This window comes from Rhipicephalus microplus, chromosome 2, assembly GCF_043290135.1.
Source record: "Rhipicephalus microplus isolate Deutch F79 chromosome 2, USDA_Rmic, whole genome shotgun sequence".
In the NCBI taxonomy this organism is placed as follows: Eukaryota; Metazoa; Arthropoda; class Arachnida; order Ixodida; family Ixodidae; genus Rhipicephalus; species Rhipicephalus microplus.
Genome location: NC_134701.1, coordinates 62,075,543 through 62,201,519, shown reverse-complemented (window position 1 = coordinate 62,201,519; position 125,977 = coordinate 62,075,543). Strand labels below are relative to the sequence as shown.

General features: G+C 45.6%; 2 protein-coding genes across 13 annotated transcripts; both read right to left on the bottom strand.

The window, feature by feature from the left end:
• Window positions 1-9,238: 9,238 nt before the first annotated feature.
• Window positions 9,239-122,111, bottom strand: LOC142796266 (uncharacterized). Of its 12 annotated transcripts, XR_012893678.1 has the most exons (10): window positions 119,571-120,225; window positions 114,190-114,363; window positions 77,723-77,794; window positions 70,845-70,874; window positions 70,545-70,661; window positions 58,345-58,470; window positions 55,921-56,056; window positions 43,681-43,965; window positions 39,210-39,301; window positions 12,910-12,928 (listed from the first exon to the last, which is right to left on the bottom strand). XR_012893678.1 is itself a non-coding variant. In XM_075886493.1 (9 exons), the coding sequence occupies exons 1-9, from the start codon at window positions 122,055-122,057 to the stop codon at window positions 12,815-12,817; spliced, it is 1,260 nt and encodes a 419-aa protein (XP_075742608.1). In that variant the 5' UTR covers window positions 122,058-122,111; the 3' UTR covers window positions 9,239-12,814. The 12 variants fall into 12 exon arrangements, 9 of the variants coding, with proteins under 9 accessions (XP_075742608.1, XP_075742611.1, XP_075742614.1 ...); XM_075886493.1 differs by lacking the exons at window positions 43,681-43,965; window positions 119,571-120,225 and adding an exon at window positions 121,659-122,111 and having other exon boundaries at window positions 9,239-12,928; XM_075886496.1 differs by lacking the exons at window positions 43,681-43,965; window positions 119,571-120,225 and adding an exon at window positions 120,232-121,613 and having other exon boundaries at window positions 9,239-12,928.
• On the bottom strand, window positions 67,465-70,536 carry LOC142796267 (uncharacterized). Its single transcript, XM_075886500.1, has one exon. The coding sequence runs from the start codon at window positions 69,341-69,343 to the stop codon at window positions 68,000-68,002; it is 1,344 nt and encodes a 447-aa protein (XP_075742615.1). The 5' UTR covers window positions 69,344-70,536; the 3' UTR covers window positions 67,465-67,999.
• Window positions 122,112-125,977: the final 3,866 nt, after the last annotated feature.

Below are 125,977 nucleotides of genomic sequence, written 5' to 3'. Positions count from 1 at the left end.
TCTGGAGTGGTGGTCCCGCATACCCGCCCATGTATCGGAGTGAAGCCGCGGAAACCCGTCGGCGGCCATATTGCTCAGGGCAGAAGGAGGCGGCGACTGCCTTGTGCCGCCGTTGTGCCCCGTACGCTTGCAGCCGTGCCTTCTGTAATAGCAATGAAAGGGCCGCTTTATTTTTCTTAGGACGCGAGGGAACTTTGAAACGACTAATATACATCCTATTTATTTTTTTCTTGACACTTACACTGAGAGTTAAAGATGATGCGATAGGATATCAGTTTGTATTATATGTTTACACTGTTGTCTCACGGCAGAAGTACCGCTCGAGAAGATGCAACGAAAATAAAATTTAAGAGCGGTAGAAGTTGTAGAATGCTAGCTGGAGACGAAAACAAAAATATGAAACCAATAACGCAATAAAGGAAACTGAAGGTTCACGGTACAACCATATTTATTCACTTGTCCACATTCAGCACCACGGTTACCGGCCGCGGTGGCCACTTTTCTAATGGAGGCGAAAAGCGAAAACGAGATTTCGGCGCAGGTTAATGATCCCCAGATGGTGAAAATTAATCCGGAGCCCTCCACTACGGCAAGGCTCATTGCCTGCAATGCGTCGGCCCGTTAAACCCTACAGTTAGTCACATTCAGCACCAGATGCATTTGACTAAACCAAACGTTAAATCTTCCAGCAAAAAATTAAAATTCTGACTAAAAGAACAAATGCATCAAACACTAACAGTGAGCTAAATTAAATAGAAAAACACATCAATCAAGTTCTCGCACTTAGAGATTTTTGAAAATAATCTCTCTTGTTAGGAGTGTGCGCACGTTTTTGTTACAGTTCTCCTGGTTCATTCTCCTAGAAATGTGATGAAGTCTTGTTCTGATGTACACGCTGGCAATTTTCTTTGATAAGCTATATATATGGTTATCAAGGGGGTCACAGTTCAGCAGGTGAGGCTCCAGCTGCGCGAACAATGCTTTTTCAAACACTGCAGTCATCACATGTACCAAAAGGCTATCTGAGCTAGTATTAAGGGATTTCAAATTCTTGCATTCATGCTGTAGTACTCGCAGTCCCTTTTCTGCAATACTGCAGATCTCTAAGACGTCCTTGGATGGTGCGACAAGTCCACCTCTGTTTTTTGCTCTGACAAGGTCTGGTTCTTCGCTTGATTCCAGCGCAGCACAGCACTCCTCACAATTCGTGACAGACCGCACCTTGCGAGCCACAAATCCCGCTATATACGGCACAACAGCGCTCGTCACCGCTGAAAGGCTCTGGGGGAGATCCACACGATGAGTGTAGTCATGTTCATCATCCACAGGCTCCAGAAGCGACGACCTCCTGTGTGACGTAACTGCTGTTGGTGACTCGGCAAGGCTGACAGCACTGGACATGTTCAGGATAGACACCACATCTCGGCAGCAGTTCCCAGCGTCAGACGATGTTACCTCTGTGTGGAAGAGGAGGCGCTTATAGGCGGCTCTGAACTGGCAGGCTGTGGGGTTGTTGTTGTATCCCCCCTTTCCCCTCACACAACCAAAAAACGTTTCCAAATGGTCTTGCGACATCTTGTGCGTCAACAGATACTTCAAAATTTTCGTGGCCACAAGGGCATCGAAAAGGGCAGTGACACTTCGAATGCAAATGATGAGGCCAACAAACCCAGTTTTTTTCAGTCCATCTATCACTGGTCGCCCACTTGCATCCTTCAGCCCCCTAATATACTCCTCGGCTTCGTGGAAGAACGATTTCCAAGAAGCTGCATTCTGCTGCCGCAGTGGGGCTTTGAATGATCGCGCCAGAGGGTTCCTCGAGTTCAGAATATCGAAGAGGCGATCAAAGATTCGAATGAACTCCGCTGTTGCGTGGGCACCTTGAAACTGGGGAAGCTTCAGTTTATACTCGCAGAAGTCCAGTGCATCAGCAACAGATGAGCTAAGGGTCTGCACAGCCAGTCGAACCTTCATTTTTTGCTTTGCCCACTCCAGATGAACTTTCGTCAGCTTGTTTCCAAGGTGCAATTAGCCCTCTTTTTGTTGCAAGGCCTCAAGAGCTTCAATGTATGACCACTTCACTTTGCGCCCTTGAATATCAGTGAGGTGGTTTACTGATCCCAAGCAGTTACGCACAAGCTTGATCATGTGGCAGGCATCTAGAATCACAAATACTTTGCTTGGGCAATCTTCTAAGCACTGGAATGAGGTGTTAAATCCCGGAGAACGACAGCGGAGATCAGCACCAAGAAAACTGGCCATTGAAAAGTTCGAGGCCGCTCCATCAAAAGTCAGTGATGCTGCTATGACACCTGCTGAAGTCACGCGCGAGATACACTCTTTCGTTAGCTGCGCTCTTTCAGAACCAGAGAGAGAATCAATGAAAAAATACCCAAGGGGCACCTTCAGCCTCATATTGAGTGCCACCAGCATGAAAACACAGGCATTCGTTGCTTCTGGGAGGCTGTCATCTGGCATTTCCATGCCCAAGTCGACATATCCGAAAACTTTGTTGCCCACAAGTTGGACATGTTTTTTAATAGACATGTCGTCAACCATTATGGCAGCGACCAGTGGCTCATCTCTTCCTTGCACTATGTTCTTGATAAACTCGAATGATTCTGAGGTGAAGCCAGGATCACCATTCACTGCCTTGTACCATTCGCGAAGAGTTCGCTGGTTTGGCAAAGCATTGTTAAACTTAGCTCGCACATAATCATAAGCCCTTGGCGAATAATAGTGAAGCGTCAGTGCAAATGCTCTTAATTCTGGGGGGTATTTGTTCGTCTTTTCATGAGTTCTCTTGAGAAGCTGCTGGATATCCGGAGAAAATGACGCTTGGAAAACCTCCAACCCTTTTTCCGACAAAAGGTTCTGCTCCTTTAGCTGCTCAATCAAATCCTGAGAAGCATCAATGCGTTTTGAAAGTCTCCGTTTCTTCTGGTGCAACGTCTTGACCTTCTTTTTCAGCTGCTGTACCTCTTTCGCCGATTCATGCACTTTCTGCTTGTACCACTCCTTCGGGGGGGAAGTTTGCAGGGGGGAGACTTCGGCAGCTTCATCCAAAACAGGCTCCTGAGGCGAAGGCATCTCCCGACTTTTTGGAGGAGCTCGTTTTCTCTTCTCCTACGCAAAAAGAGGAATAACGCGACAGCGTCAGAAATTTAGGCATTTAGAGAGAATGCGCAACTAAATATTAGAAACTGAAAATCCCAGAGATGCGGAGCTAACGCTACAATAACTACATTTGGTAAACGAAGAGCTCACGAAGCGTACTCACTGGCTTTTGTAGGTGCGCTGGAAACGCTGCAAACTTGGTAGGGATGCTACCAGCTCGTAGTCTCGTTGTTTGCCCTGTTCTATCGAAGCAGTCTGCTTCAAAGTGCGTTGAACACAAGACGTCATTCTTCTTCGGAGTCCAACCTTCTCGCCTCACAGCGCGCTCCCATGCACTGCGCAATTCGCAGTCTTTGGGAAACCTGCAAAGCACAAAAATGTTTCACAGTGTCTCCATGGCACCCGGACGTAAATGGGAAATGCTTGTACGCGCGAATGCATTCGTAATCGCAAAAATATGCGAGGGAAAGCGAGCGAGCAAAGCACGCTACTTACACGTGAAAAGTTATCCCCGGTGTTTGCTTCACGCGATTTGCGCAGCCAAATGCTGCGCAAGAGCCCACCATCGTCTTCAGAAGAGGTCACAGTCGTCTGCCACAGCGGCCTCATTCGATTAGGGCACCGCACTCAAGAAAAACAACGGAGAGGCCGCACGCACATGCACGCGTTACAATGCGTTCGACCGCTTTCTGCCCTGAGCAATATGGCGGCGCGTGGCGTCAGCCGCGGAGCCCCTCCGCCACTCCAGAAAGTTTAGTTAGAGTGCCTAGAATATTCTCCTAGTGTCATGAACAGGCGCCTTCCCCATCGGCGGCTGGGAAATTGATTTGGATTCGGCGTTAGGGGGCGCTACTTGCAACTGGCGCGTCAGTTTGCGTGCCGGCCAGGCCTTTCAACGTTGTGTCGGGTGGCGACTTGTCTGTGTGGTGAAGCGTGTTCTCGCTACGTTTCGAATATGTGCCGTGAATTCTCGTGCAGCGATTGTGTGTGACTATGCCTGAAAAAAAAAAGGAAGAACGTGCATTGTGCAAAGGCGGGTACAAGTCTTTCAAAGAGAAGGTGTCTCTGTTCAGGGCTCCGGCAGACCCTGTTCGTCTTCAAGAATGGGCGCGAAACATCAAAAGAGGTGACAAAGTTCTAGACGAAACTTGTGTAGTGTGTTCTCGTCATTTTGATGATCGCTACATCCAAAGAACTTTCAAGCATGTCATCAACGGTGAGGACATCGAATTCGACCGTGAACGACCATCGCTAACGCCGGACGCCGTTCCTACCATTTTCCCGGATGGCCCCGCTTACCTGACTAAACCAGTGCCTCGAAAAAGAAAAGAGAGGAATATTGCTGACTGCACAGCTCCGCCTGCTAAGCGTAAAGCGCCGAATGAACCCACGACTTCCCAGGCCTGTGACGATGCTGCCGCTGGCGAGGAAACAGCACAGGCGCCGCACCCGTTTCACAGCATAACGCCGCCGTCGGCATTTTGCAGCAAAATTTGCTTGCCCAGTAACCCAGAAGCATTGTGCTTCGCATGGCACTACAATACAGTGCTGGGTGACGTCTGCGTGTTGAAACACGTAGTGTTTTCGTCAAGCAAGGAAGTAGGTGCTGCAGATGGGTACCTTTGCAGTACTTACTGCCGCGGCGTAAATGTGGAAGAGCACTATGTCAGCACCGAAACTGACGCACTCGCTTCGCTGAAAAGGGCCGACGATCTGCTTCTTTGTTGCGGCTGCGAAATTGAGCCTGCCGCTGGCACTAAGTGCGCCTACGGGAGGGAATGGTGGTCGCGGATGAGGAGAGAAATATGTGATTTTTTGTGTTGAACAGTCGTACCGCTGGGAGCCCCCGGTTGGCCACCCCTTAATTACCGCAATTTAAAAAGTAGCATTGGTAACGCGCGAGCGACCAATCTATGAAGAGGCGGCACGTCAGGAGGACACAAAATCTCAACAAGGCAGAGAGCTCGCATACATTTCGTTCAAATTCACACGCTTTATTTACAGTCTGCATGGAAAACACAGGATAACAAGGCAATCACGTGCTAAGCCATGAAACCACCACTGCAATTTCAACGCAAAGCGTCTGCTCCGGCTTGCTGCCTTCCCAGCTTGCCGAAAAAGCAGCGCGCCAGAGAGCGGTACTGCCACCTGGCGGCTGTATCGCATACCATTTCCCCTCGGCCGGCCCGTTCACGACACTAGGAGAAATATTCTAGGCACTCTAGTTTAGTATAACCTCCTTGACGAGCATGAACGTCGCCATTGCTCGATAGCGATGACAATGAGACTGTCCTGCTTTTGTCACTGGCAAAAGCAGGGCAGTCTCATTGACATCGCTATCGAGCAATGGCGGCGTTCATGCTTGTTAAACAGAACCGTGTTGAACAGCGTGTTAAACAGTCACGGAGAAAGGAAAGGTGTGTTGAACAGTGGTAGTTTCTGGTGGTGCCGAGGCGTGTTTTAAACTTCGTCGACGTATATTGAGGTTCTGAAAATGCATCAAAATGTTAAACACTGGGTTTACTGTATAGCTGCAGACGATCCGAAGCTGATGCTTAGTTCTTGGTTTCCTTCGCGCAGCTGCTAGGTGCATCTGCAGAACGATGCATTTTCCGATTTCAATGCTTATCATTTTGTTCGCGCTTGACCAGTGTGGCAACTAATCAGAGCGACTGTTCGCTCGCATTATCAACAAAATCAGCTAGCCGGGAATGGTAGTTGTTAAAAATGGCAAAAGTCGCCGCTCCACGATACCCTGCCGCCGTCTCGGCGTTTTGATGGCGGACAGCTGCTGGTGCTAACGTGTTAATGCAACTGTTTGGTTCGTTCACGAAAGCCGTTGTAGTCATTTTTCCAGCTTGCTTTTCACATTGGCTTCGCTATGCGTGGGTGAAAATCTTGTCGTGACGCCGCTGGGATAGAATAAAAGGCAGCGGACACTTTGAAATTTGAGAATAAACTTTCCTTTGTTTTGCTACTTCAGATGGGCTATATTTTCTCGATTTCACTACAACGAAATTTTCGCTCAACTAAATTTTTTCCGCGCCCCTTTAATTTCGTTGTAGCGGGATTCTACTGTATAGTGCACCCGATGGAGGCGGAAATGTTGTAGGCCCGTGTACTCAGATTTGGGTGCACGTTAAAGAACCCCAGGTGGTCAAAATTTCCGGAGCCCTCCACTACGGCGTCTCTCATAATCAAATGGTGGTTTTGGGACGTTAAACCCCACAAATCAATCAATCAATCTACTGTATAGTGCATCTAAGTGAAAATGATAAATATTCTATATATAGTGTGTATATAATTATAACAGCGTGTCACATATATTTATGACAGTAGAGAAATCGTATAAAGAATTCAGTTTACCCAATCATCTCCGAGCAAGCTCCTCTAACATCATTCACTTCATGGATATGATGTTATTTTCTTTTTATCCTTTTCTTTTTAAATGCAGGGCTCGTGTTTTGACAGTTTAAAACTAAATCTTTTATTTGCTTCTGAGGAAAGTGCGATGCACTGGCCTTTTGAAAGTGTCCTTGATTCGATAAACAATAATATTAAGAGAAATATTGGGTGTCCAGTAGTTGAATCAAGGTTTTAGGTGCATTTTGCCTTTGCACCGTCAGCAGCCTCCGTCTCCACTAACAAAGAAAGAAGTAACTGTGCTGGAACAGGACGGAGACGAGAATACAAAGTCACTGCGCTGACTAACCACCATGTTTTATTGCGTTTACACATCAATATATACAGAAAAATACAATCAGTGAAAGTATCACGAAAAAGGTTATCACTGAAACATGCCGTATCACATTTTGGAGAGATACTTCAATTCATCTTTTCGAAGCGATAGTAAATCCACACAAACACAATGTTTTCCACTTTCCTCAATGCAAGAAGCATAAAAAATTTCCCATTGCCGTTGTACTGCGTAAGTGCCTAGAATCTCGCAATCTTTAAAGATTGGGGCACAATCACATTTTTTGCGATGGTCTGCAAGATGGCTGCTCACAGACTCTTTTATCAAGTAAGCATGTTCTGGTAACCTATCATTTATACATCAGCCTGTTCAACGCCGTGTTTGTGTCTTTTTGTCTCCATCCTGCTCCAGCGCTGTTACTTCCCTGTTTGTCAGTATTTACCAACCAGCTCAATTCAAAACACTAATACACCTCCCCCAAGTTATTCGGATGCAAATTTAAAATTTTCAACTTTAGAGCTAGTTTTATTATTGATATCAACATTAAAATTGAATATTTTTTAATATGCTTGAATACAAATAACACATCTACTTACTTATTAAGGAAAAACAATCTTTTGAACCAATTAGACATGGCAAAATTTGTTGTACAGCAAATAATACTATACAGAAATTGTACGGATTGTGCTGCACTATTGCTTTCTAGTACAACAAACACAGTTGTTTTGTGCACTGATAAAGAAGGGATAGTTGCTTGGTGTGTTTAGGGAGGAGCGACACTGCTGTGCATGTCACATATTCCTCAAAACTCGGTACAAGCCCACTATATCTCTTATCGTCAGTTCAATCTTCTAATCATGCTTTTGCAATTGAGAGGATGTGATGCAGGTTCTTTTTCTGTTAGTAAGATCTCTCTAAGGCTGAGCCTCCGAGAGCCTTGAAGAAGGACAAAGCCGTTGGTTTTCAACAAAACCCACACAAAAACTAATTGAAAAGTCGACACAATAATTCCCACAATTCCCAAATACTTTATAAAAAGGCTCACTGGACGCGGTAAAACGCAGAGATCGACAACTGAATCACAAGTCAATTAACTAAACTAAGCTATTCAGTTCGATCACTGGTGAGTGGCAGAGTGGTGAGGAGTGTTCGGTCCACGCACGTGGGTCCACGGGTTCGGTCTCACCGGATGGGAATGCTTGAGAGGGGTCAGCTGGTTGCAGCAAAGGAATGCTGACCGATGGGCGACACGTCCAGAAGTTAGGGCAATCTGGCCAAGCAGCTTGATGTTCAGCTCAAGCACGCAGTACGATTGCTGTTGCTTACTGCCTGTCGGAACCTAAGTCCGTAGGCCGTGGCTGAAATTCAGGACTGGATGGCCACGGCCCTCCCGAGCAGGAACGCGACGGCAGAAGGGCCTGGCCAGTTGAAGTCTTGGAGGCTCAGGTTCGACCCGATGGCCCATCATCAGCGTCCAGTTTGGTGACAACCATCTGCTCGCCACGTCCTCCTCTAATTCCGTAGCTCTACCTCCGATCTTCCTTGAACTCTGGTCCACTTGTCCCGTTCTGATTGGCGATTCTGACGTTTCGTGGTGTCCAGCCGTTGACCCATGGAATCTCTAAGGTCGTTGCCCATTGGTTCTCTTTTAAATTTTTTTATTTTGTTCCCATCGGGCCATGCGTCCTCGTGCCTGACGCTCTTCGACATCTTCGTTGTCTGAGCGGCTCCACGCTAGCACTTTGCTGCTTCTTCGTTTTTGCTCCGTGCACTTTTTGAAGGTGCACTTGCGAACGTGCATGACTCATCACAGTGGAGCAGTGACAAATATTCAGACCAGCTGTGGTATACTAGGAAGGGGCAGTGTGTCATCTTCACAGCTAACCAATGGGAGAATGATGGCCACTCTTGCAAATGCAACCCAAGAAGTGCATCATGATCAACTGGTGTGCCTATTATGAGAAGTTTAAATAGGCAGTGCAAAACTTTCAGGATTTATTGAGTAAAATGGCCACATAACTCCATAGGAACTAAAGATTTTTTTGTAACGTCTAAACACTATTAACGTTTTATGCTTTGTTGGAATAAGTAAGTTTGCTTCTACATCATTTGAGCTTGCAAACTTTCTGTTCCAGAATAGTGTCAAAGACCGTCTCTATGACTGACTGAAGAAAGCATGAAAAAGGACTTCACCGTTGATCCCATGCATACATATGCCTGTCTAACATTAGAAAACAACTTTGGAACCCCAAAAATCAAGAACTGAGGAAAAAAAGTGCACACGAAGAGCACTAACTTAAAACCAAGACTTATAGCAAAAAAAGAAAAGAAAAAAGTGCAACCCCTTTATATGATGCAAATGCATGCACACTTAAGCAGACTGCTCGCAAAAAGCCTCCCTCCCCCCCCCCACTGTCTCTCTTTGATATGACACCAGACTTATGAAGTAGACGACATTCACATTTCAGCGAGCTCAATGAAGGCTGCCTTACACATGCATCGCTCTGTCTCTTTTATTATCAGAAAGGTTTTTGCAATTTCTCTTGTTAATTTGTTGTCATGTCTGAAAGTTACATAAGAGTCGGAGAAACCAGGCTCAGGTTTGCAGTCACGGCGATGCATCGCAAGGTGCGACTAGGCTGTTCTTTTAAAGGAGCTATGGTGCTCTCTAAGCCTGACATTCACGCAAAGGCCCGACTGACAATCGTAGCACCGCCCACAAGTGAAAGGAATGCAATGCACCGCCCCCCTGCTTACAGGGGACAAACTGCAAGCCATGTTTCACGTTGTATTGGTTGCTTCTTCCACGATCCTCAAAGCCAAGGCGCCTGTGCAAAACAGGACAAATGCTACTTAATTTGTTGTCTGCAGAAAAAAACGTCAACTTTGTGTCAAGCGGTGTGGAAATTCGTGAAAATACGGAATAATCACAAAGGGACGTCTTTTGAGTGACACATTCATCTGTTTGTTGGGGCTGGCTTTTTGCGAGCAGTATGCACAAGTGTGGATGCATATGTGCCATCTATAAAGGGTGTGTACCTTTTTTCCTTTCTTTTGTAATAAATCTCAGTTGCAAGTTAGCACTCTTGTGTCAACTCTTTCTCTTCGATCCTTGTTTCTTGGCACTTCAAAGTCGTTTCATAACATCTTACGAAGTAGCTCAAGCTTCCATGCTTCGAAGTCTGTCTAGTAGGGATGTCCAGATAATAAATAGCAGGTTAAAAGCGAATAGTGATTTTGTCAAACAATATTGAATCTAATAGTTCTGATGATACATACAACATACTATTAAAAAAAAAACATCTTTGTCGGGATGAAAATAACTTGAACAATATTTTTTTTCATTTCTGCAAGGCATTCTTTTTGGTTAGAAAAAAAGTAAAAGCAACCTTGAAAGGATTTGATCTCCTGTAGTGATATCCGGTAAATTGTGTTGGGTGTTAAAATTTACTATACTTAGCTCATATTAGCCCGTATAGCAAGCTTTTAATCTTATCAATTGATTAATCAATGTAAATGTAATATCTTCATTTAATCTACCAGTGGAGGGAGCATTGCTACAGTGCCTCTTTTCTGCATAAGTGTTTTCACGGCATAGCATTAGTATGCTGTAGTGAAACCTTCTTTACAGAAAACTTACATGCAGTTTAATATATGTTAATTTGTTGATTTCGAATACTTCCAAAATTTTAAATAATTGACATTTATGTTAAAGTGAATTTGAATACTCTAATATTCATCAGAACATTTGAAGTGCTTGAATATTTGTGCATGCCTACTGTCTAGCTGTCACACTAATTCGAACTTATTTATTTATTTATTTAACAATACTGCCAATCTCATCAGACATTATAGCAGGGAAAGCATACGAACACGAATATTTGTTTACACAGATTCATATTGATAGAAAACACAAAAAAAGCCGGAATTAGAAAGTGGCATGCAAATCATAGGTTATACATTGCCATTAAAAAACATGCAATCAAACAATTTCAGTAATAGCAAAATCATGAACTAGGTTATTGTTAAAAATGACCGCGAAAAGATAATGCATGCATTTGTAATATGGGGTAGGGACAACAAGTAGGCATTTTTATTGAACAACTTATTCAAAGAACTATATGAACAATAATCTAATCGAAAAACATGTCACTTGAAAATAATGATCATAATAAAACAAAACTTTTGTATTAGCAATGTGACACTGACTCGTTTATTGGGTTTATTGATGATGTGATGTTGTTAGTGCGATTTGCGAGGCAAGGAATTCGCTTTCAATCGCAGCTGTAAACAAGTTTATAGATGATTCAGTGCTTAAGGTAGGTTTCAGCGAGTTCCAATCTTTACTGGTTAGAGGAAAAAATGAGTATTTAAAGCAATTAGTGTTAAAAGAGTATTCTACAAGAGTATGGGAATGATTATGACGGGTCGGTCTGCCGTGAAAAAAAGATACCTTCAGGTATCTATTTTTATTATGTTGTGGAGTAGTTGAAACATTAGTTTTAGTATTGTTAGTTTTGTTTGGTTTTGTAGTGTTAAAATGCGTTATTAAGTCGGTGCATCTGTCAGTCTATACTTGCTAAAAATAAACCTTATTGCTTTTCTTTGAACCGCTTATATTGTCGCAGTGCAACACGAACAAAAGATGACAGCAGCTTACGGCAGCGAAAAGAGCGTATTCAGGATCAGCTGTACAGCAAGATGCCTGCTTCGTTGTCGTCCCGAAAAACCACCTGACCCACTAGCTGGAATCTACAAAACATTCCTATCATCATTCTTTTTCATATAAACACGTGTCACTTGCCCCTCCTTATAAGAGCATCGCCCCGATGCTGATGCAGACGCACAGTATTTTTTTTAACGTGCAGTCAGTCACTCACGTACGGCTTCATACGCACTACATGAACAAGTTCAGGCTGGTGCTGGCGACGCCTCGGGCATTGGGTACTGTCGGAGACAACCTCGTAGGCGACGTCACTTAGCTGGCGCGATACTCGGTATGGCCCGAAATATCGCCTTAGCAGCTTCTCGGACAGTCCACGTTTTCGTACGGGTGTCCAAACCCACACTCTGTCACCGATTTTGTACGTTACAGTTCTATGGCGAGCATTGTAGCGGCCTGCATCGTAGTCTTGTCGCTGGTGGATCCGTAAGCGGGCGAGCTGTCTAGCTTCTTCCGCGCGTTCAGTGAACACGTCAGCGCCTGTGTCGGTAGCGTCCCATTCATGTGGCAACATCGCATCCAGCCATAGCCTCCTTTATTTTCTGTGCCTGCGCTTTGCCGCCGGGATCAAAGGGAGCCGACCGTCAGGCTGAGTTCCCGAAATCACCACCAGGCGGCGCTGCCTTCCCAGAACCGGCAGAGCCTGTTCACTGACTCCGGTGCTACCGCCGGCACTGACGGGTGGGTCCTTCGTTGCGCGTTTGTAAGCGCGGCAAGCTTAAAAAACAAAAGTGTGATACCACTCTCGTGTGCCACTTAAATATTTAGGAGAGAACATATGCAAGAGAGAAAGAATAAGTACGCAAGATAGCACATTGAACAGAACACCATACCTTCAAGGAAACGGTAGAGAAACTTGTTTATTGCGTAATAATTCATTCGAAACTTGCGGAAACGAACAAGAGGGCGTCGATCGAAACGTTCCTCACACGCACACAGTCTGACGAGCTTTAGTACCCTCGTTGACACTGTTCACAAGCAGCAATCACAATTTTCGCAATCACAATTTTTTTTTTTTTTTCTGATCGCCGCGTCACTTCTCGGGGCTTTTGTCGAAGGCTGCAAGTAGCGCGGATATTCTTCGAATACGCTAGGCACCACACCTTTCATAAGCCTTTGTGTTTTACATCCTTGCTTAAAATCAGAAGCAGCGAAATGACGACTGCACACGGTTGAGTAGCAGGAAGTGGTGTTCGGCGTCCAATTGTCTCGTGAAATGACTTTTATCCACTTTTGCCGCAACTCCTCGTCGCTTGGAATTTCGTGGAATGAAATTCCTACTTCCTTCTTTTTGCTTGAAGACTTGCAACCGGGCACGCAACAGTACGCCATCGCACCTGACGCGGGTCATCACAGCCGAATGAACCACGGAGACTTGTGTGCGTAGGCCGCTGCACGGGACAGAAACGAGAGAAACCGTAAACTAACATTCCTGATTACTTAGCGAAATTCGCTGATAGGTGCGCGGAAAAGCCTCACGAGAAATAAGCGCGAAAAATGATAGCAAAGCATGAAACCGGCCCTGCAAACACGAGGTGCAAACGACGTTGTTTGTTTACACGCACTCACTTATTGCCGCGTGTCATCTGTTCACGCAACACAATGAAGCAACAGTTAAATATCATACTTGCTGAAAGTACTACGCTGCGATGATAGGTGCGCGGAAAAGTATTGCCAGAAAGAAGCGCGAAAAATGATAGCCGCGCTTGACAACGGCCGTGCAAACGCGGGGTACAAACGACGTTGTTTGTTTATACGCACTCAGTTAATGCCGCGTGTCATCTGCTCACGTAACACAATGAAGCAACAGTTACAATTATACTTGCTGAAAGTACTACATACCGTTTTGGTCGTAAATAATTGGTGTTGCAAACGTATGCGACACGAACAAAGGTTTCCTGGAGATGCGTCGCCGCGGCTGAATGCGCCGACTCGATTCTGGGATGCGAGCGCCCCTGGCGGACAGCAGACGCAAAAAGAGAGGAGGATGCGGGAGGCGGCCGAACGGGCCCGGCGGACTGACTGCGCGGGCACAGAAAATAAAGGAGGCTATGATCCAGCATAGTCCATACCTCCCGTCTGTGAACCAAGCTGAATGGAGTCATACGAGTCGTCTCTTGTTTAGCCGTATTGTATGCGAACGTGATATAGGGTGAAATCTCGTCCCAATTCTTATGTTGGACGTCCACGTACATCGACAGCATGTCTTCAATCGTCTTGTTGAGGCGCTCCGTTAGCCCATTTGTTTGCGGGTGGTACGCAGTGGTCTTACGGTGAGTCGTTCCACTAAGCATCAGGACGTGGTCTAAAATAGCTGCCGTAAATGCTGTTCCGCGGTCCGTGATCACGATAGTCGGAGCACCGTGGCGTAGCACAATATTTTCTATGAAAAATCTCGCCACTTCCACTGCGGTGCTCTTTTGAATAGCTTTTGTTTAGGCATACCTGGTTAGGTAGTCTGTTGCGACTATAACCCAGTGATTCCCTGCAGTAGAAGTAGGAAGGGGTCCCAAAATATCCATTCCTATCTGTTCAAACGGTGTACGTGGAACCTGTACTGGTTGCAGCTGACCGGCGGGTCTCTTTGGAGGTGACCTGCGTCGGTGGCAATCGATGCAAGTGTGAACGTGGTGCTTGACGGCTGTTGTGAGTCGTGGCCAGTAGTATCCCTGCTGTACTCTTGCCAATGTGCGAGTGTAGCCTAAATGGCCAGACGTCGGTTCATTGTGACATGCTTGGAGCACTTCAGTTCGAAGAGGTGCAGGAATAGCGAGCAAATAGGGAGCTCCGATGGACGAAAAGTTTCTCTTGTAGAGGACGCCATTGCGTAAGCAAAACGACAATAATGTCCTTGCAAAGACTCTAGGTGCCCTCGAAGAACGTCCGTCCACGTAATTAATCAAATCAAGCAATTCAGGGTCACTTCGTTGTTGTTGGGCAATCGTGGACGCGTCGAGAACACCAAGGAAGGCCATATCGTCGTCGTCAGAAAGAGAAGCTGACTGTACTGGTGATCGAGACAGGCAGTCGGCGTCCGTATGGCGCTTCCCAGACTTGTGTATGACCGTCATATCAAACTCTTGTAACTTCAGACTCCAGCGTGCTAATCGGCCGGTTGGATCTCTTAAATTAGTCAACCAACAGAGGGAATGATGGTCACTTATAACTTTGAAAGGGCGGCCATACAAGTACGGGCGAAATTTCATAACTGCCCAGACCACGGCGAGGCATTCTTTTTCAGTTGTTGAATAATTGGCCTCAGCGCGTGTTAGCGTCCTGCTTGCGTAGACGATCACTCGTTCCGTGTCTTCTTGCCACTGCACAAGCACAGCTCCGAGGCCTACATTGCTTGCGTCAGTGTGAAGCATTGTTGGCGCTTGTTCGTAGAAGTGAGCAAGCACTGGGGGTGTTTGAAGACGTTGGCGGAGGTCATTAAACGCTGCTTGCTGTTCGTGATTCCACTCAAAGGTGGCGTCGTCTCTAGTGAGGCGAGTTAACGGCGACGCAATCCGTGCAAAGTCGGCGATGAACCGGCGATAGTAGGCGCATAGGCCCAGAACGCGCCTGACAGCTTTCTTATCGGACGGTACTGGGAACTGTGCCACAGCCGCAAGTTTTTCGGGATCAGGCTGAACGCCGGTACAGCTGACGACATGACCAAGAAACAGCAGTTCTTCAAAACAAAAGTGGCATTTCTCTGGTTTCAATGTGAGGCCTGCGGAGCGTATGGCTCGTAAAACAACTTCTAGCCTCTTGAGATGCTCTTCAAAAGTTGGGGAAAACACTATGACGTCGTCTAGATAAACTAAACAGGTCTTCCATTTTAACCCTGAAAGTACAGTGTCCATGAGCCTTTGAAAAGTAGCGGGCGCTGAGCACAGACCGAAGGGTAGAACTTTAAATTCATATAAACCGTCCGGCGTCACAAAAACGGTTTTTTCCCGATCTCTTGGGTCTACCTCGATCTGCCAATATCCACTTCTGAGGTCCATTGAAGAAAAGTAGCGAGCGTTTCGAAGCCTATCGAGGGAGTCATTAATACGTGGAAGTGGATACACATCTTTCTTAGTTACTTGATTCAGCTTCCTGTAATCCACGCAAAAATGCAGGGTACCGTCCTTTTTCTTAACTAATACTACAGGCGATGCCCACGGGCTCTGTGATGGCTGAATCACATCATCTTCAAGCATTTTAGCGACTTGTTGCTGTATCACTTCCCGTTCCTTTGGAGCCACACGATAAGGATTCTGGTGTATAGGCCTTGCTGCGTCGTGGGTAATTATTCGATGCTTTGTTAGCGGCGTTCGACCGACCCGTGATGTCGATGAAAAGCAGTCCTGGAATTCAGCTAGCAGCTCAAGGAGTCTAGTTCGTTCGTCCCTTGACAACGTAGTACCAACGTCAAGATTAGGTAGTGATTCTTCTTGAGGTGCTTCGTCTAGGGCCGATAAACTGCCTTGGATTTCTGCAGTAGTGTCAAAGTAAGCGACGGCTGTACCCTTCGGGAGATGTCGGCGCTCAGTGCTGAAGTTAGTGAGCAGCAAGTTTGTGCGTCCAGCAGTGACAGTGACAAGACCTCGAGCAACTGAAATACCGTGGCTAAATATCAGTGAGCTTATTTGGTCAGCAATGCCGTCGCCGTCAAACGGCTCATCCCTTGCCACCGAAACAAGCGTACACGATCGTGGCGGGACGACCACATCGTCATCCGTCAGACGCAAAGGCCCTGAACAAGACGTATGTCTCAGCTCTGAACAATCGACTAAAGTAGGGCTGTTGTTGCGAAATGTAATGACACTGTCAGGGATGTTGATCACGGCGCCATGTTCTCTCAAGAAATCCATTCCGATAATCAGGTCTTTACAGCATGAAGCGAGGACGACGAACGTCGCCACGAAAGTAGAGCCACCGATGTCGAGCCTTGCTGTGCACATTCCGACAGGCATCAGTAATTGGCCGCCTGCCGTCCTTAAGTGAGGTCCCGTCCACGCTGTCTTTACTTTCTTGAGGCGTACGGCAAGGTCATCACTGATAATAGAGAAGTCAGCCCCGGTGTCGACTAAAGCTTTGACTTGCTGTCCATCCACAAGAACGGTAAGGCCCGGGGTCACGGTTTCGTCGGTATTACGTCTTGTCGGCTTTACAGCGTCCTGAGGTGGGAGTAATGGGGGCTTTTTTTCTTCGTCTTGACAGCCTGCAACCTTACCCCCTGAGGTCGCCGCCTTCAGTTTCCCCAGTGTGGGCTGGGTGACCTCGCTCCTCTGGGGTCGGCAAAAGTGCGGCGCTGCAACGAAGGTGACTGGGCAGGAGAAGGAGAGCGTGGTCGATGTTGGAAGACCGGCTCGTAATCAGTTCTAGCCTCGTCATCATTGTTACGGCGGCCGTCGAATGGGTGTCGAGGTACCGGAGGTCCTTGAGAACCAACATCTCCACGGCGGGATACGTAATCGTTGGCATGTCGAATGTCAAACCGTGGCCTGAGAGGGCGAGACGGATCGGCGCGGTGCCAGCAATAGCGGGCTATGTGGCCTACACCTCCGCAGTTGAAACAGAGTGGACGCCTGTCGGTAGTGCGCCAGGTGTCTGTTCGGCGAAGCTGTGGTTGCCGTGATGACTCCTCACGCGACGAAGGCCATGGCAAGCCAGAAGACGACTGGTCGTATGGGGGCTGTATGGATGGGCGCCACGATGTCTCTCCTTGTGGTGGTGACCAAGGAACAGTTGCAGGTGGCGGGTAGTATGAAGGCGGAGCGGGTGGAGAGCTTCGAAGGGCGGCAGCGTACGTCATGGGGCGTTGTTCGGGGGCAGGATCAGCTGTCGAGAATGCTTGGCGGATTTCGTCACGGACGACTTGAGCGACGGATGCCATGGGTGTATCTACTACCGGAGTCCGCAGCCTTTGCAATTCTTCACTAACAACCTCTCTAATCATGTCACGTAAGGAGCTATGACTGTCAAACGTCACAGCGGCGGCCTGAGTTTGGGGGCTGCTGCACAAGCGGTCATATTGTCGGCAGCGTTGGTGAAGGGCCCGCTCGATAGCCGACGCTTCTTTGATGAAGTTCTCTACAGTGCTTGGTGGATTGCGCAGAAGTCCGGCGAACAGCTGCTCTTTCACGCCGCGCATGAGGTAGCGCAACTTCCTATCTTCAGTCATCTGCGGGTCAGCCCTCCGAAATAAACGTGTCATGTCTTCGGCGAACATGGCGACCGTTTCATTGGGTTTTTGGACCCTTAGCTCTAGTAGTTGGTGGGCGCGGTCACGTCTGTCGACATTGGCAAAAGTTTCAACCATCTTCTGGTGAAAGTCGGTCCATGTGGACAGGTTGCCTTCTCTGTTCTCGCACCAAGTACGAGCGCTGTCATCGAGATAGAAGTAGGCCCGGCCGAGCTTTTCCTGAGCAGACCAGTGGTTGATCTTCGCAACACGGTCATAGTGGTCTAACCAGTCTTCTACATCTTCGTGTGCGCCACCACCAAAGCGTTTAGGCTCCAGCGATTGAAAAAACATTACCTGGGATGGAGCGGGAGCACTGGTGCCGAGAAGTACAGGCTGGGGGCTGGTGTTAGCCATTTCTAGATGTCTGGTAGAGTTTTTCTGCGAGGGGTTGCAGTCTGGAGGAATACCTCGTAGCCGACGACTGAATCGATAGACAGGGGTTGCAGTAGGCACGTCCGGGCTGGATGAACGGCTCCCACTAGGACTGTGAAGCATCGAGCAGCGTCACGGCCCAACTCCTCCACCAGTGTCGCAGTGCAACGCGAACAAAAGATGACAGCAGCTTACGGCAGCGAAAAGAGCGTATTCAGGATCAGCTGTACAGCAAGATGCCTGCTTCGTTGTCGTCCCGAAAAACCACCTGACCCACTAGCTGGAATCTACAAAACATTCCTATCATCATTCTTTTTCATATAAACACGTGTCAATATTTTATTAATATGTTGCTGGGTATACGGGAACCAGACAGGGCTGGGATATTCTAATACAGATCTGACGAGGGTAGTATAAGCTATTAGTTCGGTATTTGGTGGTGCGAGTTTAAGGCGTCTTTTCAATAAAAATTGTCTTTTTATGGCTGTGCTAGTAATATTATCAATGTGGGTATCCCATCTAAGGTCGTTTGAAATCGTTATTCCTAGATATTTGTGGCTAGAGACTGTGGCTAAGGGGCAGTTGTCAATAGTGTAAGAAAATTTGTACCTGTGTTTTTTGTGAGACACATTGTCATGGAGACACATTTACCAATATAAGGGGACATTTGCAATTTTTTGCACCACGTGTGTACATCTTCTAGTGCTCGGTTAAGAATTAGGTGATCCGTAGGAGTATTAATTTCCTGGTAAAGTACGCAGTCATCTGCAAAGAGCCTTAGTTTTACTTTAGTGTAGAGGGGCAGATCATTAATGAATATTGTGAATAATATTGGTGCTAAAACGCTGCCCTGTGGCACGCCTGACGTGACTGCTGCTATTCTAGAGGTCGTGTCCTGTAACTGTACAAATTGGTTAAGTAATCCTTAATCCAGTGAACAATGGTGCTATCTCCAAGGATAATTTATAATTTACTTATTAATTTTGTATGAGAAACACAATCAAATAACTTTGAAAAGTTTAAGAAGATGAGATCGATTTGTTTGTGGTTATTAATGGACTGGGCTGCATCGTGTATTAATTGTAATAGGTGAGTAACCGTTGAAAAGCCTTTTCGGAAAACGTGTTGCACAGGAGACAGGATATGATTTTTTTCTAGGTAAGTACTTATGTGTTTTAATATCATATGTTCTAACAATTTACACACAGAACAAGTTAGTGATATTGACCTGTAATTTGAAACCATGGTTTTGCTGCCTGCTTTGTGTATTGGTATAATTTTTGCGGTTTTCCATACTGCGGGGATAGTGCATGATTGCAGTGATTTATCAAATATTACACATAAATATTTAGTTACCCATTCTGCATACCTTTTAAAGAAGATGTTTGATATGTTTTCAGGTCCCGGGCCCTTCTTGGTATCGATATTTATTAGTAGATCGAGCACGCCTTGCTCGGTAATTGTCAAGGGTTCTATTAGTGAATGGTCTGAAGATTGTATGAGTAGTACGATTCCGTCATCTACGGTAAAAACTGATTGAAAGTAATCATTGAAGGAGTTGGCGAGATCGTTGTTGTCAGAGGAACGCATCAGCTCATCATCTTTCTTTGGATTTATATATTTCAAAAATTTATTTAAAGCGCTTATCAAAAATGTGGGAAGTATCTTAGCAAAGTAATTATTTTTTAGCATCTTTTTGTTTACTTCTCATGTCGCTAACTGCTACAGTCAGATAGTGTCTACTAAGAATAGTTGGTGTCCTGTTCAGTTTTTTTCTGAGCCGTTTTACCTTTCGTTTTGCATGTATCATGTCATGTGTTATCCAGGGGTTTAGTCGCCAAGTTTTTTCTTTTTGATCGGTACGTAGCGTTTTATGCATGGCGTCACGATGCCTGTGATTCTACTCCAAAGTGTTTCGGTATCAATGGATAGGTTATCTGTAAGTGATACGAATGAATCATATTTGAAAGCAAGACAATCGATTATACATGTGTCGTCAGCATGGGTAAAGTCAGAATAATAAAGCGACGCCTTTTGATGAGATTTATAGTCATTTTCATCACATCTACACTGTAATAAATTAGGTTATGATCTGAGATGCTCTCCATTATTTCCATTCTAGTGGTTTCTTGCGGGAAATGATCACTTAAAAAAACTAAATCAAGAATGTTCGACGATGATGCATGTACTCGCGTGAGTTGGGTCACTATCTGATGTAAATTGAAATAGAGCATGAGATCACATATCAATTGCGAGCTATCAGACCTGAAATGCATAGCTTGCCAGTCTATTTCTGGCATATTAAAATCACCCAGAAGGATTAGTCTGGCATTTGATACATGGCTCTGCATATAACTACAAAGTGAAATAATGACGTCACTAGAAGCAGATGGACTACGGTATACACAACCCAGTGATGGCACGTGAACCTATGGATAATCTGCAAAATATTTCTTCTACACCTTCAACTTCTGGAAGAACCTTGAAAGGGAATTTTTTATTGACAAAAATGGCGATGCCACCACCACGTGTGGGCCGGTCTTTCCGTATTATTGCGTAGTTGGGGCTACCTATTTCCTGTTTATGAATGTCACTTGACAGCCAAGTTTTGGTAACTCCTACAAAATCGGGTTCTGGTTCCAGTAATAAAGATTCAAGCGAATCAGATTTGTTCAGTATACTACGTGCGTTTAGATTGATGAAGGTTACTTTTTCTTGCGGGACTGTAGCTTCTGCAGTTCGTCTTTCTGTTTTTTTTTTTCGCAGGGGCATTTGCGCCATGGCTCACGGGAACAGCTTCATTATTTTCCTCATCCCAGGAAAATATTTCACCATTAATCCGGAGCTTTTCATAGCTTAATGGCACTTTTCCTCCTGCTTCTTTTTTTTATTTACCATAATTCCATAGCTTTTGTCTTATGCCACGAATGCAAGCTGAGAAGTCCTCACTTATGAAGTACGGTACTTGCTGCCTTTTAACTTGTAACAGTTCTGCAATACTGTTATTTTAGACTGTTACACAATACTGTTACACAATACTGTTACACAAGAGAAGAAGTAGAATGTTGACATCATCACGAGATTCCTAGGAGGTTTATATGAGAACCCGTCACCTGCATCAGCCAGGAGAGCAGTCACAAGGTTTTCAATTAAAACAATATAGCGCTCAATAATCGATGCTGCTCTATTTTTTTCATATTGTTACAGGGTTGCAACATTGACGAGTTCAATTTTATTTATTTTGTCTTTATTTGGCCAAACTTCTGGTTGGGAAGGCAAAAGTGAAAGTACAGTAACCAATTCACGCTGTGCACTGACAGTGGCAAACAGAGCATCGGCCATCAATAATCTGATCTGCGGCAACGCGTGTTGTCATTTATACACACATTTGAGCATTACCGCTGCTGGCCTAGTTTGCTCCAGAATAAAATCAGCAGTTCATGTCTGCGCACTCAAGTCAAACAGGTAATCAGAAAACTACTGGAATACTTTCAGACATTCTGGCTAAGCAGTATATATCTGCAAGGCAGTATCTGCATGTGAAATATGCCGGCTACATAAAACATCAAAAGGAGCGCGTGCCAATACATTTTACTCCTCAAGAAGGACACGAGCGCTCGTATCCTTCTTGTCTCTTTGTCGTGGTTCTGTTCTCGCACTATAACTATCGTCATGTCATACCAACTAGCCCAAACTACCACCCTTTCGATATGCTGTGTGAAATGTAGAAGCAACAGATAGTGCATGTCAACATGCACTGTTTTGCATGTTGGAATGCTTTAGTCAACATGAAGGACAAGTTGCCGAGACGAAATTTTCCTGGTCTTGTTTGGGCCATAGGCCGCCATGATTGTGACAACCGTTACATTAGTGAGACAGGTGATTTCAAGAAAAAAAGTTAAACAACACGAATACGACGTCAGGAAATGACACGTGACCTCGAATGGCCTCGCTGAACACGTGTAATCTACAGGCCGCCAAATTGACCGGTCAAGCGCGTGTATTCTGTCCTAAGAAAAGAACCTTGCATCATGGCCGCACCTAGAATTGCCTCACGTATGTTGAACATGAGTGATGAGATGCTTTCGACGATGCACTCTTGGTGCTACGTCGCGCATTAGACGCACCTAAATATGCTGTGCCTTTCTTATGGCTTTTATTGCAAACAAGGCCCCGTAGTGGGTGCCGAAACGTCAGTAATCTTTGTGCCTTTGGTCGATGTATCGTTTCGTGTTTACGCTAGAAGCAATAGCTATGCATTGCCTTTTTTTTCTTTTTTCATGCCTCTTCTAGCTGTTGACTGTAGTTGTAGCCAAAGAAGCAATATTTGAAGCTTTAATCAATGGGAATGCTTATTTTTGTGACGGTCGCACAGACTGCCATCAGTTTCCATGACGTAGCTACGTTTTTCAGAAATTCCCTGACTTTTCTAGAAGGGTCTAAATTTCCCGAGTTTTCGAGGTTTTCCAGGCTGGTAGACACCCTGATTTAGCACAAGCACACATGTTCTTGTGCTGCTTTCAACAATTGTTGTGAAGTTTTGTGGTGGTCAATTAGTATTTTGAATAGTAAAAGTGTTTTCAAATCAAATTAAATACTGAACTATTTTGATCATACATTTGAAGTTTTGTACAACACACACTTCCGATTATTACCCATTTACAACCTATAGTTAATATATTAAATGTATGATGACTATTTCAAGGAGCAATCATAAGAGATGAGTAAGTGCTCTAAATGCATCAGTGCAAAAAAAGTTCAAGATTTACCGTTTGTGACTAAGAAATGACATGTGGTTTATAAAGGTGCTGTTGCGAGTGCTCCCTATTACACACCTCTATAATAACAATAATAATTGTCTTTATTTTTTTCATACAAAAGGGGAAAGGAATTCCAGACCAAAATCTACAGATATGTAGCTTGAATTCACCTGAGGCCCAAGAAAAACACATTCATGTAACATACATGGCCATGCACACACTAACCGCTTGGTGACCGTTAACTACTTGGATTGATTGATTTGTGGGGTTTAACGTCCCAAAACCACGATATGATTATGAGAGACGCCGTAGTGGAGGGCTCCGGAAATTTTGACCACCTGGGGTTCTTTAACGTGCACCCAAATCTGCCGTTAGCTACTTGAAGACCTTGGACGTGTTGTCAAGTGCAGTTATTTAGAAAGGCATACTGATGCATATGAGGTGTACCTCCGTAGCTCGGACAGTACGACACAAAAATGTGCACAAAAAGCCTTTATTCATGCACGCTAAAAATTTTCTTTTTTTATTATGCACTTTGTTCTTCCTAAGGCTTGATGCAAATGTGTACAATGATCCTTTTTATATCTGATGCATCTCTTGAACACATGGCATTATGTACTGAATAGACAAATGGAGATCAGACAGTAGTGTTTTCTGTCTCACGATTGTATTCAGCACATTAATCTGCACGCTTATTGCCAGTTCCAGCAACAGCTTTAATGAATGCCCAAGATGAATTGTTAAAATGTAACTAATTTAACAGTGCAGAAGCATGAAGTGAAGAGCATCAAGCTTGCATTAGGTGATCCTGGTAGTTTAATACAGTAAAGTGAAGCTTTGAAGTGGTTGGTTTTGCATAATGAAAAAGGAAGAATATTTTTACACGACACCAAAACAGCATAAAAAGCACTGGACAACACGGACAGCACTTGTTTGTGTTGTTTTTGTGTCCCCCTGCTTGTGTAAGAATATCACTCTCTTCCTATTCGTAGTTTATTACAGGCGCGCAATGAATAGTCAGCTCTTCAGCCAGAAGTTGTGCGCCTTAAGTTTTGCGAAAGCGAGTTGTCAGAACATTGCATTTTGACATGCTGTATCATTTATCATTTTATGCTACTGCTTTTTATTTTGAAATAATAATAAACTGAACTGAACAGTTGGTGCAAATGACTAGCATTCTTGCACACACTCTGCCTCTGAGGCATGAGAAAGTGTCCTAGGCATTTTTGCTTAGAATAGTCGTACAAGAGATAGTTGCTTTCATAATCTACAAGGAATAGCTTGGTAAGAAGCACCCATTCTTAGACACCAAGAGCATGCACTCACTCGTAAACTTTGTCGTTTTTGTTCAAGCGGCTAGCCACTGCAGTTGCCAACATTTTTTGACTCAATATTCTAAGAGAACATTGATCTGTCCAGGTCGTCTGGCTTGAACAACTATTTCACAGAACCGAGAACTAAGCTCTGCCCCACAAAAGCTGAATATTTTGCGAAGGTAAGCTTAAACAGATGGCCGCGATGGGCGAGTCTAGGGCAAATTTTGCCCGCCACATAAGTTGATGTTGGACTAGCGACTAGTTTGGCTGCTAGCAGTATCGCAGATCTCACATGGTTGAGAACAGAGCAGCCCTTGTAGCAATTGCAGTCCTCAAGGGCACTGGGCCCAATCATCATCTATAGAAGCAGAGAACTTTCAGTGACACTGCACCGGCCAGCTACACTATGCAAGAACAAACTAACCAACTGATCAGCACGTAACTTTTAAACTATTTCCCATTTATAAGCGCTACAGTCTTTTCTGCATTACATCACACAAACCCTTGACAAATCCACATGTGGTACAGAGAAACAGGGCTGAAGTAGGCTTGTGCGATGTTTGAATGCTTTGAATATTTCAACTAATAATGAAGCATTCAAATTCACTTTGAATCGAATTATAGAAAATTTCGGAAATCCGCATGTGACACCCTGTTTCGTTGCAGTGGAGTGATGCTAAACCGTGAAAGCAGCTGTTTAGGCAAAATTCACACTGCTGCAAAGCCACACTTCAAGGTTAAGCGAAGATATTGCCCTCGTATTGATTCATTTTAAGTTGAAAAGCTTGTTATACAGACTTATATGCTTCAAGCATAGGAAATTTTTAAAAGTAACATATTTTACAGGCTGTCACTTGCATTCTACTGAAAGTCAAATTCTTCTACTATTCGAAGTTGTTTCCCCTTTCTCTGATGCAAAAAAAATGGCATTTGCACAGGCCTTGTTTCGATGTTTTTAAACTATTGTGCAGGTTAGTTAGGTCATGACAAATATGCCCATTTTCCTTTATAATATACGATATATATACTATTCAAATTTGATTCAAAATTATTCTATCAAAATTATTATTCACTTTGAACTTAAGATCCACCTTTCCCACAAGCCTAGCTACAGAATTTGACTAATATACTTACTTTTGTTTTGTTTCTTATCTAGTTCCATTCCTAATCTCTCACATTGCATTTTTTTTGTTTCTTGCATATTTAATATCTATCACATATCGTTTTTGTATTTTAGTTGTCTATATGCCCTATATATATTCATGGCCTGCTTAATCCAGGGTAAGCTAGAAACCCTGCTTGATATAATAAAACAATCATCATGGCGCAATGACCACCCAACAGTTTCGCAGTTTCTTATGACTGTAAACTTGCTAGCGTTCTACAACCTTGCAAACCCTTAAATTCATGGTCAATTTTCAAAATCAGCATTGTGCCAGTACTTGCTCAGTAGTACTGGCTCAGTTCAATTTATTAAGCCACAACATTGTGGCTTAATAGATACAAAACATGGAGTGGGTCCCTCGCCGATGCCGCAGAAACATGGCGCCTTATGAGGAGCGGGCGGGGCCCACCCACACTTCAAGCAGCAGGTGCCCACATTCATTCAATCTGGTGCCACCTAGAAGGCCGTGGACAGCATACTAGCCCATATATCCAAAGCGCTATATACAAGCTTTCAAGACAACTAGCAGAGGTGTTGCTAACTGTGAGCCAACGTCTAGCCGACCTTCTACTACTGAGGTGGTGCAAGGCCAACAAGACGAAAGTTAGCATTCAGTTATCTGGTCACTGAGGATCAGCACCCTATATTGTTTGCAGTGCAATACCTAAAGCAGTTGCAGGCTACAACTTTGGGAATTTGCGAGCCTACACTGAAATGTACAAGTCTGTGGACGTCACCCTTCAGAGAGCTGAGGAAATGACCAGCACAGGTAAAAAAAAAAGCATGCAGTGCAGAAAAAAATGAAACAGTAAGGGTATAGAAAGACCTGCAAATAAAGACAAGAATATTAGTCCCACAGAATTTTGATGGGTACATAACGGCTATGCAACTTTAATGCCAGTTTTTTCAGAAATGTGTTTTGACCCGACCGCCCTCCTAGCTGGAAGCATAGATAGACTATGGCTCGATGGATTTTCACGAAGTTTGTTTCACTGCACTCCTCAGTAAATTCTTCGTCATGACAGAGTTATGTTGTTGAATTACTATATCATTTTTTTTGTACTCTCAAAGGGCCACTCACCAGGCCCATAAACGAATTTTAGTTAGATCGTGAAAGTTGTTGCGTGTCCGGTGAGGAGCATTATGCCACAAAATTCTTTCCAATTGGTTTATTAAAAGATGAAAAAACTTTTTTTTTTTAAAGCGGCGCGAAACGAGGATGAGAGGAGGCGAGCTCGAAACGCTTGCCGCTTCCCCGCGTAGCTTTCGCAAGCCAAATCTCTTTGCCTACCTTCTCCGGCATGCAACCAAAAGATCACATGCGCATCATGTGCCTGAACAAGCCCAACCACCAAGCACGCGAGCAGCGGTGTTGTTTTGTTGACCAGCGTTATTTTATGGTCTATTGCGTGTTTCTGCGGGATGGTTCGGAAACTCTGGCTTAGACTCGCTAGAACAGATGAGCACAATGAGTGCGCGAACGCGTAGGAGCGCTGCTTTCGCTTCGACGGCTGTTGTCTGTTCGATGCGCTGACCACGGGGACACGAACGCATGTAAAAGCCGGTACATTAGCCCCGCATCTCGTTGTAATCACGGGAAAATATGGAAAAAAAGCCGCGCACATTCCATTATTGCGTCTCATTATTCATCTTAAGTTTTATTAATCTTCTCGAGCAACAAATACATAAACTCCGCATGTCGGGTTAAATAATTTTCACTATACCCATGCCACTGTTGGCAACATCAAAGTACCGTCGTCTACGTAGAGGACCAACGTCACTGCACTGCCGTGTACATAGGGCAATTCACGCGAGCACATTATGCCCTTATTCTCTGGGCACGCGCCCGCAAAAGGAAGAGGGAGCAGCGTTAATACTGAAATTTGACCCATTTCCGCGGCATGTAGCGTTCCAAATTTTGGCAGATGTGATTCTGAATGCCCCATCTGCACATTGCGCTTGTCAGCTCAAAATTGTCAAGCGTGGCTAGTGGCCCTTTAAGCTAATTTGACATGATGATAAGCACTGCATTTACAAGCACAGATGGAATGTGCTGTGTAAAAAAAAAGCCAGGAGCATGAAACTACTTGCATTGTTTCACTGCATCAGCCATTTCAATGGCTAAAATATATACTGAAGGGTTCTACCAGATCTTTTTGTCGCACCAAGGTATCTGCAAGTTCTGTAGGGAGTCTCGTTTGAACAGCCAAACTGAGCGGACCTGCTTTTTTGTGCTCTGTATTTTTGTGGCCTCTCTTCATCGATGAGTGTGCTTATCACGGTGGTGCGCTCCCCAGAATCACAGAACACTAACGCATACCGTCCCCACCTTTTCGATTACTGTGCTTCACCACCTAGGCGCACCCTGTCAGCTTATTGTTAACACCTGACAGACAAGAAGCTCCGGAGGAAAGTGGCGCACGTGGATGCACAGATCAAGCTCAAACTGAAGCAGTGGCAGCAAGAGATGGAGGCCCGCAAACAGGCCACCCAGGAACAGCAGCTTCTCAAGCAGCAGCTCCTCAAACAGCAAGCTGTGGCAGTCATTGGCAGATGGCTACACAAATCAAAGAGGCACCTCTAACTGCCCTCCCGAGCCTGCTGTTTGATTCACTGCTGCCGCCGATGACTCCACATCGGTCCCTTTTCCCACAAGTTTGGACGATGACAAGATGGACGTCACGACAGCCTTGCATGCACAAGCGGGGAGGCGATGATGACATGTCGAATAGCCAGTGTAAACAGGTGTCAGAACCTGATGGTCCCGGCTCCTCGAAAGACAACCCAGTTTATTCTACTGGTCCTGGCTCTACTCCAGTGACTGCAGAGAACACTGGCAACAGCGTGTGAACCCTGTCGACGACTCCCGTCAACATCCTCGTCGCACCAGTCACATGGGAAGAACAGGAAGCACAAGGCTCCGAACAAGCACTGGCAATCATCCCGTGACTTCAAGCCACATAGGCCCGGGCAGCTCCAGGGCCTCGTAAGAACCCGGTGGTCGTGCCACACCAAAGCCTGTCGATGAATAATTTGTTACAGTCATGTCCAAGACAGCCCAGCAGAGAGCAAGGGCAGCGGAGCTCGCGGCTATAAATGTTCGTGCCGCAAACAAAGGCAGGAGATCACCTGTATATTGACCAGGAAGCTCCTATGGATCGAAACATGAAAACATCCAGATCTCGAAAATGAGCTTTGTGGCTGGCTGAAGCTATTCAGTGTGGATAGAGGTTGTCTAGGAAACGACCCTGGATACGCATGCGATCCAAGAAGAGATCTTAAAGCTTTGAAAACTGGACCATAAAAGCACATAAACTGCCAGAATAAATTTTCCATTCTAAAAACGCATGCTGTCTTACTCTCTGTACTTCTATAGCCGGTGAAATCGCACAGACTGAACCGACAGACTATGCAGCCACCTCACCCAGGGCCTACTCGAAAAAAATCAGTGCTATACAGACAATTACAGACAAGGTTCCTCCCAAACTCCTGTGCTTGCTAAGCATGTGTGTACGAGTGTCTACACAAATGACGTGTGTTACGTGCGAAAAAAAAAAGCTACTGCGGCTCACATCCTTTGTAACTGTAGCGTAAATCGGAGAGAAACCAGTGAAAAGATGATCACGCTGCAGCTAGAGGCTGCAACGAGGTGCCATGACCCAGAGATGCAACTGAAGGCCTTCCAGCAGGTTCGGCAGCTCTAGCGATCGAGCGAAACTGAGGAGAAGGGGGCAGCACTTTCAAGAAAGAGTCAACAACTTATGCGAAATAGGTTGGTGACTGCAGTTGCTGGCCTGACAAGTATGCGGTCATACGTGGGAGTGTTGCCCGTCACTGAAAACAGACGCTGCTGCCAAGCTCTCACTCATAAGCTGTGACATCCTCAAGGCTCTAACTCCCAAGCGTCGCAACTATATGCCCATATACAGTCGAATCTCTATAATTCGAACTTGAAGGGGCCTGAAAACTTGTTCGAATTAATGAAAGCTAAATGAACGGAGGGCTCACCATGCAGTGGCGCATGTGCGTTAAGCTAACACATGAGAGGGAAGCTTCAGAAGACTTACATTTATTCACAAATCACAGGACATCCGTCAGTAATTGAAGGGCACGGCACGCATCCGACGAACAACATGCCTAAGATTTTGCTTGCATTTATGCAGGTTATGCTGTGTCTTTCTGCCTTCACATTGCCGTACTGCCTCGGAACTGCTATCGTTCTACCGGACGGACAGCGAGACGAGACTGGGATTTATCTACCGGCGAATACGCAGTCACGGTGCATTACGTCATCGGCAGCGGATGTACTGAAGGATCAGCACGGCAGCGGATTCTTCAGAGGGCACGGCATGCATCCGACGAACAACATGCCTAAGATTTTGCTTGCACCTATGCAGGTTATGCTGTCTTTCTGCCTTCACATTGCCGTACTGCCTCGGAACTGCTATCATTCTACCGGACGGACAGCGAGACGAGACTGGGATTTATCTACGGTCGGAACTGCTATCATTCTACCGGACGGACAGCGAGACGAGACTGGGATTTATCTACCGGCGAATACGCAGTCACGGCGCATTGCGTCATCAGCGGCGGATCTACTAAAAGACCAGCACGGCAGCGGATTCTTCAGAGGGCACGGCACGCATCCGACGAACAACATGCCTAAGATTTCACTTGCACCTATGCAGGTTGGTTACTTTACGAATGTTGTTTGTTATAGAAGTCACGATCGATTTTTGTTACTAGTGCCGTGCCCTGGCAGATGCTTTAGTATTCTTTGTCATTGCTGTACAATGATTTCAATCCTGCTGTCGACGATGTGGAGGAAAACCCTGGATTAACTAATACTCAAATGCTACAAGCTATTCTAGAGAACCAAGGGGCCTCGGACCATAAAATGGACGCACTACAGGAAGAAATCAGTGCATTGAATGCTAAAACTGAAAAATTAAGTGGCTATCTTACGGTAATACAGGAAATGAATAAACAAAATGAGATCCTAGAGCATATCGTGCAGGAACAAGCTGCTAAACTTGCAGATTATGAAAACCGCAGTCGACACACTAATCTTTTGGTTTTTGGTGTTTCCGAAAGCAAGGGAGCTTCAGCTGTTGATTTGAAGAAAGTCGTGGGCGATGCAATCTTTAAAGAAACCCTTGGTATAGAAATTCAAACGATTGAAAGAATCCATCGACTTGGTAAGGAGAAACCTGAAAGATAGGCCCATAATCATGAAGTTTTATGATTACCGTGAGAAAGAAAGTGTTCTGAAAAACTGCAAGAAACTTAAGGGGACCAATATAACCATAAGCTACGAGTATGCCCAAGACACGGTTGAAATAAGGCGCAAGCTATGGAAAAGTGCCACTTCAGATAGGGCTAAAAGTGCCCAGGTTAAGTTGAAGTTGATGCATGATAAGATTAAAATAAAGGGTGATATATTTGGCTGTATCAAACCTGTATCAAAATCCTGCAGATAAACAGAAACAGAGATATGCTCTTGAAGCTGCCGGGGCAGGAAAGAGTACTACAAGAAACGAGAGTATGTCACCTAACGCTCTAGGAACGCCCTTTTCTTCACCACAGACATAGCTCTGGCTTCTTTTATTTAATGCCCAAAGCATCGTTAACAAAGTAACTGAACTTGAATACGTTTTGCTATCACGAAGTCCTCATGTGGTGGCCATAACTGAAACGTGGCCACACAGTTGTGTCCCTGATAACTGCATTGTGCCAGAAGGCTACAAAATCTTTAGATCTGATAGGGGCTCGTGAGGGGGCGGGGTTGCCATCATAGTGAAAAAACTCTGTTGTGGCCGCGCATGTTCGAAGCAATGTACCAGAAAAAGTGTGGTGTAAAATTAGCCTTTTTAACACAGTATACCTTCTTGGTGTCGTGTATAGACCACCCGCAACAGCATCAGACTATCTTGATAATTTGAATAACTTCCTTTGTGCCCATGTAAATGGGAACACCAGGCTAATTCTTACTGGACACTTTAATCTGCCTCACATTAACTGGGATGCTTTTTTGCCCGGACACGTCGAGATTGATAGTGGCGAAAAGATGTTGGAAATTATGTTCGCACATAACTTAACCCAAATAGTGCGCGAATATACACGGATGACATCTTTGTCTCGGTCAGTGTTGGACCTGGTGTTCCTTTCAAACAAATTGTGCAATTATAATATCTGTGTTGATGAGGGAATTTCTGATCATAGATTGGTCTCTGTTACTATTTCACTGAGTGTTTCACGAGCTAGAACTTATAAGACCGTGCAAGTAAAAGATTACACGAACGCAGATGACACTTCAATTCTTGACATGCTGGGGTATTCATTTGGTTATTTTGAGCACGCATCCGAGCGCCAAACAGTTCAAGAATTGTGGCAATGTTTTAAAGATATCATTAAATATTGCATTGACAAATTCGTTCTTAGTAGAGTAAAACAGACTAAAAAGCACAATCCGTGGATAACACGAGATATTCACAAAAAACGAAAGCAAAAAAGGCTGCGGAGGAAAAGAAACCATGGCTGCGAGGATATAGCACGTGTACGAAAAGAATTGAAGAAATACTTGTTTTAATCTAAGCGCGCTTTTTTTGGTGAAAAGTTGAGTTCTTTTATTAAACATTCACCTCGCAAGTTCTGGCTTTATATGTCCAATCAGCGCGATAAAATTGACCAGCTAAAATGTGGAAATGAAATGGTGACGAAGAATGTTGATATTGCAGAGTCTTAACATATTCTTTTAGTCAGTTTTTACAAGGCGCAGATGTGACACTGAAACAGAGGATGTAATATGCCATTTATCTGAGCCGATGGGTGAGATTACTATCAGTCGAGGAGGAGTATCGAATAGTCTATTGTCTCTCGATTCCAAAAAAGCATGCGGGCCTGATGAAATACCCACCCCTTTTTTGCAGCGTTATGCGGAGTGGATATCTTACTACTTAGAAGTTATTTTTCAGAAGTCTATTTGTACTAGTTCAGTGCCATCGGACTGGCGCACAGCTGTAGTTGTCCCTGTGTTTAAGAGTGGTGATCGGTTGTCCATCAATAATTATCATCCCGTATCGCTCACATCTATCTGCTGTAAAATATTGGAACATGTCATTGTCAAGCATATCATCACATTCTTAGAAAATAAAAATTACTTTTATCCTTATCAGCATGGCTTTAGGAGTAAAGTCTCGACTACAACACAGCTTATCGAAACTACTCATGACTTCGCCGACAGCTTTAGATATGAATGAACAAATTAATGTCATCTGCATAGATTTTGCTAAGGCCTTCGATAAGGTACCTCACGACAGATTATTGTATAAGCTTCACTGCGCTGGACTAAGTCAACTTTTACTTAATTGGATTAAAGCCTACCTAAATGACAAGAAGCAATTTGTGAAAATTGATAACTCTATGTCTAGCTCACTAGAAGTGTTTTCTGGGGTTCCACAAGGCTCGGTTCTTGGGCCCTTATTGTTTCTGATATATGTCAATCATATCGCAGATATAGCAAAACCCCATATTAAGCTCAAACTGTTTGCTGATGATTGTTTAATTTACGCGCGAGTGACTGGTAGGAAGGACCAATTGAACATTGTCGAATGTCTAAAGGAATTACACTCATGGTGTGAAGCTTCGGGAATGGAAATCAATTATTCGAAATCTACCTTCACCCACAATTCTAGGAAAAAAACGATAATTCCATTTGAATACCGTATCGGGAATCACACCTTGTTGACAGTTAATGCGTTTAAGTACCTAGGTCTCACAATAACGCATAACCTGAAGTGGCACACACATATTGATAATGTTTGCTCTAGGGCCTCACAAAAATTTTACATATTAAGAAAAACTTCAGGGTGCTAGTATGGACGTAAAACTTCTTGCTTTTAAAGCTTTCATACGGCCGATACTTGAATATGCCAGTATTGTCTGGAGTCCCCACCAATAAGTGCTTGTAAATAAACTTGAATGCATACAACGGCTTGCAGCTCGCTTTATATGCTCGAGATATAAGAAGAACGACTCAGTCACAGAAATGCTACAACTATGTGATCTCGAGACACTCCAGAAGCGCAGACGCAAAAATAGATTAAAGTTTCTTTTTCAATTATTAGAAGGTGAGTTTAAGATTAACAGAAATGACTACATAGAACAACTTGGGAAAGAAGCGAGAGGGCAAACCATACACGAGTACTGCAACCTTATTTTGCACGAACGAAAGCGTTCCGTCATACTTTCTTCCCCGATGTCATCGAAGATTGAAATGGGTTACCGAGTAACATTGTCAATGCGGGTGATGTTAATGAATTTGTGCATTTACTTGATCTACATTTATGTGATTTATTGTAAATATTATTGCGATTGTTATTTATTGCATTGCGAATCGGTGCTTTTCGTTTGGAATGCAGAGCTTTCACGGATTTGTATATATGTGTACCTGGTTTATCATTGGGAGATGTATAGTTATATTTCCAATTTGTTTGTACAGAGTGTCGTACCTTTCCTGTAACGACCCTCAATAGAGGGTTGACAGTATTTCTAAATAAAAAAAATAAAAAGTAATCAGTGATGCGCGTCTGCACACGTTTGCCTTGCAGCGAGACAATCAATTTTGCACGCACCTTGCAAATCATTTTAACTTCATCTTCAGCATCTCCTGGCAGGAGAAGTGGGGCGCGGCTAAGTCCAGCGCCAACACTCTCTGAAGACGACGGCAACGACTGCACCTTTGCTACTACCCACTGCTCCGCAGTTGGAGCGTGGCCAGCATATGACGAAAAAGGGGGAGCGTCTCCACGCGGGGGAGAGCAGACCGGCATTTGAAAAAGAACCAACGCTCCACAGCAGCTCTTTTTTTTTTGCTTTCTTCGTGCGCGGTCCTGAAAGGACAAGGGTTTCGGTGTTACATGGCAGATACAGGAGAGGGGAAGAGTGGCAACGGCGCATCGCAGATCGGCGAGCCAATACTCCGCGACAGGTTTCTTTTTTCCCCCGCTCTCTCTCTTCGCGCGCAGCATTGAAAGGAGAAGGTTCTCTACGCGGCAGAGACAGAAAAGGGAGAAGAGTGACACAGGCGCATCGCAGATCGACATTTGAGGGAGAGCAAACATTCCACCGCAGCCTTTTCTTTCCTTTTCTTCTTTTCCTTCTACGCGTGCAGCGTTGAGGTGTCGGATGTGCCGTCGTGGGATTGGCCATGATACTGAGAGCATTTTCATAGCGTGGTATGTTCAAATCAACTGTCTTAAGTGCTTGCGCCTTCAAATTACAGGGAGGTTTCGCCGATTAGAATACACATAACTTTGACGGGACCACAGTGCGAGTTCAAATTAAACGTGTTCGAACTTATGAGATTTAACTGTACTAAGCAATATTTTTTACACTAAATTTCTTTTTTTATTTGATCAAATCTTTGGTAAAAGGCAGTTCATTTTTTAAGCGACATTGATGGGCTAAAGTTCTTGGTAATGTTGGCTGGTTACACTGATGTACACAAAATTCATTGCAACATAGCTAAGAACATTTATTTATTTATTTATTTACAGATACTGCTAATCCCATTTGGGATTTTAGCAGGAAGGGCATTTCATAGAATGTGAACAATAAAAAGAAAGAAAAAAAAAACAAATCATTTGGGCTTTCAAGTTATAACACATACATACACGAGGGGAATACATGTTGAGGGCTAGGCACTTTTTAGCACAGGGTAATTGTTTGAAAAAGGAATGAACAGTAAAGGCGTAACATAATTTGCATCGTACCTAGTGTGACGAGCATGACAAACAAGTCCCGCAGTATATAGAATAAAACAACAATCAATGTTCATACTCGTACCTATGACAACCTGACAACAACTACCTTCTTTTATTGATTTAACAAAAACACAAAATTCGTACAGAACACGAGTAATTCAGAGAGTCTGCAATGTAGACGGGGTATTCGTTGTCGCCTTGTAAATGCTCTTTTACTGCCGCGGTAAAATTATCCAGTGAAGTACAGTGAAGTATAGAAGGTCTCAGCCGGTTCCATTCCCTTATTGCCAATGGGAAGAATGAATATTTAAATGAATCTGTGTGAAATGAGCACTCGTCAAGCATTTCAGAATGTGTGTGACGTGTCAGTCTTGTTTGTGCAATAGAAATGTATTTTGATGTATTAATCTTTATCTCTCCATGTATCAGTTGGTACATGAACCGTAGTCGTGCTAATTTGGCTCGGTTTTGAAGAGTTAGGATTCCAGCTTTTTTAATAAATTCAGTGGGTGAGTCAGAAAATCGATACTTATTGTATATAAACCTTATTGCTTTCCTCTGAATTCCTTCTAACTTGTTAATTTTGGTGACAGAAAATGGGAACCAAACAATATTGGCATATTCTAACACAGGTCTGACGAACGTTTTGTACGCAATTAGTTTTGTTTCTGCAGGAGCTAATCGAAGGTGTCGTCTAAGGAACATTAAGCGCCGTAACGCAGCTGAGGTTACTATGGATATGTGGGAGTCCCACCTGAGATCTTGGGTTATTGTTAGGCCGAGGTATTTATGTTCGTAAACTCGTAGCAGGGGAATGTTATTAATGATGTAGGGGAAAGTAGACCTGTTTTTTTTTCTAGTTATTGTCGGAAGAGCGGATTTTTTGGCGTTAATTGTCATTTGCCAATCATCGCACCATTTTGACACGGTTTCTAGGGCATTGTTTAGTGCTATATGATCTTCGTGGGAGTTAATTTCATTGTACAGTATGCAATCGTCGGCGAAAAGCTTTACGGTAACAGGAATATTCAGTGGTAAGTCATTAATAAATATAAGAAACAGCAAAGGTGCTAGGACGCTGCCTTGAGGTACTCCGGAAGTTACTGCTGCTATAGAGGAAGTTTCATTATTTATCTCGACGTACGGTGCCCTATCAGATAGGTAATTTTTAATCCAGTGAACAACCGAGCAATTTCCTATAGCTGACTGAAGTTTCTTAATTAATTTTTTGTGTGAGACACGATCGAAAGCTTTTGAAAAGTCTAGTAGGATGAGGTCTACTTGTTTTTGGTTATCAATGCTCGAAGACAAGTCGTGTATCAGTTCAGCTAGCTGAGTTACTGTCGATAGCCCTCCACGAAACCCATGTTGGGAAGGTGACAAAAAGCGTTTTTGCTCGAGGTAAGTGGTCAAATGTTTAAGAATTATGTGTTCCAAAATTTTGCATACTGTGCATGTTAAAAATATTGGTCTGTAGTTTGATTCATCATTTGTGTTATCGCATTTAGGTATCGGGATTATTTTTGCCTTCTTCAATTCTTTTGGGACAATACCTGTCAGGAGGGATTTGTTGAAGATGACATATAAATACTTTGCTATCCATTCGGCATACCTTCTTAGGAATTGGTTTGGAATCTTGTCAGGGCCAGGGCTTTTTTTTATGTCAAGACTTAGCAAGAGGTTGAGTACACCTGCTTCAGTTACAGAGACTGGTTCGAGGTGATTTTCGTCACATGAGTCAATATGGGGTAGTTTACCATCATCGATAGTGAAAACAGATGTAAAGTACGTGTTTAAGGACTCTGCTGTTGAGCGGTTTGTTCCCGTGATCGGTTTGTCAGTACGTTTTTTAGGGTTAAGATATTCCCAGAACATTCATTAAACATTCAATATAGTTTCGATACTCTGACCACTGTATTTTAGTTTTCTGTTTAGATAATGCTGTTCCGAACAAAAATCCAAGCTAATAACTGTTTTTATAGTATATAGCAACATTTTTGTCTTACGTCAGCAATTATGAATTATTCAGAATCAGCATTTAAAAACACACAAAATACAAAGATTTCATTTGAAACTATGTCCTGAAAAAATCGTTCCTAAAAGGTGACATCCCCGTTCTCTAATGAACAGGGATACAGACAATTCAGCCGAACTTAAACAAGACTGTGAACAAAGAAGGTCAAGCATTGAAGCTCCCATAGCAGTAAGAAAACTAAAATTCAACTCGCACGAATACCCTTCATGCATGATCCGAAATACGACGCTTGATATGGATGCGGAATTTCATATGGATGCAGTTCCGTCCTTTGTGTAGCCCACGCGCATTGCTCGATCGATGATAAAACTCTCGACTGAATTTGGCATTGCACTGCAAATTGCCGTTTAGGCGCAGCAGGTCAGATTGGAGCAGCATGTTGCAATTAGCGCGGCACTTCCACCTCCGTTTTTTTTACGTAAACTTTATCGCAAAAGATTTCTGTAAGCACGAGCTAGAAGTGAAACCTGGAGAAATTTAACCACCAGTGTGTGCATCGCTCTGCCGTTGCGTTCCAGATTTCGCATTAAGATAAAATGAAATATCTTTACAGCAGTTGACAATGAACTTGCTTGTTATTCGCTCGAAAGTACATATTATCTATTTATGGAGAGAACAGTATAGTATCAAGTGATAAACTCTTCACGTTTTGTCGGCTGCTATGTTAGGTGCGTCTGTCCAAGTGATATGCCCGACGCACATCTCGTTTTGTTCTAAGTCGAATCAGAGGAGCATGACAGTGCATCTTCTTTGCTTTGCCGTCATTCTTCAGTCGATTCAAACGAGTTTAGGCAAGACACAGTCATAAAAAACATCAATACGATGCAATATCCTGCCCTGGCATGAGACGCTACATTTATGCGCAGCAGTGAGTGGACGACACTACGTAAAACTGTCATATATGACTCGTAAAGCTCCAACGTCGCAGTAAATTAGAAAACCTAGTGTTCTTCAGCCTCTTCGAACAACAAAAGCACTGCTTCAGCCTTTTCTCTGCACCCCCACTACCCGCGCTGCATGAAGAATGAAACCGAAACTGTAGAAAAACATTTGTAGACAGTTCGCTAGCTAACGCTATCCAATCCAAAGCCTGTACTTCCTGTACAATAGAAGTACTGTGCACATACGTGTATGTGCATACGAGTGACACTTCACGCACAAATGTGCGGCCATGTGTTTCAAGGTTGCCCTAAAGACATAGTTGAGCAATGAGTACAGCAACCGTATGCGCAAAGCTCAAAGAACTGCGACTGTGCATTAGTTTGTTGTGCTCTGTATACCCTATATATTAGTTTCGATATCTGAACATGATTCGCATTCTTGTAAGGATCAACCAGCCACGCAGCCGCCAAGAATGATTAAATGATCCTTTTTTCTGCAACCGAATCTAGCACAGCCTGAGCTAAAATATTTAAAAGGCCCAGAATCCACCTTTTCTATGACACCATGGCGCACGTGCCCTTCCCTAGCAAAGAAGTCTGCAAACGACTCCTGGTCTTGGAGGCCTCTATTCAAACAATGTCAATTCTCCCTGCTTCTATCAAGATGCCAGAAGGCAGCAAAGGAAAATGGAAAAGGCAGATGAACCAGGCCTTGCATATGAGATCCATTCAACGTTTCTCTTGATCGGGTTTTTCAAGGTTTATCGTCAACATTTCACACACGACACAATAACTACAATGACAAAAAAGTTCAAATAAATAAAATCGAAAAGGCATGTTTAGTGAAAAGTGCCGCAGGACAGGTATTTACAATTTCATGTATCGAAAAGGCATGTTTAGTGAAAAGTGCCGCAGGACAGGTATTTACAATTTCATGTGCGAGTTATCACTAAAACATTCCTTCAGTTCCAAACACCCTTTCAAGAACTGTCTTACATTGTCCAAAAGCAGCTTTTGCATAAGCAAAAATAGAAGTGCATTTTCTGCATATGCAGAACACCTTGAAGACCACTCAAGCTACAACCAAGATGCAACGAGTGGGGGTACACGACGCTGGAACTTAGTCTGCTGCCATTTCTCAAAGAAGACGCATGCTCACACATTGCACTCGTGGTTGTGCAGCTCCACTGGAACACGGTTTGGTGCCAAAGTTCAATCCCAATGAGCAAACTGAGTGAGCCCGCAAGCAATCTGCAAAGATGCACACACACACACACACACAAATATAGTCACACTGACACACTGTCTGTATATAGTCACACTGTCTGTCACTGACAAAATCAACATGTGACACGATGTCGCACAACATGAAAAATAACTCCTCATTGCGCCAATCGATTTCAAGACCAACTTTCACTGCCAAAAAAGAGTAACATAACTTGTTGCAAAACCAGTCGAAACACCGCATTGCAAAAGAAAGAATGGGAAGACACATGGCAACTAAGTGCAGCTTTCTTATAGACAAAAATCAGACTAAGCAGTCCGAACTTTTTCTTTTTTCTTTCTTTCTGTCTGTCACACCACGTGTTGCCGACCTCAGCGCTGACTGGAAATTCTTCAGCGAGAGCAGGATGTCAGTGCCAATCAACACAGCAGCTGGGTTAAAAACACTACGTACCACCTTAACACTTGAACCCCATTATAACAAAAACAAAAAAGTGTCTTCCTTATATACACGTTTAAATGCGCATATATATGCCATAAAGAGGGCGGGCAGGCTGACCCCAGCTGCAGCTCAGTGGTACAGCACCGGACGTGTTCTTCAATGGTCGCAGGTTCAGTACCTGCCAGCAGCAAATTATCTTTTCGTCCACTTTACTTTCTTCACATTGATACAATTTGAGTATAAACCGCTTATAATGTACGTCGCGGGAGAAGCAAATATCTGCACTGTAAGCAGCACCCTACTATATTCAAAACAACCTCTTTCAGGGTCGCTGTTGCGGGAAACATGTTGAGCATGCAGCCTCGTGTGTTCGAAAAACAAGCAAGCGATGCATGGTTCATACCACAATTTGAATTTTGAAATGTTAAAAAGGCAATGTTCAAAGACCCATGTTGCCAATGACTTGAACACAAAGAGGGAGGGGGGGGGAGCACTATCACAGAAATTCACTGACTACTTACGAGACCATCTTCATGATGCGCATCATAGAACTAAAGCTGCATCATGTCTAGAATTTCCCATACTGAAAGACACCAATCATTCAATTTCACGAGCACACACCAAATTTCATCACAATCGAATCGTGATCGAACCACCAATCAAGTGCTACACGTGCCATCCTTGTTTCCATTAACGATATGCATTCCTACCCTTCAAGTACAGCCACTGCAAAGAGTTTCGCTGATTCCATACCAAACCCGCAATTATAGATCGCACGCGACCTCTATTAAAATGCAACCAAAGCAATTTAGGCCTACACTGCCATTCGTTATGTTGTTGCGAGAAGTTTATTAAGGACATGAAAATTGGGCATAGAAAAGTTCTCACTCGAGCACTGAACCGATAACAGGGTGCATGATACTGCCACGCTCCTTTCTCAAACTTCCTTATTGCCGCATTACACGTGTATGCACTGCCTTGCGTAACCACACCCACTGACGAAAGAATGATCACGATAATTGTAGGACCTTCCGATGCGATTATGCCCACAACAGGAAGATAACAGATTCTTCTGAACTTATGTCGCTACTAGCGATAGCGCTGTAATTTTGGTGGCACATGTATAAATGCTGACGCACGTCATTGCTTTTCAGGTGATCGACGGTCGACGCTCTGTTTGCCGCTATCAGTGCCATTGTGTTGGCACAATCTGACTTTTCATTGACGGGCCACAAGTTCGGCTAAATGAACAGTTTTCATCTGAACATCAAGTCTGCTTCCTTCGTCCACGTCACGATCCCATGACAATTTGAAGTTTGCGTTCGCAGCCGGGAGATCAAGGACAGCAAAAGCCTGCCAAGCTTATATAGGACTGCGTACTGGTAACGAAGGCGAAAGCTCACGTCATCAAGCCGTAAAGCTTTCAAATTTAGCGGCGAGGTAGCAAACGCAATAATTGTAGCAAGCTCAACAACGACAATGCTTTTCCTGACAGGAAGCTACGACCATGGGGTAGTTGATGAGGGTCGCACGTGAAATGTTCAGCTGCACTCAGCTGGTACACTGTAGCCAGCACAGGTGCAAACAGAGTTAATATACAGACTCTAGAGGAAGAGCTGCCCATATGGCCTATGTCATAAACCCTATAACCACACAGGTGCCTCCATGATGGAACGATACTCAATTTTTGGGTGATGTACGCTCACACTTGCCACTGCATACCGCAATAACCCCGACACTTTTTCCGTTTCGTTGACCTCTGTTGCATCGCAGTAAAAAACTGTCACGTAAAGTCGAGTTATTGGCTCATGGCAACAAAATACACCGACGAGGCCCAAGCAAGCTGGCGGAATGGGCAGCACACTGCACAGCCCTGCTCCCGAATGTTGATACAGTAAAAAGACGGTGGCGCTACCTAGTAAATAAAATTGCAAACGGTATTTTTCCGCACGCAGCAAATTAAATAAATGACCATTGCATTTTTTTAAAAGTAGTTTTAATAAACACCACATAATTTTGGTTTGTTTATAATATGTGAACACACTTGCTTATTATTTCGAGAGGGAGAATTTGAGTGCTTTAAACTAATGTATTTAGCGCTTCTTTCAAATATTGTAATGGCAACATTGACAATGTTCCAAGATGTGAGCGCTTTGATGGTTATACTAAGCTTTTCCTTTAGTGTTTGTATATTAACTCTATGGGTGAAAAAGTAGAAAAGGCTCATCTGTTGCTTGGCAACTGCCCTCTTCCTTCAGTCGGCAAGCCCATGCAGCAATCAGCAGTCTTTCTTCTTTTTCTTTTCCTTCCCTTCAACCTTTGTTAATTCGTTCACTCCCCTCCTCCTCCGTTACGGCCTTGACACTCGCTCCCCAAAGGCACACTTCCTTTAAGAAGTGCACACATTACCAAATTCGTTACAAAGATTTTCCGGCAATTGCATTATAACTGGTCTTTCATATTGGGGGGACTGCATAATAAGCAGTGTGCATATACATGGGGTTCTACGAGAGGATAAATGGGAATCAAGAAGAGTCACATGGTAACGGGTCCTGCACTATAAGCGGTTACGCTATAAGTGGTCTGCACTGTACTACTATTACAGTCAAACGTCTTAATAAGAGATAGTGATATAAGAGACACCAATGTGTCCACAGTTAAATACGGGTTGATAGATAAATGCATACATGCTACCCTTTTTATAAGAGACATCTCATATAAAAGACAAGAATTGCTGCTGGGGCATGCCTCTTATAAAGGGGTTTCACTGTAATCTCCATGCTTTCCTTGGTTTTTACAGTCTGTTTGTTTTCATTAATGTGTCTCGAACGGAAAAAAATAAAAGATCCCTTAAAAAGATTCTCTCTTCTTTTTTATAGTATTCATTATTTCCCTTTACTGATATATCTGCCGATATGGCTTTAAACTTTAAACGTGCACGTAAGAGGGCACTGCAATTCATGAAACTGAAATGAAGTACCGAGAAGACAGTTTCAAACGACCCGTGCGATGCCGTGCTACAACAGCCACCACTGAGCAGGTGACGCATTGCAAGTTTCTAACACATAAAAATGAAAACTGAATAATGGTTGACAATGCTCCAACTGAGTTGGAAAAATCATAGTTGATTTCCAGATGCACAAACACATGACAAGCCAGACAGTTCACAATGTCTGCCATGTTATTGAAAAAACCTTTCAACCACAGTGTCCGTTCTGCACAGCATTTTTTTGGGCAAAACGTAGTGCAGGTTTACTCAACAAGGTCAATGACAAAGGCAACATCGCACTTCTGCAATGAAGAAAACGAGAAATACATGCTGCCACATGTTTCCCACTTTCTTTGTATATATTTGGGTCTGAACCATGGAAACTGTTAGCAGCCCTTCGTCCAGACTGCACTACGATGTTCAGGAAGTTTTGAGATTATCTGCGATCATTCGGTTATGATTACATGAAGGATGCGAATAGTAGTCAAGTTCATTTGAGAGCTTACCTAGCACCAGCAATAATGCTGGAAGGATACTGTATGATAGATGCATTTCGCTGACGATTAGTTTCGCAAGTGATCAGTTTCATTCTTCTGGCAATCGATAAGCAATGCTCTGTTCGCTGCTATCAATGCACACCACACCCAGCTTGTCGTTTGAGTTATCTTACCCGGGCACAAGTTTCACCAAATGCTCAACACACTGAGTGCTGCCATCATTAATGTCACGACCACATGACAATATCATGGCTGCCAGCAACAAGCCAACCATCACGACTACACAATGAGGATGATTTCTGACGGGGCCAGTTTCAGTTTTTACTACATTCTAACATGTACAATAGAATTGAATTTTAGAAAATTTTCGCCCTAAAAAAGGTGTACGGTGTCCCACAAAGAAAACGAAGAAGAGAAAGAAGTAAGCTCTACCATATACCGAATAGAATCCACAACTAGTCAGGCACACTTCACGAACCTCGTGCTGCAGCATCCCAGCTCAGATTGTCAGCTGCTGACAAGCTTGTGGGTGTGGGATGATGACAATATTACTGGAACCTGACGAGCATTCAGGAGAGTGCGGTTCAACTGCTTCATTTTTTACGCACGACTCTTTTGCGGGAACTCTTGACTGGTCTGCCTCGGGAACTTTTCACAGGCCTGCCTCTGGAGCGCTTGACAACCAGTGCGACGACCGGTGGTTTAGGGTCAGTCTGCAATCCTACTGTCACACAAATGGTGGCGTCGAGGCAAGCCTGCAAGCCTGCCGACATTTCCGAAGGGTTACAACACTGGTACTAATCACAAATAGAATGCACACTCAAGACTATTTGCCTAGTCATGATGGAACATGGCAGTGCTGATATAAACAAACAAGGATGACATTAGCAGAAGAGACAAGTGCCTTTCCTTCCATTATGGCTGCACACCGGAGTTCAAACGTACAAAAGCAGTGTACAGAGAAGAAAAAAGCAAGTTGACACAAGATAGAAACATCAGATTTCTAGGTAGAAGAAAGCCGCATTAGTTGTCCCTTGGTTGCCTGGTGTGGCATTATATAAAAGAGACATTATATATTATCATTTATTATCCCTTAACGGTCCTAGATTGGGCACAACATTTGGGGAAGGCAGCGAAATGTTATACACAAGGTCATATCATTTATAAAAACAAATATTACAAGCCATGTCATCTTTGTGCAAACTGTTCTTTTTAATTTGTACCTTGATGGATTTGCCTTTAGATACAAGCATAACCATGTTTTGCCGCCATAAGTCAAATCGACACACTCAATTATTTCTGCACATTTTTGGCACCAAAAGAAAAAAAGAAAACATCATGAAAAAAACAAGGGGAGGTGCAGTCCCAAACGCAAGCGCAAACATCGGTGCTGTGGTCTCATAATGGCTTGGAATGGCCGAACACACGATAGTAGGGTTTACCACAAAGGTGAGAGTCTCAAAGAGGGAGTGCGATTCCTCCCGAAATTTTACATCATCAAAACAGCTAGCAAAAAAATCGGTTTTCTTCAAAACGACTCGCGTATGTCTTCACATGTGAATGAATGGGACAGCGCAGCTGGCTGCCGTGGAAGCACGTCAAAGCTTTGGCTTTGCTCGATACTAGATTCTTTGAACAGGAACGCCAGTATGCTTCTAGCCTTTTTCACGACTTTACCGCCTTTATTCTACCGCTGCGTCAGCCACGTGCCCTCAGAGCTTGTAAATCGCTATTGCATCACTGGGACCGGGGTTTCGTGCATGCGTGGCGGTTGCGGGAAATGGTAGTTTTCTTTTTAATCCACGTACCTTCAAAACTAAGTCGTTTTATGCTACCTATGATCACAACTGTTGGTGTTTTATCCACACAGTTTGCAGAAAGCCGCGTTGCTTTGACTGGTAGAACGCTGGCTGTGCGCACACTTTCGGAGTTCTATCAGTAACGTTGCCGTCATACATGATCGCATCGAACGACCGCGGTTTCGTCGACAGCGGTTGTGGCAATCACAACCACAGGCAGTGTAGAAGACAGTGAATGTACTGGTCGCACGCGTACTTTGGGCAATGCGTCGTAGCCAATCGCGGAGTCCACACTATCTTACTAATTTAATCTTTTTTATCGGAAATGAAATATTTTTCGTAAAATTTTCGTAAAATCGTAAGCGCGGTCGAAATTCGTACATTTGACGGGGCAGGTATGCTCTTGTGAAATGTGCCGGTTGTGAGACACGACGCTGCCAGTTGCTGGCGAGATAATCTCCCCCCCCCCCCCCCAGAAGCAATGTGTGGGAGCGGGCTAGTTGGTATTCCATGTCTTAAACAGCTGAAGCGCAAAAAAGGTTAACAACGGACTAATTAACAACGAACTAAGAGAACTCCCTGCCAGAAATTGGACTGCCTGGCTGAGAAAAGCGGCCCTCGCACGAGCACAACCTTTAGTCGAGTGCATACAGTAATTCCAGATGTAATTACATTACAATTGGCAGGGTTGGGACATTTGCAATTGTTTAGTACTTACTATGTTCCGCCGATGTGCAATATGTTTATTCTTCTTCACAATGATGTCGTGTGCATTTAATTGCAGCATCAGTACCCATAGAGTTTCCTATAAGAACATTAGAAGGAACTCTGGCACTAGCTTTTATGGCAGCTGCAACGCATGGCACTTTGGCCAGCATGGGAATGATGGGCAGCACATGGATGTCTAAACTTCGTTCTTTCACATTCGTTTGGCTACGCGAGGCCTGGAAACGCTTTGTCACAAAACAAAAAGCAAATGTTCAGCAGTTACGCTTCGCCACGTTAACCTTTTAGGCTCACCAATTCAAATCGGGTTACAAGATTTAAAACAGTTTGTTCTTTCATTTGAAACAAAATCAAAACACGACAATAAACAAAGCCACAAGTTTGTTTGCAGCCCGCAAGCATGAAGACTAGGCAAATCTGTGAACTACTACTCACCATTGTCATGGTTGCTGAACGAACGCAGCGCCAGAGTCCCCTCAAGTTAATTTTAAGAAAATATATCAGTGTCACAGATTATGGCTAGCTGCTGCGGCCGATGGACCAAGACACGACTCTGTTAGAAACAAAACCCATTTAATAAACAAACGCCCACATGCTACTAAGCTACTAACCTATAAACAAATCCCTTTACAGACTCAACTGTCCCAACTATTGCCAGACATCTCTACAGCCTTAGTGCTTCTCATGGTGCTTCTCGTCACCTTACTTGTCGCAACTGACGCGCTGCTCGTCAATGTCTGGATTGGTCGTGTTTTTGTTGGGGTTCTGGGCCTTCTCAACGAACATTGCAGTTTGTGCCGCTGGCGGTGTGGTCCCCGGTAGATATAGTTGCCTTACGTCGCTGCTGACGTGGCGGATGTCTGGGTGGTTGGGCCTAATGGCCGCTGGCCATACCTGGTGCTACACAGTGATGTGGCCTCTTGGGAACTGTCTTCGGCGGCTTGCTTCAAAGGGGGTCTGCGCCAGGAATGTCGACACTCGCTGTGCGCGGCGGCGGCATCCCGAGCAGCCTCCCTTGGAGCGTGTCGAGGTCTCTGTCTTCTTCTCGGGACGCCCGTGTCACAGGTTGCCGAGTCACTGTTTTGCCGCTCCCGTCGCCAGTGCGTTGGCTGGTGGTGCAACCTTCTCTTGCAAAGCCCACGTCGACAATGCCAACTCGTGGCTGCTCCTGCGCCGACCGCTGCTGGGGTCACAACTGAGAAAATTCTGACGCTGGTCAGGCAGATTTGGTGCAGCGTGGCACCGGTTCATCAAATTTCATGGTTTTGGCACAGCTCGATGCAAAACTGGAGAATTGCGTCGAATTGGTGCAATTGGAGCAGCTGCTGCACCTTTGGACGATGCATGGATGAATACATGTGGAACAGCTAATCATGCTTCATATTGGCTAAGAGACCCCGCAGCCTTCACACAGCTAAACGGGAACTTCTGAGCCCAAGTTCTGTCCCAAAGTGACGAGAGCAGAATTCTCAATTCTGCTCGTACATTTCTCAATCTTGCTCGTATTGTTTTTCCTTTACAGCAGTTATGGTAAACAAACACTGATTTTCAATAATCTGCAGAATGATTAGTTATCATCTGATCTGAAAACAGTTCGCAGCATTATACTTATGGCATAATGTAGCACACTAGAGTCACCAGAAATTTTTTCAGGGATGGCGGGGGGTGGGGTATGCATGCTTTTGTGTGTTTTTAGATGTGCGTATATATATATATATATATAGGAAAGCAAAATCGTAAATTTTTCGGGTGGGACTAAAGTTCAACCCAGTGGAACATCAGCTATATAGAACGCTGCACCGCGCCGAAGCTTAGAAAGTTCATTTTTTCTAACAAATAGTAAATATTTTTCAGCCGCATTCCAACAAGTTCCAATCCCACTTCACGTGTAGGTGATGAAAAGGCGGTGTTATTTCATCATGTTTATCTAGTTTATTGATTGGCACTTGTAAGTGCACCATACACTTGATGTGCAATCAGCAGGCCTCAACGTGCCGGCATAGTGTTCTCCGAAAAACCGATCGCCGAAGGCGCATAAACAAGAACGCAAGGTGACCTGGTGAACTTGTTGCAATGTTTTAGCTATGTTCCTTGTCTCTTTATGATCATTGGCATGAACGCCCTAAAAGCATGGCCTTAGACATGTGCAACCTCGTGACGTATTTGGGTGTTTTCGGTTTAGGAACGCACACCTTGAAGGTCACGTTATTTCCTTCTTCACGTGCCAAAACAGAGGCTGCCCGCTGCACAGCCACAAGTGACATCGCTATCGCCAACATCTCGATGGTGGAGCCTTGCTTAATTGTTGTTTTTAAGCAGCGTTGTCTTCTGAGGGTTGCGGATATCTCGCCTCCTTCCTGATAAGTCCTCATTCGGGAGTCGAGCTGAACATTGCATTGACCCGTTCGTAGCAACCAAACTTATGAGTGATGCTTGGAGCGACATCGAGTAAAGCACTGTTGTAAACTGTTTCGCAATTTGATGCCAGGTGTTGACTTGGTGGCGTAATAACCGCTGACAACGACATACGGTGCCTCACATTTTCAGGCACCATCTCGGACAGCGAGCAACTTCATCGGTGCAGATGACGCAGTGGTTTCTGCCTGTATCGATGCCAGATAATTGCCGACGTTTCTGGTGCTGAGGAGATGTACTATGTGTGCACTTGTCGCTGCTAACCAACCTGTTTACGGCACTATGAAGCTTGCATCAGCATTCAGCGTCAATTAAGGTTATTGTGGCCGAAGGAACTGAATTTGCTTATTCGAAAGCTTCAATGATATTGAGGACGACTGAAACTTGGCGGTGCACGAGACGCCAGACAAGTTTACAGACTATTTTCATGTGAAATAATGTGCAGTAACTTGAAAAGTTCACACCTTGTTCTTTATCATACTGTGAGCAAATCATCATCTCCTTGCATCTTGTTACGGCCTACAAATGACTTTTTCAAGGCCTGGAATGCCTTAATTTAGGCATTATATTCGTGTATTCCGTAAAAATGATCTCTATCTCAAACTACAGTCGAGCCCACACATAACGACTTCACTTAAAACCTACTTTCACTTAAAACGAACGGTACCCTCATGACTGTGGAAATATACATAGTTCTAATGGCACAATATCGCACTTACGACGGATGTCTCTGAGCACTGCCGATCGGTTACAGTGAACAGAGTCGGTGCTCCGGCAGCTTCCCGGAAACCACTTCCGACCACCAGTAAGCCGCCAGCGAGGTGCCCATAAAATTTTTATTGTTAAAAGCCGACCTTGCCTCTGCACCCCTTAATAGCTGTCACTCTTCCCAACCGTTTCTTGTTACGCACCCCTTCGTTCTTTGTCCCCCCGCTACTCTGAGCAAAGTTACTAGAATAAACTCACTTTGAAAGCTCTGCCAGAGAGGCAGGCCGGGCGACGGTCGCAAGAGCTAGTGGTGCTTCAGTCCGATATTGCTCTCCTGGGCTGGGGCATGCGTGTTGTGATGGGCGGCGGTGATAGCAAGCGGTTACCGTGAAAGGTGCGCTGTATTCACACGTCACTTCTTGGGCTGTTCTTGACATGGCGTAGTTTGTATGTAGCGTACCAAGGAGGAGTGCATTTATCTACAGTGAGGTACGCCAACTTGCTTCGCACCTGATTCCAACAGTGACGACAACAATGACAACTCTGCTTCACACAACTTGTTCATTTGTTTGTTTATTCATTTATTTATTTATTTTTCTTCGTAAACATGGCTTCACTGCAGCAGGGACCAAAATGAAAAGCTCATATATGTAGCCCGCGATCTCTTTTGCCCGGTGATGGCGGGCTAGCAAACGGGCCATCGTAAGGAAATTGCTTCTCTAGCCTTGCACATTACTTGAGAATTATTATTGTTGTGCAAGTAAAAATGATCATTTCATTCCATTATTTTTGTTACATGCGGCAGTGATTGGCAGATAGGGCAGAGGTGATGCCGTTGGGTATTATGCGAAACAATTACACAACAGTTACAAAATTACAAAACTTGGATGACGCTTGAGCTTCGCCTTCAAGAGCCGACGGTGATAGCGTAATCGGGCCCAGTGCGAATCACCTTCTCAATTACTAGCCTCTCTTCGGTCTTGGTGTACGCCTCAATTGTGCTGGGAGGGAACAAATGACGGTGCGTGCACCACTGGCCTTTTCAAACTAATCATAGAATGTTTCTTTAAAGCACAATTGTTAAGTGCCAACTCCGCCAATCCGCAAAGGGCCTTCTACACTTTCGTAAGGCAACATGCGAACATACGTTTGAGCACTCTGTACTGGGTCGCCCTTGAAAACACCCACCCGCGGCACATTTCACATTTTGACGCCTGGCGCAATTCTACGCTTTTACCACTTGATATTGCATGCGTTAAAGAGATTCCTTCCACTGCACGAATGAAGTAAAGTGCCAACCACTGGCACTTTACTGGCACGCGCCTACGCATCAAAAGCGTCTAGTCGTGCCTGTGGAGGAAAAGGGCGCGCAAATACTGGCACGCGTCGACTGCGTTGACGCCCACGCGTCCAAGCCGATACACAATGTTGCTTGCTCTTTTTGCTTAGAACTGTCCAAGTTCAGCACAGAACGGCACATTCTCAACTGGAGCGGGAATGTATGTTTTAGAGGATATGAGAACACGTTAACAAGTTGATAGTGCTTCAACCACCACAGTTTAGACTTTTTTAGAAGTAATTGACATTTCAGTGCCCAAAGTAACTGCAGCGGTATGCACCAGAAATCAACATCGGTGCGTGCGCCGCTGATGAACATTCGCGTCTAGCATACTGTACGTCTATCATAGGCGTGTGCAGGGTTCTCCTTAAGGATGGGAGGGGGGGGGGGGGCAAAAGTTTGTCCCAGTGCCTCTCCCCAGGGCCGACTTAGCACCCCCTCCCTATTATGTTAATATATGGAGTTGACATTGAGCTCTCCCCCCCCCCCCTCCTCTCTGCGGTGAATGAGGCGTGGCTGCTCCTGATCAGGTTTACAAACCACCGGGTTTCTATACCTGCACTACCAAAGTTACTAACAATATCTTGCATATGCTGGTACCTTCAGTATATTTACACAACATATTTCATATCAGTCAACTTAATAATCCCGCCTGCAACTTCATGATCTGACAGATTTAAGTCAGTCATAAGACTACAATTGAGGCCAGAGTAGCAGGCTTTTGGCTGACGTGTGTGTTCGAAATATCCTCTAATGCTACAAAGCACACCTGGTTCTTATTGATACAACTGATATTGGCCATAAAATAGGAACCAAATACTGCGTAGAATGCCTTCGGGCATTTTCCATAGTCGAAATGTGCTCTAATGCAACTAACTGTGCCTGACACTTCATAATGTGACAGATATCGGTCATAATATTGCAACTGACCCCTGTATGGAAGACTTCTGGGTGTTGTCTTTAGTCAAAGTATTTTCTAAAACGACACCCAACTGTTCATGAAGTCGCATATATCGGTCATAATATTAGAACTGAAACCTTAATGCAAGCCTTCTGGACGTTGTCTTTAGTCAAAGTATTCTCTAAAACGACAGACGACACCGAACTGTTCATGAAGTCACAGATATCTGTCATAATATTAGAACTGAATCCTTAGTGGAAGACTTCTGGACGTTGTCTTCAGTCAAAGTATTCTCCAAAACGACAAGCGACACCCAACTGTTTATGAAGTCGCAAATATCGGCCATAATATTTGTACTGAAACCTTAATGCAAGATTTCTGGACGTTGTCTTTAGTCAAAGTATTCTCTAAAATGACAGACGACACCCAACTGTTCATGAAGTCACAGATATCGGTCATAATATTAGAACTGAATCCTTAGTGGAAGACTTCTGGACGTTGTCTTCAGTCAAAGTATTCTCTAAAACGACAAGCGACACCCAACTGTTTATGAAGTCGCAGATATCGGCCATAATATTAGTACTGAAACCTTAATGCAAGATTTCTGGACGTTGTCTTTAGTCAAAGTATTCTCTAAAACGACAAGCGAAACCGAACTGTTTATGAAGTCACAGATATCGGTCATAATATTGGAACTGAACCCTGTATGGAAGACTTCTGGACGTTGTCTTTAGTCAAAGTATTCTCTAAAACGACAAATGACGCCCAACTCTTCATGAAGTCACAGATATCGGTCATAATACTGGAACTGAACCCTTCATGGAAGGCAGCCAAAATGTTCTCCAATGCAGTAAAACACACCCGACACATCATGATGCAACAGATATTAGTGACCAGATTGGAACCGAGCACAGCGTGGAACACTTTCGGATGGTATATTTATTTATTTTCATATACGGCTGCTCACTGTGAGGCTACTGCAAAAATGGCGTACATATATACAAAATGAAAGATGATTGATCTGTGGGGTTTAACGTCCCAAAACCATTATTTGATTATGAGAGTCGCCGTAGTGGAGGGCTCCGAAAATTTTGACCACCTGGGGTTCTTTAACATGCACAAAATGAAAGGATTTAAACAGTAATATCACATTAAGTGTGCCAAGGTAAACAAATATCACTACCCTTGAGTGCACCCCTGTAATAAATGAAAGAAATAGGACATTACTATAATACAAGTGCCTCCAAAAAGTTAGACACACTGGTATTAGGAATCAAACCAAGTAGATCAATCCAGTGTTTGATAACTTTATTTAAACGTGTTAGAGAGCTCTACAAATGACTTCTAAGCTGGGTGGTGATTGCGGATCAGTGCTGTGTTGAAGACTTCAGCACTTTGCTGGTAGTTGAAATATCCTTTAACATCTACAAAATGCATCTGACACTTCTTGATGAGACAGACATTGGTTTTGAGATTACAGCCGAGCACTGTGGCTTTGACATGCCATCAATGGTCAAAATACCCTATAATGGAATAAAGCATGCCAAAAATTTTTTATGGGACAGATACCGATCAAAGGATTGCACCAGAGTACCGTACAGAAGTTTTGGCAAGTTTTCCAACAGAACTAAACTGAATATGCTTAAGTGCATGCGTATATATAATCCAAGTTAATGCATATACTAAAAAACTGAACAGAAATGAAGGACTCCTTGGAAACACATACAAATATTCAATGTTCGGAACCATCGAATATCTTCAGCTGTTTACAGTCTGGAGGAACAGATAATTACATGCACAGCTCTGAAAGATCTCATAAGTCACATGAGGTACTTTTTGCATTTCTTCTATACAAAGTGCAGTACTATACTAGTGCACCTTCATTCATTCTGTGCATACATGTGGTGATCTTCTCTTCCAACAATTGTGTCATCGTGCAGCTGATTTCAAATCAGGTGCTTCTCAGAAGGTTTTCAGTTATCTGTCCAGCTGTGAACAGAACGCGCGTTATGTTATAGTAAACTGTAAAACGACGGAGAAGCGCCATTGTATGCCTATAACTACGAGTATCACAATGAACTATAAATTAAGAATGTATGTGTTAGAATGCCTCCAAACAACGTATGTGCTACTACTGAGCGTGGCAGAGAAGCAGAAGAAGTGAGAAGTGAAATAGCAGGCAATACCAGCAGCACTTAATCATGCAACTTTCTTTTTCAATCACCACAGCAATGCACGCTCGAGTTTCTGTCTTGTACGTGAATGGAAATGAGACCGCTGACAGCTCTATGTGTCAGCATCGCTGGTACCCGACACGAAGTCACATCTCACTACTACCAACCAGCGCACGCTTGTTATTAGCTTGGCAACACACGAAAACGTTTAGCTTTGAAGCTAACGAATGTTCCCGTGTCATACAATTAGCGAATACACTTATATAAGTACATACGTTTTCACATCACGGAAATGTGTTGGCTAGTGCGAGGTTCGCTTTCAGCGATGATGAATATCGATGTTGAAAACAAACACAGTGCAGATAAAAACTCCTCCGTATGAACTACGCGATATTTCGGGCGTCGTATATGGTGTCTATGTTGCAACGAAAACTACCGCACAGGTTTTTCAGCCGATGTGCCTCGCATGTGCTGGTTCATACGAACTAGATGGTAGAGGCCTGCGCTGGATGCAGATGACACCGATCTGAATTGCCTCCGCGGTAGGCGAGGGCTCACGCTCAAACCTTTGAGCCTCTGAAGTCTGTTTACACTCGTTTTTAGCACAGAAAGTCACAGATCAAAGCACAAGAACACCGACATGCTCTTTTCGCTCGGCCGACGATCGCACACGGGACCGGCGCTAGCATAGCCGGCCGGCATTCGCTGGATTTGTCGGCGTCGCTCGAACTCTGCACGAAACTGCGTCACGCTGGAAGCACTCGCAGTCGTTCGTCGTTTTGTTCTAGATTACGAAGCGGTCATTCAGGAACGTTTGGAGTAGTTTTCATGCTTGCTTTCAGCACTCGGCTGTGCCTTCGAAGCGGCGGCCATTAGGCACAGCATTCGGAGTCATCGCGGCCTCTGGTTGGTTGGCGCCGCTGTACGCGTGGTGACGTAGCGTACGCGAGGCGAAATATCAAGCCCGGCTTGATCCCTCGCGCCTGCTCACGTATGCCCCTCCGACGTCGACGCCGAGAGGCGCATTTGACGCTTTTGACGCGTAGACGCGAGCGTACGCGTGCCAGTGGTTGGCACTTAAGTGTAAACAAAAGGCCTAGCTTTTTTGGTCAGACACAATATCAATGAGAACTTGAACTACATAACATTCATATTGTTTTTTTTTTTTTTTTCCAATCAGTTTCGACCATTGGCGTGCGTCTATGATAGAACACCAGATGGCCATGCAGAGAGCTTTGAATTCGTGCTCGTATTGAGGTTCTTTATTATTTATTTTATTCGAAGGTTTTTTTATTTTTTCGCCACGAACAAGATGATTTTTCCTCGCCAACCCGGCCAGCGAGGTGAAAAGTGCTTTGACCGGTGAATCACTAGCCGCCTAGAAAATTTTTATTTTTGCTACTGTTTCATAGATGGCAGCAAAATACTTTATGTGTACCTTTTGCTTAATATATTACCCGCTTGATGGGCATAGGTATCTTTGTTTATTAGGTGTTTGTAAGTTTTATTTTCTTTCTTAAGTGGCGAAAAGTGCCCTATCCCAACTTTTTCGAAACATCCCGCTGCAGAAATGTGGCAGCGCGGCCTCACTAAAGCACTTACTAGCCTCCTAATGGGCTCATTTTCCTCGCCAAATCCTGGCAAGCAAAGACAAGAACAATCCCCTTAGACTTTGCATAGTTTGTGAAACACAGGAAAAAAAGTCCCAGAGCCGATGGAAGTGTGAAAACTGTGAAGTTGCTCTTTACATGCCCGAGTGCCTTAAACTTTTTCACACACGAAAACCATACTGAAGCATCTGATGAAGTTACGCATTGTTAAGCGAATAAAATGTTTGTTATTCTACAACGTTTATTGCGGGTTAGGTGCACCGACCCATGCCACCAGCAGGCACGAAAATTTTCCGACAAAATATCAGGCTGGAACGGCCGCGGAGAGCGCGGAACCCAATGGGTTAAATGGCCAAGAACATCTTCACAAAATCACTCTTTACGACAACTGTGCCATTAAACCAAGTTTTGGTAAATAGAGCTCACATTCTTGCTGGTTTCAGAAATTTCACCTATGGTTTATAAATGTACATTTCAGGGCTCTTCAAACCAGGCTCTAGCAACAAGTGTGCCTGCAGCAGACAAAGCAAATGCAGAGAGAAGTATTAGTGCTAAGGCTGCTTTTGCCATCATAGCAGACCAGTATCGGCAAGTCTTCCCTACTCACAGTTCCATCTACTACTCTCAACTGCAGCAGGAGTCTTGGACCACAAATGAGACAAGCAAAAATATCAACAGTAAAGAAAAAAATATAAGTTTATGGTCTGAAATTCGTGCACCAATAGTGACACTACTTATGACCTCCATGCCCCAAAACCTGCCCAAATCTATTGTTCTTGCACTAACCTCACTGGGATGTGGCCACCTCGACCAGTCTTACTGAATCCACACCCTCGCCCTCAGAAGTATAGCCTCTGAGCTACCATAGTGGGTAATATGCGAAAATTCCTGAGGACCCATTCTAACCCAGTTCAATAAAAAACATTAGGAGCATGCGCTAAAAGAATTCAAAAAGTGAACAGCACCGATGCCTTTTAACACCTGGCTCACTGCAAAAGGCCCACATGTGAGCATTCAAGTTGCACAAGTCGGCAAGTGTGACTCACCAGCGTCCATTCGAGTCATTGTAGCACTGATGAAGCTCTCGTTTGTTTGAGAACAGCTCGTACGCCTCACAAACGGGGTTGTCTGCACAGCAGCCGTGCTCATCATACAATGGCAGCTACAACGGCACATGTTCGGCTGCAAGTACAAACAACTATCACTTGCACGTTTCAAACATTAACAATTATTTGTGCAGTGAAACAGTATTGCAGTGCAATCACATCAGACAAGACACTGTCGCCATTATGTCCAATATGCACGATGATGGTATCAGTGAGAAATATTTCAGATTTCCGTTATGTCTGAATTGCCTTTACTGAATTAAGACTGCAAAAAAACAGTGAGAAAATCGCGAAATATAATATGCACAAGTGAAGTCTGTTGCCCGATATTACACCTGTAAATATAGAGGCATTCCAGCTTAAATGGGTCATGATAACACTCACAGGCTACAACTTGCTCCTGCACCTAGGTTATAATTAGGGCTCCGTGTTTTCCGATTGATCAAAAAAAAAAAAAAAAATCCAATAAACTTTCGCCTGTGAAAATTTTTACAATTCAGATTTATCTGATAAAGTATGATTTTAAAAGAGCCTTTTCAAAGGTGATTCATCATTTGAATGAAGCAAATGTTCATCCGTGACAGCAACCTACCCGTAACATATGCTTGCATTTATTAAAACAAGCTTTGAAGCTGCAACACTAACAAACAAACATTTTTTTGTACTGAAGTATTTGTGCTTGTGTTAATATGTGTGTGTTTGAGTGTGTTTACGTTGAGTGTGTTTTCATGTTAAGATTTAATTTAATATAAGATTTTGCAGTATTGAGAATAATAAATAAAGGACACTTAGTTTTCATCAAGATGACACAGAACAAGCAGCTTGCCTAGTTCCTGCCACCCCAAAAGTATACTTTGGCACATCAACAGCAGTGCAGTGGGGCCTTTTTTACAGAATAAGTAAAGAGCAAGCAAAAAAAATTGATGGAAAAAAAGAACATGGTTATCGGCATCAAGGCAGCACATTTTTATTAGAAACAAAACTAAGAAGAGCTGATTGAACAACTTATCATACAAAATTAAACACAAAATCACAGAACTGAGTATATACCATGAGAAAAAAACTATGATAAATGTCAGATTTTCTCCCAAAGAGTAAACTTTGAAAAAAAAAAAAAAACGCTCCAAATTTTAAAACAAATATACTCTGGAAACACGGAGCCCTAGCTATAATACTGCACAAAGCAGCTCACTGCAAGCCCATTGTCAATCGTCTACGCACACTTATAAGGTCGTCCCCATACACCACTACATGAATCCCCAACTATGTTGGGGCTGGCGGTAAGGCCTTGAATGAGAGTATGTGCCCAAGAACACCACATAGTATCATGTTGACGGCACCAGCTACGACCTCATGAACACCAAGGCAGTAGCCACAGTCGAAGGCCACGAACTTAAACAATGCCCTAGTAACCCAGAGTAGTGCCACAATATCACCACTGCTAGAGACACGACTACAGGGGTGAAACAGAGTAGTACATGAGTTTGGAAGAAGTCCTGGGAGCAGGCAAAAGTGCCTTTTGTAGCAGGCTTGAAGCTGTCAGAAGGGCCTTTTCAAGCAATTTTAGACCTTTAAGTGCATTCAGAACAAATGTAGCCCTGCTCAAAGCACTTCTGAAGCAACATTTGTTCAATGCTGCACTTTTCAAACACTCAGCTGAATTGTGTAAAACGTAGCCTCATCATTGCCATAAAAATTCTATAAACACTCTGGCAGGTTTTTGTCGTCATGTCCTATATAAATTAAAAATTGATAGCATAACCCTACACCTGCACATCATATGTTCTATCCACGGGTAAAAGCGCACACGCAAGGGAGAAGATTCCGGTTTAAGCAGAGATCAAATGATCCAGGCACTCTCCGTAAGGGCGCATGCGAAAACATCCGACATCCCCGCTCATCTTGAAAAAGCATGAAAAAAAAAAAGCAAACGAGAGAAGAAGAGGGCAAGTGTCCCTCGAGCACCACTATGAACGTTGCTTCTTCTAAGCGCGTGATCGCGATTGCTGGTGGGCATGCTATTTCGGCAGCCATCAGCGGGCGGCTCGCACACACTTTTACGTCCAGCACTCTCATCGTGAAGAGTGCTGCGAAAAGTGGCTGTATTCTCGTACACCAGCGTGTTGTACAGTTACATGAGATTGGATCCAAAAGAGTTGGCTGCCAGCTTCACTTCATATACCATTACAGTTTGCTTCTATTGCGTTTGTTGCCACAATATTACCACTGCTTGTGGTGCAACTGTGACTTTTTTAGTTATGTACAGCTGCCCATGTATTTTTATTGTTCTACATGAAAACACGAGCATCAACTGCCAAGTCGTTAGGCATAAAGCACTGCAGTCAAATGAACGAGAATACGTGCATGCGTTCCATGAGCAACCATGTGCACCAGTCTCCGCAAAGCTGTACTGGGAACTGGACACTCCACCAACTTGGCCCCCTTCTTTTGAGTACTGTTACTGCCATCCCTTTGTTCCTTTTCCAAATGCTGCCACCAAAAAAAAAGAAGAAAAAGAAAGAAACAGTTTCACTGGAATGGCCATGCAATGAATGCGATAGCAACAAATTGTAAGGCTAGCATGTATCGCTTTTAGACCAGATATCGCGTAACTCTACAAAATGCTGGTGTACGTGATCCCACCAAGGTCTCCTGACTTGGAGCAATTTTCGGAGCAGAAAAATTTTCATTTTGAAGATCTTTGGAGCAGCAAAATTTTCATTTTAGAGCAATATGGAGCAGCTAACTTCACATCCTGGAGGAGAAGCAAATTTAATTTACATTCAGGGACAAGAAAATTTATTTTGATGCTCTTTTGTCCTGTGAAGAACTAGAAATATGGCCATCAATTTGAAACCTCATAAAGCCAGTCATCTTATGAGCACTCCCTATTTGATGCAAAAATAATGGCATGATTATGTTGGCCATTCCAAAAAAAAAAAGCTGGTTTAGTGATTATCGTCATAGAAAATAAACATAATACTGATTGAATAGAATTGTACTTCATAATATAACATTCTAGACACTTATGTGGTTAGCAATATATATGATAGACAAACGCTGTGACCTACAACTCTGCAGACACACACAGTCGCAACTGCATTTCCCTTAGACGACTCCAAGGATATAGAAAGGTTCTTTTTCTCCACAACCGATTATACTGCTAGGCTTAATATGACGTCATTTAGCTAGTCTGATAAAGCCAACCTCTTCCAGCACTCATCTCTCTGTGCTGAAACTACACAACTTGACAAACTTCGTTTTTCATTTGCAGCGATGTTTTATGTGGCTAGGGCATTCTGTCTATGCTTTAAAATTCCCCTGTAGTGTTCTAGAAAACAGTGTACAAAGAAAAAAAGAACCTCACAAGGTACCTTATGCATACGCCCAAGATGACTAAAAGGCGAAAGCCATTTTCTTTTCATTGTAATAGCAATTACAAGGACATTCTCGACCAATCTTTGCCATCGCCAGCGGCGTAGGTAATTTTTTTTGGGGGGGGGGGGGGGGAGGAGAGTGCATCTTGATCTGAAGGGGGGCATATAAATGGTAATGTTGAGCTATATATATGCCATGGCAAAAAAAAAATTTTTGGGAAGGGGAGACACGTTCCCGGGGTTCTTCTGTGGACTAAAAGCACGGGAAATTAGACCGTGCGTGATGTCCAGAAGTAGACGTGACACACATTCTGGCGGCTTGTATGCGTGTAGTTGTTAGCGAAAATTGCTTTGATTACGTGCCGCGCAACTCTTCAGACAAACTATCAGCAGCGTTTTTGGAACGGACGATGCCCGCCGATGAATCGCCACCAGTTTCACAATACATATTGAAATAGACGTCACGAGCCTCTGCAAAGAGCGCATTTCACCGTTACGCGGACTTGGTAGCACCGGCGGTGACCCCTGGCAGCAAGCCTTGGTGGCGGCAGGAGAGAATTGAGCGAGTTTCTTCAGCTGGTAGTGTTTGGCGCAAACGGCTGTCTCTCGCAGTGGGATTCCGGTGCACGGCACCGCGCACCACCTGCCGGGGGCCCTTGTGGCGAGTCAAGCGTAAGCGACACCACCTTGTTGGTCATTTTGTTGAGTGTTCTTTAATATTGCGTAAGGATGTTTTAGAGTGTTGATACCCAATTGATGTTATATTAATTCAGCTGACGACATCGTCGTTCTAAAAGCGGGTAAATAAATGAGTGTTGTTTGGTTTGTTCCGACCATGTCTACTGTGTGCGTTCACTCCTAGAGCGTGGCGCGCTCCCCACATCGAGACTTCACAGCCCTTACATAAAATTTCAGACTGCACAGTCCCAGTTTAGTCGCTCATGGTTATTTAAAAAAAGCCACTCACTACCATAAAACTTGCTCTTGTGCTCCTTCGCAGAACAATGCATTCGACCATTTCACAGAAGAACATTACTGTAGTGTACAATGCGAATAGAAAGCTTTCAGTTAGTTTCAACTAATGTTATGAAGAAAAGCAAGAAGAGCCCTTAAAGTTTTCGCGTCTTTCCTTCATTCATATCAAGGGCCTCGTTTTAGCAGACTTCATGCTTTCAGGTAGCATACGAGGGATTACTGGTCAGCTGACAGCTTGTAATAAGATCACGTGCTTTGCGACGCAGGCAGAAAAAAAGTGTTCCATTGCTGTTATGGCTACAAGTGGCGCTAACACGCATATGCTTGAGTGCACATATATACCCCATTATGTGGACAGGGGATGACCACCGCTATAGCTCAGTTGGCAGAGCGTCGGACGCACTATTTGAAGGTCACACGTGCACTCCTTGCATATTTACGTCACCATTGCTACAGTGAAACCCCACTGTTATGTTCCTCACTGCTGCGTTTTCTGTTATGTTGCCTTTTATCGGTCCCGGCAAAGCTCTCATAGAATCATATGTATTTATTGCGAACCCTGCCGTTACGTCGCAAGTGTGACAACGTTCCTCCATGATGCAACGCAACCTAGTCCGCTGAAGCCACTCGGGCATCGCCATTTCGATTTGATGTTTGACAGTCTTGGTCTGATTTGGCTAAGGAACAGGCTGCAAGAAGCCGCAGGCAAGTTGGAGAGGCCGCCCCTAGATGGCCATTTGTGAAAAGTGCTATCACCATCACCATTGTGCTTACAACAGAAGTTTCACTACGGAATGCGGGATGCCTCTTACCATTGAACTTGTCAATGCAATTGTAGCATCATCATCATCGCCATTCATCATCATCGTCATTTTTCTAGCCACCGCGCTGCGCCTCTCGTGCAGCTCACGCGACAGGTCGAGGCGCGAGCGGTAGAGAATGGAACCAGGCACGGCGGTTCAGACATGGCAGCCGCCGCCGCTCCTCTTAGGCAATCGCCTTTGATAATAAAGTGGCGAGAGAACGACGCGACCATATTGGCCGCCGTCCCGTCTTCCTCTCTTGCTACATCGGTGACTGAACGACACGCCCTTCGGCGAGCTACCAGCTGCCATGCTTCCGCCACTCTGCCCGCCAGTGCCACCGTTCCAATCGACTTACCCCAAGGTATGTTTTATGCAGCTCGACGCCGTTCTTGCGGTGAATGGCATCACAGACCAGCTGCTGATGCACACCATTCTTCTCGACGCCCTTCTGGTAGAGCTGCGCCATCTTGCTGCCGCTTCAAGCACCAGCCCACAGCCTTACGATGCCCTCTGCACTGCAGTGCTCGCCCGCAACGGCCACACGTACCGACCACTTCCAGGGTCCCGCGACTTTGGGGCTGTCACTGCGTCGCAACGTGTGCTACCAACCGGCACGCAACCCTCTAATGACCACGACCTCACCACTACGGCTACGACTCCCTCCACCTTAGATCCGGCCACAGGAACATTGAATCCTGCACCCGACCACGACGACAAGGTAGAAGACGCTCGCACTTCCACTGACTACACCACCGATAGCTGCGTTTCGTTGGCGCCCACGTACAAAGGTTCACCACAGGTGCCTGCCACATGCACAATTTCTGTGATATCAATGGCACGCGACACCTCAGCGACCCTAGACTCCACGACGGCTACCTTGCCGCGCGCCTCGGAGTCTGAGCACGAGATATTTTCACCCATTATTCGGCACCCGATTCCGGAGCTTCCACAGTCGACATTATCCAATGAACGTGATCTTCCATCAACCTTGGCAATCTGCGCATCCTGCAAGCAGCCACTACCATCTCCCTTGACGTCTCCCGCAGCTGAAGTTGTTGCCCGCGACATGCTACAGCAGAACTTCCGAGATGCTGCTACAATGACCAAGGACCAGATGACAGATTTGCGAATGGCAGAGCAGCCAGCACAATCCATAATCACCACACAGGCGGACATCCACCAGGCTTCCCCGACGAGCACGGGTGCGCCAGCCAAGTCTCCGGTAGAGCCTACGCCTTCCGGATCCCTTGGCCAACCTCTGGAGCCTTGGAAGGGCGACACCACAACGCAAAAATCTACCACGAATTCAGACATGACCCTCATCATGACCCAGGCGACTACCGCCTTTGCGCGGAACATCGGCAGACCGATCACAGTGGACCTAACTGCCTGCAGTGACTTCCGTGCGCTATTTCGACCACGGCGTTTCTACGCCCGTCGACTCGGTCATCCGTGCCGGCATGTCAGCCACACTGCAACGCTCAGGTTGTTGTTCCATCGACGGCTACGTCCGGGCCGGAACTGCCAGCCCACTGCTCCTTGTCAACAGCCATGTCGGCGCCATGTATGCTGTTGGAGACGCCGCCGCATCCTTTATGTTTCAGTACTCGGTCGTCCTGGTTCTGTTTCAATGCATAGCACCATCTCGCCAACATCACCGGCTCGGCCTCTCCGGCGCCCTCCCACGGCTCCACCTGTGTGTACCTTTGTCAGACACGGATTCTTGAAGCACCGGGCACGCTCTCGAGTGATCCCGCCAAGTCATCATGGGACGCTCGTGTTTATGGCCACAGCGACCCGGCGCTTCCATCTTTGCCCGCTGCGTTTCTCCTAGTGTCGCCCGCCAGAGACCCACTGGTTGCCGATTGTCCCTTCCCGTTGACGACCTTGACTGCTCACGGACCCCGTTTCGTTTCGCGAACCTAACTCGCTTGTATATACGCTCTCATTATTTTCATTCCGGCTTCATTTCTGCGGGGGGAGTAATCTGTAGCGTCATCATCATCGCCATTTATCATCATCGTCTTTTTTCTAGCCACCGCGCTGCGCCTCTCGTGCAGCTCACGCGACAGCTCGAGGCGCGAGCGGTAGAGAACGGGACCAGGCATGGCGGTTCAGACGTGGCAGCCGCCGCCGCTCCGCTTCGGCAATCGCCTTTGATAATAAAGTGACGAGAGAACGACACGACCACGTTGGCCGCCGTCCCGTTTTCCTCTCTTGCTACACAATCTTTGTCAAGCCTTAAAAGCGTCATGTAAGTAGAAAGTGCTTTCCTTTGAGGAAAGGCTGGACGTACTTAAAGCAATCGACAAGCAGCCAGAACCAAAAAGGGCTGACACTGCCAAAGACCTTGCACTGCCATCGTCACCACTCAACAGCATCGTCTCGAAGCGTGCCGAGATTGAAGGGAATGCCGCTCTCTTCGGCCCGAAAGCCAAGCAAGCTCGTGGTGCCAAGCACAGAAACCTCGACGAGGCTCTTCTGACCTGGTTCAAGCAATCTCTCACTGCCGATATCAACTTCGTCGGCAGCATTTCACGTGAGAAGGCGATGAAAGTGGTTGACAGACTGGCATCACTTATTTTGCAGTTCAATTGGCTGAATCGACCATTTCCGCAAGAAGCATGGCAATGCTTACAAAACGGTAAGCTGAGAAGTGGAAAGTGTGAACGTGGAAACAGCCGATGATTAAAAGTCCCACATTATCTGCTTTATTTGAGGGGAACGAGCCTCAGGACACTTACAATGCTGACAAAACAGGCCTCTTCTATTGTGTGCAGCCATCGAAATCATTAAGCCTGAAAGGCAGTGTGCCACGGAGGCAAATGCAGCAAAGACCGATCGACAGTGCTCCTTTGCTGCAATATGGACAGCTCAGAGAAACTAAAGCCGTGGGTGATAGGCAAGTTTATAAACCCACGGTGCTTGAAAAACATTCCCCTGCTGCCTTGCCACTACAGAAGCAACAGTCGTGCGTGGATGACGTGCGCTTTGTTTAAAGAGTTTTTTCGATACTTCGATAATAAGATTGGTTCACAGTACAGGAGGGTTCTCCTTTTCCTCAACAGCATCGTCTCAAAGCATGCCGAGATTAAAGGGAATGCCGCTCTTTTCGGCCCGAAAGCCAAGCAAGCTCATGGCCCCAAGCACGAGAACCTCGACGAGGCTCTTCTCCCCGAGGTACTCGATGCCTTGCATTACATCGCATCAGCGTGGAATGCAGTGGGCGCATCAACTGTAGAGCACTGCTTCGCAAGGTGTGGGTTCTGTATGGACAGCAAAGGGGAGCCTGGCATCGAAGCTCTACACTTAGAAGCAGCTTTTTGTGAGCAAGAGCTCAATGAGGCAATGAATGCGATGCCACCTATGACATACCGTATTTTCGCGCGTATAACCCGCACCAAAAACCCAAAAATTTCCGTGGCAAAGTAGAGGGGCGGATAATATGCGGGGTTTTTCCTATAAAGCTGCTTCACAGCAATGGGTGTTGTGCTGTAGAGCCCCTTAACAGTGTAGCGAAGGCTACGGAGGCGGTTTTCGCAAATTCGAAATTCGTGTTGCTCCGCAAGTAGCACGGCAGCTTCCGGCTGATTTTGGTTTCGCTTGCTTGCATCATTGAAGCGTTTAGAAAAAAATTTGGGGAGAGAATTCGATTGTTTAGTGTAAAATCTCACTGTCACACACACAAGTATATTTTTTGGACGTTCGCTGCCGCTCAGTGACCCTCCACTTGGCCCTACGTCACAGACGCCATGTTTACTTTTGGAAAGGGCTTGCCGAAAAGGTGGTGCTGTCTAAGAAAGTTCCATAATTAATAAAGCAGTATTTATTTCAGCAAGGCAAATGAGATGTTATAGTGCCTATAGAGATATTATCAGTAAATTAATGTACTACTTTTTAACGCGGTAGCAGGCATGCATTTCGGTTCTGTTGTTTCCAGGGTGCTGTTACAGTGTACTAGAAGGGGTAGTTTGGTAGGTGTTCTGTGGGGTAGTGCTATCAAGTTGTCGCCGAGTGTGAGCGCTCTTTACCTTGCTGATACCGCTAGTTCTCCACGTCTCGACCTGTTCGCCAAGCCTAAGTCGATCTGTTCTGTCACCATGAGTAGCATACGGCGGCAGGCCTTCACGGCACAGCAAAAGCTTAAGATCATCGCCGTCGCCGAGGAATTTGGAAATCGCGAAGCGGGAAGACGGCACGATGTGGACGAGTCCTGTGTGCGACTGTGGAGAAAGAAGAAAGAGAGCCTACAAGCCGCGCACTGCTACCGTAGGTCATTTCGTGGCCCCAAGACCGGTGCCTACCCTGAGCTGGAGGCGGAGCTAGTAAAGTTCATCGAAGATGTGAGAAGCAGGGGTCACGCCGTATCGACCGAGATGGCCCAAGTGGAAGCGCGGCGACTTTCGAGGGAGCTAGGCCTACCTCACGAGTTCTGTGCGAGCCGCGGATGGCTGCACCGCTTTATGAAGCGGCAAGGGCTCTCAATCAGACGGCGGACTACAATATGTCAACACTTGCCGGCTTCTTATGAGGAGAAGCTGCTCAAGCACCAGACGTATGTAATTGGCCTGCGAAAGCAGCACAATTAAATTTTCTCGCAAATTGGCAATGCGGATAGAACTCCTGTTTATTTTGAAATGCCATTGGACACAACGATTGAGAAGACGGGCAGCAGTTCGGTGAGCGTGCTGACCGGCGGGAACACGAAACTGCGTATCACAGTCTTTCTTTGTGCCCTCGCCGATGGCACGCAACTGCGACCGTACATCATCTTGAAAAGCAAAACTCTACCAAAGGTTCATTTGCCTGCCGGTATGGTGGTGCGCGCACACGAGAACGCGTGGATGAACAGTGACTTGTTTGTAGACTGGATCAAGACGGTATGGGAGAAGAGGCCCGGTGTGATGCTCGCAAAGAGGTCCATGCTTGTTCTTGACTCATTCCCCGGCCACACAACTGAAGAAGTGAAGGACCGCCTTTCACGCAACGGCACCGACTTAGTCGTTATACCCGGTGGAATGACGTCAATGTTGCAGCCTCTAGATGTGTCGCTTAACAAGCCCTTCAAAGCGCATGTCAAGCGCTATTACGCAGAGTGGATGGCCGAAGGCTGCTACGACTTGACGCCAACAGGACGAGTCCGAAGGCCTGATATTGCCCTATTCTGCAAGTGAATTGTCGAGGCATGGAAGGCCATTCCAGGTGAGATGGTGCGAAAAAGTTTCAAGAAATGCTGCATCACAAACAACATGGATGGAACCGAAGATGACCTTGTGCATAATAGTGAGGACTGCGGGTCAAGTGATAGCTCTAGCGAGAACAGCGACAGTGAGTGAATTGTGACTGGCCTTGCAGACAGCGTATTCTGCTTGCTAAATAAAGCTTTTTCTGTCTACATATGTGCTATGTTGCTTGAGCAGTAGCTTTTGTACAGCCTTTCCTGTATATCAAATGTGCAGGCAATACGCGAGGATTTTTTTTTTTTCTTTCTCGGTGAGCTGAAAGTGGGGGTGCGGATTATATGCAGGGGCGGGTTATACGCGCAAAAATACGGTACGACGACTACGTCACTGTGGATGCTGCCGTCAGAGTGCCAGACCATTGCAGAGATTGTTGCAAACTCAATCGCAACTTAAGATGGAGACATCGATGACGATGACGAGCACGAGGCTCACTATTCTGATAAGTTGGCAGTAGAGTCGGCCAACCTCAACTTCGGAGAAGTCGTCACGGTTTCTGGACTACCTTCGCAGGTATGTCGCACACCAAAGCGATGCTCAAAGCAATGCGGCCTTCCAGATTATTGAGAAACGCGTCGTGCTTACCAGCGTGTGAAAGAAGTGGCAGTCAGCTATCTTCGAATATTTTAATTTAAAGTCTTAGGCTCACCTTGCTGAAATAAATTGTTAAACCGCCTGTGTTCTCGGTCATTTTCGGAGCGGCCGTTACGGTTTTTTCCTACCTGGTGTGCTGAAAAAACTATTTACTAGCATTTCCTACATTTTTTGGGGCTTTCTTTGGCTTCTCTCATAATCATATGGTGGTTTAGGGACGTTATATTCCACATATTAATCGATTCTTTGGCTTTCTTGTCTATTAGATTTCACTAAAAAATAAAGAGAAGGTGAGCCTCGTTCGCAAGCAGAAGAATAGCTGCCTGTGAATACAACTATGTGGCGTAACAATAGATGTACAAAAGGGAACCCACATAGCTTTGCCCGCACTTGCACAGGAAGCTATCTCCAGGTGGATAAAGGGTGTGATTAGAAGTGAACCATGTGGCATGTTGTACCATCACATTCAGGAGTACACAACAAGTCAGGGTGTCTAGCAAATTATTATTTTAAGATTCCCTGACTTTTCCAGGTTTTCCCTGACAATTTCAAGTGAAATTCCCTGACCTCTGCATAGGCGGCAATACATGTAAGATCATTAGTGCAGACGACAAAACATTGTTTTATTTAGAGCGCAAACATAAATAATTCACCACAAATTGTAGTCGCTGACTAGAGTATTACTGCACAAAGTCTATGCAAACACACATCGGCTTCTGCTGTTTGTGTCAGCCACTGCACAAGAGTTGTTGAAGCACTCATCTGTTACTTCTTAAGAGCATCTATTTTTTCTTGCAGGAGACTAGCTTCCGTCAGCGAGTCACTAAGCAGCCTTCGCTTCTTTTCTTCCAGTTCTTTGACAAGAGCAGCCACTCTTTTCTTGTTCTTCTGAACACCTGACTCCACTCGTCTTTCTGCCTTCTTTTTCTGCAGTTCCTCTCTGAAGACGCTGTAGGAATTCCGAACCATCTGCAGCATCTTGTCAGTAATTAGAACTTTTTCCACGTCGCCTGCCGCCAACACGGCATCATGGTTGTGCTATCAGCGAGTCTTCTTTCAAGTTTTCGGCGAGGCATTCTTTGTTGACAGAGTAGCCTCTTTCTATGGCAGCGTTGCCGTGAGACAAACAGAGGATGATCTTGATAAAAGACAGCAGCTCTTTGTGATCATGTGAGCAGAGATCTGGCCACAGAACGTCCAGCCTCTGCTCTTTCCTGTCAAAATTTTTCAATTTTTCTTGGTTGAGGCTCGATGAACAGACCTCTATGTAAGAACGATGGGCCCGCTCTGCTTGCAGACCAGTCATCCACTGCTGCTCTGACAGCACTTCAAGTGCCAGGGTCAATCGTTTTGGGCCAGCCTCCGGAGACAATGCAAATGTGGGGTCCAAACAGCTGGCACCCCTTGTTAGCTTGTACTTCAATGGTGACCTCTCCACCACCTTCTGACAGCACGCTTTAACAAAGGAAACACAGTCTTTCTTGAATTGGTGCAAAGTAAGCTGTGGCATTTTGGGCACCTTGCGGAGCTCATTCTTCGCAGCGAACCCAATGTCGAAGGTAGGTACGGGTATACAGTTCTCAAGCTTCTCTAAGTCAATCTTGAGCAACTTCGCGGGTGTGTCTGCAGCAACAAGCACTTCCTTCTTGACAATCCTTGCAAGCAGTGACCGCAGTATATTGTGCAGTGCAGTTGAAAGAAAGGGCACCATTGGATTGTCAGTCTGAAATTCTGCCAAAAATGGCTCCAGTTCCTCACAAATTGACAGCATGAAGGCCAGTTTTACTGGCAACAGCTGATCCCTCACTGCGTTCGCAACAGCACTGTAGCTAGAGCATGTAGGCTGCTTCTTTGCCTTCATAGAGCCCTCCACAAACTTCACCAGGTTAGGAAGAAGTTCTAACGCCATGGTGATTACCTTCCCATTTTCGAGCCACCTGACAGCACAGACTTTGAAAGGAAATAGTGCCCTTCCTGTAAAGGTGACGTAGTCAGCACGACATGCAGGCACACATTTGAACAAGTAGTAGCTGCTGCGAAGAAAGCCTATCACATCCCAGCCAGTTGCAGCATGACCTGCCTTGTATGCTCCATTCATTACGTGCAGCCCGCAACTTCCAATATCTAGGATATTGTGACTCTCATCCAACTCCTTGAGTTCCTCCTTCAGTGACCTCAGGAACTTCATGTTCACATTCGGCCCATCCATTAAAACTTGTAGTATCTTGGCTTGCTTGAGCTCTTCTGTGGCCTTCCTGAATGCAGATGCCAGGTCCTCCGCACACGTGTGCCCCAAGAAGCATGAAGTTAGGTACTGCGTTTTCACATTGCCTTCAGTAGTGTCATCCCAATATCGGACGAGCACATCCATCTGTTGCTTCTGGGTCACTTTGTTCAGCGACTAGTCAAATGAAACAACCAAGAACGGCACACCGGCAAGGCTTGATAGAAGATTCTTACGAAAGTAAGGCGCAATACCGTCGCAAATCGTATACCCTACCTTGTCCTTCCCTAGATGGAGTTTTTCAGCGACTTCACATCCCGGAAACATGAGAAGGAAGAGCGAGGCCGACGCCGCTGTTGACCGAAAAGATCCGTGAGTCGCTACCGCGTTTAAGCACCACATTATTTCGGCCTTTGTCACAGCGTTCTTCAGAAGAAAGCCGCTCATCGATGTCTTCGCACTTGTGGTGGGGGCAGGCTCCTCGGGCGCGACTGTCCGGTCTTCGCTACATTTGGCCGAAGCGTTCGTCGCTGGCATAAAAAAGGACAACATACCAGTTTGCGAGGCGCTCGACCGACACTTCAAACCAGCAAGATGCTTCTTGCTGGACGCGTGACTGGAAACTGCAGTTCCTCCCATGTTGCTTAAAGAAAACGTTTTGCAGCACAGTGTGCAATGAGCACTGTGAGGATCATTCTGCACGGGCTTAATCCAGCTTGCATATTCCGAAACGTTCGGGTTCGTCCAGTCTGAATTAAAGGAGCACTTTCTCGTCGCCGACATCGTCAGTGAGAAGGCTTCTCTTCAGAAAAAAAAAAAAAAAAACGATGAAAACACACCGCCACGGGAAGGTTCCGTCGTTCAAAACATGGCGGACAGAAGAGGTGGTCCAAAACAACAAAAGTGTATACCCAGCATGCCCAGCGCGCACTGCTCAAGGTTGCCAGGCCACGGAGAAAAAAAGGCCAAACTTGTCAACCTTGGCACTACTGCCCCATTGGCTTGGATTGGATCTGTCCCCGTTGGCTGTTTGCGCCAATTACGGTGAGCTGAGTGCGCGCTCTGCTCCGGGGAATAAGTCGCGAGTCATTTTCCCTGACTGGGTTCTCTTTTTGGCAACATTCCCTGACGATTCCCTGATTTTTCCCGGCGTGTAACATTTCCCTGGCAATTCCCGGTTTTTCCGGTTGCTAGACACCCTGCAAGTGGAGCTTTTAGTGACAAATGGGAAATTAAAGCACCAAGAATAATACATAATTCATCAACGAGCACACACAGTGACAAAAAATAAATAATAATAGGAGCTTGAACTAGTTCACCCCCCAAAAGCAAGTGGTTGCACACTCACCACCTTAGTGACGTACGTCTGCGTGCTGGTCACGCAGTGTGTCCATGCAACCATTGTGTGAGTCTGCACAGCCTTGGTGCTTGTCTCAGGATGGCACTTGCAATGGCATTTCGAAGACTGCAGAATAAATGAAACACGTTGACAATGACCAATGCAGAGTATTGCAAGAAGGCCTGATATTGATATTTGTCGGTGCCTTGATATTTCTCGGTGCCACAGTACTAAGAAAGAAAGAACTGCGATGGAAATTCGTGTGGACTGCAGGAGGCAAAGTGTTTGCAAAGAAAGATGAAAACTCACCAGTGTTGAGGATCGCATGCAATGGCGACACTGAAAAGATGAACGAAGGAACGTAGTGCGCGGTCTCCCGGGTGTACTTGTAGAGTGCCGCATATGTAATGGACAGTCCTGAAGCATGTAGCTATTACGATGTTGCCACTTTTAATGAAACTTTCTCATGTGATTCTAAACCGTTTAAAATCCTACACCTAAACACGCGCAGTATTAGAAATAAAGAGCAACAACTTAGTGACTTGTATGCCTCGATCACCCACAGCTTTGATATTCTGATGTACACGGAAACCTGGCTAACCGAAACGGAAAAACCGCCACATTTCCACGGTTACTCATATAATGGTTTCGTGCGGTCAAGCGGTAGAGGTGGCGGCATAGCAATATATGTTAAAACGTCATTAAGGCATGCAATTATTTCTGAGTGTTCAGTAATAAACAGCAGCATTGAATGTATGTCTGTTCGTTTACAGAAATTAACAGTTGTAGTAATATATCGACCACCAATGGGCAACAAAATAGACTTTTTTTTAAGTATTTAGAGCGTATGCTTTCTTTTCTATGTCGATTTTTGATGCCTTTTGTAATAATGAGGGACGTCAACATAGGAATGTTATCGAGTAACACTGCAGCTAAAAAGTTTATTGAAACCATACACTCCTTACCAATCTTATCACGGAAGCCACAAGATTAACAGAAAAAAGTGCAACTTCACTCGACATATGTGTAACAAACATTCATTCCCGAGACTGTTTTTCTGGACTGCCAACAGCTGACGTAAGCGACCATTTACCAATTTTTTGTTTACTGCCAAATATGCAAGTCAAACGCGAAACCACAGTGGAAGCCTTACCTCGCAGCATTAGTGCTGCAGGCTTAGAAGTGTTTCGCTCACATATTCAATCAAGACGATTGGACATGCATGTTTGAGAAAAGAAATCCGAATGCAGCATACGAGGCATTTTTCGAAAAACTTAGACTATGTTATAATCAAGCATTTCCAATGACCTTGCGAAAACCAAAACCCAAACGTGCAAGGAAGCCGTGGATTGATGAAAAGCTATTGAAAATGATTAAAACAAAAAATAAAATGTACCACACATTTGTTCGGTCACGGAACTTGGAGGCGTTTTCAGAGTTTAAAAAATACCGAAATAGGTTGAACACCGACTTAAAGCCTGTGAGGGAAACATATTATGAAAAGTTATTTACGAAAATAAAAAATGACTCTAGGAAGGTGTGGGACGAGGTTAAGAATCTAATGTCAGAGAAAAAAGAGCCACCACCGCTATGTTTTCATACCAATGCAGGTACCTTATCTGATAGTGACGCAGCGAATAAGATGAATGATTACTTTGTCACCAGTGCAGAATATAAAAACGATAGCAATATAGCTCCCTGTGTTACATTAAAAGAGTATGGGCTTATAAACTCCGTGTCACTATCCCCAGTGACATCAGAGGAAGTAATACAATTGATAAACCAGATTAAAAATAACGTAGCCGTTGGCTTTGATAAGATCAAGGCAACTCCGCTAAAATACGTAGCTGATATTATAGCTCCAATGATTGTTTATATAATAAATAGAATGTTCGAAACTGGTATTTTCCCAGACAGCCTAAAAATAGCGAGAGTGTGCCCAGTCTTCAAGAGTGGTGATAAACGGCTATTTACAAACTACAGGCAAATATTCATTCTTCCTGTTTTATCTAAGGTATTTGAGAATGCAATAAACATACGCTTGTACAAATTTTTTGACAAGTACAATGTGATCAGTGAGGCTCAGTATGGTTTTCAAAAAAATAAATCTTGTGAAGCAGCTTTGCTTAATATTAAACATGAACTGATCACAAACATCGAACATAGACTGTACTCACTAGGTTTGTTCATAGACTTTAAAGGCGTTTGATTCGGTATGTCATGAAGTACTAACGGCTAAACTTAGCAAGTATGGTGTACGTGGTGTGGTTCTTGAGTTAATGAAAAACTATCTAACAAACCGCAATCAATATGTTTGCATAAACAAAAGTGCGTCCACTTACTTAAACATAACAAGAGGAATACCAGAAGGGTCAATTCTTGGTCCTCTATTGCTCATAATTTATATAAACTATCTGTGTGATATCCCATTTTCTCCCAAGTTAATAATGTATGCAGGTGACACTAACATATTCTTTAGCGGGACATCCATTCTAGAGCTTCAACACCAGGTTAATAACTACCTACGAAAGTTGTCTGCGTATCTTAGTTTGAATAAACTGCAACTAAATGTTAGTAAAACGAAATACATTGTCTTTGCCCCACCTAATAAGCCGTGTAACTATAGTTCAACTGTTTTATTTGAGGGCAAAGAGATAGAGCAAGTCACCAGCCAGAAGTTCCTAGGTGTATGGTTTTCTGAGGGATTGACATGGAACACACATATAGAAAAACTAACGGTAGAACTCAGTAAAACCGTTGGATGTTTATATAAGCTCAGCCGAGTCTCACCAAAATGGTTACAAATAGAATTATATTACGCCCTTTTCTACTCTAAAATGACATACGGTATCTTGGTATGGGGTACTACTATACAAACAAACTATCAAAAATTACTAGTTCTGCAAAAAAGAGTTTTGCGAGCATTCGAGCAATACCATGGTATTATCAGGGACTTGAAAACCAAACCACTCTTTGAAAATATGCATTACTAACAATAACAAAACTGTATCATTTCAAACTTCTGCAGTGAATTAAACAAAACAAGCCACAGTGTCTTCAGAACCTGCCTGACAACACTCATTATACTATACGTCAGCAACGCCGGAAAATCCCAGCAATAAGGAAAAGTTATGGCAAGCAACACGTTCAGTATCAAATACCCACAATGTTAAATCGTTTACACGGTCTCACAGATTTCAATTCCGTATCTTCGAACACCATCATCAAGTCCATCCTAATGAACCATGATATTGAGTATGCTTATTAAAGTTTCTGTACTTGATTTGTTACATCCTATCTATCAATTTGAGTTATGTGCTGTAGTTGCTTTTCTTATGCTTTATTTTACATTCTGTATTGAAGTTTCTTTTCAGATGACGCTTTTGTGATAAAGTGATTTTTTCTAATGTTTTCCCTGAAATAGTGTGATAAGACCATGCTAAATTTGTTGTGTTATGGTTTATTTATTGTGTTATTTTTTATTTCTGTGTGTTATTTGTTGTGTTATATATTTATTTCTGAAAACATGTGCGACAGATTGAGCGGCCTGCGTGGCAAACTGTATTTAGGAGCAGACGCCTCGCCCCATGTCAGGCTATATAGCCTTTAGCCTCTGCTCCCTATCCTGTAAGAATTTCAGGACAAATAAACTTCAATTCAATTCAATTCAAGAGAGTAGTACCATCGTATTGTTAATGCAGTCGCAAAATAAAATTCACTATAACAACAACATCCCACAATTCTGTATTAGTACTGAGACTGTGCCGTCTTCCCTTTTTTGTTCACAATTGCTTGATACAATACAAACAAGCATCTATCTTGCTCACAATGAAACATGCCATAAAAGAAGATGACAGGCTTGTGGACTTTCTTGAATGTGCCTATTCCCATTGATAGTATGTTTTTGATAATTAAAATTCAAATCTTGGCACTCTCCAAACCCTTTCGACCGTCAGGGGAGTATTTTATTTGTTTCACTTTAATATGCTGGGGTTCACCACAGCTTCGCTGACATAATTCCTTCATGAATATGGCGTGAAATATAAACATAAAAAAAGAGGAGGAAATATTCCGGCGCCGGGCATTGAAACTACCACGTCTTGCCTCCACAGAAAGCGGCACAAAACCACTAGACAAGAGAATGTACGTTGTTCAGCTTGTTAACAGCGAGCTATTTTTATACGCCTTATAGACCTTCTCATTCTAGGCGTTCTGGGTGCCGCCATAGTCTTCTCTGGGCTGTTGTTAGCGTGCATGACCCCCCAAAAAATGCACTGCCGAGGCTGTGACGCTGGCTTTCGTACTCTCGTGCAACAGCCCAGAACAGAGCAAATCCTCCTCTCTATGAAAAAAGGTCGATACTCGACAACTTCAGTGCATTTTTGTCACCAGTAGCGAGATGGCGTGAAGGGTGCACATTGGGTGCGCTCTTAAGGTCACCGCCCCGTGCGTTGCGACCCGCATGCCTCCATGGGGCGTGGTCAATCATGGGCGTGTACTTATCTCATGACTGGGACGCTTAGTAAGTCTTGTGCTTCAACTGCAGGTTTGTTTTGAAGTTTCAGTGGTGAAACAGAGTACAAAGGTCACACCACTCGCAGCAGCGGCCGCATTCACGAAAGGAGTGGAATGCTCACACAAAGTAACTGTTTTTTGTTGAATGATTAAAGCGCAAAAGAAGACACGGGACGAGACGAATGAAGACGAGCACTGTCTTCGTTCTCTTTGTCTCATGTCTTCTCTTGCACTCTAATCACTCTATGAAATGACGTGCCAACTACTAGTTCGTGCCCACACTTTGCTTCAGTAAGAATTGCAGCAATTGTTCGTGCTCGTCCTATGTGTATAGTCGTTTTTAAAATTGGCACCACCATATTGCCCATTGGGTGGTGCATTTCATGGTCTGGCAACCCTTTGGCATGTGGGCAATGTCACTTCTGTATAAAAGGTATTCAGGTGGTCGCACTTGCAGTCATTTTGTTTTTTCGTTTTGGTGCGCTAAATTTTGTACCAAGAGACGCAGTATAGGTCGGAGAACGAGTCTGCGAGACAACCTGAAAAGTTTCGATCTTTTCAGGGTCAAATATGATAATATACCATGGCACAAATGTGTCGCAGGTGGTCCATGTCCCATGTTTTCGGCACTCTTTCTGTTGGAAAAACGTGCAAATATTTCAACTCGTTCTAGCAAAACAACCAAGCGCTCACACCCTTTAGGGATACAATGAAATTTTTTTTGTGGACTGTCATACACTCAAACCTCATAACAAAGTTGCATTTTAAACGAAAATGAGTTGGTTATTTACGAAAATTTGTAATAAAAGCATATTCTTAACACTGTATTTGTTGTAAGACTATTTGTTCTTTACTTCTTTATAACTGATATTTTGTTATATCTGGGTTCGTTGTATTTAGCCTTGAATGAATTTAAATTTGTTATTTCACTCACAGTTTGTTTACGCCAACACAGGGACCACCACTCGTACATGCGAGATTCGTACGTGAGCAGTCTCAATTTTATGGCAATGATCACATGTGTTTGCTGCTCACAAACGATTGTCTACCTTGTTGCTCGACTTTTAGGCGACCGATTTTTACTTGCTCCTATATGGCCCACCATTGTGGACAAAATTACAACTGTTTAAAGGGACATGCTGGTACACTTATAAATGTGATGCTGATGTTTACATGCCAGCAGGCTTTTTTCCCCTCCCTTTTGGGAGTCGTGACATTAGACTGGATTTCGGCACAATAAAGTGAAGATATTTAAAAAGAATCTTTTGCCGTGAGGCACAAAGTGCACTCGGGCTTAGCTTATCATCGGCATGAGGTATTTTGTGTTTATTTTTTTTATTACTTTGTCTACCAGTAGTACTGTTCTTTCGAAATTCTGGCTGTCGCCCCCAAAGCTAAGCAGCGATATGGACAGTTATAGAAACAAGACAATCGTAAGAATGTGGTGTTTGTTTTGCTTTTAGAAGAAAATTAACAACATGTATATGATTGTGCAACTTGTTAGACACTCTTCTTGACCACACAAAAAACTGTGTTCCTGAGGTCATCATTCTACACACTAGGTGACAGTACTTTTTTTTTACTATTTGGCTTTCATGTTGCATATGGTACATGATACAACCCACTATCTTTCACAAGTTGTACATTCTCAACAAGGATGGTGTCCCATTCTTTACGTGTAACCCACTGCGAAATATGGATTTCTCGTCCGTGTTAATACACCAACTTCACTAATCACTGCAATGAGCCGTGTTATGAGGTTATAGCTGTTTTGAACAAACACATCATACCAAAATATAATAAAAATAAAGCAAAACAAAACAGATGGCCATAGTACTTGTAATACAACACAAGCGACGTACATTGAATAATACGGACCTGCAAGAACTCTGCGTTTCGTGATGAGCATCGCATACTTTTTTGGACCACTGTTTCTTCCCCCCCCCTTTTTTTTCCTTCTCTAATTGTTAGAACAGCCAAAAATAGCCCAGTGGTTTCCCATTGACCTTTCACTGGCTGACAACATAATAGAAGAGAAGAAAATCCATAGCTCAGTGTAAAATATGCTGATGTTCAACCGCACCACTAATCCAAGCACCATCTCATACACTTAACGTCGTTGGCACGAACCAGAAAGGAGAAAAGGGATGGTTACCAGTTCGGCCTTCCTGGACCAACGGAACAGTCTGTCTATACTTGTGTGTTCGTTTCATCTATGTTTGAGTAGCGCGCCTTAAGTGTCGACATGTGAAAATTGTTAGTCCGCACTCATCCTGTGTATGCTCACTTTGTGCGTGCTTTCTGCTTGAGGTGCCTGCTGCGAGTTTCGAGCTGCTAGCCGTTATTTGTGTGACATTACAATTTGTTGCTCTAGCATTTATTCCTATGCCCTTATAGTGAAACAATGCACAATAAATGCTCAACTGCCTCTGTGAAAGCATGTTCCACTTTCATGTTATACCGATTCCTAGACAGAGGGATCAGCCATATTTGTTTAATGTGTGTGTTTCTTTTCATGATCACAGGGGGATTTTTAAAGCTCCTTCACAGCGGAGGAGGCTAGCGCCAGTGGTGTCAGTTATGGTGTCCAGTCACAAGTTAGTTTCAGTTACGGCGTCAGGTGATGTATTCCTGGCTAGGTATTTCTATGCAACAGAACTGGCACAACTCACATTGGGTAGCTCGTAATCAGAACCATCACTTGCCAGAGCTGCTGTCACCTCCTGGACTTGAGAGTACTGGGACTGGAAGAAATTTAAGCGGTTAATGTCGGCTTTTTTAAGAAACTTAGTTATTCGTTTCACAGCTGACTGCCATTAACTGTGTACTTGAATATGACATCAAAACAGTAAGCTCACGTCCATCTCAAACCAAATGAGAAAAATGTTGCAACTGCTTGTAGGGCACTAAGGCAAATAAATTACAATTTAGGTCACACTAATTGATTTGTATAGCACGACGACAACGTTTTGTGCAAAAGCGCATCTCCTCTGGGATCATCCATAATTCGCCAAAAAATGTTGGAGCTCACTCTGACCCACTCAAGAAATGGGCCCTATTTCGCATAGAGGGCTCACGTGGACTCAGGCTCGCCAATATTTTTCTCAAGCAATCACGCCCCGATCCAAGTACGAGTGAGTGACTCGCGAGTGTGTCAGCTTACAAGTACTTTTTTTTGTACCTGGTGCCTATGCTATCGCAGATAGCATAGGCACCATGGTCGATGCTCTAATGGCATTTTTTGATCTCATAACTTCAGATACAGATTATCAATGCTTGTGATCTGGTAATGAAACGACTGAATTCACACGAGATATTTTTATTAAGAACATCTATCAATTTGCGGGAAAAGGTCAAGCCACTTCCATCCCTTCTGTAACTAATTCACGCCTCTGATAAATATTGAAGTTGCTTATGCACACTGGTGCAATGAAGTGTGTGTGTGAGCCAACACTAGCACATAAATGTGAGCCACCATAAAGCTGATGGTAAGCTGAGTAAATAGGTCAACAAAAAAATTTGCAGATCCCACGTACAGTAGGAATCAATGATATGCGAAGCGCAAATGAGGAAAGTTGATACGGCACTTTAAAATCAGTATGTTACGAGGCAGAAGTAAATTATGTCGTGCATGACTTTCATATCATAAATTATGTTTGGACGTGTCATTCACCTTCGTCGTCTATTCACATCACGTAATGCCAAATTTGATATATGTGGAGCTAGCAAAACGGCTACGAGCACGCTATAAGCGTGGTATGTTGTCATGTTCTTACATGACACACATCTGATGATTACCATGTTTGCACCAGTCATATACCTTCATCATTCATTAACATCACAAAACGCCAAAATTGCTATATACGTAAAACTAGCGAAACGATCGCGAGCGCGTCATGAGTGTGACATGTGGTTATGTTGTTACATGACACGATGTCATGATTATCATGTTTGCACCAGTCACATACCTTTGTCATCTATTCACGTCCTATAGTACAATATTTTGTACATGTGAAGCTAGCAAAACGGCCGCGAGCGCTTCATGAGCGTGGCATGTAGTCATGTTGTTACAGGACATGCATGTCACGATTTTTATGTTAGGTCCGTCACTTGTGTTCACCTGTGCAGTCATGCCATAGCATACCAGTTTTTGAACATGTCATGTGAACGAAAGCACCGCAAGAGCAGCAAGACCATGAAATGTAAATCATGTCATTCACGACATACGTGTCATGATTTTCATGTTATGATTACTCACTTATGCTTGCCATACAGTCCTGTTATGCCATACAAATTTTGGTATCAATATTTTGGCCAGGAGAGAAAAAGTCGTAGGCGGCTAGATAGATAGATACGCTCAAAGTCACCGAAGTTCGCTAAGAAATGCTTCGCACTTAAAATGGAGAGCTCATTCTAACTGAACAAATTTCGAACTTGGGGCTCACTCAAACTAAGGTTCAACAATCCTTTTTTTTTTACCATACTCCATAAAATCTCTTTTAACCGAACTCAGACTCATCAAAATATTATACTCATCCGGACTCACTCACACTCAGAATCGCACCCAGATCCGAGTCAGAGAGATGGCTCATGAGCAAGTTCCGCAGCCGGTGGGGATCATTATGGAAATATTAAATTTAAGCTTAAGCAAACTTAATTAAAATATTTTACCACTACATTTGACAACACAGAAAAGTACATGACAGGTCAGGACAATATTTTAATTGAGACTGTATTACCAACTAGCCTCGCAATGTGTTTTTTTAAAGCAGCACTGAAACAAAAACTTTGGCTTCGCGATTTCTTGTTGCAGTGTTGCTGTGGGCCTGTTAGTCATAACATGACATTGTTAGCTGCAGCACGTGACAGATAACTATAGGCTTATTTTCAACTTTTTTGATCACTAGTTTTACTCAAGAGAAAAAAACATCAGGCGAAACAACAAAAAACCGCAAATGTTGTTGTTTTCTGTTCAGTAAAGCCACTGAATGAAAAAGTTGAAGATGAACTCCCCTGGCTTTCGGAACATTATTTTCACAGTTGCAGGCTTCTCATTACCCATCAGTCTCAGTTCAGGTTTAAGAGAGTTCCAAAAACGACAAGCCGTCAGGTGTACTATCACCACCTTGCGTGTGCAACACTCGACCATGTCCGCACAGAGAACTGCGGCGACCTTCCGCGTGGTCTGCATCAAGGAGTCCTTTTGTACAGGAAGCGGGACAGCAGTGTTGCCCGCCACACTCGGAACTTTCGATGCGTGAGCTTGTGGGGGTGCTGACACCCCCCCTGTAAAGTTGCCTGCGCCGCGTGGCGCACGTGTCTCGCCCCAAGGCTTTGTTTCGGTGGTGACCACTGCCGGGCGATAGATGGCGTTGTGTTCGCTTTGAGTACCACTGTTGGTAGAGTGGTAGCGCCGGCGGTGGCCCCTGGCGGAAGGCGGGCCTTGGTGGTGGGCGACAGTTGAGCGAGTCTCTTCTGCGCGTGCCGGCTGCCGCGAACGGTTGTCTGTCGCGTGGGCCCCCGGTGCTCGGCACCGCGGGCTTCGCGCCGGGGTCCCACGTGGAAGGTCAGGCGTTGGCGACGCCGCCTTGGGTATGTGCTAGTGTGTTGGGTGTGTTAGTGTGTCACTGCGTTATGTTGTTTGTATGGTAGCATGTTAGTTGAAATGGGTGTATCATTCGGCAGACGATATCGTCGTCTAAATTGGTCAATAAATGTATGTATGTGGGTGCGTTGTACCGACCGTGTCCACTGTGTCCGTTCACTCCAAGAGCGTGGCGTGGCGATGCGCTCGTTCTTATTCGCCGAGACCCCACACTGGCGCCCAACGTGGGGCTCTTGGAGTATCGGACGACAGTTTTTGCGGTTCGGTACAGGGATTTTGTTAGAGCCGGAGTAGAGTAGGCCTAGGGGGGACTTCTTTGCTAGCGTCGGTGGTGTGCTTTGTTGAGAAGCGAGGAGATTGGTTTTGTAACGTGTTTCAATTTGTCGGCAAGTTGACTTTCTATTTATTTTTTTTGCTCGCAAGTGTTGTTATTTTTTGTTGTTAGTTTTCAAAAACGTTGTCGAATTAGGACGAGAGCCATGCGGTCCGCATCCTGGGGTGAGCAAGGCCTAGAGCACGTGGTTTGTAGGCCAGGCCCGAAGCGAGTGAGTACGGAAGCCTCGTGGGTGGTCCGATTTTCTGTGAATAGCTGCTTCTATCTCTTTGGGCTCAGGGAGCCGGGCGTCGTTGCTGACTTGTATTGCGGCTCGACGCCGAGGCGTCGTGACACCGCCCGGGGCGGTGGACGCCGATCGCTCGGTAAGCTGCTGTGTGCGGCGAGCGATAGGGGCCACCTCACAGAGTGGACGTCTCCTCGCGGCTGCCTCTTCTGCGCCTAGGCTGGGTGCTGGGTGGATGCCAGTTGTTGCCGTGCGACTCATTAGGCCTAAGGCTCTACGCAGCCGCCTGTCGCACGTGGCACAACTAGGTGGATCGTGGCGTTGAGGTGTCGCACTCCGCTTCCCTCACTTTTTTTTTCTTGTGAGCACGAGTTAGGAAAAGTGATTTTTGTTTTATTTTGATGGGCGCCTCGGCTGCCACCGATGTATTAGCTAGCAGTACTGACCACCGTACCACGTGGCCGAAAAGCCTGAAGCTCCCTCCCCTGGGCCGCGCTCCTTTGTTTCTTTCGAGTTTTGTTTTTTGTTGATGTATTCAGCGGGAGGGATGTCATCCACGGCCGACTGTCCTGCACATCGTCAGCGTTGTTGGCCAGGAATGCGGTCGTGAGGTCGGGCGATGGGGATGCCTGGGACCTGCGCAACTGCCTGCAGTCCGGCGCCCTCGCGAGTGCTGGTCGCAACTGGAAGACGTGTCGGCGCTAGCGACGGATCGTCGCGCCGACGGCAACGTTGCTGTTGCGGGGCCGGTACTGAGGTGAAGCCTAGCCGGACAGTGCAGCAGTGTCGACCAGCGGCAGTGTCGTGGTGCAAGGACATTATGGTCGTGCGATATCATTTTTTGTTAAAGCTTGTGTAGCTAATTTTCGATTTCGGGATATGGTTTGATTTAAGGTTGGGGGAATGTGGGGGTGCTGACACCCCCCCTGTAAAGTTGTCTGCGCCGCGTGGCGCACGCGTCTCGCCCCAAGGCTTTGTTTCGGTGGTGACCACTGCCGGGCGATAGATGGCGTTGTGTTCGCTTTGAGTACCACTGTTGGTAGAGTGGTAGCGCCGGCGGTGGCCCCTGGCGGAAGGCGGGCCTTGGTGGTGGGCGACAGTTGAGCGAGTCTCTTCTGCGCGTGCCGGCTGCCGCGAACGGTTGTCTGTCGCGTGGGCCCCCGGTGCTCGGCACCGCGGGCTTCGCGCCGGGGTCCCACGTGGAAGGTCAGGCGTTGGCGACGCCGCCTTGGGTATGTGCTAGTGTGTTGGGTGTGTTAGTGTGTCACTGCGTTATGTTGTTTGTACGGTAGCATGTTAGTTGAAATGGGTGTATCATTCGGCAGACGATATCGTCGTCTAAATTGGTTAATAAATGTATGTATGTGGGTGCGTTGTACCGACCGTGTCCACTGTGTCCATTCACTCCAAGAGCGTGGCGTGGCGATGCGCTCGTTCTTCTTCGCCGAGACCCCACAAGCTGTGCTCATGGACTCGTGAGCAGCAGTCTCTTGGGGGCAAGCTTGGCAAAAGAAAAATGGCGGCTATGATGTCCTAACTTGTATCGACTGCAATGTGGCGACGTGAGGGAAGTATGGAGGTCATCGCGTGGTCTCTTTTTAGGGTGTCACCAGCATGCTGGTGTCAATCACACACGCTAACTTCAAGACTCTTGTAAAATACCTTCTCAGATATATTCACTGTTGATATTTTGCAGATGCATGTTCACAGGAACCAATCCCGCAGGCCATCTTGGCAGCGAAATTTCGTGTCAGTACCTATTAAAGTGAACTTTCTTCTACCATGGGGCCTTTTTCCTGTGTTTCGATCACAAAGCCTGACATTTCCATGATTGTGAGCGCAATCGCATTTACCACTTGGAAAGCAGGTTTCATCTCCTTCACCCTCAGGAAAGAACTTGAACCAACTGACGTGAGTGCATCAGCAGCCGAGGCTGGCTACGCTTGGTTATGCTAATCAACCGGTATAAATAACGATGCAAGCCCAGCGCTGGAACATGGCCATCTCAAGTGCCAAGTAAAAAAAAAACAGCACAATTCTGATGAAGCAAAGGCAGCGACACCCAGACGCCGCTTTTGGATAACAGTGCATCGGAGAGAGCGACATGAGAGGCTAACTGATACGGCAGGACACACATGCACACCGCAGCAGGCGTCTCGTTGCTAGACAGCGCGTCAATGCCTTCAGCCACGCAATCCTGAGGTCTGCACACTTATGCTCATGCCTTTACTTCTCTGTTTTGTCCTCTTCAAATGTAGTGCTACAATATTTTAAGCAAGCATGTGTCACTGACCAGCCCCTCAATGTGTCCTGTTAAAAAGCCAGTAAACAACCCCAAGGTCCAAAAATTGTTGTAAAGAAAAATAAGTACACTCTTACTTCGTAAACATGCTGCCGCAAGAATTTTCAAAAAATATGTGCTATATTATTTAGGGAAGTTACAGGGCCTAAAACACCGCGTCCAGCTAGTTTAAAATTTTCGCGTGGCCTTGCCACCCTTCTCCTTAAGAGGGAGAGGAAGACGTGGCCCGTCGTCATGACTCCGCCCACTTCGGCGGCAATGTGACAAGACATCAGCGATTGACATCATCGGCGAACTTGATCAGTCGCAAAGCACTTCCGCTTGCTGCGATGCCTGGTTGTTTACTGTTTACCCGGTGCCGATGCTCCTCCCCAACCCAGTCGCTCGATTTTCAGCCAACACCTATTTGCAGCAAAACTGCACTCTAAAACCTGGACATAAAGTTGGCCCGTTTTTTCTGAAGTTTGATTTTTTGGGAGCAGACTGTCGCACCATCTGGGAACAGCAATACAAAACACAAATAATGCGGTTATTAGTGGGTGTGCTGATCATCAGGTAGCACGACAATCTGCTCACGCCCACAAACTGTGGCAGTGAAGTGTCCTGAATTCGATGCATAGAGCCTGTGGGGATTGAACAACTTGTATAATTGAATAGCTCAGTTGTAGCAATGGGTGGGAACAGGAACTATTGTTGACTTTACTACTGTTTGTTGAGACCTGGTTCAGACGAATTGACGAGCTGCATGCTGCGTCACATCACTGATCGCCGAGTTGTCATCACTGCGCATGCAAGGAGTATTGGTCAGGCGTAGGAAAGGAACGCGGGAATCGTTTTTCGAAATAGAGGCTCTGCGTGGCGTGCAGCTCAGTAATATTCAGAAAACGTGATCGCTGCGGTCTACTGTACGAATTACCGAGTTTGTTCGGGAAGTGAAAAAAAGAAGTCTGAGCCTGTTGACTGGCCCTTTAAGTAAGCTTAACCACATCTAAAATACTGAAACTACTCAAAACAGCTTTATAGTGTCATATTTTAAAGACTCAAGATTTTGGTGTGAATTAGTGGCCAATATTGCTCTTGAGATTTTTGGTCTGGTTTTAATGTAAGTGTGAGTGCTTATCTGAGTTGGCAGCCCCTCCCAACATAAAAAGTGGTATAACATGGTTAGTGGACACTCAGGCTACCTCTGATGTTCGGTCATTTGGCGAGTACTGCTGATGTCGCAGACAGAATGTTGCAGGGTGCCCACAATACTAGGACTGGTGCCTGATTGGGGCTATTATTCCCATCTCTTGCTGATTTGTAGTTGTAAAGTCTAAGTGGTTCAGGCTACTTACAATGGTGACAATTTCAACATCGTGAAAAGGACTTATTTTTTCCAGAAGAGCCACCTTTTGACATGAAAGCAGTTGCTTGGCAGGCAGGTATGCCCTGTGTCACAGCCTAGCTGATACCACAGACCCCCCCCCCCCCCCCTCGATTTGAAAAGTTTACTCTTAACGTCACCAAAGCTTGAGCAAATTATGGTGGTCCCCAAAAGAATAAGTCAGGTTTGGCCATATGGAAGCAACCCACAAGAATGTGCTGCATCTTGATCATATGCTCGGGGACCATATAAAGAATTCAGAAATGTTTCAAACTCATTCATGTTTTGATGCGCTGCCAGGTAACACACAGACCAGAAAAAACAAAAACACACAGGGCGAATTTTGCAGTCCATGTATTACTTGGCAGGGCATGAAAACATGCAGACGTAGCAACTAGCCTCTACTGCAGCCTTATTAGATTGAGACACAAGAAGAACTATGTAATTATAGTAACTGAATAGCAATATTTTCAGGCATTGTTTTTCAAGGAAAGGTCAAAGTTTTGCCAGTGACCAGGTTTTATTACATTTCTTTTATATTTGAGCAATATATCTTCTTTTTCCCAATCGCAGTCTTCTCATTTCTGAACCTAGAGCAGGCAACGGTGGCACGTGCATGTCGGTGTCACTTCTCGAGGCAGCGAAGTGCACTAGGAAGCAGCCCACCACGAGTGTACTGCCTCTCTGGGTACCTTCGTAAAAAACTGAATAAATGACAACGTGCAAAGAGAACCTGTAGCATCTCACACAAGTACCCCTAGAGCAGGCACACCCAAACCAAATGAAAGTCATCCAGATAAGGTGTTTTCAAGAAGGCCGCTTCGATCACCCCTTACACGACCTTCTTTCTACATTAAAAGCATTTGAGAAAACTGTCGAGAGGCTCTTTACGAAAACACCCTGGTTGATGACCTCCTTTGGATTGTGCTTGAAAAGTTGGAGTGCCTGCCACTTCATTTTTTGAGTTATATCGCTCATTATGAGAGCGTGAATATTTATTTTTTTTTTACTTTTTTCAAGAAAACTGATCAGCAGCTTTCTGAAAAGGTGGAAAATGCGAGGAAGAAGGTGAAGCTCTTGTAACATTTCGCACTCTGCTCTCGATTGATAGCTGTCGCGAAGACTTGTCTGATCAACAGTGTGCACAGGTAGTGTTTCTTGAAGAAAGTCTTATTTTTTTTGTAACTAGTAGAAAACATGAGTACTGTTTTTATAGAGGATTTTTGTATTTCAGTAAGTCAACTTGTTTGACGCTTTTACAGACAGTACTGGGTCGTTTTTCGTCTAGGCCAGATTAGTGTTTAAAATTCTAGTGGTCATCATATATCTTTTTATGCTGAAAATGCTCATTCATGTGAAATTTCCCGTACTTAAAGGTTGAACGGAATGCAGACAGCGCAATTATAGCCAGGACATGGATTCTTAGCCAATTTGCAATGAGCAACACACCTGGGCCAATCTTTACAGGAGGCCTTGTCCAGTCCACAAATGCGACGCGAGAATGTTGACTGGAAGCGCATGATGAATGGTTGTTCGATAACAGTAAAACAGAGAAAGCAGCGCGAGGAACAGCGCAGCGAACCGCCGTGGTACGCCACCGTAGCAGACGATGCGCCGAGAGTAGCGCAAGATCAGACTGCAGCGCCGCAAGTTCTCGCGATCGCCGTTCATCCCGTCCTCCTCCGCTGGCGGAAATACGGAGCTTTGAAACTGCGTTTATTCTTAGGCACTGCGCCGTGCTCCCGACCGGGTTACAGAAATTAGGTGCCTTTTCTCATCTTCTAACCACTACCACCACCCTATTCTAGTAATGTTGCTCCAGGGAAGAGCGGTCCCTTTTCATGACGTGTTAGCCGCTACCAACAAGACGGAGGAGCGAAAAATCGCAGTAACGGATCAAGTTATGTTCTTTTGTACTCTTGTAGGTAGCATCGGACGGTAATGCGTTCCTCCCACGAGTGGCTAGAGAAACGATTCTACAGCCGTTCCTTCGTTTCCTTCCGCGAAACCTCCACATCCCGCTTACCAAACAAACCGGCAGGAACAGCGTCGGCAGGACATTCTTCAACAGCAGATTTCGGCACTGAACAGCGAGACCTAGCATTACGTCCGGTCTTCGAGCGTAGTCGTCACGGGTGAAGTGCCGTCCACAAATGACAATTTTACTGTGTTTCGGCACACACGGCGGCAGGCCGATGAGCTTCAGCCATGCTTTGCGCTGCTCCGGATCCGCCGGCAAGTAATGGAAGCTTTTCTGGTCGCCTTCCTCGCCCGTGCAGCCGACGACCGCACAGCGGTAACGACACGCCAAGCTCATTGCCACCTCAAACTTCGTTTGGAGAGATGAACACACAATTTTGCACTTTGACTCACGTCCCGCACGAAATGCTCCTACTACACAATCACAACAAAAGTCGCAACAGTCGCCTCAACCACGACCTACTGGCGACAACACCACAGAACACCAGACAACGCCTCCTCTAGGAAGAAGCCTGCCGTATGAGCAGAAAAACAGCTGCCACACCCTTTCCCTCTTTCATTTTAAAATGTTCTCGGTCGCTAGCGTCACCTGTGCCGGACGGTGCAACAACGCAACACTTTGCATAGCCTCAGAAACAGTGATGCACAGTTGCAGGTCTCGAACAACTCTCGACTGACGCGCCCCTATGGGCCGTAGATGAAAAACGCTTAGCTGGTACCGCCCATCGCCGTGATGATGGATGGATGAATATGGCTGTACCCTTTAGATCGGGCGGTGGCAAGCGCCACCAAGCCGTAATACTTAATGAACCAAAAACTAGATTTATTTATTTATTTTTTTTTAAAGTGAGTGAGGATTCGTACTTTGCAGTGAAGGGTTTAATTTTCACTCGTGCCTTGACTTTCGCCACCAATCAGATAACCTACTTCTAGTTAAGTCTACCCACTTTAAGTCTATTTTGCCCTCCCGGTCCCTAAACCCCAGTGCTTTGGAAAACTCTCCGCCATCGTCCTGAACTATAGGGTGAAGCCCTTTACAGAACATTATCAAGTGTTCGGCAGTTTCTTCTTCCTCTCCACACGCACTGCATACTGTGTCTACCCCTTCGTATTTGGCCCAATATGTCTTGGTTCGCAGTACTCCTATCCTGGCCTCAAACAGTAGAGAACTACCCCGAGTATTATCATAGATCCTTTACTTGGCAATTTCCTGCTTAAAAGTTTCATAGATCTCTAGTGTGGACTTCTTAATCATGCCCATTTTCCACATGTCAGTCTCCGTTTCCTTCACTTTCTTCTTAACCGATAGTTCTTTTTGGTTTGGCCACCTGCTGTTTTCTAAGTATTTACCAGTCAATTTCCTGGTTTGCTTCCTCCATTTTGTATCGACATTCTTCATGTACAAGTAGCTGAAAACCTTCCTAGCCCAACGCTCCTCCCCCATTTCTCTCAATCGCTTCTCAAATTTTATCTTGCTGCTGGCTTCCCTGCCCTCAAATGATGTCCATCCCATATCACCTTGCACTCCCTGATTTGGTGTATTCCCGTGAGCTCCTAAAGCAAGCCTACCTATTCCACGTTGCTTAAATTCTAATCTTGCTTGAACTTCTGATCTCATGCACAAGACCGCATTGCCGAACGTCAGCCCAGGAACCATGAACCCTTTCCATATTCCTCTCACAACATCATACCTATTGTAATTCCACAGTGCCCTATTTTTCATCACTGCTGCATTCCTGTTACCTTTAGTCGTCACGTATATTTCGTGTTCCCTCAGGTACTCGGTCCCATTGCTTATCCATACGCCCAGATATTTGTATTTAACTGTTATCTCTAACGTGACCTCCTGTATTCTAAGCTCACTACCTTCGTTGTCATTGAAAATCATGACTGCTGATTTTTCCTTACTGAATCTAAAATCTAACCTATCTCCTTCATTACCGCAGATGTCCATCAATCTCTGCAAATCTTCCTTGTTGTTGGCCATTAGCACTATATCATCTGTGTACATTAATGCTGGTAGTGCCTGATCAATGAGTTTTCCTTGTTTGACTAAAGAGAGGTTGAAGCCCAGTGCACTTCCCTCTAATTTGGCCTCTAATCCTTGTAGGTACATCATGAATAATAAGGGTGACAGGGGACACCCCTGCCTAAGCCCCCGTTTTACCTCTGCAGGCTTCGATACCTGTTTTTCCCACTTTATAACTACCTTCTTACCTTTATAGATATCCTTTAAAAGATTAGTGACTACATGTTCCACGCCTAGTGAGTCCAGTATTCCCCACAATTCCTCTTGAACCACGCTATCGTACACTCCCTTGATATCCAAAAATGCTAGCCACAGGGGCCTGTGTTCCTTTTCTGCTATTTCGATGCACTGCGTCAGTGAGAACAGATTGTCTTCCAACCTCCTGCGTTTCCGAAACCCATTCTGCAGTTCCCCCAGCACCCCATCATCCTCTATCCATGCCTGCAGTCTTTCCTTTATAATATGCATCGCCAGCCTGTAGACCACTGATGTCACTATAGGACACTGTTATAGGAAGGTAATTGTTTATGTCAGCTTTGTCCCCCTTTCCTTTATAGATCATGCTCATCCTGCTAAGTTTCCATCCATCGGGAACTTCACCATCAATTAATATTTTGCTCACTGCCTCTCTCAAAGCCTGCTTAGACTTTGGACCTAATGTCTTTATCAGCATAATTGGAATGCCATCTGGGCCTGTTGATGTACTGCTAGGAACCCTTTTCTCAGCCCTTTCCCACTCTCGTTGAGAAAATGGAGCCATTGCACCACTTGATTCGTCCTTGTCTATTGTGGTGCATAAAGTACTTCTTTCTTGAAATTTTTCTGTCACCCTTGTTCTTATATATTCAATAGCTTCGTCCCCTTCTAGCCTAGCACCTTGGGCTGTAGTTATAAAACTCTGCTCTAGGCTCGTCTCATTTCTTAGGGAGTTTAGATGGTTCCAAAACTTCGCAGCTGTCTTTCTATCTTTTTTATGTACTTCTGCCAGCCACTGAGCTCCCTTTCTTCTAATCTTTTCATTGATCAGAAGGGATGCCTCCCTTCTACAGCTTGGAAAGGTTTGCCATTTTCTTTCAACATCATCTGTCGGTTCACCCCGCTGCTTAGCATGTCTGTGTTCCCTAGAGGCTTCCTGACGTTTTGCTATGGCTCTCTTAACTTCCTCATCCCACCAACTTTTGGGTTTGTGTCTTCTTTTCCGGGGTGACTTGTCACGCGTCTTAGCAAGCTCTAGCTCAAACAGTCTAATTAGATTCGTGTACGTCCACACTGTCTTATTATCCTCCGTGATTACTTTCTCAATTTGTTTAGTGGCTATTTCAATTTGCCTTTCTGGATAAAAATTTTCCTGTAGTTGCTCATCTTGTCTCCTTCTTTCTCACTTTCACTGCTCTTCCAAAACTTAGCTTGATACGTTTGAGATCACTACCCAGACTTCTGGAGCCACCTTCATCTATGTGCATTCCGCTGAGCTTATCATACATCTTATGTGACATCAGTGCATAATCTATCGTCGACTGCAGCCTTCCTACCTCCCATGTTATTTGCCCTTCACACTTCTCGGTACTGTTGCAAATGATCAAATCAAGCCTTCCACAAATATCCATGATCATTTTGCCTGTCGGGTCGGTATACCCATCTATATCTTCTATGTGCGCATTCATGTTTCCTAGTATAATTATCTCGCACTCCCCTCCTAACTCCTCAATGTCATTTGATATACACTCTACCATTGCCTGATTTTCCTCTCTGGCCTTTGCTCCCGTCCACAAGTACACGAAACCAAGGAGTGTCATTTGACCTGCCACTTTCCCTTTTAGCCATAAATGTTCCTTGCACTCCTGCTTGACCCTTTGCCAGTCTGTACTTTTATGAATGAATGCCCCAATACCTACCTCTTTCTGCTGCCTTCTGTTCTATTACAATATTCCCACGCGTAGTCCGCATTGTTAGCAGGTTGTTCCATGTCCCTGAGATGTGTTTCTACAAAACCGTATACCATCGGCCTCTCTTCTTTTAGCTGTTCTTCTATCTCTTCCCACTTTAGCCTGTTCCTACCACCCTGCATGTTAATATGCCCTATGTCTGAATTGGCTCGGCGCTCGTGGCTACGTCTATTTATGCCCCGGACTCTACCTATCTTAAATATTGGTGCCACTTTGGAATCGTATCTGTCCATACCACCTGTCGAAGAGTCTCCCTGGTTGTTTTCCTCGTTACTAGCTATCCTGCACCCCGAAGGGCTCTCTTGCCCCCCAAAAAATCTACTGCGCGTCCTGCAAGTCGCCAACCCACCTCATGACCTAGCCGCCCATCGAAGTGAATTCTGTCTCGTTGAAAACCACCCCACCTATGCACCTCTCTGTTTATTTCCACCACCTCAAAGCCTTTCTCTTGACTCATCTGCCATATCTCATGGTTTGCGTTGACAACCGCTCTTTGCAGGTTGCTATCACGCACCGGTACCTCCGGTATCGTGCATATCACTGCCTGTACCTTAGGAGAAGTGGCGCGCATGTCATCGACGCCTTTCGCCAGTGTGGTTGCTAGTCCTGCTGTATCTTCATTTAAGACATCGTTTGAACCGTCTGAAAATATCACGAGGTTTCGTCTATCAGCTGTAGTTTTGAGTTTTGCGCTCGCTTGCCTCATGACTGCTTCAAGCTTGCGTCCTGGGAACGCCCCTACTGCAACCCTCTTGTCACCTCTTACCCTCTCTTTGATGGCTTCTGTGCATCGATTTAAATTCGAGTCCCCGGCGATTATCACATGCTGTGACTTTTCAGCTGGAGCGTCCTGCACCTGGGGGCTACTTGCACCTGTGACGCCGGCTGCTTTGTCCCCTCCCAGCCCCACCACTACCTCGCTGAAGCTGGGCCTTGCGACAATTGAACCAGCTGAACCTGTTTTTTCCAAACTTGCTTGCTCTTCCTTCTCCACCGTTCTGGTTGCCGGTTCCCTACTGTTCTCTCCGTAGGCCGCTTCTTTGTTCAGCTTCACTAGTGCTTCCTCGGCGGACTTCAGTCTTTCTCCCATTTCCCTCGTTTTCTCTTGCTCTGTTGCCAACGCAGTCTCGAGCTCGGTGATTCTCATCAGCAGTTCACTCTGGGCAACCATCATTTTCTCCATTTTTTCCTCGACCTCACATTGCCTACACTTCGTGTCAGCCTCTTCTCCATCCGCTTCTACGCTTGGGTCCACTTTCAAAACCACTCCACATCCTGAACACTTTACAGTCTTTTTAACCATGTCTTTCTGACACCAATTGTCCCTATACTCGATAATTCCTAAACTAGAGCCCTGCACTACGAAAAAAAACAAAGTCTAAGCTCTTCTACAAAAATTTGCGTGTTCAATGTACGCACACCTCCCCCACGGGGTGGCAAAAGAAAAAAAAACAACAAAAATTTCAAACACACACACCCGCACCAACTAATAAATACCTGGTGACTGGCCCCCGAAAAAGCCGTACCATAAAATAAGTGCTACGAAGATTTCAACCGCTGCCTTATAATTATAAAGACAAGCTCAAAACATGCAAAAACACTTATCTGCGCAGCCGATCCGGAGCGCTCAAAAAACACGTCTATCCACCGTGACAGCCCGAACTGACCTCAATTGTCGGTCGCGAGTGCCACCGTGCGGAGCTTGTTTAAAACTGAAGGCAGGCCAACTCCACTGGGAGCGCGAGCCATTCTTCAGACATCTATCTAGAGGAGGCGTTGACCAGAGTATGGTGGCTAGAATAACCAAAGTAGACAACACGCTGGCGCATCTGCTTCCTGCAACGCCTCATCCACATAACGAAGGCGTTGGCACAGCAAAACAAACCTGGGCGCACTTTTGCGGCGACGCCACCAGGCACGCTGCAAGCGAACGGTGTGTAAAGTCACTAAAAAAACTAGAGTAGCACCAACGGCGCCCCTTTGCCTGTTTTCTCCCTAGAGGTGTGCGCCGAGACGTCGGCGCGCCGCCGATGTGTTTTTTGGGCACGCCGATAATTTTTTTTAGTAAACCTGGCTTTCTTTGGCAGTTTACTCTGTCACCAGTAGATTATCGGTCATTTCTTAATTCTGCCCTCTAGTAAACGCATTACGATCGATTTGCCTCGTGGTTACAGCTAAATAACTGGATCAGAAAAAACGCTAGGCCTGCGCGGAAGGCGCTGCAGTCACAGCGAAAGCTAGAAGAACAGCCTTTCAGAGCCTTCTCTAAACATTCAATGCGTAACTGCTGCAAGCACACTTGCTTGATACCCACTATGGCATTAATAATAAAAATTTTAGGGTGGTAGGCTGGCATTTGCTCTGCTATTTTTCGTCATTTTTCTGAGAAGCGCGGAATCCGCTAACCACTTGCAATAAATTTTGTGCCAATTGTTCATGCAGTGGCTGACGACGATGAGGAATTATGCCTGAAGTGGGATGCGCCACAGCTAATGGCTGAACAAGAACAATCTTTTGTAATGGGTTGGAGCATTGAACGACCCACACGCTACGCTATTCGCATTGTGCGACGACTAGTTAATTGTTCTTTCGCTGTTTTAAAACGCTTTATAAGTCACATTAACGCGATTGCTTTCCCGGCATCAACCTTGCCTAATTTGATATGTGGGTTTAACGTCCCAAAACCACCATATGATTAGGAGAGACGCCGTAGTGGAGGGTTCCGGAAATTTAGACCACCTGGGGTTCTTTACCGTGCACCCAAATCTGAGCACACTGGCCTACAACATTTCCGCCTCCATCGGAAATGCAGCCGCCGCAGCCGGGATACGAACCCGCGACCTGCGGGTCAGCAGCCGAGTACCTTAGCCACTAGACCACCGCAGCGGGGCCAACCTTGCCTAAGGCAAGCTCGCCAACAAGTCCCAAGCACTGGTGTGGCTCAGTAGACTACTGAACAGGCACCCAGCGGACCCGAGTTCAAGCCCCACTGTGTCATTAATGTTAGGTTTTTATTTTCTAATTACATGCAATGTGGCTACGAACACCGGCGGCGTGCGTGACCCGAGCTGTGATCTAATAACAGCTTTCGTTGCAAAACTTATTCAGTACTCCTACCTAGGAAGGTAGTGTTTGGACCAAAAACAAACTTCAATTTTAAGCTATTTTCAAGCTCACTGTAATTAAGCGGATACAGGTCGGTGACAGCGCCAATGGTGGTGTTTGGCGAGGACATGCACCAACATATTCTGGCTGACGATCGAGTCTACATACTCCCTTTCACACAATATGTATGAATAAAAAGTGTGGAAAGTCGGTATTGGATTAACAATCAATACGACTGTGAGAACGAGTGACAGAACATTTGCGGTTCAAAGAGGAAGATCGGCGCTAGTTAACGTAGAAGCCCCCTTATGTAATGCCCTTACAAGAAAGGGGGACCATTAAGGTAACAAACTGAACTGAGCTGAATGCGTATGAAAGCGGTAGCTTATAGCTTATAAACGAGCAGGAGCCAGCTGTTTGTAGCATGCGTACTTAGAAAAAGTCCGTTAAGGAATTAGAACACAGCCTTTACTGAAGAGAGAATTTCTGCAGCAGTTACGGTGGTAGCAGCAGTTGGAAGCAGCAGTTGCACAGCAGCAGTTGACAGTAGCAGTTGCGGTGGCATATCCCCGTTCTAAGACGCACTTTTTCTGCAAACAGGGCCTACTCGTGCTTGGTTTCCCGCGTCGTCAGTGGCCACCGTGGATTATCGTCCACGTTTGCACGCACTCATCGCAGGGCATCGAGGTGCTTGACCCCTGCGCTGCCTGCTGCGCCTGCGCGTACTGCACACCACCATCAACGAGGACCATATAAGCACGCACCCGCTGGCCAGGACTTCATTTGGCAGCAGCAGTTGCGGTGGCATATCCCCGTTCTAAGACGCACTTTTTCTGCAAACAGGTTGGTTGGTTACTTTGTGCATCTATTTGAAATCAATTCTGTCCGCAACTGCTGCCCGAACCCTTGTTTTTTTGTATCACTATGCCTTCTCTAGCGCAACTTGCCAAAAAAATTGAATCTCTGGAAGAAATTTTGAATGAGAAGTTGGACTCACTGAATGATGATTTGATGTCGAAAGTTAACATCAAGTTGAAAGATCTTGGTCTGGGTGAGCATTCTTCGCTTTGTGAAAGTGTTCGTTTTGCGAGCAAAAAATTTGACGTAATGAAGCTGCAACAGGAAGAGCTGCTGCCTTTGAACAAAGTGCTCTTTTCACGAAATGAAACACTCAAAAAAAGAGTTGCTGATCTCGAGCAGTATTCGAGGATGAATTATGTTGAGATCAAGGGTGTGTCTTCATCACAGGGTGAGGATTGCGGAGCCATTGTGAGGCAAATCGGCGATTCAGTCGAGTGCCCTGTCTCACCCGCTGATATCGACACTGTTCACCGTGTTGGCTCTAAGACCACCGAAAAGAGCATTATTGTTCGCTTCTGCTCGCGTGATAAAAAAAAATGAGTTCATAAGGAAGGCTCGCAGAGCCAGACTACACACTGACAAAATCGGCCTCTCTTGTGGCACTAACTTGCCTATCTATGTTAATGACCATTTAACTCTGGATAACAAGAAAATGTTCTCAAAGGCGCTGGCACTGAAAAAGGAACACAAGTGGAAGCACTTATGGACCGATAACTGCCAGATAAAAGCCTGGAAAGCAGACGACGGCAGAGTGTATCGCATTTTCACCGAGTCCGATCTTCGTATCTTCACGTGATGCATTGTAACCTTCCTCTGCTCATACCCTAAGGAAGGTATAGTTCACTCTCTCTTTTCATGGCCTTGCACTCTACGGAATCTGTGCGGCGTAAGCTTTCCAAAATGAGTCGTTCCCTCATTCACTTCAATGCACGTAGCCCTCGTAAGAATATAGATGCAATCACTAACTTCATTTCCTCAGTTCAGCATGCCTTCACGTTTATCTGCATATCAGAGACTTGGCTTTGTGACGCAGATAACTGCATGACCAGTTTGTGGTCTTATCAAGCTGAATATTGCCACCGCCAAAATGATAATCATGCGGGTGCCCCGATTTTTCTTTCCCAAGATGTCGCTTACACGCGCAGATGTGGCCTTAAATTAAATGTGAATCATTGCGAAGCAGTGTGGGTAGAGGTTGACCACTCATTCCTTAATAATAAAAAAAATCTAATTCTAGGTTGCATTTATCGCTCACCATCGTCGTCCCTTTGCGATTTTTCGCGCAGTCTCAGTGAAGTTTTATCTAAGCTAACTTTTGAAAATAAAAACGTAGTAATTGTAGGTGATGTGAATATTAACTTGCTTGACATGGACAGTACTTCTTTGCAAATTGCACTGATTGTTTCACTGGATTTGGCTTTGAATCACTTGTTGAGTGTCCAACTAGAGTTGCATCTCATGGTACCGGTACACTCATTGATCACGTGTTATCCAACTTGGCGTCACCACCCTGCGTGGGGGTTGTCGACACTGGTATCACCGATTATTTTCCTATCTTCCTCACATTCGAAAACATAACCCACACACGCAATATTAGCTATACCACATCTGTATTTAGTTCCGATTCCTTTGTTGAGGCTATCAGTACAACTGACTGGGTGCCAGTCTATGTCAGACCCAGATGCAGCCTTACGAGCATTTTGCTCGTCATTTTTACTCGCCGTTTCGACCAACATGTGTACTGTCCAATGTAAAAAAAAATAGAAGTATCCACACAACCCATGGATGACCAATGGTCTTCTAAAAAGTTTAAGGAAGAAAGAAAATATGTATAAAAAAAGAAGCGACAGCCCTTCAATATGCGTCTTGCTAAACGATACGCCTTATTGCAGTCTATTAAATACCTTGCTGAAGCAAGCGAAAAAAAGGTACTATGAAAATGAATTCGACAAGTATAGGACTAACCCTGAAAGGCAGTGGCAGCTGCTCAACTCATTCCTTAACAAGTCATCTGCTAATGTCCCTCTAACCAAAATCGACTACAATAGATCCACCTTCTCTGAGCCCAAAGAAATTGCCAATGCCTTTTCGGAATACTTTTCTTCCGTCTATACTAACCACCGCCCCCATGCGCAGTCGTATACTCTGGGACATACCACGCAGTCATACTTTCTTTTCCCAACAACTCCACAGGAAGTCTTTTCCACTATTGCTAATCTTAAAAATACAGGGCCTGGGTTAGATGACATTTGTGTAAGGCATTTAAAACTGGTTGCACATTTAGTTTCCGATAAGCTGTGTCATATTATCAACCTTATGTTTAAACAGGGTTTATTTCCTGCATTCTTAAAAAAAGCTAAAGTAATTCCAGTTTTTAAAAAAGGCAATAAACAAACAGTTTCCAACTACCGTCCAATTTCAATTATTTCCTGCCTCAGCAAACTAGTCGAAAAATTGTTTGTTGAACGTCTGAATGGATATCTAGTTAAATTTAAATTGCTTAAAGACAGCCAATTTGGTTTCCGTCCAGGCAGGTCAACAAGTCTAGCTGTGCTGTCTCTAACTGATTACATAAAGAAAAGTATCGATTCGAGAAATTTAGTGGGTTCGATTTTTTTAGATCTCACTGAAGCCTTTGACACTGTAAATCATCAAGTCTTATTGCATAAACTTCAGTCCTATGGAATAACAGGCCCTGCGCTTACATTCTTAAGAAATTACTTACTTGACCGACAGTACACAGTACACGCCGCAAATACCTTCTCTACAACAAAATATGTTAACCAAGAAGTACTGCAGGGCTCAGTTTTGGGTCCTTTGCTATTTATTTTATATATGAATGATCTTCCTGATGTTCTTAGCTCTTTTGACTGTGGTCACTGTGTTCTATACGCTGATGACACAACAATATATTCATCTGATAAAAACATTGATGCTCTTGTTTCAAAGTTAAATCTTGCATTAGGTGCCCTTATGAATTGGTACAGCAGTAATCACTTAGTTAACAACCCCACAAAAACTAAATTTATGGTGTTTAAAAGTGCTCAGAGGACATTATCTGCTATTCCCTAAATACAACTTGGTATTCATTCCATTTCTGCTTGTTCTGATGTCTTTCTTGGCATACATTTTGACCCATGCCTTACCTTTCGCAGTCACTCTAACCATCTTAAGCAGAAGACGGCGTTTGGTATCCGCGTATTAATCAAAGCTCGCCCTTTCTTTTCCCGTGAAGCTCTACTGGCACGGTATTTTGCGTTCATTCATAGTCATATTACTTATGGTGTAGTCTCATGGGGCAACACTTATGCTTGTCATTTATCATCAATACAGCACATTCAAAATCAGTCAATCCGCATTGTCACTTCTAGTTCTTCGCAATCGAACGCCAACACATTACTACGCTCTTACAATATCTTGCCAGTAAATCTTTTGTTCCGGTTAAATCTTGTGAGCTTATTCCAAAAACTGCTGTATAATCAAGTCGCATTCCCATTTATTACATCTGATCTTTCGCAGAATAATAATGTGACCAGGTTTGCGGCTGATAAAATTTTCCTGTTACCCCCCGCTCATACTAATTATGGGCAAAAAACTTCCGCTTTCAGTGCGATATTCTTTTGGAATGCGTTACCTTCTAGCATTGTGATGCAGGTTTACGGTTTAATAAATTGTTGCTCGAAGGGAAAGCCCCGGAGCTAAGAAATGACGAAGCCGTTTAAGGTGTGAAAAGAAAAGTAGAAACTTTAAGCCTAATTAACAAAAAAAGAGATGAAGTTGCGATGTACAGACACCGAGTCTAAGCAGACAAACTGAAACTTGTCCCAAAAGTTGTCCAACTAGAATGTTTATAAAAATCAACAGTCACCGGTGGCGTTGATGGTGGCGGTGGCTTGGTGGGTTGAGGCGGCGGACGCTGGCGATGTCTCAGCAGGTAGAGCGACGCGTTGACCAGCACGGCGACGCTTGGCAGAAGACGAAGTAGCCCTTCCCTTAGCAAGAACTGCGGCCGCTTGCCGATGCTGGCTCGTGTCGAATAGATGATCAGCACGCGGATGGTTCCACCCTCCACGGGTGGTTCGGGATCGGAGGCGAAGCCCGGACACCTAGGACGTGACTTTAAACAGTCACGGCCGGAACTCTGGAAAGCCGCGTACCTCCGAGTGCACCGTGGGCAGCTGGAGCATCCTGGTCTTGTCTGACTTCACGCAGTGTCAGGTCCGGAACCCGACACCGCAGTCCCGCGACACCCAGGATCTTTACTCCAGCCAGCTCGATCTCGTTTTGCCCTCGACTCGTCTTCCTCTTCTTCCCTCTCGTGCATTGGCTGCAACGCCACCTTTCGCACAAACTTCCTCTTCCTTTTGGCGGGTCACGTTTCGCGCCAACGTCATCATCTTTTCGCTGCTCAATTGAGAAGCACCACTGCTGTCGCCTCAGAGCACGTTGTACATAACACTTCGGTGCCACCACACTTCACAGACACCACCACGTCATTTTCTCGAATAACCTCACTTGTGATCGTTTACCTGTTTGACTCGTTTGTTCTTCGTTTTTTTTTTATACCATGTTGTGTGTTCTGGCTTGATTTGTGATATAAAAGTGCATTTTGATGTCCGTATATTGTAAGAATTTTCTGTTGCTCTGTATATATTTCACCGTCGATTTGTATCGACAAACCGAGGGTCCCACTAAAGTCTTTGGCTCTGGGACCCTCGTCTGTATATCTTAGATTTTGTACCTTGTTTTTGGAAATAATAAAACTTGAAACTTGAAAAAAAAAAAAACTTGAAAGAGATGATCAATACAACAGATGAAGTATGCTCTATCAAACAATCTATCCAGTTGGCAGGTTCAGCAAGGTAGACCATTGGGGGAGATTAGGATCACCATCAACTTCGTGTAAAGTACTGCACAAAACATGAATGCGCGCGGATAAAACACTAAGTACGTATAATGTCTTGTGTTCTCTCCGCTTTGTCATGCACTCGCCAGACAATTAAACTGAGTAATCTGTGTCTTACTTCACCCGTGTTCTATCTTCGACTAAATTCGACTAACTAAATCTAGGTGCCGATTTTTCTCAACAGTGTTTGAAACAGTACATCACTAACGCAGCTTGCTGTGCGAGTTGCTTCATAATATTCGGAAGAGGAATCCAACAAGAAATGAAGGCAACAAAAGAGAACAAGCACAGAGAGCAAACATTGGACTTCGAACAGAATGTTTATTATAGAAAGCCCACCCAGCAATGTGTGCATAAATTAGGCTATCTGTATCATTTCACAGTTGTGCACCTAACAGTGCACAGGTGTTAAGGCGTTACAAACAGCATATTTTCATGAAACACTATAGAGTCGACGCTACCGTGCAATTACTATGTATAAACGCGAATTCTTTATCTGTAAGGAAAACTGATGGATGATTTACACATGACGCTTTGCCATGTTTTGTTTTATTTTGAGGGCTTTAAATACTTTACGTTCAAGCTTATTTTTCATTCCCTTGGCAATGACACTTATTGATTTGAAATCAGGGACGTAGAGCCATTGCAGCGCAGCGGTGAGTTTCCACCAGTATTTGTAAAGAGTAGAATGCGGTGTTCACGCAGTCTGTCATTGAAGCTGATCGGTTTTTCTGACCTTTGTGAACACGGCCACATGACAAGGAAATTTCAAAACTCAGGTACATCTGCACTGCAAAGGCTGTAGCTGCGCGCCCGTGATTTTAAATCGGGGTGCCATAAAGAAAGGAATTAAGAAATAACACTTAATATGGAAGTTGCAAAGCCTATCAATATAAACAAAAATGGAACGCGACATATGTGATGCGAACCCTCAGTTTTTAGTCAACTGGCGCACGTGGCATTTTTGCTTCGTGGAAATGCGCTGTTTGCGACACCTTGACATGCTTAATTCTTGGCTTTGTATTGTTAAATCTGTAACATACTAGGCTCAGATAGCCCATTTACGCATGTGATTATGGTTCGTGTATGTGGGGGCTTTTTTAAATAAATATTTAGTTGCTAGTCCAGCACTTGTCCTGTCTGGTTCCTTCACTGTTTTCGTGCTTTTGGATGGTTTCTTATAAAAAAAGTTCGCTAAAGATCATCACTTTTATCGTTATGCGAGTGACGTAACAAATGTCTTCACACACTTCCTTTTTTCCTGATAACTTTCATGCGCATATACCAATGGACTTCATCAACACACGACGTGATCTGTTTTACCATTCATCCGCAAACTATACAGACCGATTGACCTCCTTACAGCATATTGTACGAAATATTCAGAGAAATATTCTGAATTGTGCATAGTGTTTTACCGTAGGTCATCGTTATGCAAGTAATCAAAGAATTCATAAAACTGCCAAATAAAAAAAAGAACCCTCTATATGACAGATTGCGAAACGGCTTTAAACTCTCAAGAGATATATCAATGACTGTAGAAGTGTTGTGTCCGGTCGTTCTGGCACAGAAGATTCGCAAGTACAGGGTCGAGGCACTAAATTTCCTTCAGTACAAGGAAACTTGACGTTTATTTAGAATAATTACAGGACAAGCATTTTGCTACGTGATGGACATATCGTAAAACCAGACGAAGATGTCTCTACTGAGCCCACGCCCACCTGCAGGTCGACGTTTTTGACTAGGCATTGCCACCACATTTTACCAACGTGTCCCTTTCTTGATGTGAGAATGGCTGGGGCATAGGTCTCACGCTCGTGTAACGGAGCAAAAAAAAGGACTGCCGCTCGCCACGCTCAATTATCGAGGCTGGTTGTCAACCGCCGTGACACCGCTCTCCTCAAGCAGGGTGGTGTGGCCGGGAACCATTGCAGTAGTTTTTGTCGAACTCCTTGCCTCGTCGGGCTGCATAGCGCCCCACTTCCTGTGTCGGGAGCACACATTTGGATGGCCAACAGCAGGCCCACAGCCCTCCGGCAACCTGTTTTCTTGTATTAGTAGGAAAAGGAAAGGGGTCACCGCTTTCTCCGTGACTCGGCACCAAACCGACCCAGCAACGTGTTCCGTGGACAAGTACATGTGAGCGATTTTACAGCTACTCCACTTTAAGAAAAATAAAAAAAAAGCTGGAAAATTCCTTCTGACACTGGCAATGTAAATTACTGCTTTGTAACCCCAGCCTACCCCCCCCCCCCCCCTGCATCCCTCACTTTTTTGTTTGTTTGGAAGGATTCTTAGTAGTAAGAACATGCATTTTTAAGGGGCCACGCATACCTACAATCGCGGAGGGAATTAGGCGTCACTTGGACAGCCTTCGTTCAAAAGCTGCAGCGTTTGAGTCACCCGTTGTAAGGCCGCAAGGTTGAGTTGAAACAAAAAGAAAGTTAAAAAAGAAACAGATGGAAGTTCAGGTATGCATGAAAGTGGGCACAGTAGGCAAGCGGTAGTACACGATTTCTCATAGCGTGAAAAAAGAAAAGTTGCAGTATTCTCGGCGCCATGCAATGCTTTTGCGATTTTGTGAGATCATCAAATCTGGAAATCAAGGAGCAGGTACAACTGGCCATGTAATAGATTAACCGAATTACTCGCAAACACGAGGAAAGAAGTGTACATTCAAGGGCTCATTCTTTTGTTAGATGTCATACGTATCATATACCATTTCCTTGTTGTATGAGGAAGAAGAAAAGGACAAGGATTTTAGCCATTCCTTCTTTTGTGGTAGAGTGTGCATAGGGCAGGCGGGAGGCTCAAAGAACCTAAAATGTTTGTCACATCATCAGGAAGAGACTCGCCTGCAGAGAGTGCGGTTGCTCGCCAGTTTCTAACGATACCCAGCAATGAAATAAATGCGAGAGGGAACTGATAAAACCATTTATCAAATGCCACGATATGCGATAGAGAACTGACTGAAGTATATAAAATGTAATGAAAAACATGGTGCTGATAGTGTACCTCCCGTAGCGTTATCACAAAAAGACGCTGATCATCTTTTTAGAGAAATATAATTTAGAATGTATCGTGCCCTGGGTTAAATCTTCATGGTTTTTACGGCGCATGGGCACGTGTTGGTTATTTATTATGCGATTGTCTCAAGTGCAGTGTTTTCATCTGTACTAGCAGCATCACGTGTAGCACATGTACGTCTTGTTTTTGTTTTTGAATCGTGTTGCTTCATTAAAAATGCTGACGTCGAAGCTTGCGTGTTCAATCTTGTTGTGTGCGCATGTCCTTCAAGGCTGGGTTCGTCATTCTTTGAAATGATATGCCAGCAGTTTACCGCCATGAATCTTGTGAGACATATGCAAAGACAGTACCAAAAAAACAGCATATCTCGGAGTGAATGATGAGTGGTGGGGCGAAGCGTTCGTCAGTCCATTCGTGCTTTCATCTGCCCATTCGTTCTTGCTTCCGTCCATCCGTGTGACCGTCGATGCACCTGTCGGTCCGTGCTTCCCTCCATGCATCAGTTTGTACGTCCGTTGTTACGTCTCTCTGTCCATGTGTCCGTCTGTGTGGCCGTCTCTCTGTCTGTCCGCCCGTGCGCCCGCCCCTTTGTCTGTCTGTGCATCCGTCAGTTCGTCCGTCTATCTGTACGTCCATCCATCTATCAACTGAACACTCCCAAGTACACCTATCTCACATCGTTTCATCATGTATTCATCATACAGAAGTGCCGCCCCGCCATCCAGCGGACATGTTAAGGACCACTCTTTCGGGTATGTGGCACCGGTGGCTATATACACCATCAGAGAATGACAGACCGACACCCTAAGGAGCTTCATCATCATCATCATCATCATCATCAGCCTGACTACGTCCACTGCAGGACAAAGGCCTCTCCCATGTTCCGCCAGTTAACACGGTCCTGTGCTTGCTGCTGCCAATTTATACCCGCAAACTTCTTAATCTCATCTGCCCACCTAATCTTCTGTCTCCCCCTAACCCGCTTCCCTTCTCTGGGAATCCAGTCAGTTACCCTTAATGACCAGCGGTTATCCTGTCTTCGCGCTACATGCCCTGCCCATTTCTTCTTCTTGATTTCAGCTATGATATCCTTAACCCCCGTTTGTTCCCTAATCCATTCTGCTCTCTTCTTGTCTCTTAAGGTTACACCTACCATTTTTCTTTCCATTGCTCGCTGCGTCGTCCTCAATTCAAGCTGAACCCTCTTTGTAAGTCTCCAGGTTTCTGCTCTGTAGCTAAGTACCGGCAAGATACAGCTGTTATATACCTTCCTCTTGAGGGATAGTGGCAATCTACCTGTCATAATTTGAGAGTGCTTGCCAAATGTGCTCCAGCCCATTCTTATTCTTCTAGTTACTTCAATCTCGTGGTTCGGATAGGCGGTTATTACCTGCCTTAAGTAGACATAGTCTTTTACATCTTCAAGTGCACTATTACCTCCTTGCCGAGGTTGTTGTACATTACTTTCGTTTTCTGCAGATTAATTTTAAGACCCACTTTTCTGCTCTCCTTGTCTAACTCCGTAATCATGAGTTGCAATTCGTCCCCCGAGTTACTCAGCAATGCAATGTCATCGGCGAAGCGCAGGTTACTAAGGTATTCTCCATTGACTCTTATCCCTAACTGTTCCCATTCTAGGCTTCTGAAAACCTCCTGTAAGCACGCGGTAAATAGCATTGGGGAAATTGTGTCCCCCTGCCTTACACCCTTCTTGATTGGTATTCTGTTGCTTTCTTTATGAAGCACTATGGTAGCAGTTGATCCCCTGTAGATTTCTTCCAGGATGTTTATATATACTTCATCGACGCCCTGATTCCGCAGATCTAACACCGGGAGTGAAGAAAAGAAAATGGCGAGAGTACTGCGACCGAATCGAGTACACTGCAAACCGCCTGTGGTCACGTGAGCTCGCTAGCCTTCGTGCGCAGCGCCCAACTAAGCCTCGGCAATCAGGTGTCGCTTCACCCCTAAAGAAAAAAACAATGCTGCTGCGATGATGTTTATTCAAACAGAGGAGTCGCAGCGAGTTCGCGACGGAAAATGGGCGTACGGCAAGTCTGGCGAAGGCGGCACAGGTTCTCGCGCAATCAGAGCACGGGGTTTTTCGTTCTATCTGGAAGGCGCACACGCGTTAGTGCGTATGCTCCACTACAATTTCCCCGTGGTGAAGAGTAGCCATCCTGGCGACTCAGGGAGTAGGCAGAATGAGGGGGTCGTAGTAGGGCTTGAGACGGTCGACGTGCACGGTCTTGCGTCCTCGACGGCGCAAATCTGGCGATTGTGTTAGGGGCTCGATGATGTAATTCACCGGCGAGGTTGCATCAATAACACGGTATGGACCATGGTACCGGGCCAGAAGCTTAGGAGAAAGGCCAGGAACGTGCGAGGGCACCCAAAGCCACACAAGGGAGCCAGTCTGAAACTTAGGCGCTATGTGACAAACGTCGTCATGTCGGGTTTTTTGTAGATCTTGAGCCTCACTTGTCATAGACCGAGCCAACTGACGGCAGTCTTCAGCGTATCTGGCGACTTCCGAAAGCGGGGGACACTCCGATGCATCAGGGCGGTACGGGAGTATAGTGTTGAGTGGATGGTATGGTTCGCGGCCGTACAACAGAAAGAACGGGGAAAAACCGGTAGTCGCTTGCGTCACTGTGTTGTAAGCGAAGGTAACAAAAGGTAATACAGCGTCCCAGTTAGTGTGGCAAAGGAGGTGTACATCCTCAGCATGTCGCCAAGTGTGCGGTTGAACCGTTCCGTGAGACCATTCGTCTGTGGATGGTATGCGGTAGATTTCCGGTGGATGATGTTGCATTCAGCGAGAATAGCTTGGATGACCTCCGACAGGAACACTCGACCCCTATCACTGTGTAATACCCGTGGAGCCCCGTGGCGAAGAATGAAGCTGCGCAGAATGAAGAGTGCAACTTCGTGGGCGGTCACTGTCGGTAGAGCTGCAGTCTCAGCGTAGCGTGTCAGATGATCGACGCCGACAATAATCCACCGGTTTCCAGAGCGACTATATGGGAGGGGGCCATATAGATCGATACCCACGCGGTCGAATGGGCGAGCCGGGCATGGGAGCGGCTGTAACATGCCAGTAAGGTGCCGCGGAGGTGTCTTGTTGTGTTGGCAATTGGTGCAAGACTGAACGTATTTCTGCACAAAGCGATACATTCCTCGCCAGTAATATCGTTGGCGCAGCCTTTCGTAGGTTTTCAGGACACCTGCGTGAGCACTTTGGGGGTCTGCATGGAAATTCATGCAGATGTCAGAGCGCATATGAGTTGGGACAGCAAGGAGCCATTTCCGACCACCAGGCATGTAGTTGCGACGGTACAGAATGCTGTCTCGCACGGAAAAGTGGGCTGCTTGTCGCAGACGGATCGATAAGGTAGACGAGTAACAATGCAAGGTATGGATCTTTACGCTGCTGCGAAAGTATGTCAGTGGTGTCTATTGGTGACAAGGTGGTAAAAAGGGGTGATAGAGAAGCCACATCTGGGGTTAATGGCGATCGCGAAATTGCATCGGCATCCGCATTCTTGCGACCGGAACGATATACTACACGGATGTCGTATTCTTGCAATCGAAGTGCCCAACGTCCCAGGCGTCCGGACGGGTCTTTCAAGGTGGACAGCCAACATAGAGCGTGGTGGTCTGTGACCACGTCGAAAGGATGGCCGTAAAGGTACGGGCGAAACTTCGTCAACGCCCAGATTATGGCCAAACACTCCTTCTCTATCATGGAGTAATTCAATTCAGCCTTCTTGAGAGCGCGACTTGCATAGGCGACTACGTATTCGGCTTGAGTGCCTTTCCGTCGTGCCAAAGCTGCACAAAGACCGATGCCACTTACATCAGTGTGAATTTCTGTGGCAGCAGCGGGGTCGTAGTGACGAAGAATAGGTGGTGAGGTCAGCAGGCGGCGCAGCTGGCGAAATGCGTCACATGCAGGTGACTATGCAGATATACCTTTGCTGTTGGAAATCAGACTCGTGAGAGATGCGATGATGGACGCGAAGTTGCGCACTGTGATAACGCCTACTGCGTGACGTTCCACTTCGTCATCAGCTGCGCTGACGCGGCAGCGGATAAGCAACCGCATGCCTATAAAAGCGTGGCCCAAGAATAAACCAGATGATTCCTTGTTCTGCAACTGACACTGTTGTTTCTTTGAGTACGGCAGCTCGGCTGCCTAACTCTACTACACTGGCGACGAAGATGGGATCCGGTCGGCTTTCCACGTGCTTCTGTTGCTGCTGAAGTAAAGACGACGGCTGCGTGGGCGTCACTGCAATAGCGAAGGTGGGAAAACTTGACATTTTTGATGAAAAGAAGGATAGCTTCGAGTCCTACCTGGAAAGATTTGAGCTTTACGTCTCGGCAAATGATGTGACGGAAGGCAAGAAGCTAGCTGTATTCTTGACAGTTGTAGGCCCTCGAGTGTATGAGGTCCTGAAGAACCTGTTAATACCACACTCGCCAGCCAGCAAAACGTATGACGAGGTGACGACTCTGTTGAAAGGTCGCTACAGTCCCCGAAAGGCCGTGATAGCCGAAAAATGCCGATTTAACCGAAGGGTGCAGTTGGAACAAGAGACTGTGGCCGAATTCGTGGTGCAGCTAAGCAGTTGGCCAGAAGTTGCGAGTTTGGAAAATTTCTCGACGAAGGGCTTAGAGACAGACTTGTCGCCGGGCTGCGCTGCACCGATACACAACGCGACCTGTTCGCAGCTGAAAAACTGACATTCGAAGAGGCGTGTAAAAATGCTTTAAACCGTGAGCTAGCTTCCACACAAACTCGGCCATTGTCGTTGGAAGAACACCAAGGTAGTTCACAAAAGCGCTCCGGCCTAGAAGTTGATGCTTTCAGGCAAAGCAGTCGTCGCAGGGACAGCTGTTGTGGCAGAACGGAGTGCCCAGAGTGTTTCCGTTGCGGCAAACGCCATACTTCGGAAAGTTGCCGGTATCGCAAGTATAAGTGCCATAATTGCGGGGAGCAATGTCACTTGCGAACAATGTGTAGGCAGCGCCCCGACAGAACAAAGGCACTGAATGCAATCGATAGTCCGGCAGAGGATTCGGATGAAGAGCAAGAAATATACAGTATAAAAATCAATAAGTCTGCCTACTTTGTCACTGTCAGAATTGAAGGACGAGCCTTCAAGATGCAAATAAATACAGGGGCGTCCGTGACCGTCATGCCGAAATCCGTTTTTCAGCATGAATTTCCTCAACTGACTATCAAGAAAGCGACTGTTCCTTTAAGGACATACACAGGGGAACTAGTGTCGGTGGTAGGATCAGTGAACGTGCGAGTTGAACACGGTGATCAATCTGATACCCTACTTGTGTTGATAGTAGACGGTGGTGGTCGAGAGTTGCCATGTCTGCTTGGTCGCAACTGGTTGAGGAAGCTTAAATTAAATTGGCTAGAAGTTCGAGCCGTAGAGCAAGATCAGAATGTGGATGAATTAATGAAGAATTTCGAGGCAGTATTTTCGCCGCAGATCGGGTTCATAAGTGGCTACAAAGCGCAAGTTCTCTTGAAACCAAACAGCAAGCCAGTGATTTGCAAGGCTCGACCAGTGCCATTTGCACTGAAGCAAGCTGTGTCTGAGGAACTGGACTCCTTAGAGCGTGCTGGGATATTGAAAAAGGTCCCCAGAAGCGATTGGGCAACTCATTAGTGGTGGTACCAAGAGATGGAGGAGCAAAAGTACGGCTGTGTGGCGATTACAAGGTCACAGTGAGCCCTGCGCTACTGACTGAGCACTATCCTCTGCCTCCGCCAGAAGACTTATTCGCAACTTTAGCAGGCTCTAAGGTATTCTGCGTTCTTGACCTTGCTTCCGCTTATCAGCAAGTGTAGCTTGACGAAGATGCCAAAGGTATTTGAACGGTAAACACACACCAAGGCCTATACCAATACCAGCGGCTCCCTTATGGCATCACAAGTGCTCCTGCCATATTCCAGTCACTCATGGACAGGATCCTCAAGGGCCAGTGGTTTTGGGACGTTAAACCCCACAAATCAATCATCGATCCTCAAGGGCGTCACTCAAGTAGGATATTACATCGATGATGTCATCATAGGAGGGTCAAGTATTGATGACTGTCGGCTGAAGCTGGAAGAAGTGTTGACCCGGTTACGCGATCACAATGTGACGCTGCCCATGGAAAAATGCAAGCTCTTTTGCAGCGAAGTTCGCTACCTGGGCCACGGAATTTCAGCGGAGGGAATCAGGCCACTTGGGTCAAAAGTAAGGGCGATAAAGAATGCACCCGAGCTCACAAATGCAACAGAGTTAAAGTCTTTCCTTGGAATGGTAACATTCTACTCAAAGTTCCTGTCCAACTTGGCAACCAGAGCTGCGCCGCTGTATGAGCTTCTGCGGAAAGGAAAGCGTTGGAATTGGACGGAAAAATGTGCTCTCGCGTTTCAAGAAACGAAGAACTTGCTCACGACAAGCCCAGTACTCGGTTTTTACGATCCAAAACCCCTTGGCTGTTAGCTGTGATGCATCGCAGTATGGGCTCGGCGCAGTTCTCTTCCACAGACTTCCAAATGGCACAGAAAAACCCGTCGCTTTCGCCTCCAGAACACTGTCGCAAGCTGAACGTGGCTATGCCCAGATCAAGCGAGAATCGTTGGCGATCATTTTTGCCCTCAAGAAATTTCATCGCTATCTATATGGGCGGACGTTCGCATTGTTCACGGACCACCAACCGCTGATAGGCATCTTAGGGCCAGGAAAGCAAGTTCCACCTTTAGCGGCCGCTCGCATGCAACGATGGGCTTTAATTTTGGCTTCTTATCATTACGACTTGAGATATCGAAAGGGATCTGAAATGGAAGTTGCAGATGCACTGTCGAGATTGCCTATTTCAAGTGGAACCGAGACGGAGGAGACAGATACTCTCGCTGTTTTTGCAACAACGGCACTGACTGCTAAGGACGTCGCTAAAGCAAGCAGGTATGACCGCACGCTTAGCAAGGTTTATCAATATACTTTGGAAGGATGGCCAGGGCAAGTCGAAGATGCAGAGCTCGTACCGTACTACAATAGGCGTTTGGAATTATCGTTGGAAGCAGGTTGTGTCACGTGGGGAAGTCGGGTTATCGTGCCAACGAAGTTGCGAGATGTGGTGTTAGGACTGCTGCACGCAGAACACCCCGGTGCGTCACGCATGAAGATACTAGCACGTAGATGCTAGCACAGCAAACAATCTTGGGGGAAGGAATGTGATAACGCCTACTGCGTGACGTTCCACTTCGTCATCAGCTGCGCTGACGCGGCAGCGGATAAGCAACCGCATGCCTATAAAAGCGTGGCCCAAGAATAAACCAGATGATTCCTTGTTATGCAACTGACACTGTTGTTTCTTTGTGTACGGCAGCTCGGCTGCCTAACTCTACTACACTACGTGCTAGCATCTACGATGCTACGATGAAGATGCTAGCACAGCAGCGGGGTCGTAGTGACGAAGAATAGGTGGTGAGGTTAGCAGGCGGCGCAGCTGGCGAAATGCGTCGTCACATGCAGGTGACCATGCAGATATTCCTTTGCTGTTGGAAAGCAGACTCGTGAGAGGTGCGATGATGGACGCGAAGTTGCGCACGAAGCGACGAAAGTAAGAGCAGAGACCGACGAAACTTCGTAGGGCTTTCAGTGATGTGGGCAACGGGAAGTCAGCGACAGCTCGAAGCTTATCGGGATCCGGAAGAACACCGTCTCTTGTGATGACATGTCCCAAGATGGTTAGTTTTCGTGCTGCGAAGTGGCACTTCTTGGAGTTAAGTTGTAGGCCTGCAGAAGTTAGACACGTCAGAATCTCGTGGAAGCGAACAAGATGTGTCGGGAAATCAGATCAAAGACTACGGTGTCGTCCAGGTAACACAAGCAAGTTTTCCACTTATGGGCACGCAAGATGGTATCGATCATGCGCTCAAATGTGGCAGGTGCGTTGCAGAGCCCAAATGGCATGACTTTGAACTCATATAGGCCATCCGGTGTTACAAAGGCTGTTTTAGGGCGATCACAGCCATTGGCACCTGCCAATACCCAGAACGCAGATCCAAGGATGTAAAGTACTCGGCGCCTTGTAAACAGTCAAGAGCATCGTCTATTCGTGGTAGTGGGTAGACATCTTTCTTCGTAATCTTGTTTAAGCGGCGATAGTCCACGGAAAATCGAATGGTGCCATCTTTTTTCTTTACCAGAACCACAGGTGATGACCAAGCGCTTTGAGAAGGCTGTATGACTCCACGTTTAAGCATGTCATCTAGTTGCTCCGTAATGATGCGGCGCTGTTCGGCTGAAAAGCAGCAAGGACGCTGTCGCAGAGGCGAATGTGAGCCGGTGTCAATAGTATGAGTGATAGTCGTGGTGCGGCCCAAAGCAGGTTCTTGACAGTCGAAAGAAGAGCGAAACTTGCTAAGGAGATCAACAAGTTGGCGGCGATGCGAGAGGGGAAGGTCTGCGTCAACAGCATTGTCGAAGGCTGATGACCTTGATGGCTCAGACGCATGAGTGATTGCGGCAATGTGACATGGCGTTTCGCCGGGAAGAATAATATCATCGATATGGTCCACAGGTTGCACATACCCTAACGTTTCACCACGAAATAAGCCAATGGGGTAGTTGCAGTGGTTGGTAACCAGCATTACGGTTAAACCAGACGCAATTGTAAGAACGGCAAATGGAAGAACGATGCCCTTGCGTTCAGTAAAAACCGGAGATGGCGTAAACATCACCGTGGCGTCAGGTTGCACCACACATGAAAGGCTTATAGGGACCGAAGCTTCCGGAGGCAAAGTGATGTCGTCACCAGTGATGAGTTTGCAGAGCAGAGGAGAACAGTCGGGTGGCGGAAATTCACATGTTGGCACAAGGGACACTTCGGCACGGGAACAATCGATGATAGCTTCATGACGTGATAAGAAATCCCAACAGAATATAAGGTCATGAGAGCAAGATGGTAGAACAAAAAAATGTACGACGTACAAAACGTCTTGGATGACGACGCGCGCTGTACACACAGCCGAGGGATGAATGCATTGCGCGCTAGCCGTGGACAGCACCATGCCAGAGAGAGATGTGGTCACTTTCTTTAGTTTCCGACAAAAGTTTGCGTTCATCACAGAAACGGCGGCCTCGGTATCAATCAACGCTAATGTGGCGACTCCCTCAACATTGACATCAACATTTTGCGGCGAAAACGGAGGCCTTGGGAATTGCGCACAAGTTGCAGTTCTTGGCTCCGGAACTGCACCGATTAGTTTCCCTCCTCAGGAGGTGGTCAACGACGCATAGGCGATGGCGACCGGCGACGAGGGGATGGGAAACGAGCAGTCGATGGGCGGCAATCTGAATCTGAGCGCCTCTGTTCATATGCAGACGTGGTGGCCTGCTGCGGCGCGTAGGTAGAAGTTCCGAAGTATGCGTGCGCAGGTGTGGGATGGCGGCGGCAGAAGCGTGCAACGTGGCCAGCGATGCCACACGCGAAGCAGATAGGACGATTGTCTTGGGTGCGCCACTCATTAGATGGACGGAAAAAACGAGGTGGAGGCCTGTAAACTGGAGGCGAGGTCGGAGGAGGTGGAGCCGATAAGGCGACTGGATGTGGTGGGGGCCGCGCGACCACAGCTGCGTAGCTGAGAGGTGAAGGTGGCGCAGGTGGTGCGTAGCTGGCAAGTGATAGATCAGATAGTACCGAAGTGCATGGGTAAGGGGCCGGAACTGTAGGGAGGGCATCGCAAATTTCAGTGCGTATAGCCTGCTGCAGTGTCGAAGGGAGGCTTGCGGTGGGCGCGTCGCTATGCGGCAGCAGGGAGAGCTGTCGGGCGACTTCTTCCCTGATGAAGTCTTTAATCTGGTTCGACAGAGTTCCTTGATGTACGTTGCCGTTTGCGAGTGCGACGGCCGAGATTGAATCTGGTGATGGGACACTCTGTCGGGCGATGGAACGCTGACGACGCAATTCATCGAAGCTCTGGCACAGGCTTATGAGGACTGCCACCGTGGTCGGGCTTTTCGCCAGCAACATCTGGAAAGTGCCATCCTCGATGCCCTTGAGCATCTGTCGAATTTTCTCTTCTTCAGGCATAGATGGATTAACACGCCTGCAGAGGTCGAGCACAGCCTCAATAAAACTAGTAAAAGTCTGGCCAGGCTGCTGAGCTCGGTGGCGTAGACGCTGGTCAGCGCGGAGTTTGCAGACCTCTGGTCGACCGAACGCTTCGGTCACGAGGGTCTTAAAGGTAGACCAGTTGGCGATGGCGGTTTCGCGGTTGGTAAACCATAGCTTAGCGATGTCAGCCAAGTAAAAGATAATATAGGCGAGCTTAGAGTCGTTGTCCCACTTGTTGCTGGCACTTATGCGTTCGTACAAGGAGAGCCAGTCTTCGACGTCTTGCTCACCACTGCCGCTGAAGATTGGTGGGTCCCGCTGACGGGTAGCGGTGGGGCAAGTCGACGGGGCAGCCGATGGTGCTGGCTGTGTTGGGATGGGCTGGTTGGCAACTGCGTCAGTCATGTTGTACGGTGGTCTTTCGGCTAACTTGCGAGAGCGGAGCTCCAGGTCTGCTTAGGGATCTCAGCAGCCTCCACCAAATGCGATGATGTTTATTCGAACAGAGGAGTCGCAGCGAGTTCGCGACGGAAAATGGCCGTACGGCAAGTCTGGCGAAGGCGGCACAGGTTCTCGCGCAATCAGAGCACGAGGTTTTTCGTTCTGTCTGGAAGGCGCATACGCGTTAGTGCGTATGCTCCACGTCAGTGCACATGTGTGGAAGCAATAGACATTCAACATACATATAATGTACTGTACACGACTTGAGATAAGAAGCCCCCCCCCATGCCCCACTTTTTTCCTCCATTTTCAGTATGCATGCTCACAAACAAAGCATTTACGAAACGTTTGCCAATTCTCTTGTAGTAATCTTTGTCGTATTTTGCAGTTAGTGCTAAAAGCTCTGAATTTCAGCCAATTAAGCAAAAAAAAAAGACGCAGTAAAGAACTTTATGAACTTGCGGTTTCGGTTTCCACGCCACCGCGGCCGATGATTTTAGCCGGCGTGCGCCGCCACCGCCAACTCAAAAAGATCCCCACGCCGCCGCCGGTCGAAACCGCCTCGGCGCACGCCTCAACTCCTTCCGCTCCCATTGAAAATAGTAATAGTGGCTACTACAGTACATGAACAGTATACACTAGCTTTACTTCACATAGCGCCATTTCTCTTTTTTAAATTGCGCTACGTGATAGTTGGGATGCTGGCGCACTTAAAGGCCAACTCTGGTGATTTTTCAAGGTCAATAAATCTCAATGAAGTTTAGTGGACACATTCATTTGCGTGTTTCCGCCATTTATACCAAACTACAGCCTTGAGAGGCTCCCAGATTGTATTCAAATGAATTTTATAGATTGCCTACAAATAAATGCCCACCTGGCTTGCCAGAAATATTGGCAACAATGCAGGTGGGATGCCAAGTGGTGCCAGGCGACGGTAACGACGGTGCAGAGGCGCCACTGCAGCGTCTGCTCGTCCCCTGTGGAGCATGTGTGTTTGGCCAGCACCTCCTTGGTTTGACTTGCAATTTCCTTTTTTAGGTGGGAGCGCCTGCAATGGGTGCACAAGGGGTATTGCCATGTGCGCCACAAAGATTTGCCGTATATTCACCATTACAGCGACTAAACACTCACAGCTAATTACACTTCGCCTCAGTGGCAGAGTGTTTTAGCTAGCACTGCTGGCTTACTGCATGGAAGGAACAGTATTAACATGCCACTTGGAGAGTGCACATGTGCAAACTTTAGTGCATGGATACACTTTTGGTAACCAAGTCCACCAAGACTGCATCTATCTGTATACGGTCAGCTGCTTATCGTGAGAAAGGTACGCATTTGGCTAATAATAAAAGGCCAGTAAACAACTACGAAGTCCAGAAACTACAATAAAGAGAAATATGCACACTTTTGCTATGTGAACATGCTGCCAAAAGAATCTCATAAATATGCACTGTAATAAAGAAGTTACAGGGGGTTAGATCATCTGTTTCAGCCACTTTAAAGTTCTCGTGCGGCCTTGCTACCATTCTGCCCCATAGGGAGGGGAAGGCATAGCTCATCGTTGCGACTTCGCCCACTTCCACAACATGACACGATACACCATCAATGCTCAGCCAATGACATAGCAAGGCTGCTTCCCGCATGTGAGCACGTGTCATAGCGGTGTGGAGAGGAAGCGCAGTGCAAAGAGCTCCCTTTCCTAGCGGCAAAGTAGTGAGACGCCATTTTATCTCCGAGGCTTTCATTCTGGTAATACCACTTTTCCTGGTGGTCTCGGGCTCTACAAAACAGCAGAGGGCAGCACAGAGAAATGACAATGCAAACTGCGCAGCCAAAACTGCATCACCGCAAGGCCAAGACGCTGTTTCATAGGACAAAGGTCCAATCGTCAAGCTCAGTGATTCGTCAAGTTGCCCATGGACATGCTTGCGCCACTGTGCATACGAGAAAGATTGGTCAGGCATGGGAATAATTTTTCAAAATGGACAGTGTGCGTGGCGTGCAGCGCTGTAATGTTCGGAAAATGTGACTGCCGTGGTCTACGGTATGAATCGGCGAGCTTGTTGGTGGGTGCAAGAAAAAAAGACTGAGCCTGTTGACTGGCCCTTTAATAATCAATCTCATCTATGCTATGTCAAACAGCACTCCAGAGCCTCATACCCTCTTTCCACGACAACATTAAAAAGTCTTAGTTTGATGGAAACCTTCTTAGAGTAAGCATTTTAGCCCATCACCGCAGCTACAAACTTGAACCGCCAGGACAGAGGGTGCCATCTAGCAGTGTTATGCGCAACCAGGCAAGCACATATGAAAAGCTGTTCTGCTTCATTGAAAAACAATGGCAATGCTCGTTGACCTCCCAAGTACGTCTTAATTGCAGCTGTCATTGGCCGACAGCTCTGACAAGCTTGTGCACATGGCACAGTCACAGACTTGGTGTGGTCACCTATCCACTGAGTGTCTGCTCTTTGTGGCTTTCCTACTGCGTGCTAGCTAGACTGGCATGCCTTGCACGATTTCCGATTTTCGCTAATACATTACACGCAAGGACAGCGTTACTCGGCTAGGTTTCACTGTTGTCATTTCACGCTTATTTAACATTAAAAGCATCTGACAGAAACATAGAGCCACCATTAGTTTAACATGGTAGAAAAAGTACTGAAGTTGGCCTTTAATAATCACCGGGTCCAAAGTAACTGAACCTATATTTGCAGAGGATATCGAAAGTATGCCCCCCTCACCCTCCCTCACTCGTTAACAGGTTGATACATTACTGGCCAGACACATTGTGCCGATATTTTACCAAGAAATTGCTGCATGGGCAAGGGCATCCTTAAAGGGGCCCTGTGATGCTTTCTCTTCTGCATTCTGCAGCACTGGAGCTTGTGCAGCGCCAGATACTGAGATAAACACAAAAAGAATTATGAAATTCTGTACACTGTACCAGAAGTTAAGTTTCTAACTTCAAAAACCCTGGCAGACAGCGAGGAAAACGTTCCCTTTCACATTTCACTCTACCACTGACAACAAATGCATGCAGGTATTCAATCATTGTGTACGCACCTCTTACAAAGACAAACCGGGAGACTCAACCCGCGGTGGCCTATTGGGAACTGTAAAAATATTATGTGCGACATGTCGCACTAAACCAATCAAAACGTGTGGCCTATTTCATCACTCCCACGAGGGGAAGCGTCACTTTCAATCACAAAAATAGCCGCCGGGTGTCGCTCTAGTTTGAAAACACTGTGGTTTCTCTATAGAAATAAAATTATAACAGCTTTGGTTTTGGCAATGCCACTCGTGCAATAATATCGATGCATTCCACAGTTTGAAAAGGAGCGAAAAAACAGCACGCTTAATTTGTGTCGCATATATATTTTTTTATATACATACATTCACCGAACCTTTCTGCTAAGGAATCGGCTCAATGACTTGATGCAATTTTTGAGCTCCATGTGGATCGCTGAAGGAGCCATCGCCTTATACAAGCTAGCTGTGACCATTTACCGTGCACTCCCAAGCCCCAACCTAATGAATGCATTCTATTTCCAACAACAGTCATTAAGAAATTGTCTCAGTTCACCATAATTGTCTAATTGTGAACCTTCCTTTTTTCAGCTTGCCTTGCAAACGAGTTTATAAACAGCTGTACATGTTTTCTGCCTCAGCAAGTCATAAATAAAAATCTGTATGCGTGCAAGGAAGAGAAACCAGAAACTATGCCATATATGTTGTAATCATCAATCTGAAGATGGCTTGGGCCAGTTTTTAATTAGACATGCACACAAAAAGAGAGTGCACCTAATGCATATGGAAGGATCCCTAAACGCCTAAACTTTGGTCGTGGTGTGGCAGTTGTGCCCAAGTCCCCAACAAACATGTAGCCAAGAGATTTTTATGAAACGATGCAGTGTATGATGATCGAACCACAGCTATCGCTCTCACCATTCTTTGCCTCGTTACTCTTCACTCGTCTCCTCTTTCCTCCTTAGTCATATCAATAAGAAAGGAGGCGGCTCTGCATCTAAGCGATCAGGCAAGAAAAGTATGCTCTGCTCTCGCTTCTCCTAGTGGTGTCGGTCTAGTTTCTAAACCGAATTGCATGCATCTGCTAGATTTATTGGATAGTGAAGATGGTCACCAGTGGAAAACAGGGTCAAACAGTTGAATTTAAATGGAATTTTGGTGGAAACAAAATGAGCTTACGTAAAAATGTCTTTTTTCACCCGGCCACTACCGCGAAACTGCATCGGATGACCCGCATGAAGTGAATGATACGATAGGTAGGTAGTCTGCATTATTTGCGAACAATTACGTAAAAGGAAAGCTGCCTTGTCCACAAGATATGAGCAGGGGCATGCTTGCCTAAGCCGCTGAACTGTTATTGCCAACACGATGGACCCGTAGGGGGACCGGCCGTGCCAGACAACCTCCGTGAAAGCTACATGTAATCACGCGGTTGGGCGGCAAAAGACTTATAAAAGACACACTCATGATGAATACTCGATATATAGTGTTTTAACTTAATTTGTGCTAATACTGGGTTCTAATTAATAAAGCAGCAGACTACTCGAAGCTTAGCTTTCTGGAGTCAGCCGACATATTTGTGGCTAAGTAACATCAAAATTGATGGCTTGCTAGAGAAGTATCAAATGTCCTCAATTTTCGCTCGTCGTTTAGTGCACTTAATGCACAGAATAATGTAGATAGGACCCCGCCAAACAGCCGCCGTCGCTCGCAGGGCCCGACCCACAATAAACACAAACTATAAAAAATTCCAAATAATAAATGCTTATGCGAGGTCCCATTTATAGGTACGCGCGAGTCGCGCTTAATTCGCTCCAACTGGGTCGATAAAGCAGCCTTCCAGGCGAATGTAGCTGCAGCATATCCGGCCTTGGGACGTTTATTCGTCACATGTACACGAGTCCGAACGACGAATGTCTTGTGCTGACACAGCTAGGGGAAGCGCAGCGTCTACGTCTTGGCACAATCAGCTGTGACAAAAAAAAAAAAAAGAGAGAGAGAAAGGGGGGAAGGGGCAGCGCACCACTTGCAGCGACTCTATACAGTTTTCCCCGTCGTCCCTAATACTGAGACGCGGTCTTTTGATTGAACAGCTGCGCACACAGCAACAGAACGCGCCCCGACTTCTGTAACGCGCGGTTCATTGCGTTAATTACGTCGCACGCACACCCGCGAGACGACGCGTCGTTGATTCCCTAACTTTGAGACACAATCTCTTAACTGTACAGCAGCGCACACAGCAAGAGAACGCACCCCGACTTTTGGAACGCTTGTTTTACGTTCATTTTGTTAATTAAAACGGCCAACATAGCTCACGCACTCGCGAAATGCACCGCGGACGACGCCAAACCCTCACGGAGAAGCCACAGCTACAGGGGCTAATTTCTCCGCTAAATTTGATGGCAGTCTGGCAACAACCCCAAAGTCTAGCAACTGACTTATGCAATGCCACTCAGAACGATATGCCGTGATATGACGATAGTTACAGCGCGAGAACAAAACGACGACACAGAGACGAGAAGGACACGAAAGACACTCTGTGTCGTCGTTTTGTTCTCGCGCTATAACTATCGTCATGCCATACCAACAAGCCCAAGCTGTCACGCTTCTAAGCCACCCAGAAGTAAAAAATAACTTGTGGTGCACGAGGGTACGACGAACACCAAGCCGTGAGAATTTTTCAAAACGGTGCAGTAATAACGAAATTTTAGACGCGTTTGATTATCAAACCGCGACGATCACTCCTTCCACTCTCTCCTGTGCTTCCCTCCGCTGGTCTCCTCTCCCAAGCTCCTTTGCCCTCTCGACGAGCGCCCCTCCCAATCTCGCGTGGCATACGTCATCGACGCGATGCTTGAAACACCACCGTCTACTTTCGGTTGCCGCGATTCCGGCCGCCGACTCCGTCAGTTACGTTTACAGGGTACTGGAAGTCATTCTAGCAGACTGTAGTTGCATTAGCTGCGCGCTTGTTGGCGATCCGTGGCTGCCGTAATCGTGTTGGCTGCGTTGCGCTCACGCCTTCAAAGGATTGCCAACACGATTGACCCGTAGGGGGACCCGCCGTGCCAGACAACCTCCGTGAAAGCTACATGTGATCACGCAGCTGGGCGGCACAAGACGTGCGAGTGCCGGCGCGAACACGAACTGCTCGGCAGCAGAAAAATTACTCGGTCGCTCAACAATCATGACATCACCCTATGAAAAGGAGCATTTATAAAAACTTACCGGTCGTTTTGGTAAGAACAGAGTTGGTAGCGCCTTAGGCCTTAGGCGTGCTGGCAAACCTGAGCCTAACTCCTGAACAAGGCGCGGATTGTAAATGTAATCTTCGGCGGCGAAGTGGCGCCCACAGACACGTAATACTCTTAAGCGCTTTGTTTTTGCCGTAAGCCCAATGCGCTCAAGCCAGGCATTTCGCAAGGTGGCATCACGAGGTAACAAGTGTCGCATCTTTTCGTTTTTCCAGTCAGTGCTCTTGCAGCCAAGCACCGCACAAGGATGAATAAAAGCCATCGCAAAACACTCGGATTTAGTTGATGCAGAGTTACAGCCGGGTGCAAGCAAGCGGGCAACACAACGAACAATTAAGCAGCGCGGACAGCTGCTTGCAGACTGACCGGAAGTCGTAGACTCCTTGCTAGACCAATCACAGCATATATGACTCGTCGCGTCAGAGTTATCGAACGGCGCGTCCTCTGGCGTCCAGCGGTGCCCGGAAAGAAGGAGGAATTGTTTCTTAGAATTTGTGGCACGCCGGCGACTCATTGCGCTGTTTCTTCTAGTACACTGCAGGTACTACGTGTAGAATAGTTGATCGCAACGGCATTACTGCACATGATGCACGCGTTCTCTTTAAATGTTTGAAAGAATACCGGAGGTGACTTACATAACAAACCAATCGCTAGCAGACCACATCTCAGATGCCAGATATTCAACATCTTGAAGTCAATGGAGAGGCCGAAAAGGAGAAGAGATCGATTGTTTCTTGGAAGGTGTGACGCTCGCGTCTACCACGGCGTGTAGCGCTGCTCTGAGTAACATCCTTGATTGCACGTGACGGCATTCTGCACATGATGCGCGTGTTTACTTGAACTGTGTGAAAGAAAGAAATATCGGAGGTGGTTTAGGGGCCCTTTAAGTATATCACGCAAGGAAGACATGACGCAATGACACCTCAAGATATTAGCGCGTCATGAACTTTTCCGACCATTAAATGATAATCAACAGTCATCCCGGCCAATGGACTGACTGGGAAATCACCTGGAAATTCAACGTACCAAGGTAAGGCAAAGAAGTGCCGTCGCAGCCGAGGATGACAAGACGCAGCATCAGTAGCATCTTTGCATTACCTTACGTGCAATAGCCTACAAACGAATCCGCGCGAAAACTTCCCGACTCGGCTGGCCTATGACAAATAATAGGGAGTTTTAGTGCTGGGTACGCATTCTCTTGGGGCGCTGCGGGCTTGGGAGCGCGCGGCGTTGCGTGCCCAACCCATACCCAACCGGAATGCCTTTTAGTTGGCGCCACGGTGGCACGCACGCAAACGCAAGCCACACGAAGTTCACACGCGCTCGCAGAGCCATAGCGTATTGTCGCGTAAGTACTATTTAAGTCTTTTTATGATTTAAAATGTTAAATTAAACACACATAGTGATCAGGACACTTTTTTTATTGTGTACAGTAATCAGGTATACGCAAAAAAGTGAAAAATACAAGGTTACTGTAACGACAGTGTCGACATCTTGTGACACTTCGTGCAACCGCAGTCATGAACATGTTAGCTTACGCGTAATGTTTTTGAGGTGAAAATGAATAAAAAGGTTACTCAATTGTAATATTGTCGCTGCGCAGTTTTTGCACCAGATGTACAATGCACAATGTTTCTGCAATAACAAAGTTGTGGTTGTCTGTTTCGCTATGGCTGCGCTAGATGGCGCCACCTATTCAGTTGATCTAGGGGCTTTAAGTTGATCGGGGGCTGGCATATGCTTTTCAGTTACTATGTTCCAGGCCATTCTAGCTTTGGAAATCTGGCTGAAACCTAGTAATTGCTATGAGTGCTGGCACTTTGGCTTATTTTAACTCGACGGCTAGAGTATCCGCAGTGCGGATACCGTGAGTTTTTGCGAAGGTGGACCGCGCGGACGCATGGCCCCATCGCCCCAGCGATCTTGCGACGCATCTGTTTGGGGTTTCGCGCATGCGCAATACCGCCGCCCCAACGTCCTGCGTACGCAAGCCGCTTGGGTACCCAGCACTAAAACTCCCTAATGATGTATTACCAGAGAACACCTATAGCATTACGCTTACCGGCGGATCGGTCGGGAGGAACCGGCTCGGTACCGCGCTCTTCTTCAAACGTAAACGCCCGGCTTGGAAGCCCGCGGATTGCATCACTTCCGGGTTTTGAGTAAAATCGGCGGGAGTGAAATGCCGTCCACAAACAACCATTCGTGTGCGCTTTGTAGCTGGCCGACCCATGAGCCGTAACCACGTTTGCCGCAGCTCGGCGTCATCGGGAACTCGATGTGTCGATTCGGCAGTGCTGCCCTTGCAGCCATCTACATCACATCGTGCATATGTTGTTTTCTTCCCAGACATCTTCAGGTCAAACGTAATGAGATGAGATACAACGCGCGGGGCGCGAGGCTTATCCGTTTGTCCACCTACGTGTTCTACGACCTGCCGCCCGCACCGTACTGCCGCCATAACTTTAGTTCTGTTAGCTACCACCTCCACGCATGGCGCCACCCTTTTTTTCCCTTCCTCTGTGGCGCCATCACTTTGTATTTGGCAGATGGATGGATGTTATGAGACATGTGTGCCCCCAGGCTCGCAAAAAATAAATAAAAGATAACGTTTTTTTTAATAGCCTAATGACTTACCTTCGTCTATTAAATCAATATTATTAAAACAAAAAAATATAAATTTATGTTCCGTATTTTTGCCTTTTCGGGCAGAATGGCCTCAATTTCTCCCTACTTCTGTCCTTTAAATATGGCAGAGACTGCTGCGCGGCGCACAAGCCAACCCCACACAAAAACGACTGCTGCGCCGCACGGAAGTGACGTCATGCAATTTTTGGTTAGGCGTTCCGTTTGAATAGTCGGGAGTGTCTAGCGGTACGTCTAGACATAATGGTAAAAGCAGTTAAAATTACGTCCAAACAAAAAAGTGAACAAAAGTGTTAGTTAGGTTTAGCGTGACAATACAAAACCGGCTTGTTTGTCATCTCAAACCGATCGGCAGCTGTGACGTAGTTTGTTAAAGCAACACATGAACTGGTGAGGTCGGTGGTTCAAGTCCCATTGCAGTTATCAATACTTTGTCTTTTTTTCTTGTTCACGCATGTATTGTTTTAACATTTGCGCCTCCTCATCAGCCCAACTTGCTGCTGGTGGTGGTCCCGTCCACAGGCCCTTTAATAATGGATCTCCGATGACTCTTGCAGGATTGACTATATTTATTATGATAAAGTGTTTTGCGAATTGGTGCTCTTAATCGGCGAGACACAAAAACTCGAATGCAGCTGGCTGCATTGGTTTCTTCAGCACAGGTGTCAGGAATGTTGATTTCCACGGTTTATCAAAGTTTTGATGACAGAAAGGTGCACTGCAACGTAGTCTCGGGCAACTTTTTTATGTCGCTCAGTGTACCATCACCTGACGAGGTAACCGGCAGGCCGCTTTCTTTAAAAATACTGACGAGTCCCCGCAATGTTCTCGGCGATCAGCACTTGGTAAACAATGCCCAAGGGCAAGTGCCGACGGCGTTAGCCCATCTAACTACGAAACAGCTTGTCTGCCTTGCTCAATAACACGCGCGGCCTGTGACAGCACGGGAGCATTCACGTAGCAACGGAAGAGAACGGCCGTACGTGTTCGCACTTGACAAAACAGACGGCAATGCAGTAGCTCTGGCCTTCGGATATCACAGGCTTCGTAAGAACATTACAATAAAATTGTTTCCATTCATCGTATGAACACTTTGCCGACGCACTGGGGTTTCATGCATGTGCGTCCGGTCAGTCACACGTGAACCGTGCGAAAGCATTTATTTCATCGTCGACCTTGTACTTCGCGACAAGCAAAACTCGGCAGGAAGAACACTTTCACCTTTGACAACACCACGCTTGGCATTGCAATCTAGAAAACGCAGTACGTCCAACGACTGTAATCCGCACATCATACTGAGAAACTTTATGGCGCACACACTCAGATGAAGCTGCGGCGCGGTGGACGGCCGCGCTAGCTCCAACCATTAGGTTCAACTAAGCATCCAGCAATCACATGATACAGCGACGACACTCCAGTCCTCCTTGGGAGTGGCCTAGGCCATGACCACGATTTCATCGGAGTTTTCACCACCTAACACATCGCAGGCGGCTACCATCTCGCAGTGTTTACCTTTCGCAGCTGCAGCGCCCATGGCGCCCTCTGTATTCAAAATACTTGTAATATGTATTTAAACAATAAACCTAGGCTAATCAACTCGTTAAACACCTGCTTAGTAAAAGTTTTGTAGGTATAATGCATTACGCACGAATAGTTTACGCATTTAACTAGCTTTAGGTAATATTTTTGTAAGTGACGTCACTTTCGTGCGGTGCAGATTAGAGGTGTGCGCCGACTGGTCGGCGCGCCGCCGCCAATAGTTTTCGCCGCGCCGCCGACGCCGACGCGAACTGATCGGCGCGCCGCCGCCGCCGCCGCCGACGTTTTTCATCGGCGCAATCGGCGCGCCATTTATGCGCCAGTACTGACTTTCCCCAGATTTGTCTTCTTTTAGATGCGGAAGCATCTTATACTCGCGCCTTGTAGTGCGCCGTCCGCACCGCTTCTCGAACATTCGACAGCTGACGCGCGCGCATGCGCCGTCGCGCCGTCGCCCACCATCTGTGCCGCGCGCGCTTCTCCTTCGAGAACATTCGACAGCTGACAGCGCATGCGCCGTCGCCATCTGTGCCGCGCGCGCGCTTCTCCTTCGAGAACATTCGACAGCTGACAGCGCATGCGCCGTCGCGCTGTATATATACTCAAGGTCGGCGCTCGCTCGCTCAGTTGCCGCTCGTCCGTTGGTTTGTACGGCGCGTCGACGTCCGAAGTCGCCGTGAAATGAATGCCAACGAATCCACAAACAGAATGATCGACGTCCCTTCGACCAGCGCCGGCCAAACTGTTGGCGGAACCGCTTCCGCATCCTCCTCAGTGTTCCCCCGAGGGAAGCTGCGGGCAATTTTTTTTCATCGTGATTTATAGCTTCGTTTCACATTTTATGTAGCCAGTAAAAACCAGGCTTCTTAGTTATCTTCATCCAGCTTCAGAGACCGAGAGTACCACTATGAACAGCGGAACGAGTTCGACGGCCGCTGCATGAACTGACATATTGGACAAATTGACAAAAAATAAATGTAACAGTTACAGTAAAGCATAGACACTGCCATCTTAGGCTTAGAAGCAACTTATCTGCTTTTTGTGTCGTAATTAACTATGATTATGGTGATACGACGTTGAATGTAATGGCCCAGCGTTTTGATGCGTGCGAGTTCGCCATAGCACAATTCGAATATTCATACGGATGGAAAACGGCATCATTATCAGTCCAAGATGGCAGCCTATAATTGTGCCCGAAACAGGGCGTACATAAAGAAAAAATGAAGTGGTAGCAGTGCAGCACGAATGCAGCGCGTTAGATGAAGGGAGGAGGAGGAATAAATGAGGAAGGACATGGAGGTTAGGCGTTAAATGAAGAACTACACAAAACCCCGAAGGATGAAATTGAAAGGGAGAAGTTTAATGAAGATTAAAAGCGTCGAGGCATAATACATGCTCGAACCTGCTCAGGGTATATCAGCACCTGTCCGCGGTGTTAAAGTTGATAATTTTCGAGGATGACCACTTATATGCAGCGTCTGAACATGCTGCAGAAAACATTCACCATCTGTTTTATTAACTTGTCTGTTTGTACCGGCTTTTTAAGACATTGGATACCCGGGATGAAGATGCCAAGGCAGTAAGATGGCAAGAGAGAGAAAGGAAGGCTGCGGGATTAACCATATCTTGGCATCCGGTTCGCTGCCTAGCACTGAGGGTTGAGAAATAGGGGCAAGAAAGGGCGTGTAGAGAGACAGAAAAGAAAACGCATGTGCACTCAGGAGTAAGATGGCAAACTTAACAGAGTATTTATTACATTCTGTACAGACAGGGCGAGAGGTCTCTTGCGAATGAGCTGGGTGGCTCACAGTGTACATTTTGACTTAATCAGGGAGTCGGTCCAGAATGCGCTGTTGAATCACGAGACACACACACCACTTCTGACGGTGCCGCTCACACTCGCTCAAGTCAAGGTCTTTGATTAGGGCGTGGCCACCACACTGCACCTGTGACACCAAGAAACCATTGTGGTCGTCTCGTCGAACGTCTTATGGTGTCGGAATGCCACCTCACTTCCCGGCTAAGATGGACAGTACACGGCGGACAGCAGGCTGGCAGCCCTTCGGTGACTTGTTTGATGAACAAAGAACGCGGCCCTCCCCCGTCGGCCCAGGCGCCGCGCGTAACAACGGCTATCCAGTGGTGAGGAGAGGCGTAATAAGCTTGTCTGAGACCACCAGTTTTAAAAAGAACAAA

Bases quoted from the DNA above. Each gene is read 5' to 3' on its own strand.
- LOC142796267 (XM_075886500.1), bottom strand. From the start codon at position 69,343: ATGGATGTGCTCGTCCGATATTGGGATGACACTACTGAAGGCAATGTG.
- LOC142796266 (XM_075886490.1), bottom strand. From the start codon at position 120,110: ATGAGTCGCCGGCGTGCCACAAATTCTAAGAAACAATTCCTCCTTCTT. The intron at 77,795-114,189 runs GTGGGCATTTAT...AATTTCTTCCAG, and splicing joins CAATATTTCTGGCAAGCCAG to TCCCAGTACTCTCAAGTCCA. The intron at 70,662-70,844 runs GTGAGTTTTCAT...TTTATTCTGCAG, and splicing joins GCATGCGATCCTCAACACTG to TCTTCGAAATGCCATTGCAA.